The sequence below is a fragment of the Rana temporaria genome, chromosome 6 (genome assembly GCF_905171775.1).
Source record: "Rana temporaria chromosome 6, aRanTem1.1, whole genome shotgun sequence".
In the NCBI taxonomy this organism is placed as follows: Eukaryota; Metazoa; Chordata; class Amphibia; order Anura; family Ranidae; genus Rana; species Rana temporaria.
This window is the reverse complement of record NC_053494.1, coordinates 203115362-203259540: the sequence shown is the minus strand read 5'-3', so window position 1 is coordinate 203259540 and position 144179 is coordinate 203115362. Positions and strand designations below refer to the sequence as shown.

The following is a 144179-nucleotide window of genomic DNA, read 5'->3' as shown; positions in this document are numbered from 1 at the left end:
CCAACATGACTTCCCACCAGAGCACAAAGCAAGGTCCATAAAGACATGGATTAGTGAGTTTGGGGTGGAGGAACTGAACTGGCCTGCAAAGAGTCCTGACCTCAACCCGATAGAACACCTTTGGGATGAAATAGATTCCTCCCACTGATGCCAATGCTGGGACCAGGGCCGATCCTAGGGTCACAGACGCCTGGGTGCAGAAATATTTCTGGCGCCCCCACATAGGCGTGGTCATCCTACTAACTCCTCCCCTTTACACATGATACTATGGCTACGACTCAAACACAGAGATGCTCCCCTAAGAAGTCTTCATTAGTGTCTCCCATCAGAGCCACAGCAGGTGTCCCCCATCAGAGCCTCCCAGCAGGTGTCCCCCATCAGAGCCCTCCCAGCAGGTGCCCCCCATTAGAGCCCCCCACAGCAGTTGCCCCCCATCAGAGCCCCCCCCACAGCAGGTGTCCCCCATCAGAGCCCCCCCACAGCAGGTGTCCCCATTGAAGCCCCCCCACATCAGGTGTCCCCATAGATCAGTACTTGTCCAATAGATCCCTGTAGCTCGTGCGCGCTGGGAGCAGAAGCACATTACAGGGGGCGGGGCATACGTGGCATCTTTGGTCACTTGGAGGGTGGCACTCGGAGAGCATTTCTGGGAGTGTACGGGATGATTGGCCAACCCAGAAGCCTCTCATCACACCGCCTATGAGAAAAGAGCCGACACACGCAGAGGGGCAGACAGGAGACTGCTCCATGCACACCGGACAGAATTAATTAGCGGAGCCCAGTGCTCCGCTGTGTATGTGTTCTGGTACTAGGCTCCGCTGTGGTACCCAGTCCGGATTCCAGGGACAGCGGGAGGTATGCGCTCTTGTCGGTTGCCAGCGGAGAGAGCAAGCAGGATGGGGAACCGCAGCACCCGCTAAATGCGCTCTGCCTCTGGACACAGACAAGGAGGAGGGAGGGGAGCACTTTGGAGCTTCGGCGCCCTCACCTCTGCGGCGCCTGGGTGAGAAGCACCCCGTGCACCCTGTCTAGGATCGGCCCTGGCTGGGACACTATTACTTCCACTAATATAAATGATGGGGCACTATTCCCTCCTCTGACAACAATGGGGCACTATTCCTCCCTCTGATACCAATGATGGGACACTATTCCTCCCACTGATACCAATGATGGGACACTATTCCTCCCTCTGATACCAATGATGGGACACTATTCCTCCCTCTGATACCAATGATGGGACACTATTCCTCCTACTCATACCAATAATGGGGCACTATTCCTCCCACTGATACCAATCATGGGACACTATTCCTTCAACTGATACCAATGATGGGGCACTCATCCTCACACTGATACCAATACTGAGGAATTGTTTCTTCTCCTACTGACCACAGGTGCTATGTAATCCTTTTTACTTCCACTGATCACCAAGCCTGAGGCACTGTTTACTCCCACTGACCACAGCCTGGCTCCCAAAGTCTGAAGGACAGTAAACTGGCCCTTTGCTTAGAAAGTTTGGAGACCCGATTTAAAGAATGTTCCCCCACATCCTGCTGAAACCAAATAGTGCCCTTCACACATGGGCCTTTACCATGCTTTAGCTCACTTTATGAATTCATACCTAGAGATGGAAACTGGAACCATGGGGCCGGGTCCGTAGTGTTTCCTCCGCGATTAGCTGCAAACATACGCGTTCTGCTGGTGAAGGATCCAGATGTGTTCTGCGCCAGGCGGAATTCACTCGGAAACTCGATCTGTTCATGTGGAACCCAGAAGGTGCAAACCATCCAGATACAAGAAATGCAGAGGAGCATCTGTCATATTCACCATAAATAGAGAGAAATATAAATGTCTGCACCGCGCCCATCTGTGTATGAAGAACTGTGACGCGAGGATCCGGAACTTACCGACAACATGCGAAAGACCGGAGCAAACTTCTTCCCTTCTTCTTCTCCTTTCTTATTCCAGATGTAGACGGGGAAGTGAAGAGACCGCAGGGATTGTGACAAAAATGTGATCGCTGCGATGAGGCTGTAAAGGACAAATATTAGAGATATTTCATAGTCAGCCTCAAGAGCAATAAGACTACAGAGAGGCGGATAAACAGCCGAGTCGCATCCGAGGAACTGGGGTATGCTGGGAATTTCAGTACATACCGTATAGGACAAAATAAGAAAATTGTCTTCAAGTCTAATGCACACACGAACGTTTTTCGGGTTTTAAAAAATGAATTTTTTTTTTAATGTCATTAACCACTTAAGCCCCGGACCAAAATGCAGCTAAAGGACCAGGCCAGGTTTTGCGATTCGGCACTGCGTCGCTTTAACCACTTACCCCCCGGACCATATTGCTGCCCAAAGACCAGAGTACTTTTTGCGATTCGGGACTGCGTCGCTTTAACAGACAATTGCGCGGTCGTGCGACGTGGCTCCCAAACAAAATTGGCGTCCTTTTTTTCCCACAAATAGAGCTTTCTTTTGGTGGTATTTGTTCACCTCTGCAGTTTTTATTTTTTGCGCTATAAACAAAAATAAAGCGACAATTTTGAAAAAAATTTATATTTTTAACTTTTTGCTGTAATAAATATCCCCCAAAAATATATAATTTTTTTTTACTAGTAATGGCGGCGATCAGCGATTTTTTTTCGGTATTGCGACATTATGGCGGACACTTCGGACACTTTTGACACATTTTTGGGACCATTGGCATTTTTATAGCGATCAGTGCTATAAAAATGCATTGGATTACTATAAAAATGCCACTGGCAGTGAAGGGGTTAACACTAGGGGGCGGGGAAGGGGTTAAGTATGTTCCCTGGGTGTGTTCTTACTGTGGGGGGGGGGGTGGCCTCACTAGGGGAAACACTGATCTTCTGTTCATACATTGTATGAACAGAAGATCAGCGTTTCCCCCGCTGACAGGACCGGGAGCTGTGTGTTTACACACACAGCTCCTGGTCCCCGCTCTGTACCGAGCGATCGCATGTGCCCGGCGGCGATCGCGCCCGCCGGGCACACGCACGGGAGTCGGGGGCGAGAGAGAGGACGTTATACTACGCGCTCTCGCCCAGCCGAGCCGACGTAGAACGGCGGTGCGCGGTCGGCTAGTGGTTAACAGACAATTGCGCGGTCGTGCGACGTGGCTCCCAAACAAAATTTACGTCCTTTTTTCCCCACAAATAGAGCAGTGCCCAGGTGTGCCCTCTCATTAAGACAGCCCTGCATAACACCCCCCATCAGCAATAATAAACCTACCCAGTAACATTAGACCTCCATGCAAAAATAGATTCCCCAGCAGCCAGCATCAATAGACCCTCCAGCACTCCTTACTATTACATGCATTCATTGCTGAAGGTGCCGGAACTGCGTTCCCCCAGAAAAAAAGCCCTGACGACAACTAATACTTTGCTACAAGAATTGCGTACTTCCTTTTGTTTTGCAGTTCTTTGCTGAGTCCTGGATGTTTTGATATACTGTGGATTGTAATTTACTGACTTTGGCCTCTGCTTGTACTTAGTAACATGAAGGGCTCCAATCAGATCCTTGCCATTGAGATCCAGCTAAAAGATATGTGCTGTAATACTAAATATCACCACAAGATGGCACTGCAAGTAAAGTTTTTACTTTGTCCCCAAACTGTCACTAACAGATGTCATCCTCCATCACACCACAGCTGATAGTGGGGGAACATTTCGGTGTTTTAACCACTTGACCCCCCAGGCCAACTCTGACATTCCTCTCCTACAAGCAAAATTCAGCATTTTTTGGCTAGAAAATTACCCCCAAATACGATATATACTTTTTAAGCAGAGGCCCTAAAGAATAAAATGATGGGTGTTGAAACTTTGTATGTCACATGGTATTTGCGGAACGTTTTTTCAAATGCAATTTTTTGGGAAAAAATACACTTTAATGAATTTGAATGCACAAAAAGACATTATAAGACACAACCGTTTGGTAAAATATAAAAGATGATGTTACAGTGAGCAAATAGATACCTAACATGTCACACTTTAAAACTGCACATGCTTGCGAAACAGCGACAAACTACTGTACTCCAAATGCAATGCTATAAAGAGGAAGTAAACACTGATGGGTTTTGCTTCCTCTTTATTTCCCTGCAAAGGTAAAGCATAATGGGCTAGTATGCACCGCATAGTAGCCCATTATGTGTCACTTACCTGAAACCGAAGCCTGCGATGTCACCGCTGTCCCCACTAGCAGCGAGCGTCCATCTTCACCCCTCTTCCTTCCGGGGGCCGCAAACTCTGGCTCTGTGACTGGCCGGAGTCGGGTGACGTCACTCCCAGGTGCGGCATGACCTCCTTTAGAAACGGCACGATCGCTGTTTCTAAAGTGCTACTGCGTCGTCTACGGTGCATGCGCCATAGACATCGGCACACTGGAGGTTTAGGAGATATTTCCAGCACCTACAGAAAAGCCTTAAAGCGGATGTCCGGTAAAAAAAAAAAATTAAAAGTCAGCAGCTGCTAGCACTGTAGCTGCTGACTTTTAATAAGGACACTTACCTGTCCGTGTCGCCAGCGATGTCGGCTCCCGCCGAGGCCGATCCTCGATCCTGCCAGCTCCAGGTGCCGCCATCCACAGTAAGGGTAACAGGCAGTGAAGCCCGTGCGGGTTCACTGCCTGTTTCCTACTGCGCATGCGCGAGCGGCGCTTTGTGAATGGGCCGGCTGCTTTCTGGGACACACACAGTTCCCAGAATGCAGCGGGCCCCATTCACAAGAAGACACCGAGTGTAGGAGGAGGAAGAGAATCCACCGCGGAGGATGAAGAGGCAGATTCGGGACTTCCGCATAGCAACAGCTATTTAGGGTAAGTAAAAAAAAATATTATTTTTTTCGATTTTTGGTGAAAAGATTTTTTTCAGGGTGGAACTCCGCTTTAATCTAGGCTTATCTGTAGGTAAAAGTGGATGTACAGGGTGTAAAACCACTTTAAAAGCCTTTACAGGTTACCAGTTTACAGTTACACAGGAGATCTGGTGCTAGAATGTTTGCTCTTGCTCTGATGTTTATGGCAATACTTTACAATTTTACATGTGTGATGCAATCGCTGTTTACGTATGCGTGCTGCTGGTCCAAAGCATCCGTTCGCCTTTGCATGCGAGCACAGTGGGATGGGGAAATTTTTTTTTTTTTTAATACATATTTAATATACTTTTTTATACAGTTTTTTTGTTGTTGATCACTTTTATTGCTATCACAACATCCCTTATGATAGCTGGAGCAGCTGGACAGGTCCTCTCTATAGAGAGATCTGGGGTCTATTAGACCCCAGATCTCTCCTCTGCCCTTAAAAAGCATCTGATCACACCAAGATCGGTTTGATTTGATGCTTTCCCAAGCCAGTAATGGCTTGTTTACATCTTGGCGAAACCAGAAGAGACAAAATACTTGTCGCTTCCAGTTTCTTATACCATAGACATTCCTGTCCTTGATCATCTCTATGGTAAGCATTGGGGTGCACAGCCTATTGCATTAGGGTGTGCACCCCAGAGCCCAAATAAACACGCGTGTATATCAGCAGAGCCGTGGACGGTGTCAGTAGAGCAGAGATTGGTGTCAGTAGGTTTTTTTTTTAATAATTTATTTAATAATTATTTTACAATTTTTTTTTAATAGTTTTTTTACAATATCAATTTTTATTACTTAAAAAAGGAGCCTTGTTATGGAGCTTTGGTGAAATATGAAGGGTCTAAACCAAGGGCGGACTGACCATTCAGGCACTGCCCGAGGGCCCCATGCCACTAGGGGGCCCCCATCAGGGTTGCCAGGCTCAGTAAAACCAGGGACAGTATGTAAAAATCTGTGTTTTTTTTTTTTACATCTGTCCCTGATATGTCCGATACTGACATGCTTTTGATGTGAAAATCTCGAGATTTTAGCTGCCCCGCCTCCTGGCGTAGTGGCCATCTGTAGGCCCGGGGGCCCCATAATCTTCTATTGCTCGGGGGCCCCATAATCTTCTATTGCCCGGGGGCCCCATGAGTTGTCAGTCCGCCCCTGGTCTAAACAGACCCCCGATGTCTCACTTTTGCGACAGAGAAAGAAACTTAAGGAAAGAGGTTCCCCAGTTCCTTTTTCTGCAGCCTGCAGTAAACATAGTTTACTATGCTTCAGTTAAGAATGAAGACAAGAGCGATCAGTACTGTGTTCATTCAGAAAAAAAGAAGGGACTGGTTAATTAAATATTTACCAGCCCCTTCCCCACTCCTGAGAAAAAAGGAGGGAAGCTGGCAGGACTACGGGTGGGAGACAGGAAGCAGGGGGAATCAATACCTCACGGGTGATTAGGGTGTGCCCAGGTACAGCTGGCACACCGTGTGCGCACGCCTATGATGGTAAGCCAGCGGAACTGTTGGGTTCAGTCCCGGGCTCTCCAGTGGAAGGTGGCGACAGGGGAGCCCATCCGCTGCATGTGAAAGCAATCCAGCAGCTAATTAACTGTTTGGATTGCTTTTTCATTGTACGGCATCACCAGCTAAAAAAAAAAAAAAGATACCATGGTCATGACGGCAGCTGCAGCAACAGCCCCCGGCATAACCACTCAAACCTGGGGACATACGGGTACATCGTTGGGCAGCAAGTGCTTAAAGTGGAGTTCCACCCAAAAATGGAACTTCCGCTTTTTGGAATCCTCCCCCCCCCCCTTCGGTGTCACATTTGGCACCTTGCAGGGGGAGGAAAGAGCAGATACCTGTGTAATACAGGTATTTTCTCGCACTTTCAGGCATAGATCACCGCGGTGACCTACGCCACGTCCAGCGCCTATTCCGTTCCCCCCGCTGTCTTCTGGGAGACACACAAGTCCCAGAAGACAGCAGGGACCTGTGGGGTAGCGCAGCACGACTCACGCATGCGCAGCAGGTTATCCAGGAAGTGAAGTCACAGCACCCGAGAGCTGAGCGACAGATCAGGTCAGGTAAGTGTCCAAATATTATAAGTCAGCAGCTGCAGTATTTGTAGCTGCTGATTTTAAATTGTTTTTAAAGCGGAGTTCCGGCCACAATTTCACTTTTTATATATAAATACCCCTGTAATACACAAGCTTAATGTATTCTAGTAAAGTTAGTCTGTAAACTAAGGTCCGTTTTGTTAGGTTGTTACAGCATTTAGACACTTTATAAAAATAGAAATCGACTGGGGCCATCTTAAGTGTGGGCATCATGAAGCCAGACTGTAAGACTTCCTGGATTTCAGCCTTGCAGATCTCGCACATGCTCAGTGCTGCACAAGCAGTGCAATAGGTTTCAGATCAGGTTTCAGCACCTGTACAGTCCAAGTCACATGATTCTTTGAGACTGGGGAGTGCACAGACTCCTGGAAAGTTACACCCACTACATTCCCAGGAGTCTGTGCGGTGTAGGTTAGGAAGCTTAAGCACCTAGGTGCAGGAAGAGGGACGATTAACTATTCTGCCTAGCAACAACACTTTGAAGGCATCTAAAAAAAAAAAAAAAAATTCTTAAAGGACTAATGACATTTTTTTAAAACTACTGATGTAATGTTATATTTATGGGTGGAACTCCACTTTAAGGTTTATTGCAACAACAAATATCTACATTTAGCGAACCCTCTAGAAACGATTGGATGCGCCATTCTTAGGATTGGATTAGGTTTACCTCAAGGAGATGCTCCAGCTGAAAGAACAGAGCTGGGCCGCTGGCTTGTAGCAGGAGAGGCCAATGATGGACAGCGCCGGGGCAATGACCATTGGGCCACAAAACTGCAGAATCCATCCCCACAGCCCGAAGATTCCTGTAAGAACCTGGAGAACTCCTGAAACTAGTAGTGCCCCTGAGACCTGTAACAAAAACAAAAAACAATAGTAGGTATTATATCCGATTATTAAATGCCCAGCTGGCCGGTATAAGATCTGGATTAAAACACTGGGGTAGATTCAGGTACATTTGCCCATTTATTACGGAGGCGCAGCGCACCGTTTTGCCGCTGCGCCTCCGTAAATTTCCTGCGCTACGCTTGATTCACGGAGCAGTAGCTCCGTAAATTGCGTGGGCGCTGCTGAAAAATGCACGGCGTAAGAGCGCGCAATTTAAATGATCCAGTAGGGGGCGTGGATCATTTAAATTAGGCGCGTTCCCGCGCCAAACGTAGTGCGCATGCTCCGTCTGGAAACTTTCCCGACGTGCATTGCGGTAAATGACGTCGCAAGGACGTCATTTGCTTCAAAGTGAACGTGAATGGCGTCCAGCGCCATTCACGATTCACTTCCGCAAACAACGTAATTTTCAAATTTCGCGACGCGGGAACGACGGGTATACTTAGCATTGGCTGCGCCTGCTAATAGCAGGGGCAGCCTTACGCAAAACCCGACGTACGCAAACAACGTAAACTGCGTACGCAGGGCGCGCGTACGGTTGTGAATCGGCGTTAGTATGCAATTTGCATACTCTACGCTGACCACAACGGGAACGCCACCTAGCGGCCTGCGTAAGAATGCAGCCTAAGATATGACGGCATAAGGAGCCTTATGCCAGTCATATCTTAGGCTGCAGTCGACGTATAGAGGTTCCTGAATCAGGAGCATTCGATACGCCGGGGCAAGTAAGCAATTGCGCTGCGTAACTATGGTTACGCAAACGCAATTGCTCTCTTAATCTACCCCATTGATGATAGTGTGAGTAGTGGACCGCACCTTGGAGAGGATGGAAAGCACTCCGAATCCAGCCAACGCTCAATCTACACAGATAGGTGGATTCAGGTAGGCGAGCGCATAGTTGCGGCGGCGTAGCGTATGGCATTTACACTACGCCACCGTAAGTTAGCGAGGCAAGTACATGATTCACAAAGTACTTGCCTGCTAAGTTACGGCGGCGTATCGTAAATCGGGCGGGCGTAAGCGCGCATAATTCAAATTCGGCTGAGGGGGCGTGTTTTATGCTAATGGGGGGTGACCTTACGTGATTGACGTATTTTACGAACGGCGCATGCACCGTCCGCCTACATATCCCAGTGTGCGTTGCGGCAAAGTACGCCGCGCGGTCCTATTGGTTTTGACGTGGACGTAAATCCCTATTCACGGACGACTTACGCAAACGACGTAAAATTTTCGAATTTCGACGCGGGAACGACGGCCATACTTAACATTACTATTCCAGCTATTTGATGGAATAACTTTAGGCCTGATAATGCGTTACGTAAACGGCGTATCTGTACTGCGTCGGCCGGGCGTACGTTCGTGAATTAGGCGTATCTAGTGATTTACATATTTTACGCCGACCGCAATGGAAGCGCCACCTAGCGGTCAGCTTAAAAATTACACTTTAGGATACGACGGTGTAAGACACTTACGCCGCTCGTATCTGAGCCTAATTTAAGCGTATCTGGTTTCCAGAATAAGCTTAAATTAGCGCCGGCGCACATTCAGACTTAGGCTGGCGTATCTACTGATACGCCAGCCTAAGTCTTTCTGAATCAACCTAAGAGTCTGTAGGTTCACCCCTGGTGTATATCGGCCTCCATCAACAGTCCAAATGCAGAGATGGATTGGAGCAAATGTTGGGGCCGAAAATAACCCAACACATGCAACATATCTCTGCAACACATACACATTTCTCTATTTATTATCTATTTAAACACTAGACTACCGGCCTGTAATACCCCTCCAGTACCCTTCATTTAAACATGTTCAGTGCTGTGATAGTTTGACCAACAGTGAGGCCTCGTACACACGGCCGAGGAACTCGACGTGCCAAACACGTCGAGTTCCTCGGCGAGTTCAGCCTTGAAGCCGCCGAGGAGCTCGGCGGGCCGAGAGCTCCCATAGAACAACGAGAAAATAGAGAACATGTTCTCTATTTTTTCGACGAGTTCCTCGGCGGCTCCATCGGGCTGAAAGTGTACACACGACAGAGTTTCTCGGCAGAATCCGGCTCTGACCGAGTTTCTCGCCGAATTCTGCCGAGAAACTCTGTCGTGTGTACGAGGCCTAACTCCACCCTGAACCCAATTGAATCTTATACCAGGCTGGTATTGAAGGGATTAAACCATGCAACTTGGTAATAGTGCAGATACCAGTGGCAGCCTATCCATTAGGAGTGCCCGGGCGCCGCCCCCTCTTTCCATGCCACCCCCCATATGGTTAATGGATAGATTTGGCTCTGTGATGTCAGCTGGCAGTGGACTTCAGCTCGCTGTCTGCTGAAAACAGGTCACAGGAGTGCAGGAGGAGCTGCACTCCTGTGATCCATAGGAGAAGTACAACCAAATTAGTGTAGCGGCCTGCTCCTGTAGAACAGGCGCTGCTGTAAATTTAGAGGGGGTCTGAGCTGCTATTTGGCTCAGACTAATATGATAATTGGCAAATGTATCCTCTGTTCCAGCCATGGTTGTGCTGAGAGTTCCACCATTGTTCGCCTGGGCGTGTCATTATCACCCCAGGCCAAGCGTGGCAGCAGCAAAGCTAGGGTACATTGGGTGTTCCCCTCAGCAGCGAATCAGTGGGGGTGGTTGCTCGCTGTGCATGCTGGGGAGGGGGTACTCAACCACTTAAGACCCGGACCAATATTCAGGTAAAGGACCTGGCCAGTTTTTGCGATTCGGCACTGCGTCACTTTAACTGACAATTGCGCAGTCGTGCGACGTGGCTCCCAAACAAAATTGGCGTCCTTTTTTTCCCACAAATAGAGCTTTCTTTTGGTGGTATTTGATCACCTCTGCGGTTTTTATTTTTTGCGCTATAAACAAAAATAGAGCGACAATTTTGAAAAAAATTCAATATTTTTTACTTTTTGCTATAATAAATATCCCCAAAAAAGATATAAAACAACTTTTTTTTTTCCTCATTTTAGGCCGATACGTATTCTTCTACCTATTTTTGGTAAAAAAAATCGCAATAAGTGTTTATCGATTGGTTTGCGCAAAATTTACAGCGTTTACAAAATAGGGGATAGTTTTATGGCATTTTTATTAATAATTTTCTTTACTACTAATGACTGCGACACTATGGCGGACACATCGGACAATTTTGACACATTTTTGGAACCATTGTCATTTTCACAGCGAAAAGTGCTATAAAAATGCACTGATGCTGTGAAAATGGCAATTGCAGTTTAGGAGTTAACCACTAAGGGGCGCTGAAGGGGTTAAGTGTGACCTCATATGTGTTTCTAACTGTAGGGGGGCGGGGCTGGACGTGTGACATCAGTGATCGTCTTTCCCTATATCAGGGAACAGACGATCAGTGACATTGCCACAATGAAGAACGGGGAAGGTGTGTTTACACTCACCTCTCCCCGTTCTTCAGCTCCTGAGACCGATCGCGGGACACCGGCGGCGATCGGGTCCGCGGGTCCCACAGGCGCGGTCACGGAGCTGCGGACCGGGTCGTGAGCGCTCGCGACCCCACGGCTGGGCTCTTAAAGATGACGTACAGGTACGTGCTTGTGCCCAGCCATGCCATTCTGCCGACGTATATCGGCGTGAAGGGGTCTTTAAGTGGCTAAGGAACAGACGCCATTGGCGGGGGTCCGTTGTTCGCGCCTCGTGGCCCGCCTGGCTTGAGGTAAGTGTCCTGAATCCTGACTCCGGGACCACGTTGGTTCGGGTTCTCGGCTTCGCCTGGTAGGTCCAGTAGTCAGACTGGGGCCTGCCTTTTTCAGAGGTGATCCTGTGATGTCCGTGATCCTGTGGGAGGAGTTCGCTTGATGAAGGAAGCCAGGGGCGGACCTATCCTGGAGAGGACAATGCAAGAGGCTGGAACCTCGGAGGAAGGCCTGGAAACTTCATCGAAGGATGCACCAGACACTGAGAGGCTTGACGGTGTCGCCTGTCGGGCCTAAAGTTCTATCAGAATTAATCTGGAGAGATCCGGGTGCTGAATCCTGTGGCAGGAGATTCCCGACCAAAAGTGTCTCCTCATAGAGAAAGGGTGACAACGCTCACTTGTGGTACTGTATGTATGTGGGGTCGGCATTGGCACCCTAATATAGTACTACAAAGCACCTCCCCATTACCTTTTCTTTACATCATAGAGGGGAGGTGTTCTGTAGTCCACAAAAGGGAACTGGGAACAATACACATACACAACACTGACACAACACACACATACAACATACACAACACAACATACACAACACATACACAACACACACAAACACACACACACAAAACAAACACACACATACAACATACACAACACATACACAACATACACACACACACACAACATACACACACACACAACATACTCACAACACACACACCACACACACACAACACACACACACACACATACACACATAACACACACAAAGCACCTCCCCATTACCCCTTCTTTACATCATAGAGGGGAGGTGTCCTGTAGTCCACAAAGAGAACTGGGAACAATATACACACACACATACAACACACACACACACACACACACACACACATACAACACAGACAACACCCAACACACACATACAACACACACAACACAAAACACACACACAAGATACACAACACACAGCACACATACAACACACAACACAAAACATACGCACACATACAACCCAAACACACACAAAACAAACACACACATACAACATACACACACAACATACACAACACATGCACAACACACTCACAACACACACACCACACACACACACAACACACACAAAGCACCTCCCCATTACCCCTTCTTTACATCATAGAGGGGAGGTGTCCTGTAGTCCACAAAGAGAACTGGGAACAATATACACACACATACAACACACACCCACAACACACACAACACACACACAAACATACAACACAGACAACACCCAACACACACACATATACAACACACACAACACAAAACACACACACAAGATACACAACACACAGCACACACATACAACACACAACACAAAACACACGCACACATACAACACACACACACAAACACACACAAGATACACAACACACACATATAACACACACACAAAACATACACACACATACAACACACACAAAACACCCCCTTTCCCAATGTCATACTGACCTCTCTGATTGGCTGGGTGTCACTCTGTCCACATTCACTTCCTGTACAGTTTTCTTCACCCTGGGACTCTTGAAAGAGTTAAACAAAGTTATTTAATACAAAAAAAAAAAAAACTGTGGCCAATCCAATTTTTCTCTGTAATTGTTTTAATTTTCTGCTGGCACATTCCCTAATTCTATTCCCATCTCCCTGCTCTGGGGAACAGCCAAGACACAGATTTCTCACCGACTAATCACAATGGAACCAGAACATCGGCTCCAGGCATGTTTTACTGAAAGGATTAAGCTGCGGTCGTCTCTGTTTAGTCTTATATGGGGTCCTGCTGCTGTTCCTGTTGCTATAAAAAGCTCTTTGGAAATATTTTTCTGATATTAAAGCAGACCCAGTTTTATAATTCCTACTTCACATAAATCCACAGGGTACATGTCAGCAGCACTGGTAAATTACCTTGTTCATATATTCCATTTTCCTTACAGACCCACTCACCCCCTGTGTCTCTGCTCTTCTTCACCATCCCTATTAGGAAGCTGAATTGAGATGTTGAAAAAGAGCAGAGACACAGGAAATTAGTGGGGAATGTGAAGAAGAGCAGAGACATAGGAATGGAGTATGGACGGTGAAGAAGAGCAGAGACACGGGAGCTTAGTGGGGAATGTGAAGAAGAGCAGAGACACGGGAGCTTACTGGGGAATGTGAAGAAGAGAAGAGACATAGGAACTGAGTATGGACGGTGAAGAAGAGCAGAGACATAGGAACTGAGTGGGGATAGTGAAGAAGAACAGAGACATAGGAACTGAGTGGGGCTGGTGAAGAAGAGCAGAGACATAGGAACTGAGTGGGGAAGGTGATGAAGAGCAGAGACATAGGAACTGAGTGGGGGTGGTGAAGAAGAGCAGAGACATAGGAACTGATTGGGGGTGGTGAAGAAGAGCAGAGACATAGGAACTGAGTGGGGAAGGTGAAGAAGAGCAGAGACATAGGAACTGAGTGGGGAAGGTGATGAAGAGCAGAGACATAGGAACTGAATGGGGAAGGTGAAGAAGAGCAGAGACATAGGAACTGAGTGGGGAAGGTGAAGAAGAGCAGAGACATAGGAACTGAGTGGGGATAGTGAAGAAGAGCAGAGACATAGGAACTGAGTGGGGAAGGTGAAGAAGAGCAGAGACATAGGAGCTGAGTGGGAATGGTAAAGAAGAGCAGAGACATAGGAACTGAGTGGGGAAGGTGAAGAAGAGCAGAGACATAGGAACTGAGTGGGGAAGGTGATGAAGAGCAGAGACATAGGAGCTGAGTGGGGACAGTGAAGAAGAGCAGAGACACAGAGACATAGACAGTGTCTGGTGTCAACCAGCTTTTGGCTAGTGTTTTTACCCCAGAGGACTACCTAAAATACTTTTTATTTCTCAGGGAACCCTTACCACTCAGTTACTGTGTCTCTGCACTTTTTTCTGTTCTCCTTTTTGTCTCCACTCAACTACTGTGTCTCTGCTCTAAAGAGAGGTGCAAGTAAGGCGATTTGTTTCATCTCTGTGTATCTTCTGAGGCGGTTCACTTCACTTGGTATAGGAAAGGGTTTACGGGGGGAAGGGTAGTCTCTTTGTCATGGGTATGCAGTATACACATGGAAGGGCTGAAAAAACTGCAGATGGAGCATTTGTGCCTTTTTATCCCCAGAGTGGCCGACCAATAAGCCTCGTACACACGGGCCAGAATCTCGTCATGAAAAATGTTTTGTTTTCCTGACGAGATTCTTGGTAAGAATCTCTTGCCGCTCGATGTTCTTTTGAAAGGCAAGAACACGGTGACGTCATCGCGTACGACGAGCATGCGCTCGTCACATTCGATGCCGTCGCCGCCATCTTGCTTCGCCCTACCTATGCCGTGGAAGCTACCGCGCATGCGTCAAAGTCATTTCAAGCATGCGCAGGTTTCCACGGCGACAGGTAAGTATACACACTCTCAGGTTTCTCGTCGGGAAACAGGCCGACAGGAATCTGGACGAGAAAATAGAGAGCAGGATCTTTATTTTTCTCATCGAGATTCTGGGCAGATTTCCAGACAAGAAACCTGAAAGCCTCGTACACACGCTCGGTGTACTCGGCAAGAAAGCTGTGCCAGCAGTTTTCTTGCTGGTTCTTGCCGAGAAAACCGAGCGTGTGCACGAGGCTTTACAGTCACTTCACACCCAGCAGACCTGGAAGCTGGCAGCAATTACCGTATTTTCCCCTGAAAATAGGGTGAAAATCACGGGTGCGCGTTATACGCCGATCCCCCGCGATCTTCTGTGTACCGGGCACTCCATGCCACTGAATTACAGAGCCGCGATCTTCTGTGTACCGGGCGCTCCGTGCCGCTGAATTACAGAGCCGCGATCTTCTGTGTACCGGGCGCTCCGTGCCGTTGAATTACAGAGCCGAGATCTTCTGTGTACCGGGCGCTCCGTGCCGCTGAATTACAGAGCCGCGATCTTCTGTGTACCGGGCGCTCCGTGCCGCTGAATTACAGAGCCGAGATCTTCTGTGTACCGGGCGCTCCGTGCCGCTGAATTACAGAGCCGAGATCTTCTGTGTACCGGGCGCTCCATGCCACTGAATTACAGAGCCGCGATCTTCTGTGTACCGGGCGCTCCGTGCCGCTGAATTACAGAGCCGAGATCTTCTGTGTACCGGGCGCTCCGTGCCACTGAATTACAGAGCCGAGATCTTCTGTGTACCGGGCGCTCCGTGCCGCTGAATTACAGAGCCGAGATCTTCTGTGTACCGGGCGCTCCGTCACTCACAGCCACGCCTCCTGGCCCCGCATTGGGCAACTGTATCATATGAGCAAGCTCAGGAGGCGTGGCTGTGAGTGACGGAGTGCCCGGTACACAGAAGATCGCGGCTCTGTAATTCAGCGTCACGGAGCGCCCGGTACACAGAAGATCGCGGCTCTGTAATTCAGCGGCACGGAGCGCCCGGTACACAGAAGATCGCGCCTCTGAAGGTACTGCATCTGATGGCACCATCCAGTGGAGGCTCATCCATAGGGGCTCCAGGGGCAGCACCTCACCAGTTTTTGTTGCAGGAAAAAAAAAATTGAAATAAACTATATAATAGATTTTAAGGGGGGTTATATAACAGTGAGGGGGGTTATATATCACTTGTGGTCTAATTCAGCGGCACTCGTTCCTCCTCTTCCCTCGGAGAGAGCAGGGATCTGACACTGGCGAGGCTGCAATGATGGGGGTTTCAAAGTTCAATGGGCCATATTCTCGTACAATTGCGGCCGTGTAACGTAACCCGTTTACGTTACACCGCCGCAAGTTTTCAGTGTAAGTGCCTGATCCACAAAGCACTTACCTGTAAACTTGCGGCGGTGTATCGTAAACACGTCCGGCGCAAGCCCGCCCAATTCAAATGGGGCGTGTACCATTAAAATTAGGAGCGCTCCCGCGCCGGACGTACTGCGCATGCTCAGTTTAGAAATTCCCGCCGTGCTTTGCGCGTTGTGACGTCATTTTTTAGAATGGCGACGTTCGTAGCGTCCATTCGTATTCCCGGACGTCTTACGCCAAAACAAAAAAAAATTGAAATACGACCCGGGAACGGCGGCCATACTTTAACATGGCTCGACCAAAGTTAAGGCATGTTAAAGCAGGTGTAAATTTGCGACGGGAAAAAATTACTAGCGACGACGTAACGAACGCGAAAACCGCCGTGGATCGCCGTAAATGCTCATTAGCATACCCGACGCAGGAAAACGACACAAACTCCACCCAGCAGCGGCCAAAGTATTGCAATCCTAAGATCCGACGGTGTAAGTCAATTACACCTGTCGGATCTTAGGGCTATCTATGCGGAACTGATTCTATGAATCAGCCGCATAGATAGGACAAGAGATACGACGGAGTATCAGGAGATACGCCGTCGTATCTGTTCTGTGAATCTGGCCCAATGTTCTTTATTTAAAATGTTTTTTTACTTAAAATTTCCTCCTAAAATTGGGGTGCGCGTTATACGCCGATAAATACGATACTAGCTTCCAAGTGCCTACTACAGTGACTTCAAGCTTCCACAGTGTTCCCACGTGTATGGCACAAAAATATTCATATTGGTCCAAGCTGATTGATCTAAGAATTATTGCATTTTACAATTACTTGGAAAAAAAAATAAGGTTTAATCTTTCTGTAAAGAGGGTTAAAGCGTTTATTATCCCAACATTTCATATTCCTGATCTGTGCCTGCTGTACCATGCACTTGTATGAGAAACTATCCTGTTCTCCTTCCTTTACGTGAAATCCCTGGTGATCCTGCCAGTCCCCTTTCTTTCCTATTAAACATTGACCACACTAAGCAGGAGAGCACACTGTGGTCAGTTCCTTAAAGTGGAGTTCCACCCATAAATATAACATTACATCAGTAGTTTTAAAAAAATGTCATTAGTCCTTTACGAAAAAAAATTTTTTTTTAGATGCCTTCAAAGTGTTGTTGCTAGGCAGAATAGTTAATCTTCCCACTTCCTGCACCTAGGTGCTTAATGCTTCCTAACCTACACCGCACAGACTCCTGGGAATGTAGTGGGTGTAACTTTCCAGGAGTCTGTGCACTCCCCAGTCTCGAAGAATCATGTGACTTGGACAGCACAGGTGCTGAAACCTGATCTGACACTGCTTGTGCAGCACTGAGCATGTGCGAGATTTGCAAGGCTGAAATCCAGGAAGTCATACAGTCTGGCTTCATGATGCCCACACCTAAGATGTCCCCAGTCAATTTCTATTTTATAAAGTGTCTAAATGCTGTAACAACCTAACAAAACGGACCTTAGTTTACAGACTAACTTTACTAGAATACATTAAGCTTGTGTATTACAGGGGTATTTATATTTAAAAAGTGAAATTGTGGCCGGAACTCCGCTTTAACCATGCTATGCTACAGTCAGTAGTGTCTAGTGATGTGCTAGTTTTGGGACTCACCAACCCCAATGTTAGTTCTGTTGGCAGTGGAGTGCCTGCTTAGAATCACAGCCGGGATAAGCAGCTCCAACGTCGGAGATTGCACCAATGGTAGCCTGGATAACAAAAAAGAATGCATGGAAACAAACTTCTACGGTTATCAGTAATCTTGGCATGTTCATTGATGTGCATATCATAGTAAGTGTTCCTGAATTCCAGAGAGTTGGACAGTTTTTGTAACAATGTTACTATTGCGCTAGAGTTGTGTATCCCTACGCTGTGTGCATCAATAGCAATACACAGGGGCAGATTCAGATAGAGATACGGCGGCGTATCTCCTGATACGCCGTCGTATCTCTGAGTTCCGTCGGTCGGATCTATGCGCCTGATTTATAGAATCAGGTTCCGCAGAGATCTCCCTTAGATCCGACAGGTGTAAGTGACTTACACCGCCGGATCTTAGGCTGCAATCTCACGCTGGCCGCTAGGTGGCGCTTCCATTTGTATACGCGACGAATATGCAAATGAGGAGATCCGCCGATTCAGAAACGAACGCCCGCCCTTCGCTTTATTTTTACGCCGTTTGCGTTCGGCTTTTTCCGGCGAATAGTTACCCCTGCTATATGCGGCGTATCCTATGTTAAGTATGGCCGTAGTTCCCGCGCCGAGTTTTGCATTTTTTACGTCGTTTGCGTAAGTCGGTCGCAAATACGGATGGACGTAATTTACGTTCCTGTCGAAACCAATGACATCCTAGCGACGTCATTGGGAGCAATGCACGGCGGGAAAATTTGCGGACGGCGCATGCGCAGTTAAATCGGCGCGGGGACGCGCCTGATTTAAATACTACACCCCCCCTAGCCGCAGAATTTGAATTCCGCCGGGGGATTTACGATCCGCCGGCGCAAGTTTTGAGGTAAGTGCTTTCTGAATACAACACTAGCCTCTCAAACTTGCGCCGGCGGATCTTAAATCAGATAGATTACGCGGATCTAATCAGATAGATTACGCGGATACATCTGTAATAAAGGATTTCACCTGCTGGTGGCACTGTCAGATCCATGGGCAGTAGTACCGGTGTCCACCAGCGGGTGTTTTCCCGGCAGTGTTGAGCCGACATTATCTCCTGTGCTCAGGCGTCACCTGAGCCTGATTACAGAATATATGTATAAATACCCGGCAACTCACACTCTCTAGTTGCCTTGGTATCGTCCTTGCGCCCTGACCTGCTAGCCTGTTATTCTGAACCTGTACCTGAACCTGATCCTGAACCTGATCCTGAACCTGATCCTGAACCTGTTCCTGTTCCTGAGCCCCGTACTCTGTATCCTGATACCTGTTACCTGTGTACCTGATCCTGATCCTGAACCTGTTCCTGAGCCCCGTACTCTGTATCCTGATCCTGTTACCTGTGTACCTGATCCTGTCTCCCTGTCCTGATCCCCATCTGGTCCCACCTGTTACCTTGCATCCCTGCCCTGCGGTCTGATCCATCCATCCTCTCCCTGTCTTGTTTCTTCCCTGTCCCATTTGCTAATCCCCTGTTGATGACCCTGGCCTGGCTATTGTTTATGATTCCGGTATTTCCCATTTATTGTACATACCTGTCTGATTGCTGTTATTTGTGGGTCTCTCTCTGTTGGTTAGTTTTTTGGACTGTGTCATATTGGAGGTGGTTGTATTTATATTATTCACTTACCTTAAAGGAGTTGTAAAGGTACAATTTTTTTTCCTAAATATCTTCCTTTACCTTAGTGCAGTCCTCCTTCACTTACCTCATCCTTCCATTTTTGCTTTTAAATGTCCTTATTTCTTCTGAGAAATCCTCACTTCCTGTTCTTCTGTCTGTAACTCCACACAGTAATGCGAGGCTTTCTCCCTGGTGTGAAGTGTCGTGCTCGCCCCCTCCCTTGGACTACGGGAGAGTCAGGACGCTCTTTACGTTGCAGATAGAGAAATGAGCTGTGTGTTAGTGGGCGTCCTGACTCTCCTGTAGTCCAAGGGAGGGGGCGAGCACGACACTCCACACCAGGGAGAGAGCCTCGCATTACTGTGTGTAGTTACAGACAGAAGAACAGGAAGTGAGGATTTCTCAGAAGAAATAAGGACATTTAAAAGCAAAATGGAAGGATGAGGTAAGTGAAGGAGGACTGCACTAAGGTAAAGGAAGCTATTTTTATTTTTTTTTTACCTTTACAACCCCTTTAATAAATGACTATATTTTCACTTACATGTGTTTGGTGTTCCTCTGTTGCTATCCACGCAGTTCTGGTCACACCTGGCCCGTGACCAATACACTCCCCCTTCTTCGGGGCTGTTTCTGCGTACTATTTCATGGCAGGATCACGGCCTATGCAACGAAAGCCGGCATCCTGCCATCCTGGTTTCTCAAACCTTGATCCAACATATCCATTCATGGGAATTGTTCCCATCAAATAGGGCCAGATTTTTAAAGGCGTTACGACGGCGCAACGCCATTTGCGCCGTCGTAAGTCCTAATCTGGCCCCGGGTATCTATGTGACTGATTCTTAGAATCAGTTACGCATAGATACCCATTAGATCTGACAGGCGTAAGGCTCTTACGCTGTCAGATCTTAAATGCAATTTTTTTTCCCGCCGCTAGGTGTGGCATCGTCGTTTTCCCCGTCGTCTATGCAAATTAGCTAGTTACGCGAGATTCCCGAACGTACGCGCGGACGACGCAGTGATTTTACAACGTTTCCGTAAGCGTAAACTTGCCCCTGCTATAATGAGGGGCAAGTTTACGTAGGTCCGTCGTATGCCATGTTAAGTATGGCGTCGGGTCAGCGTCGGCTTTTTCCGTCGTTTTTGTAAGTCGTTCGCGAATACGACTTTACGCCAATGACGCTCACGTCGGCGTCATTGACGTTTTCCGTCGTGAGCTGGAGCATGCGCACTGGGCTATTTTTCCGCCCGGCGCATGCGCATTTCGATCGGCGCGGGGGCGCGCTTAATTTAAATATTAGCAGCAGCCCCCTTTGAATTAAGGCGGCCTTACGCCGGGCCAATTACACTACGCCAACGCAAATTACGGAGCAAGTGCTTGGAGAATACGGCACTTGCTCCAGTAATTTGCGGCGGCATAGTGTAAATGGCTTACGCTACGCCGCCGCAGATTCTTCAGCTGTTTTGGGCCCCACAACAATGACAGGGCCAAGGGCAGCTGCCCATTTTGCCCTGCCTTAAAGACGGCCCTGAGTATGGTAATGAAGTGTACTTTTAAGACGGGCCAAATTCTAATACAATAAATGTATACATTTATATATGACTAAAATAAGGGAAACTACAAATGCATAGCGAAATACATATGTATATTTATCAACTATACGGTGGAAGTTTCCCTTATTTTTTTATTTCAGAATTACATAACATTGTGTCTTGGTTACACGATCACCTGTTTATCCATAAAACCAAAAAAGTTAATACAACAATGAAGCGGTTGTACATTCTTGGCATATTTTTATTACCTAATGTTATGTAAAGAAACAATAAAAAAAATTGTTGCCAAGAATAGCAAATCCTCAGGGAACCTTTACTACTAGTACGGTACTGAATGAGTAGAGTCTCTGTGGGGTTGATTTACTAGAACTGGAGAGAGCAAAGTCTGGTGCAGCTGTGCATGGCAGCCAATCAGCTTCCAGGTTTTATTGTCAAAGCTCAGGGGAACAAGCTGAAGTTAGGGCTCAAGTACACTGGGATGCCCTGACGTTGCTGCTGCAGCTTATGCACGTGTTTGCAAATGTGTGCAAACTAACCCTGCGACCCCCCCCAGCCCAAAGCACCCTGTTCCCATGTTGATGAGGACAGGGCCTCTTCCCGACAACCCTGGCTGTTGGTTGTCGGGGTCTGCGGGCGGGGGGCTTATCGGAATCTGGGAGCCCCCTTTAACAAGGGGGCCCCCAGATACCGGCCCCCCACCCTAGGTGAATGAGTATGGGGTACATCATACCCCATACACATTCACCTGGAGGAAAAGTGTCAAAAAAATAAACACACTACACAGGTTTTTAAAATCATTTAGTAGTCAGCTCCGGGGGTCTTCTTCCGACATCTCCGCTTTCCGCGGGTCTTCTTCTGACTTCGGGGATCTTCTTCCGTCTTCTCCGCTTCTCTTCTTCTGCTCTCCGCTCTCCCTGGATTTTCTCCCGCTCTCCGGTGCCTTCTGCCGTGCTGCACCACCGCTATCTTCTTTGTAGCTTCTTTGTAGCTCTTTTACTAGAGGTGGCGGCTAGCCCAGTTTTCCTTGTCGCCTTCTTCCTCGTCGCCTTCTTCTAGCCTCTTCTTTTCTTCCGATGTTGACTCAACGCTCCCTCCCTCTGTAATGCCGGTTGCGTGGCTTGCACCGATTTATATAGACCTCTTATGACGTCACAGTCCCAGCATGCTCCGGGTGGTGACCGGCAACTTTAATTTGCGTCGGAAGTTGCTCAAAATCACGATGGAGTCGCCTCCAAATCGCCTTGCAAAGTCGCGCTGTGAGTCGGGTTGCCCCTGTGTGAACCGGCACTTAAAGCCTTCCAGCTCACTTCATCTCTGCCTTCTCCTTTGTCAACATCACAGAGACTTTCTCCTGCGTTGCTGTTGTGGACTTGCTCGGGCTGGCGTTCCTTCTGGCTCCTGATCCTGCTTGTTGGACTACTACGTTTATCTCTGGCTCTCTGACATTGGCTTGGCCGACTACCCGATCCGGCTACTGAACTCTGTCTTGACTACGCTTTCTCTGTTTACCTTTTTATTATTATTATTATTAAACAAGTGTGATTTAACTGTACTTCCGACTCCGTCTGATTCATGGTTTCTGTCAGAAAGCTGTCCACAAGGTTTAGGAGTGTGTCTATGGGAATGTTTGACCATTCTTCCAGAAGCGCCTTTGTGAGGTCAGGCACAGATGTTGGTTGAGAAGGCCTAGCTCGCAGTCTCCGCTCTAATTCCTCCCACAGGTGTTCTATAGTGCCGGGTAACCCTTGAGGCCTGGCTGGTAGTATAGTGTTGTTGTCGGGGAGAAGTCCGTTTTTATCGGACAATGTAACCTGAGATCTGACAAGTTGCAAAGGACAACAGAGATACTTTTTTTTACAGATGCTTTTATACATGCGAAGTGATGCATGAGCGTTGGTGAAAGGAAACCATGTCAACCAACAATACGGCCCAATTAACCACTTAACGACCGCCGCACGATGATATATGCCCGCGACCCGGTCCGAAGCTCCGGGACCACGAGACCCGCGGACCCGATCGCTGCTGGGGTCCCGCGATCGGTCCCCGGAACTGAAGAACGGGGAGAGCCGCGTGTAAACACGGCTTCCCCGTGCTTCACTGTGGCGGCTGCATCGATCGTGTCATCCCCTTTATAGGGAGACACAATCGATGACGTCACTCCTACAGCCACACCCCCCTACAGTTGTAAACACACACTAGGTGAAACATAACCCCTTCAGCGCCCCCTGTGGTTAACTCCCAAACTGCAACTGTTATTTTCACAATAAACAATGCAATTTAAATGCATTTTTTTGCTGTGAAAATGACAATGGTCCCAAAAATGTGTCAACATTTTCCGAAGTGTCCGCCATAATGTCGCAGTCACGAAAAAAATCGCTGATCGCCGTCATTAGTAGTAAAAAAAAAAAAATAATAAAAATGCAATAAAACTATCCCCTATTTTGTAAACGCTATAAATTTTGCGCAAACCAATCGATAAACGCTTATTGCGATTTTTTTTTAACCAAAAATAGGTAGAAGAATACGTATCGCCCTAAACTGAGGAAAAAATATGTTTTTTTATGTATTTTTGGGGGATATTTATTATAGAAAAAAGTAAAAAATATTGAATTTTTTTCAAAACTGTCGTTCTATTTTTGTTTATAGCGCAAAAAATAAAAACCGCAGAGGTGATCAAATACCACCAAAAGAAAGCTCTATTTGTGGGGAAAAAAGGACACCAATTTTGTTTGGGAGCCACATCGCACGACCGCGCAATTGTCTGTTAAAGCGACGCAGTGCCAAATCGCAAAACCTGGCCTGGGCATTTAGCTGCCTAAAGGTCCGGGGCTTAAGTGGTTAAGAGTCCTGGTACATTTTATAAACTGATTGGACAATCTCCATACACTCTGGCAAGGATTTACCAAAATGTATCTCGTGTGAGCGAATACCTAAGCAATCAACTTAGTTTGTATACAATTAGGCCGGATCTTGCGCCCTATAGTGGTTAGTTAGTTGTAACATGTATGGTCAGTTTTGAAGGTGGAAAATCTTTAAAGGGGTTGTAAAGGTACAATTTTTTTTTTCCTAAATAGCTTCCTTTACCTTAGTGCAGTCCTCCTTCACTTCCCTCATCCTTCCATTTTGCTTTTAAATGTCCTTATTTCTTCTGAGAAATCCTCACTTCCTGTTCTTCTGTCTGTAACTCCACACAGTAATGCGAGGCTCTCTCCCTGGTGTGGCGTGTCGTGCTCGCCCCCTCCCTTGGACTACGGGAGAGTCAGGACACTCTCTACCGTGCAGATAGAGAAAGGAGCTTTGTGTTAGTGGGCATCCTGACTCTCCTGTAGCCCAAGGGAGGGGGCGAGCATGACACTCCACACCAGGGAGAAAGCCTCGCATTACTGTGTGGAGTTACAGACAGAAGAACAGGAAGTGAGGATTTCTCAGAAGAAATAAGGACATTTAAATGCAAAATGGAAGGATGAGGTAAGTGAAGGAGGACTGCACTAAGGTAAAGGAAGCTATTTAGGGAAAAAAATTGTACCTTTACAACCCCTTTAAATATCAATCAATAAAAAATACCACAGACTGTATTTTATTTGTGCCTATGCAGAGATACTGGCCCAATCAGAGTCAGATCTCAGGTTGAACCACCGATGAGAAGTCCGTTTTTAGCGCCCTACCTTGTTCCGAGACCACTTTGTAGGCTGGTGGCTATCCCACAGGCAAAGAGGCTACTGGCCAATAGACGGCTCTGGTCTGGGGCTGACAGGCGCAGGTTCTGGTAGAGAAGACTATGGCAGGTGCACAGCAGGGAAGTCTGGACCAAGAGGTGCTGGAAACAGATGGATCAGAAATGTTATATGTATCAAAAAACCAACAATACAATACAAATAATATATAATATAATACAAATCAGTTTATTGTTTTACTTTTCTTCCTCTCAGTCTAACACAAAAGCATGTATATTGTTTTATAATGAAGAACTGGAAACAGAGATCTCTGGTCATCAGCATTGTAATCCCATTAATAACATAGGTGTGCCCAGCCTATGGCATTAGGGTGTGCGCCCCAAAGCTCAAACACAAATACGTGTGCATGTGTATACAGTATATACTGTTGGTGTCAGTAGAGTAGTGGCTGATGTCAGCAGGGCAGAGTTTGGTGTCAGTAGGGGAAAAGGACAGTGTCAGTAGTTTTTATTTTTACCACTTTATTTTTTATTATTTTTTCCAATTACATTTATTTATTTTTCCAATTTTTTTATAATTATTTACATTTTTTATTTTTTTATTTCTTTTTTCCAATTTTTCTAGGAGCCCCATTAGGGTGCTTTGGTGAAATATCATGAGTCTAAACAGTGAGCCATCTCATTTTTAATTTTTTTACAATTTTTTTTATTATTATTATTATTTACAATTTTATTATTTACAATTTTATTTTCTTAAAGCGGAGGTCCGGTAAAAAATAAATAAAAATAAAAGTCAGCAGCTGCTAACACTGTAGCTGCTTAGCCAGATTCAGAGAGAGTTACGCCGGCGTATCAGTAGATACGCCGACGTAACTTGGAATCTAAGCCCGTCGTAAGTTTAAGTGTATGCTCAAACTGAGATACACTTAAACCTAGCTAAGATACGACGGCCTGCGCCGTCGTATCTTAAGGTGTAATTTTTCCGCTGGCCGCTAGGTGGCGCTTCCGTTGAGTTCGGCGTAGAATATGTAAATGCCTAGATACGCCGATTCACGAACGTACGTGCACCCGTCGCAGTAAAGATACGCCGTTTACGTAAGGCGTTTTCCGGCGTAAAGTTATTCCAACAAATAGCTGGCCTAGCCAATGTTAGGTATGGCCGTCGTTCCCGCGTCGAAATTTGAAAAATTTGCGTTGTTTGCGTAAGTCGTCCGTGAATGGGGCTGGACGTAATTTACATTCACGTCGAAACCAATACGTCCTTGCGGCGTACTTTGAAGCAATGCACACTGGGATATGTACACGGACGGCGCATGCGCCGCTCGTAAAAAACGTCAATTACGTCGGGTCACCAAATATTTACATAAAACACGCCCCCCCATCATCATTTGAATTAGGCGCGCTTACACCGGCCCCATTTACGCTACGCCGCCATAAGTTAGGAGGCAAGTGCTTTGTGAATACAGTACTTGCCTCTCTGACTTAAGGCGGCGTAGCGTAAATACGATACGCTACGCCGCCATTAAAGATGTGGCGCCCTACATGAATCTGGCCAAGCAGCTGCTAACACTGTAGCTGCTGACTTTTAATAAGGACACTTACCTGTCCTAGTCGCCAGCGATGTCAGCCCCCGCCGAGGCCGATCCTCGATCCTGACAGCTCCAGGCGCCGCCATCCACAGTAAGGGAAACAGGCAGTGAAGCCGTTCGGCTTCACTGCCCGTTTCCTACTGCGCACTGTGCGAGCAGCGCGGCGCTTTGTGAATGGGCTGGCTGCTTTCTGGGACACACACAGTTCCCAGAATGCAGCGCGCCCCATTCACAAGAAGACACCGAGTGTACGAGGAGGAAGAGAATCCAACGCGGAGGATGAAGAGGCAGATGCGGGACTTTTTTTTCATTTTATTTATTTATGTACTTATTTTTGGTTTTTGGTGGAAAGATTTTTTTCAGGGTGGAACTCCGCTTTAATTCGTCGTTTCCCCCCAAAATTTAGGAGCCCCATTAGGGGGCTTTGGTTTAATGTCACAGGTCTAAACAGGGGGGGTATCTGCAGCATACAAGGTCATTAGGGTATGCCCAGGCACACCTGGCACACCCTGTGCACACGCCTGTGACCATTACAAACAATAGTTATATCTGACAGTCCAATAAAACCACTTATTGTGTTACTAAACCCACAAAAGAAAAATCTGTGTGTCTATACAGTAAAGCATGCTTGTTATACTCACTGTGGAACCTAAGGGGTTAATCCTCTGCATTGTATAAAAAGTCTGTTTGATCCTGTCTTTTCTGATCCTTCCCTTCTTCCGCTGTCCCTAATCCATCTGCTTCTAGCACAGAGCCTTGGGGGCACTCTGCACATTCTCTGTTTGGTGTGTATTGCTAGAGAGGTTTTTTTTTTGGTGGGAGGGTGCATGTGATCAGCACAGGGCCAATCAGCACTCTCCAGACAGAGGACCAGGGGTCCTGCAGCCTCATCCTGGCTGCAGGACCCCTGGTCCTCTGTCTGGAGAGTGCTGATTGGCCCTGTGCTGATCACAAGGACCCTCCCACCAAAAACAAATATTTTTTGATAGGACAGTTAGAGGAAAATGAAAACTCCTCCTGCAAGCTTTAACAAGGACTGATAGAAGTCACAAGACTGCTATATACTGCTGATGTGAAAAGGTATTTAGCAGTTTATATTTATTAAAACTATTGCATTTCCATGTTCTGTGTACTGTGGGAGACCAGATATGGTGAATGCAGGGTCCTGAGTTTAGTAAAACTTTAAGCTCCAGAAGATTTTACCCCCCCCCTTCATGACCAGGCCATTTTTTTTGCTATTCAGCACTCTTTAATGCAACACGGGCGCCTCTGCCTGATGGACTCCGCTTGCTCAGCGGGGGAACGATCCTCTGGTCCCCACTGAGCAGGCGGATGACAGGTCCGTCTCTGCTCTGCACAGTGAGAGCCCATGGGGAAAGCGGATGAAAATGAAACCCAACCGCCTGTCCGTTTTCACCCAATCATATCCGCCAGACGGATGGAAAATACGACCACTATCCATCTAGATTTGGCGGACAGGATCGTGGCGAATGTCACCGGACATGTCACCGCTCCATGGGGTGAATGGAGGGTCCAATCAGGTCCGCCTGAAAAACTCACAGGCGTATTTAATCGGGCCTGAATGGCAATTGCGCGGTCATGCGATTTATTTCGCACAAATTGGGCTTCCTTATCGGGACCGATACTGAGCATTTGTGCGAGTTCTTGTACTTGCGCAAATGCTCCCGATGCTTCGCCTGATACTTTTTATTTATTTTTTTCAGAGAGAGAGAGAGGGCGGCGAGGGGACGGAGAGCGGAACAGTGCAGTCCTCAAAGAGAAAGCCAGAACCTCCCCCCCCGCCGCCGTCTAGTTGATAAGCGCGAGGAACAATACTGCTTTCATATATAGCCCCTCCCCCTTGTCCGGGCACTTTGATAGACAGATCACCTGTCCCAGGCTCTTAAAATGAAAGCTTTAATGTTCCCTGCGCTGATCAATAGGCGACAACAGGGGGGGCGGGCTTGGCTTTCTCTTTGGGCACATGGCTGCATTTGTGGGGACATGGCTGCATTTGTGGGGACATGGATGCATTTGTGGGGACATGGCTGCATGTGTAGGGGACATGGCTGCATGTGTGGAGGACATGGCTGCATGTGTGGGGGTCATAGCTTCATTTGTGGGGACATGGCTGCATTTGTGGGGACATGGCTGCATGTGTGGGGGACATGGCTGCATGTGTGGAGGACATGGCTGCATGTGTGGGGGTCATAGCTGCATTTGTGGGGACATGGCTGCATTTGTGGGGACATGGCTGCATTTGTGGGAACATGGCTGCATGTGTGGGGGACATGGCTGCATGTGTGGGGCACATGGCTGCATTTGTGGGGCACATGGCTGCATGTGTGGGGGACATGGCTGCATTTGTGGGGACATGGCTGCATTTGTGGGGACATGGCTGCATTTGTGGGGGACATGGCTGCATTTGTGGGGACATGGCTGCATTTGAGGGGGACATGGCTGCATTTGTGGGGACATGGCTGCATTTGTGGGGACATGGCTGCATTTGTGGGGACATGGCTGCATATGTGGGGGACATGGCTGCATTTGTGGGGGACATGGCTGCATTTGTGGGGACACGGCTGCATTTGGGGACACATTTTAAAAAAGGAATCGGTATTCGGTATTGGCGAGTACATGAAAAAAAAGTATCGTTACTTTGTACTCGGTCCTAAAAAAGTGGTATCGGGACAACCTTAATAGGAAGCATTGCTGTTATGAACGAGATTCATTCATAACAGCGTTGTTGACATTGTGACCGTGTGATTGCACAGCGGGGAGACAACGTTTGTCAGGGAGGGGCGCGTAGTGTGCCCCACTTTAAATAGTAGGTGTCATAAGTGATCACATGTGCAGCACTATGGCAAATGCAGGTCAAGCCAGGCTAAGATGGCAGCTTTCTTGGCTGTAAAGGATAGGAAGGCTTAGTTCTACTTTAATGTCTTGACAGTTCAGTTGAGCAAATGTGACAGTTATCATTAACGGCATGCTTTGAATTGAACTACTTTAGGAAACCGTTAAGTCAATGGGTTTAGTTAAGCTTTAACAGAGTTCTTCTAAAGGACATGAGGCTCAATTCAAAATGCTTTAAGACAAAGATAAGGCTCTAGAATTTAGTCATGTAACTGTCATTTTCAGAACTTATTGGCAGAAAATAACTGTGTTTTAGGATGAAAATGTGTACTGAAAGGGTGTATAAAGATGTAGGTAACATGTAGGGCAACCTCTAGCAACCAATCGGTAATGATGTGAAGTAACCTCTAGCAACCAATCCGTGAGAAGTATTGATGTAAAGTAATCTCTAGCAACCAATCAACAAGCAGAAATCATATGCTGTAACCTCTAGCAACTAATCAGTGAGCCGTAATGTGTGCTGTAACCTCTAGCAACCAGTCAGTGAGCGGTAATGATACACTGTAACCTCTGGCAACCAATCGCAATCGCTGCCTGATCTGATTCAGTAAAGTGATTTTGAGTCTAGCTGCTATTTATTGTATGTCTCAGAGCAGGTGGAGAGCCAAACTGCATTGGGGGGCCCAAGAAATCGTTTGCCTAGGGTCCAATCAACATTGATGGCCCTGAAAATAAGTATATGTATCCCGGTGTGTTAGCTTTGAGAACTGAGCCCACTGTGAACCCATATAACTTTGGAATGACGGGCTTCAATATATGCAGTATATATATATACAGTGCATATTCGAAACTGGGAACATGTTACACAAGGCTAATAGAGATCAATACTATCACCCCAATCAATGTTCCCACTACAGACTGCTAAGGTCTGAGATCATAGGTGTGCGCACAGGGTGTGCCAGGTGTGCCTGGGCACACCCTAATCACCCTGTGCTGCGCAGATTCCCCCTGCTGCTTGGCTGCAGAGAAAGGGACTGGGGAATCTCTGTCCTCACTCTCTTTCTCTGTCTCAGAAGTGAGTCATCAGGGGTCTATCTAGCCCCCTGATATTTCACCAAAGCCCCCCAATGGGGCTCCTTAATAATTGTAAAAAAAATAGTAACAAATAATAAAGAAAAAATTGTAAAAAAATAAATAAATAATACAAATAAACTACTGACATCAATCTCTGCCCTACTGACATCATCCACTGCTCTACTGACACTGTCCATTGTCTTACTGCTATATATACAAACACACGTGTATTTGAGCTTTGGGGTGCACACCCTAATGCCATAGGCTGCGCACACCTATGTCTGAGATACACAGATTCGGCATCAGGGGTCTACTCTATCCGTCATGCAAAAGACAATAAAAGCACTAGGATCAAAAAAATGAGAATTATAGATAAAATCCTGTCACCTGTCTTTTTTTATAGTAGTGACACCACATCTGAACTTTGAGAAATTTACAGATATGGAAAATGTATGTACGAAAGAGAGTGCCAGCTGCAGCCTCCCAGATACGGTAAGATATACGTCTGGCAGTCTTATGCTAGCCATACACCTTTAGATTATCTGCAGATTTTCTATGTTTAGATGGAAAAAGTGGAACAGATTCCTCCATCTACGCTGAACTGTGTGGATGGAAGAATCTCCCACTGGCCCAAGCTTTCATATCTTGCTAGTTGGGCCGCGCTGGCTCTCAAACGAAACAATGCCTGCACCCAATCAGAATGATCAGGTATTGTGAGAGCCAACGGGGCCGACTAGCAATATATGGAAGCTTGAGTCAGTGGGAGATTCTTCCATCCACTTTTTCCATCTGACCATAGAAAATCTGCAGATAATCTAAAGGTGTATGGACAGCATTAGTCTTCATGCACACTAGGAGTTTCAAAAACCACCAGAAAAACTCTGGAACAAAAACGTTATGGAACAAAAACGCTCATATTGAGCGGTTTTGTTTTGGTGTTTGGCACGTTCCTGTGCCGGTGTTTAGCAGCAACTAGCTGGTTGTAAGGAGTGGGCCACTGCGTTCTTAACAACCGATGACTCATCAGCTGTCAGCGAGATTCTCTGCTGACAGCTGAATGTAGAAAAGAATGACGACATTAAAAAAACTGCGTGGGGTCTCCGCTAAAATCCATACCAGACCCTTATCTGAGCATGCAGTCCAGCAGGCCAGGAAAGAGGGGGCAAGCGAGCAAACTATACCAGGTCACATGCCCTTAACATGGGGTTTGCTTTGGGGCAGGGGGCTCCCCCCACAAAACACCTTCTCCCCATGCTGATGGTGAAAATGGCCTCTTCCCAACAACCCTGGCCGGTTGTTGTGAGGGTTTGCGGCCGGGGGGGCCACCCGATTCCTGCCCCCCCCCCATGTGAATAAGTATGGGGTACATAATGGAAATTTTGTCAAAGGAGACACTTGTTCTACTGACAGTTAAGAGAAGATTTCCCCTCACTTTGGGGAGATTTTTTTCTCTCTTTTGGGATTGAACCTCTCCCCAGTGAGAACCAGATGGCTAACAAAAACTGTCAGAGGCTCTAAGCAGAACATTATTCCATACTATCCAAAGTGAATAGATAAATAACGTTTGGTTTTAGACAGATGGGTTAGAACCTCGGTCAGGTTTTTATTGCCATCTGTGTCCCTGCTGAGGAGATTCACCCTCTCTATTTATTCCTATGACCATTGTCAGTGGGACAGAAAGAGATGGGAAATCCAACATTTTGAGTTGTCACCAGAACAGGAAAAGAGGGAATATCATCCAATGAGGACACGTGTTCTTGTGACAAATGTCCAAGATGGGGTTTCTCCCACTTTAAAGAGATTTCCTCTCAATTGTTGACACATGGGGCCGGATTCAAAAAGGAGATACGACGGTGTATCTCCTGATACTCCATCGTATCTCTGACTTAGGCTGGTCGTATCTATGCGCCTGATTCATAGAATCAGTTACGCATAGATATGCCTAAGATCCGACAGGTGTAACTGTGTTACACCATCGGATCTTAACTGCAATTGAAAAATGGTCGCTGGGGGCGTTCTCGCTGATTTACGGCGTGAATATGTAAATCAGCGAGATACGCCAATTCACGAACGTACGCGGGCCCGACGCAGTGTTCTTACGACGTTTACGTAAGGGTTTTCCCGGCGCATAGTTACCCCTGCTTCTATGAGGCGCAGCCAATGTTAAGTATGGGCGTCGTTCCCGCGTCAAATTTTTTTTTTTTTACGTTGTTTGCGTACGTCGATTCACAAAACCGATGGACGCAAGTTACGCTCACGCTGAAACCAATGACGTCCTAGCGACGTCATTGGAAGCAATGCACGCCGGGAAAATTTGCGGACGGCGCATGCGCAGTTAAATTGGCGCGGGGATGCGCCCGATTTAAATGCTACACTCCCCCTAGCCGCGGAATTTGAATTCCGCCGGGGGATTTACGATCCACCGCCGCAAGTTTGGAGGTAAGTGGTTTGTGAATTACCCACTTGCCTCTAAAACTTGCGGCGGCGGATCTTAAATCAGATAGATTACGCGGATCTAAAGATCCTCTGATCTATCTGAATCTGGCCCATGATGTATATACAGGATACAAAGTCAAGGCAACTTTCCCACAATGAGACACAGAGAGCTAACAAAAACTGACAGGAGTGAATATGTTCTTCAAATATACCTTTAGGGCCCATTCACACTTGTGAGACTTGTCATGCGACTTTAAACATGACAAGTCACAGCCCATTATTTGCACTGTCTCCTGTTCAAATCGGTGCTACTTAAAATTGCAGCAATTTTGAAAAGGTGCCTGCACTATTTTGGTGCGACTTTGGTCCATAGAACAGGGCCGCCATCAGGGGGGTACAGGCAGTACACCTGTAAGGGGCCCGGAGGCCTACAGGGCCCCCGGATGGCAACCCCCTCTTTTTTTTATTAATTTTTTATTAAAAAAAAAATCTTATATATTTTTATTTTATTTTTTATTAAAGGGCCAATTTTTTTTTTTTTTAGCGGTACGGGGGACCCGGAGATCCCCAGGGCCCCGGATGACAACCCCCCTTTTTTTTATAAAAATATATATATTTTTTTATATATTTTTTAATTTGTTTTATATATATATATATATATATATATATATATATATATATATATATATATATATATATTTATTTATTTATTATTAAAGGGCCCAGAGGTCCCCAGGGCCCCGGATGGCAACCCCCCTTTTTTATAAAAAAAAAATGTTGTTTATATTTTATTTCTTTTTTATATATATATATATATATATATATATATATATATATATATATATATATATTTTTTTTTATTAAAGGGCTCAGAGGTCCCCAGGGCCCCATGTGGCAAACCCCCTTTTTTTATTTTTTTATAAATGTTTATTTTTTTATTTTTGTTTATATATATTTATTTTTTTATTAAAGGGCCCAGAGGTCCCCAGGGCCCTGGATGGCAACCCCCCCCCCTTTTTTTTAAATTTTTTTTATTTTTTTATATATTTTTTTTATTTATTTTTATTAAAGGGCCCAGAGGTTTATTTTTTTATTATTATTATTAAAGGGCCCAAAGGTCCCAGATGGCAACCCCCCTTTTTGTAATTTCTTTTTATAAAAAAAATATATATATATTTGTATATATATATATATATTTATTTATTTTTTTATTAAAGGGCCCAGAGGTCCCCCGGATGGCTACCCCCCATTTCTTATATATATTTTTCTTTATTTCTTCTTTTTTTGTAAAGGCCCCCCCCTCAAGTCACGGCACAGCCCCCCCCCGCTTCTCTGCTAAGGGGCCCAATAATTCCTGATGGCTGCCCTGCCAGAGAATGTAACGTCGGATCAAGGTTGCATCAAAGAAGCACTGTCCTTGGCTCTCCCAGGCCTCCAGACAACTTAACCCCTCACAGTGCCTCCCAGCTTCCATATTGCCCCCCAACCTTCCATAGTAGCACACAGTGCCTCCCAGCTTCCATATTGCCCCCCAACCTTCCATAGTAGCACACAGTGCCCCCAGGCCACCTGAGAGCCTTCAGCCCCCCACATAAACCCCCAACCTCCCAACCATGCAGAACCTTCAGTCCTCTTTAGTCGCTCCAACCTCCAACAGTAGTGGTCTTCAAACTGTGGCCATCTGCTTGACTTTATCTGGCCCTTGGGGGACTATTTCACTGACACCAAAGATGGAGCACTGTTCCACCTACTGACACCATCAATGAGGCACTCTTCTTCTTATTGATATATCAACAATGGGGCACTATTCCTTCAAATCAAAACAAATGATGAGACACTGATCCTGGGGTATTTTCTACTCCCTCTGGCCACCGTCTGGCCCCCCTAAGGCTGTATTCACACCTGAGCGTAGCGTTTTGCGGCATTTTTCACCGCGATTTTCCGCGACAAAACGCGCCGTTTTTTACAGGTCTAGGGTCACCAATGTAAAACGCCCAAACACCCAAATTCGAGCGCCAAAAAAGGGTCCAAAACTTGTTTGGGCTTCAGGCGTTCGGTGTCAGGCGTTTTGTAGTGGAGATGTGAACCATCTCCATAGAGAATAATGTATTTTTTCCCCTCTAGCGTTTTGGGGCGTCGCGTTTCAGGCGACAAACCGCTCAGGTGTGAATGCAGCTTAAAGCCTGAAGGACAGTAAACTGGCCCTTTGCCTAGAAAGTTTACAGACCCCTGACCTATAGTGTTCCACAGTGCCCCCCAACCTCCCATTCCTCAGACCCCTCCAGAAACCTCATCCCCTACAGGTCCACCAAGTGCGCTGCAGAGACCCTTAACTGACTCCACAACCTCCATCCTTCCACGGTGACACCAGCCCTATCCAAAGCCTTCAAGCAATTCAATACATACCTTGCATTCCCATACATTTATTGGGCGGACTGACCATTGGGGCCCTCGGGCCCCATGCCACTAGGGGGCACCATCAGGGTTGCCAGGCTCAGTAAAACCAGGGACAGTATGTAAAAATCTGTGTTTTTTTTTTAAATCTGTCCCTGATTTGTCAGAAACCGACATGCTTTTGATGTGAAAATCCCAAGATTTTAGCTGCCCCGCCTCTGCACTGCCTCCTGGCGCGGTGGCCATCTGTAAGCCCAGGGGCCCCATAACAGGGGCCCCATAATCTTCTATTGCCCGGGGGCCCTATGAGTTGTCAGTCCGCCCCTGTGTGTAGCATAAATGTTATTCTTACTTTTGGGGAATGGAAGGCTTAGGAAGAACTTAAAAAGTTGAGAACCACTGGCTTGCACTAGCCTTTCTGCGTTTTCTGCTATGCGTAAAGATGCATCTGTTTTTCCAGGTCCCTGGGTAGGGTTAGGCTGTCACTTACCTGAAGAGCAAAGAAGAAGCTCAGTAGCCACGGTGGAGTATGATGAGGTTTGTAGGTTGAGATCCGAGAAGCTTTGGTTCCACAACAGATTATAGACATCTCTGTCCGCAATAGCAATGGCGGATGGAGTAAAGAGGCGAGAAGGATCTCGCTGCCTAAGGACCCATCACAAGCTGATCTGACAACTTTTGTCTGATTCCTGTAGGCCCGTGTCTGGTCAGTCATTTACTTTGGTGTCATGCTTGCATGCACAGGGATTTTCTAGTAACCTGAAGCTCTCGTGCGGAGACCTTATGTAGGGAATACTGTTATCAGGAATAGGGGGGGTAATTCCTGCAGTGACTGCGAAGTGAAGCACCGTGGCCGCTTAGGGTGACCACGTGTCCCAGATTGTCCGGGACAGTCCCGCATTTTGCAGGTCTGTCCCAGGCACCTTCATTCCAGGACAATACAGTGTCCCGGAATGAAACTGACACAGCCACCCCCCAAGCCAAACTAATGCCCCCAAAAAAGGCCGCCACATCACCGCTTTACTCTGAAAATACTTGTCCTGGCTGGGAACTCCTGGAGGAGCACAATCCCGCCCCCTGCTTGTGATTGGAGAAATCATAAATCCCGCCTCTTGTGTCCAATCACTGTGCAGTGATTCGTTACACCACAAGCTGATTTTTTGGGAAGGGAGGGTGTCCCTGAATGGTAGTTTGGAAATGTGGTCACCCTATGGCCGCTGCATGTCAATACCCCCAGCCACTGCCTCTGAAGCTAAAGGGGGAGTAGCTGATGGGCAGTGAAAACACGGCTCAACCACCCCATTACCACAAGTGTAGAACACCTGAAAAATAGAAAAGCATGCAATATTGAAATATGACACCTTAAAGTTGATGTAAACCCAATTTTTTTATTTTGATGTCACAATGTAGAGTATAAGGTTTTTCTATCATCTGTGCCCAGTCTTGCCACACAGAGTTAATCCAGCTCTGAGCAATCCTCTTTTATTGTTCAGTGAAAATTAACAGACTTCCAGATAAAACCCTGTCAAAATAAAAAGTCCTTTCCTCTCTCCTTGCTTTGAGTGACAGGTAATTTATATATCTAGCTTGGACATGTTTCTCATATGTTATGTTATGTTTATCATAATATGAGGTGATCCACAGTTCATTGTATATTACCAGGATGTGTTACGTGGGGGAGGGGTGGATTTCTCACTTTTTATACTGTGGATCACCTGATATTATGATAAACATAACATAACATATGAGAAACATGTCCAAGCTAGATATGTAAATAACCTGTCACTCAAAGCAAGGAGAGAGGAAAGGACTTTTTTTATTTAGACAGGGTTTTATCTGGAAGTCTGTTAATTTTCACTGAACAATAAAAGAGGATTGCTCAGAGCTGGATTAACTCTGTGTGGCAAGACTGGGCACAGATGATAGGAAATTTTATACTCTACATTGTGACTTAAAAAAAAAAACACTCTGGGCCATATTCTGAGTAAAGTTACGATGGAGTATCTCAGGATACTCCATCGTATCTCTCTTTTTTGGCCCGCGTATCTATGCGAGTGATTCTTAGAATCATTTTCGCATAGATACGCTTAAGATCCGACATGTGTAAGTCACTTACACTGTCGGATCTTAAATGTAATTACTCCGTCGGCCGCTAGGTGGCGTTTACGTTCAGGTCTCATTTGTTTATGCAAATGAGCCTGATACGCCAATTCCCGAACGAATTTGCGTCGCGTAACCGACGCTTACGTCCCACGTAGGCCATGTTAAGTATGGCGTCGGGTCCGCGTCGTGTTTTCCCGTCGGGTACGTCGTTTTACTAAGTCGTTCTTGAATACGACTTTACGTCAATGACGCACACGTCGGCGTCATTGACGTTTTACGCCGAGAACTGGAGAATGCGCACTGGGCTATTTTAAGCCCGGCGCATGCGCAGTTCGTTAGAATCGGGGGCGTGCTTAATTTAAATAGAAGCCGCCCCCTTGGATATACGCGGGGATACGCTGGGCCAATTACACTCCGCCGCCCCAAACTACGGAGCAAGTGTTTGGGGAATACAGCACTTGCTCCTGTAGGTTGGGGCGGCGGAGTGTAAATGGCTTACGCGCCGCCCGCCTACTTTATTTAAGAATATGGCCCTATAGTAGTATCCATCCTAAAGGCAACATTTATGTATACGTTTGAGATGTTGTCTGTCCTCAGCCGAAGAAGACAAGTATTATCACTATACATTACACTAAAGAAACATTGTCTACTCTCAGCCGAGGAAGACAAGAGTGTATAAAGGTAAACTCACATTAGTATATTTCTACATACTCTACAGTTCCAGCAATTAACTGTACACAGAAATACCAACAGTATGAAGGAGGCCTCACTCCATAGAGAGTAACACCTTCTTCCAAAAATCATATATACATCCTATCTATATACTTGAAGCATTCAATTCCTAAACATTTTCCTATAAAGATAACCAATTCACTGTTAACTCAGATTGGCTCCTTTGCTGCCATATAGTGGCAGCAAAACAAAGTCACTTGAATACTTTGCAGTCCATGTAGAATAGGTTTCAGGTGGGAACTTTCCCCAGGCACCATAAGTACAGCCTACCTGACTACCTAACCAGAATGTCATATTGTCTCTAAACCCCAGAGTCCAATAGGCACAGAGGGCCAGATTCACAGAAGAGATACGACGGCCTATCTCCTGATACACCGTCGTATCTCTGTGATCCGCCCGTCCTAACTATGCGATTGATTCATAGAATCAGTTACGCATAGATAGCCATAAGATCCGACAGGTGTAATTGACTTACACTGTCGGATCTTAGGATGCAATTCTATGCCGGCCGCTAGGTGGCGAGGCCATTGCGGTTGGCGTAGAATATGCAAATGACTAGTTACGGCGATCCACGAAGATCCATGCGTTCATCGCAATCCCGTAAGTCGTCGCTAGTCGTTTTTACCCATCGCAAAGTTACACCTGCTTTAACATGGCTTATGTTTAGATCAGCCATGTTAAAGTATGGCCGTCGTTCCCCCGTCGAATTTCGAATTTTTTTTTTCTTTGCGTAAGACGTCCGGGAATATGAAACGCCGTAACGCACGTCACATTTAAAAAAAAACATTGGGGCGCCGTAATTTCGCGCAATGCACGTTGGGAAATTTGAACACGGAGCATGCGCAGAACGTTTGGCGCCGGAACGCGCCTAATTTAAATGGTGCCCGCCCCATTTGAATTAGGCGGGCTTGCGCCGAGTGGAATTACGTTACACCGCCGCAAGTTTACAGGTAAGAGCTTTGTGAATCAGGCACTTACGCTGTAAACCTGCGGCGGTGTAACGTAAATGGGATGCGTTACGCTGCCGCAGCGTAACGTATTTCTCTCTGAATCTGGCCCAACACAAAGTCATCTCTTTGAAGAACCATACTGCCTCTCAGTGGCGGCTGGTGGGGCGCAAACAAACTGAAAAAAAAACCCCATCAACTGCAGCCACTGTGCCCATCAAATGCAGCCACTGTGCCCATCAATTGCCGCCACTGTGCCCATCAAACGCAGCCACTGTGCCCATCAAAAGCAGCCACTGTGCCATCAAACGCAGCCACTGTGCCCATAAAAGGCAGCCACTGTGCCATCAAATCCAGTCACTGTGTTCAAACGCAGCCACTGTACCCATAAATTGCCTCCACTGTGCCATCAAATGCAGCTACTGTAGCCATCAATTGCTGCCAGTGTGCCCAAAAATTGCTGCCAGTGTGCCCATCAATTGCCACCACTGTGCCCATCAATTGCCGCTACTGTGCCCATCAATTGCCGCTACTGTGCCCATCAGTTGCTGTCAGTGTGCCCATCAATTGCTGTCGTTGTGCCCATCAATTCCCGCTACTGTGCCCATCAATTGCTGCCAGTATGCTAATCAATTGCCGCTACTGTGCCCATCAATTGCTGACACTGTGCCCATCAATTGCTGACACTGTGCCCATCAATTGCCACTACTGTACCCATCAATTGCTGCCAGTGTGCTTATCAATTGCCACTACTGTGCTCATCAGTTGCTGCCAGTATGCCCATCAGTTAATGACGCTGTGCCCATCAAGTGCTGCCAGTGTGCCCATTAATTGCAGCTACTGTGCCCATCAATTGCTGCCAGTGTGCCCATCAATTTCCGCTACTGTGCCCATTAAATGCTGCCAGTGTGCATCCCCCGCCCGACACTTACCTGTCTGGGTGGGGCAGCGGGTCACTGCGGCGATGTCATCCACGCTCCTCGATGTCTTCTTCCATCCGCTCTTCCCGTCCTCTGCTATGATTGGACGCCAATCACAGCGCCTGTCGTTTCAGCCAATCAGGTGACAGGTAACAGACCCGAGCACCTGATTAGCTGAGAGGCGGTTCAGTGTTAGGAAAGCGAATGAAAATTCGCTTTCCTAACACAGCGCTGAGTAAACTGCGAGCGCCCAGCAATGCGCCCGCTGTTTACCTTTTTGGATGCCTATTAGAGCCTATGGGTGGCAGCGGCGACCATAGATTCATGCAATAGATAAATCTATCTATGGTGATAGACAGGTGGCAGGAGAGAGGGGGCGGCGCCCATGCATTCTTTATGGACGCACCGCCACTGCTGCCCCTGTATCCCCAGAGTTCAGTAGGTACAAACTTTAGTGTGAACATCTTGCTGGCTCTGTCACACCAAAGTCTAACAGGTACAGTGATACCTCGGTTCACGAACGCTTCTGTTCACGAACAACTCGGTTCACGAACAGAAAAGTTCATATAAATATGCTCCGGTTCACGAACTCCGCCTCGGTTCACGAACAGGAGCCGCGGCCATTTTAATGCTATTTCCAGGCTGTCACATGGTCGTGACTTCCTGTAGGAAGATCGTGGAGAGAAGAAGACACACAGAAAGAAGTGTACTGCGAGTACTGTGCATACATTTCAAGGTATTTTTTGATTTTTGGTGTGCTTTTTAGCACATACAGTACTGTACTGTACTACAGTACTGTTCTTGCTGTTCTTGCTGTATTGTACAGTTCACTGGACACCCAATATGGCTCCCAAGAAGCATAGTGGAAAGAATAAAGTGCAGAGCAGCAATGAAGGTGACAAGAACAGCAATGCAGGTGACAATGTGCAAAGGGGAAATGCAAGTGACAATGTGCAAAGGGGAAATGCAAGTGACAATGTGCAAAGGGGAAATGCAAGTGACAATGTGCAAAGGGGAAATGCAGGTGACAAGAATGTGCAGCGCAATATGGCTCCCAAGAAGCATAGTGGAAAGACGAAAGTGCAGAGCAGCAATGAAGGTGACAAGAACAGCAATGCAGGTGACAATGTGCAAAGTGGAAATGCAAGTGACAATGTGCAAAGTGGAAATGCAAGTGACAATGTGCAAAGTGGAAATGCAAGTGACAATGTGCAAAGTGGAAATGCAAGTGACAATGTGCAAAGTGGAAATGCAAGTGACAATGTGCAAAGGGGAAATGCAGGTGACAAGAATGTGCAGCGCAAGCATGGGGGCAAAAAGAAAGTGCAGAGCAGTAGTAAAGGTGACAGCAAGGTTGTGAAGAAAATAACCATTGAGCTGAAGAAGGAAATTATAGAAAAGCATGACCGTGGTATTCGTGTGACTGATCTGGCCTCGGAGTACAAGATGGCAAAGTCAACAATCTCGACTATTCTGAAAAACAAAGCCGCCATCAAAGGAGCTGATGTTGCAAAAGGAGTAACAATGTTAACCAAGCAGAGGACGCAAGTGCTGGAAGAGGTGGAAAAACTTTTGCTTGTGTGGTTGAATGAGAAACAGCTGGCAGGTGATAGCGTTAGTGAAGCTATGATCTGTGAGAAAGCCAGGAAATTGCACAGTGATTTACTGCAAAGAAGCCCCTCTACAACTGCAGCAAGTGACGAATTTAAAGCCAGTAGGGGGTGGTTTGAAAAATTCCGCAGGAGAAGTGGCATCCACAGTGTGATTAGACATGGTGAGGCTTCCAGTTCTGACAAGGCCGCAGCAGAAGCCTACAAGTTAGACTTTGCGGAATTCATGAAGACAGAAGGATACGTCCCTCAACAAGTGTTCAACTGTGATGAAACAGGGCTCTTCTGGAAAAAAATGCCGAACAGAACCTATATCACGCAGGAGGAAAAGGCACTACCAGGGCACAAGCCCATGAAGGACAGATTGACCCTTTTGCTGTGTGCCAACGCAAGCGCCGATCTGAAAATTAAACCACTACTGGTGTACCATTCTCAGACCCCTCGTGCATTTAGGGAACAAAATGTGAACAAGGCCAGACTGCCCGTCATGTGGAGAGCCAATGCCAAAGCTTGGGTCACAAGGCAATTGTTTATGGAATGGCTGCACGAGGTGTTTGCACCCACCGTCAGAAAATATCTTTCTGATAACCAGCTGCCTGAAAGGTGCCTTCTTCTGATGGACAATGCCCCGGCACACCCTCCAGCCTTGGTGGATGATATGGATGCTGAGTATGACTTCATCAAGGTAAAGTTCCTCCCCCCCAACACAACACCACTTCTGCAGCCTATGGACCAGCAAGTCATCTGCAACTTCAAGAAGCTGTACACAAAGGCGCTCTTCACTAGGTGTTTTAATGTCACTGAAGAGACGTCCTTGACTTTGAAAGACTTCTGGAAGAAACATTTCAATGTTGCCCACTGCATTAACCTCATTGACAAAGCCTGGGAAGAGGTCACTCCCCGAACCCTAAATTCAGCCTGGAGGAAACTGTGGCCAGAATGTGTCGCTGAACGTGAACATGACATTGAAGTGCCTGATGCTGAGGTAGTGGAGGAAATTGTGTCCATGGGCAAGAGTATGGGTCTGGACGTTGATGGTGCTGATGTGGAAGAGCTTGTTGAGGAACATAGGGAGGAGCTGACCACGGAAGAACTTTCTGAACTCCACAGTGAGCAGCAGAAGGCACTTCTTGAGGAGCATTCCACTGAGGAAGAGGAAGAAAGGGAGGAGGTTAGCAGTGATGCCATAAAATCCATTATGCAAAAATGGAATGAGTGCCATGATTTTTTTGAAAAGCACCACCCCAACATAACTGTCGTGAACAGAGTGTTAAATCTCATGAATGATAATGTGGTCTCTCATTTCCGGAGGGTTATGCAGCGCAGGAAGAGACAAGTGACATTGGACAGATTTTTCAGCAAAACTGAGCCTGCAGCTAGGAGACAAAGGAGAGAGGAAACCCCTGAAGGAGATCCCCCTGATGTCCTTATGGAGGGGGACTCTCCCTCCAAACAATAACTGCCTCCCACCTGCCTCCCACCTGCCTTCCTCCATGCCAGAAGTCATCACAAGCAAGGTTAGTGTCCTCTCTTTATACATTACTATACTGTACTAATGTGTATTGTAATTTTTGTGCTTCAAAAACCCCCAAAAAAAGGTCAGCACGGATTAACCGGATTTACATTGAACCCTATGGGAAAATGTGCCTCGGTTCGCGACCAATTCGGTTCGCGACCAGAGTCAGTTCACAAATTAAGTTCGTGAACCGAGGTATCACTGTATTTTCCTTTAGGTGTCGCAATGTTCTACAATAGAGAACAACTTGTTTTTTCCCAGTCACTGATTCCAGGGGCTAAAGACTTGAACTTGTAGTGTTGCAAACGTTCACACAGGCAACACGTGAACATGACTCTGCCTTTTCCAGGAGACTGAGGCTATGTTCCTCACACATGGAGGACAAGGACATGCTGAATTTTCAAAGCAACAGATCAGCATATCATTTTACATAGTGAGACATGTTGGCAATTCGTAGGCAACAGGCCAATACATGACTTTTAGGGCACTTCCTATGACTGCGGAAATCAGGAGTTCAGTCCAGCAGAAGAAAGCGCAGGCAGCAATATTCCTTCTTAAAAAAAGACCAACATTTTAGATTTTATTTTTTATTTGTTTCTGGGCCATATTCTGAGTATAGTTACGACGGAGTATCTCAGGAAACTCCGTCGTATCTCTGTTTTTTGACCCGCGTATCTATGCGAGTGATTCCTAGAATCATTTTCGCATAGATACGCTGAAGATCCGACAGGTGTAAGTCACTTACACTGTCGGATCTTAAATGTAATTCGCCGCCGGCCGCTAGGTGGCGTTTACGTTCAGGTCTCATTTGTTTATGCAAATGAGCCTGATACGCCGATTCCCGAACGAAATCGCGTCGCGTAACCGTCGCTTACGTCGTTTGCGTAAGCGTAAGGTTACCCCTGCTATATGAGGGGTAACCTTACGCCAGTCCGACGTATGCCATGTTAAGTATGGTGTCGGGTCCGCGTCGTCTTTTCCCGTCGGGTACATCGTTTTCGTAAGTCGTTCTTGAATACGACTTTACGTCAGTGACGCACACATCGGCGTCATTGACGTTTTCCGTCGAGAACTGGAGCATGTGCACTGGGCTATTTTTAGCCCGGCGCATGCGCAGTTCGATCGGCACGGGGGCGTGCTTAATTTAAATATAAGCCGCCCCCTTTGAATTACGCGGGGATACGCCGGGCCTTTTACACTACGCCGCCGCAAACTACGGAGCAAGTGCTTGAGGAATACGGCACTTGCTCCAGTAAGTTGCGGCGGCGTAGTGTAAATAGCTTACGCGATGCCGCCGCAGATTCTTGGAGAATCTGGCCATCTGTTAATTGTTTTTGTAAACAAGTACGTTTTCTTCTTCAATGATGGGCACTAATATGGCTGCACTGACTGGCAATAATAAGGCGGCACCGATGAGGTGGCACCAATGAGGTGGCACTGATAGGCAGCACTGATAGATGGCTATGGTATGTAGCACTGATGGGCACTCATAGGCAGCACTGATGGCACTCATAGGCAGCACTTATGGGTACTTATGGATGGCCCTGATGGTTACTGATAGGTGGGCATGGATGGGCACTGATAGGTGGCACTGATGGTCACTGATAGGTGGGCATGGATGGGCACTGATAGGTGGCACTTAGGGACACTGATGAGTGGCACTGATTACTCTGGTGGGTGGCAGTGATAGGCATCACTGTTTTTATTAGTACTATTATGGTGGCGCCAGTCAGTGCCCATGGGAGATGTACCTGACCATTCACACATTGAAGGCTTCCCTGGTGGTCCTGGCGGTTTCCCTGGTGGTCCAGTGTGAGCATCCGAGGGGGGGCTGCGCTGATAAACAATCAGCGCGAACCCCCCCTATCGGGAGAGCCACGGATCGGCTCTCCTCTACTCGCGTCTGTCAGACACGAGTGAGGAAAAGCCGATCGACGGCTCTTCCTGTTTACATCGTGATCAGCCGGGATCGGACACGGGTGATCACGTGGTAAAGAGCCGGACGTCATATGACATCCAGTCAGGATAACAGAACCACTACCCTGACCGGGCGGGAAGTGGTTAATGAATTAAACAAGCACCATAGCTTGTAGACTCTATGGCCCAGATTCTCAGTGGAGATACGATGGCGTATCTCCAGATACTCTGTCGTATCTCTGCGTTGTGCCGTCGTATCTATGCACCTGATTCTTAGAATCAGTTACGCATAGATATCTATTAGATCCGACAGGCGTAAGTCTCTTACGCCGTCGGATCGTAACTGCATATTTCCGCTGGCCGCTAGGGGCGTGTACGCTGATTTACGCGTCAAAATATGTAAATCAGCTAGATACGCGAATTCACGAACGTACGCCCGGCCGACGTAGTAAAGTTACGCCGTTTACGTTAGGCTTTTCCCGGCGTATAGTTACCCCTGCTATATGGTGGCATAAGTGCGGCGTATCAATGTTAAGTATGGCCGTCGTTCCCGCGACGAAATTTGAAAATGTAACGTTGTTTGCGTAACTCAACCCTGAATAAGGCTAGACGTAATTTACGTTTACATCAAAACCAATACGTCCTTGCGGCGTATTAGGAGCAATGCACACTGGGAGATTTCCACGGACGGCGCATGCGCCCTTCGTGAAAAACTTCAAACACGTCGGGTCACAGGTCATTTACATAAAACACGCCCCCCTGATCCAAATTTGAATTAGGTGGGATTACGCCGGCCGATTTACGCTACGTCGCCGCAACTTACGGAGCAAGTGCTTTGAGAATACAGCACTTGCCCGTCTAAATTGCGGAGGCGTAACGTAAATCATATACGTTACGCCGCCACAAAGATACGCCGCTGGATGAGAATCTGGCCCTATGACTTTCACACAGACCAAATTATATACACTGGGGCCCAGATTCTCAAAGGACTTACGATGGCGTAGCGCCATGTACACCTTCGTAAGTCCGAATGAGAGCCGTCGTATCTATGCTGCTGATTCTTAGAATCAGTTACGCATAAATTCGGCTAAGATACGAGCGGCGTAAGTATCTTATGCCGTCGTATCTTAGTTGCATATTAACGCTGGCCGCTAGGTGGCGCTTCCGTAGATTTCCGCGTTGAATATGCTAATGAGCTAAATACGCCGATTCACGAACGTACGTGCGCCCGGCGTAGCAAGATACGTCGTTTATGTAAGACATACGCCGGCGTAAAGTTACCCCTCATAAAGTAGGGGTAAGTCATGTTAGGTATGGACGTCGGAAACGTACGAACAGCGTCGTGTTTTACATTGCGTAAGTCGTCCGTGAATGGGGCGTAATTTACGTTCACGTCGAAAGCATTGACTATTTGCGGCGTAATTTTGAGCATGCGCACTGGGATACGTTCACGGACCGCGTTCGTTAAAAACGTCAATCACGTCGGGTCACGATACATTAACATAAAACACGCCCACACTAGCCTACTTTGAATTACGCGGGCTTACGCCGGCAGTTACACTACGCCGCCGTATCTGAGATACGCTACGCCCGCCTATAGATAGGCGCTTTTTTGAGAATCTGGCCCTGGGTTATTTTTACCAAAGAAATGTAGCAGTATAAATTTGGGTCAAAATTTATGTAAAAAATTCCGTATTCGCAAAATTTTATAATAGAAACCCGTATTTATTTATTTTTGTTATTTTTAGCGCAAAAAAAAAAAACAGTGGTGATTAAATTAAACCAAAAGCAATCTCTCTTCGTGTGAAAAAAAATCACAATGTCATATGGGTACAATGTTGTATTACCAAGTCATTTTTATTCAAAAAGCAGCACTGAAAGCTGAAAATTGGCCTGGGCAGGAAGGGGGCTATTGAAGTGGTTAATGCAGTTCCCTAATATCTTCACAACAGCAAGAGGGGAACATAAAGAGACCGTCCTTCTAGACTCGCCGTCTACTAATTTCTTCGAAACAACAGGTGTGCTTTTATGCCGCGGACAGACGATCGGTTCGTCTGATGCAGGACTGATCCTAGGCAGGTGCGTGGGGTGCAGTGCACCCAGGCGCCACAGAGGTGGGGGCACTGAAGTGCCAGAGTGCTCACCTTCCTCCTCCTCTCCTTGTCCGTGTCCAGAGGTGTCTCTCTCTGCCGGTCACCGCCGCCGCCACTGTGTTTCCTGACCAAGCCCGTCCCCCCTCCCTCCCCCTGTCAGAAAAGGAGAGTAAAGCAGCGTCTGTCTCTGTGCGGACAGAGACCAGCCATGCAGTGACATTGCTGGGGGGGGGGGGGGGGGGCGGTCCGTGCCTGACGTGTTCTCCTTGTCCGTGTTAGGGGAGCATCTCTGTGTTTGAGTCGTTGCCAAACATTTGTAAAGGGGAGGAGTTGGTAAGATGACCACGCCCATGTGGGGGGCGCCAGATACATTTCTGCACCCAGGCGTCTGTGAACCTAGGACCGGCCCTGGTCTGATCAGACGAATCGATCGTGTGTGGGCCCCATCAGTTTTTTCCCATTGGTGAAAAAACTTAGGGCCGGATTCACAAAAGAGATACGACGGCGTATCTCCTGATAAGCCGTCGTATCTCTGTGATCCGCCCGTCCTAACTATGCGGCTGATTCATAGAATCAGGTTACGCATAGCTAGCCCTAAGATGCGACAGGTGTAATTGACTTACACTGTCGGATCTTAGGATGCAATTCTATGCCGGCCGCTAGGTGGCGAGGCCATTGCGGTCAGCGTAGAATATGCAAATGACTAGTTACGGCGATCCCCGAACGTCCGCGTTACCCGTTGCTCTAACTTTACGTAATTTCCGTCGAGATACGCGTCGTAAAATTAGGGCTGAGCCCTAGGTGTTCTAAGCCATGTTAAGTATGGCCGTCGTTCCCGCGTCGAAGTCGAAAACATCACGTCGTTTGCGTAAGTCGTCCGTGAATGGCGCTGGACGCCATTTACGTTAACGCCGAAACCAATAACGTCCCTTGCGACGTCATTTAGCGCAATGCACGTCGGGTAATTTACCCGATGGAGCATGCGCAGTACGCTCGGCGCGGGAACGCGCCTAATTTAAATGGTGCCCGCCCCATTTGAATTGGGCGGGCTTGCGCCGAGCGCATTTACGTTACACCACCGCAAGTTTACAGGTAAGTGCTTTGTGAATCAGGCACTTACGCTGCAAACTTGCGGCGGTGTAACGTAAATGGATTACGTTACGCCGCCGCTGCGGAAATGTATGTGAATCTGGCCCTTAGAACCTGTTTTAAAATTTTCGTATGGTTAAAAAACCAATAGAAAAAAAACGATCGTCTGTAGGGAAATCCATCGGTTAAAAATCCACGCATGCTCAGAATCAAGTCGACGCATGCTCGGAAGCATTGGACTTCATTTTTCTCAGCACGTCGTTGTGTTTTACGTCACCGCGTTCTGACACGATCGTTTTTTTTAACCGATGGTGTGTAGGCGCGACTGATGAAAGTCAGCTTCATCGGATATCTGATGAAAAAATCCATCAGACCGTTTTCATCGGATGAACCGATCGTGTGTACGCGGCATTACAGTTCGCACATTCATTTTTTTTTTTCACATTGCTAAATAAATGCTTTCTGAGAAGACCAGGGAAAATAAGCACCGTAATGCGTTTCTAAAAGTGCATGGGTTGTTATATTTTCTGTAGAGTCAGAGAAGGGGGAGGGGTGCGGAGTATTGCAGCACATGTCTCCTGCCAATCACTGGAAGCGAAAAGTCACGCCGCCGACCCCACCGTCTCCTCTACAACCTTCTGCAGGCTGGAGACTGAAATAAGGAACACAGGCAGTCCTTTCAAACATTTTATACACAAGCCTGGGTCCTTTGAGCAAGTAGTGACCATACATTGGTTACATGAGTTACATTATTGTATATCACAAGGTAAACGTTTCCTCCAAAATACATAAAAATAACTATATTATGATAGAAATGCTGATTAACCACTTCCATACAGGGCACTTACGCACCTTCCTGCCCAGGCCAATTTTCAGCTTTCAGCGCTGTCGCACTTTAAATGACAATTGCGCGGTCATGCTACACTGTACCTAAACAATTTTTTTTGTAATTTTTTTCCCCACAAATAGAGCTTTCTATTGATGGTATTTGATCACCTCTGCGGTTTTTATTTTTTGTGCATCAACTAAAAAAAGACCGAAAATTTTGAAAAAAATGAAGGGGCAGATCCACAAAGATCTGCCCCGGCGCAGCGTATCAGAGATACGTTCCACCGCCGTAACTTACTTGTGTTATCTTCGAATCCTTAAAGATTTTGCGCCGTAAGTTACGGCGGCGTAGTCTATCTTTGGCGGCGGAATTCCAATCGGCGATTAGGGGGGCGTGTTTAATTTAAATGAAGCGCGTCCCCGCGCCGAATGAACTGTGCATGCGCCGTCCCTAAATTTCCCGCCGTGCATTGCGCTAGGACGTCATTTTTTTTAACATAGACGTGAATTACGTCCATCCCGATTCACGGACGATTTACGAAAAAAAAGAAAAATTCAAATTAAACGCGGGAACGATGGCCATACTTAACATGGAAAGTCTAACTATACGCCGCAAAACAGCAACTTTAACTATACGCCGGAAAAAGCCGACTAGAGACGACGTAAAAGAATGCGACGGCCGCACGTACGTTCGTGGATCGTCGAAAATAGCTAATTTGCATACCCGACGCGGAAAACGACGCAAACTCCACCCAGCGGACGCCGAAGTATTGCATCTACGATCCGAAGGCGTACGCGTACGATTCAAACTAAAGATACGACGTGGGGAATTTGAAAGTACACCGGCGTATCAGTAGATACACCTGCGTACTCTCTGTGGATCGCACTGATGGGCACTCATTGGCGGAACTGGTGGGCACTCATAGGTAGCACAGATGGGCACTGATGGACACTGAGAGGTGGCACTGATGGACACTGAGGGGTGGCACTGATGGACACTGAGGGGTGGCACTGATGGCATTCCTGGGCATCACTTATTATTTTTTGACAGTGCCCATGTTGCCAGTCAGTGCCCATTTTTGCTTTTACATGTGGATGGCCATGGGGGATGTACCTGGCCATCCACATGTTGCCCCTTTCCCTGGTGGTCCTGGCATCTTCCCTGGTGGTCCAGTGTGGGCATCCCAGGGAAACAATCAGCGCGAACCCCCAACCTGTCAGGAGAGCCGCCGATCGTCTCTCTCCTCTACTCGCCAATCAACGGGTCTTCCTGTTTACATCGTAATCAGCCGTGATTGGACACGGCTGATCACGTGGTAAAGAGCCTCCTACCGAGATCGAAGATGCAGGGTGTCAGACTGACACCCCGCATCACTGATCGCCGCGTTGCGCACCCCCACGGGCCCGCTGGCATGTTATACTGCTGGACGTCAATAGACGACCAGTCAGGATTACACAACCACTTCCCCGGACGTCAATTTACTCTTGACCGGGCAAGCCTATCCCATACCCACCTAACAACTGTCCCCGAGCCACCCCCATCAAATCATTCTCTGCAGCTATTACCTTTTGTACCCCCCCCCCCCTCTACGAGCCGGGCCCTCCTGTACCAAACTGTAATTGTCCTGTCCCCCCTCTACATTGTAAAACGCTGTATAAACTGTTGGCGCTATATAAATCGTGTATTATAATAATAACTGTTAGATGGGCATCTTAGCGAACGCAATATACAGGGATATGGGAAATAGTATTGAAATAAACACGCCCACTGGTTGAACTGGTTTCTTTATTCAACCTCACCATCTATGTAAGCAAACTTTTATTATATCGCAGCCTACTAATTCTTGATGGCTGCTTTAATCTTTTTGTTTTCATATTTTCCTTTATTTTTCACCTGGCGATCCTGCCAGTAAGTCTGTTGTTTTTCAACAGACCTAGCTGGTCTGCAGATGTAGCAGTTAGATGGTTGAGAGAAGCCATTTAAAGTGTTACTAAACCCACAACAGTAAAAATCTGTCTGTATATACAGTAAAGCATGTTTGTTAACCACTTCCCGCCCGCCGCATGTAGATATACGTCCACAGAATGGCACGTACAGGCAAATGGGCGTACATGTACGTCCTTGCCTTTCCGCGGGTCGGGTTCCCTCGGGGAGCGATCCGGGACGACGGCGCGGCTATTCGTTTATAGCCGCTCCGTCGCGATCGGTCCCCGGAGCTGAAGAACGGGGAGAGCCGTATGTAAACACGGCTTCCCCTTTTATAGGAAGACTCGATCGATGACGTCAGTCCTACAGCCACACCCCCCTACAGTTGTAAACACACACTAGGTGTACACTAACTCCTACAGCGCCCCCTGTGGTTAACTCCCAAACTGCAACTGTCATTTTCACAATAAACAATGCAATTTAAATGCATTTTTTGCTGTGAAAATGACAATGGTCCCAAAAATGTGTCAAAATTGTCCGAAGTGTCCGCCATAATGTCGCAGTCATGAAAAAAAACGCTGATCGCCGCCAATAGTAGTAAAAAAAAAAAAAAATTTATAAAAATGCAATAAAACTATCCCCTATTTTGTAAACGCTATAAATTTTGCTCAAACCAATCGATAAACGCTTATTGCGATTTTTTTACTAAAAATAGGTAGAAGAATACGTATCGGCCTAAACTGAGGAAAAAAATGAATATATGTTTTTGGGGGATATTTATTATAGCAAAAAGTAAAAAATATTGATTTTTTTTCAAAATTGTCGCTCTATTTTTGTTTATAGCGCAAAAAATAAAAACCGCAGAGGTGATCAAATACCACCAAAAGAAAGCTCTATTTGTGGGGGGAAAAAAGGATGCCAATTTTGTTTGGGAGCCACGTCGCACGACCGCGCAATTGTCTGTTAAAGCGACGCAGTGCCGAATCGCAAAACCTGGCCTGGGCATTTAGCTGCCTAAAGGTCCGGGTATTAAGTGGTTAAACTCACTCAGGGCCGATCCGCCCTATAGGCTCACTATGCAAGCCGCTTAGGGCCCCGCCCAAATTACTAGAGGCCCCGCCTGATGAGAAGTCATTTTCGGCCCCTCCCCCCGCTTCTGAACTCGCTGGCTGCACGGTAAATGGGAGAAGAGGTAAGAAGTCCAACTTTAATGTGACATATCATTTTGCTTAGGGCCCCAGGATTGGCACTGAAATCACTGTGGAACCTAAGGGGTTAATCCTGCACATTGTTTAAAAAGGTTGTTTGATCCTGTCTTCTCTGACCCTCCCCTTCTTCCACAGTCCCTAAACCATTTCCGCATAGTACAGGGGCTAGGGGACAAACTGCACATGCTCAGTTTGGTGTGTATTGCTAGAGAGTATCAGCCAGATTCAGAGAGATCGGCGTATCTTTAGAGCGGGCGTAGCGCATCTGATATGCGCTACGCCGATGTAACTTAGAGAGGCTCGTACTGTATTCACAAAGCACTTGCTCCCTTTCTTGCGCCGGCGTAACGTAAAATGGCCGGCGTAAGCCCGCCTAATTCAAAGTAGCAAGGCAGTGGGCGTGTTGTATTAAAATTAATCGTGACCCCGTGTAAATGCATGGCCGTACGAACGGCTCATGCGCGCGCATGCTCAGAATCACGTCGCAAATGCTCCCTAAGATACGACGGCTCAATGCGTACGACGTGAACGTAACTTACGCCCAGCCCCATTCACGTACGACCTACGTAAACGGCGTAAAATCCGACGGCAGTTCCAACGTCCATACCCTAAACGACTTAGACCAGCTATTTGGTGGTTTAACTTTACGCCGGAAAAACGCCTTACGTAAACAACGTAGATTACAGCGACGGGCGCAAGTACGTTCGTGAATCGGCGTATCTAGCTCATTTACATATTTGACGCGTAAATCAATGGAAGCGCCCCTTGCGGCCAGCGTAAATATGCACCCAAGATACGACGGCGTAGGAGACTTACGTCGGTCGTATCTTGGCCCACTTCAGGCGTATCTGATTTAGAGAATCAGCGCATAGATACGACGGCACACATTTGGACTTACGGCGTATCAGTAGATACGCCGGCATAAGTCTACCTGAATCCGGCTACATATTTTTTTTCTTGGGAGGGTGCATGTGATCAGCACAGAGCCAATCAGCACTGTCCATACAGAGGGTCAGGGGGCCTGCATCCTGATAGGACAGTCAGAGAAGAATGAAAACTCCTCCTACAAGCTTTAACCAGACACTGATAGAAGTCACAAGACTGCTCTATACCGATGATGAGAAAAGGTATTTAGCAGTTTTATATTTATTCAAATAATTGCATTTCCATGTTCTGTGGGAGGCCAGATATAGTGAGTGAGGGCGGAGTCCTGGGTTTAGTAACACTTTAGGACTGACAGGGGTGATTACAATGATCAGCTTGTATTCATTTATGTAAAACCTTTATCCCAAAAGGAACAAAACTGTTTGTTGAAACTCATAGGTGCTCAACCTGTGACCCTCAAGCTGTTGCTGAACTACAAGTCCCATGAGGCATTGCAGGGCTGACAGTTACAAGCGTGGCTCCCAAAGGCAGAGGCATGATGGGAATTGAAGTGCTGCAACAGCTGGAGGGCCGCAGGTTAAGCACCCATGTTGTAACTGCTTATAAAGTGTTAGCTGAAGTTTGGCCTCAATTTGTTTGGTGTATTTAAATCTGCTAATACATCTATCACTCCCCTCCCTCCAGACTCAGGATGCTGCTGTCTGAGTGTGCCTCCTGTGCTCCTTCATGCAGAACGGGGGTACTCTAATACAGGAGGCGTGTTACTGACCAGATCACAGGGTGAAAACAGAAGGGCAAAAACGTAACGAATGCAGCCACCACACCTAATGATTGTTAAGCTGCAATAAATAATATTTTGGGTTTAATGCCGCTTTAAGCTTTAAAAATAAAAATAGATCTGTATATAACAATAACATGATGTCTCGCTTCTACTTCCGCTGTGGTACACTGTTGGCAAAAAGAGATAAAAGGAAAAAAAAATACCCAAACATCAGCAATATGATCCAAAGGTTAAAAAAAATGAAAGTCACACCCCAGTCTGTAGGGTCGGATGAGGGTATCAGTGTCGGATGAGGGTGTCGGATGAGGGTGCCGGTGTCGGATGAGGGTGTCGGATGAGGGTGCCAGTGTCGGATGAGGGTGTCGGATGAGGGTGCCGGATGAGGGTATCGGAGTCGGATAAGGGTATCGGTGTCGGATGAGGGTATCGGATAAGGGTATCGGTGTCGGATGAGGGTATCGGAGTCGGATGAGGGTATCGGATGAGGTTGCCGGTGTCGGATGAGGGTGCCGGTGTCGGATGAGGGTGCCAGTGTCGGATGAGGGTGTCAGTGTCGGATGAGGGTATCGGATGAGGGTGTCGGATGAGGGTGCCGGTGTCGGATGAGGGTGTCGGATGAGGGTGCCAGTGTCGGATGAGGGTGTCGGATGAGGGTGCCGGATGAGGGTATCGGAGTCGGATAAGGGTATCGGTGTCGGATGAGGGTATCGGATAAGGGTATCGGTGTCGGATGAGGGTATCGGAGTCGGATGAGGGTATCGGATGAGGTTGCCGGTGTCGGATGAGGGTGCCGGTGTCGGATGAGGGTGCCAGTGTCGGATGAGGGTGTCAGTGTCGGATGAGGGTGTCGGTGTCGGATGAGGGTGTCGGTGTCGGATGAGGGTGTCGGTGTCGGATGAGGGTGTCAGTGTCGGATGAGGGTGTCAGTGTCGGATGAGGGTATCGGATGAGGGTGTCGGATGAGGGTGTTGGATGAGGGTGTCGGATGAGGGTATCGGATAAGGGTATCGGAGTCGGATAAGGGTATCGGTGTCGGATGAGGGTATCGGATAAGGGTGTCGGATGAGGGTATCGGTGTCGGATGAGGGTATCGGATAAGGGTGTCGGATGAGGGTATCGGTGTCGGATGAGGGTATCGGATAAGGGTATCTGTGTCGGATGAGGGTATCGGAGTCGGATGAGGGTATCGGATGAGGTTGCCGGTGTCGGATGAGGGTGTCAGTGTCGGATGAGGGTGCCGGTGTCGGATGAGGGTGTCAGTGTCGGATGAGGGTGTCAGTGTCGGATGAGGGTATCGGATGAGGGTGTTGGATGAGGGTGTCGGATGAGGGTATCGGATGAGGGTATCGGTGTCGGATGAGGGTATCGGTGTCGGATGAGGGTATCGGATGAGGGTATCTGTGTCGGATGAGGGTGTCGGATGAGGGTGTCGGATGAGGGGGTCGGTGTCGGATGAGGGTGCCAGTGTCAGATGAGGGTATCGGTGTCGGATGAGGGTGCCGGTGTCGGATGTCAGTGTCGGATGAGGGTGTCAGTGTCGGATGAGGGTGTCAGTGTCGGGTTAGGGTGTCAGTGTCGGATGAGGGTGTCAGATTAGGGTATCGGATGAGGGTGTTGGATGAGGGTGCCAGTGTCGGATGAGGGTGCCAGTGTCGGATGAGGGTGCCGGTGTCGGATGAGGGCGCCGGTGTTGGAGGAGGGTGCCGGTGTCGGAGGAGGGTGTCAGTGTCGGATGAGGGTATCGGATAAGGGTTTCGGTGTCAGATGAGGGTATCGGATGAGGGTGTCGGATGAGGGTGTTGGATGAGGGTGTCGGTGTCAGATGAGGGTATCGGATGAGGGTGTCGGATGAGGGTGTCGGATAAGGGTATCGGTGTCGGATGAGGGTATCGGATAAGGGTGTCAGATGAGGGTGTCGGATGAGGGGGTCGGTGTCGGATGAGGGGGTCGGATGAGGGTGTCGAATGAGGGGGTCGGTGTCGGATGAGGGGGTCAGTGTTGGATGAGGGGGTCGGATGAGGGTGTCAGTGTCGGATGAGGGTGTCAGTGTTGGATGAGGGTATCGGTGTCGGATGAGGGTGCCAGTGTCGGATGAGGGTGCCAGTGTCGGATGAGGGTGCCAGTGTCGGATGAGGGTGCCAGTGTCGGATGAGGGTGTCGGATAAGGGTGTCGGATGAGGGTGCCAGTGTCGGATGAGGGTGTCGGATGAGGGTGCCGGTGTCGGATGAGGGTGTCGGATGAGGGTGCCGGTGTCGGATGAGGGTTCCGGTGTCGGATGAGGTTGTCGGATGAGGGTGCCGGTGTCGGATGAGGGTGCGCCAGTGTCGGATGAGGGTGCCAGTGTCGGATGAGGGGGTCGAATGAGGGGGCCGGTGTCGGATGAGGGTGCCGGTGTCGGATGAGGGTGCCGGTGTCGGATGAGGGTGCCGGTGTCGGATGAGGGTGCCAGTGTCGGATGAGGGTGCCAGTGTCGGATGAGGGTGCCGGATGAGGGTGCCGGTGTCGGATGAGGGTGCCAGTGTCGGATGAGGGTGCCAGTGTCGGATGAGGGTGCCGGATGAGGGGGTCGAATGAGGGGGCCGGTGTCGGATGAGGGTGCCGGTGTCGGATGAGGGTGCCGGTGTCGGATGAGGGTGCCAGTGTCGGATAAGGGTGTCGGATGAGGGTGTCAGTGTCGGATGAGGGTGCCAGTGTCTGATGAGGGTGCCAGTGTCGGATGAGGGTGCTGGATGAGGGGGTCGAATGAGGGGGCCGGTGTCGGATGATAGTGCCGGTGTCGGATGAGGGTGCCGGTGTCGGATGAGGGTGCCAGTGTCGGATAAGGGTGTCGGATGAGGGGGTCGAATGAGGGGGCCGGTGTCGGATGAGGGTGCCAGTGTTGGATGAGGGTGCCGGTGTCGGATGAGGGTGCCAGTGTCGGATGAGGGTGCCGGATGAGGGTATTGGTGTCGGATGAGGGTGTCAGTGCACTGATGAGTACACACATAACCCTAATCTATTCAGCACTGTCTATAGACATCTATACAATGGAAGACTAAATCCTACAATACAATCTCTGCATTGCTATCCACAGACAGTGATATGTCAGTCATCTCTATGTCTCTACAAAGGAGGTTTCCACCTTCAGAGAACTGCATTGTCTTGTACAGTACATGGCTTCCTGCTGTTTCCTGGTTGGTTCCAAGGGGGCGCATTTAAACACTATTTATTGATGCCTAAAAGCAACTATTATACTCACACACAAAGTTCACAAGCGCATTAATATATTCAAAGTCACAGACGTCAAATCGGTAGCACCTATGGCTCAGCTTGGGAAGAAGCCATCCGGGTCCAATATGGCTGATGCATTTCAAGGGGTAACCCCTCTTCATCAGAGCCACTCTGATGGTTATAATGAAGAGGGGTTACACCTTGAAATACATCAGCCATATTGGACCTGGATGGCTTCTTCCCATGCTGAGCAGCACAGGCTACAGATTTGGCTCTGATGAAGAGGGGTTACCCCTTGAAATGTGTAAACCATATTGGACCTGGATGGCTTTTTCCCATGCTGAGCAGAAAGGGCTACAGACTTGGCTCTGATGAAGAGGGGTTAACCCTTGAAATGTGTGAACCATACTGGACCTAGGTGGCTTCTTCCCATACTTATCAGTAGGTGCTACAGATTTGGCTCTGATGAAGATGGGTTAACCCTTAAAATGTGTAAGCCATATTGGACCTGGATGGCTTCTTCCCATGCTGAGCAGCAAGGGTTACAGATTTGGCTCTGATGAAAAGGGGTTACCCCTTGAAACAAGTCAACCATACTGGACCTGAGTGGCTTCTTCCCATGCTGATCAGCAAGGGCTACAGATTTAGCTCTGATGAAGAGGGGTTACCCCTTGAAACATGTAAGCCATATTTGAGCTGGATGGCTTCTTCCCATGCTGAGCAGCAAGAGCTACAGCTTTGGCTCTGATAAAGAGGGGTTACACCTTGAAACGCGTCAACCATACTGGACCTGGATGTCTTATGAATCAATAAATAGTGTATAAAGGTAATGTTCCAGGCTGGTGCATCCTCTTTCCGATGGCAGTAGAAACACAGCCTATTTTTACAGAGGTCTTAGTGAAAGTAAGATATACTGAGATTGAAAACTTCGAAACATAAAAGTTTTCTGAAAATGGAAACCCCTTTAAAATAAAAACTCTTAAAAACAGTAAATGAGCCATATAGGTGCTCCCAATGTAAACAACGAATGCGGCATCCATAGACGTCCATGAAGAGTTCTCACAGTGATAAGTCCGGCTCTGACTCCGGGGGGGGGGGGGGGGGGCACGATCCACAGGACAGAGGGGTGGCCTAGAGGACAGAGGGGTGGACCAGAGGACAGAGGGGTGGACCAGAGGACAGAGGGGTGGACCAGAGGACAGAGGGGTGGACCAGAGGACAGAGGGGTGGACCAGAGGACAGAGGGGTGGGCCACACTCCAGAGGGACGGGCCACACCCCACAGGACAGAGGGGTGGACCACACCCCACAGGACAGAGGGGTGGACCACACCCCACAGGACAGAGGGATGGACCACACCCCACAGGACAGAGGGATGGACCACACTCCACAGGACAGAGGGATGGACCACACTCCACAGGACAGAGGGATGGACCACACTCCAGAGGACAGAGGGGTGGACCACACCCCAGAGGACAGAGGGGTGGACCACACCCCAGAGGACAGAGGGGTGGACCACACCCCACAGGACAGAGGACAGAGGGATGGACCACGCTCCACAGGACAGAGGGATGGACCACGCTCCACAGGACAGAGGGATGGACCACGCTCCACAGGACAGAGGGATGGACCACGCTCCACAGGACAGAGGGATGGACCACGCTCCACAGGACAGAGGGATGGACCACGCTCCACAGGACAGAGGGATGGACCACGCTCCACAGGACAGAGGGATGGACCACGCTCCACAGGACAGAGGGATGGACCACGCTCCACAGGACAGAGGGATGGACCACGCTCCAGAGGACAGAGGGATGGACCACACTCCAGAGGACAGAGGGATGGACCACACCCCAGAGGACAGAGGGATGGGCCACACCCCAGAGGACAGAGGGACGGACCACACCCCAGAGGACAGAGGGATGGACCACACTCCAGAGGACAGAGGGATGGACCACACTCCAGAGGACAGAGGGATGGACCACACCCCAGAGGACAAAGGGATGGACCACACTCCACAATGCCTAGGCTTAAATAACTACCAAAGTCTATTTCTCAACGTTCACAGTGTTCACCATAATCCATCTCCTCCACGGTCCAAGACTTGGTTCGCAGTCTCTGATTGGCTGGATTGTGTTTGAGAAGATCAAGTTAATAATCTCGATTTAAATAAATAAGGAGGCATCTCTGGGACATCAACTGGAAATGTAGCGTTCCTTCCAAGTGTTTCGGATTTCTGCCTCGCCCAACCCGGCCTCTCCAGGGATTTTCACATTTCCCCCAAGACACAGAAAGGATCATCAACCTATCCCAGAGAGACCAATGTCCGATCGATCGCTGATCTGGCCAATCTGTCACAACAAGTTATTTCGGTCTAAACCTGTAAAAAAAAAAGAAAGAGTGTGATGCACAGTCATGGGAGCCTAGTGATGTTTTTATTTATTTCATTTTATTTTATTATTTTTTTACCTAAAGTGGAATTAGTATCATATACGGTATATTTTTATGATACGTGTATGCATGTGCAGGGAGTATTGTTTTTTTTTTTTATTACCTATTTGCTATTAAGTCCAATAAATCTGCTTTTAATTTGTTCTGTGCGAATAGGGCAAAATCAAAGGTTTCCTCTACAGGCTGAATGTTCATAAATTGTTCATAAAAAAGAGAGTGGTTTGGGAAAATATTGCATTATCGCCACTAGATCAAAGGAAATAAGTATTTATTTCCTATAACCTTTAGCTCCATCTAGTGATGATAATGCAGTATAATAACCCCTAGCTCCACCTAGTGGTCATAATGCAGTATAATAACCCCTAGCTCCATCTAGTGGCCATAATTGAGTATAATAACCCCTAGCTCCATCTAGTGGCCATAATGCAGTATAATAACCCCTAGCTCCACCTATGCAGTAAAACCCTTAGCTCCATCTAGTGGCCATAATGCAGTATAATAACTCTTAGCTCCATCTAGTGGACACAATGCAGTATAATAACCCCTATCTCCATCTAGTGGTCATAATCCAGTATAATAACTCTTAGCTCCATCTAGTGGACACAATGCAGTATAATAACCCCTATCTCCACCTAGTGGCCATAATTCAGTATAATAACCCCTAGCTCCATCTAGTGGTCATAATTCAGTATAATAACCCCTAGCTCCATCTAGTGGTCATAATGCAGTATATTAACCCCTAGCTCCATCTAGTGGCCATGATGCAGTATAATAACCCCTAGCTCCACCTATGAAGTATAGTAACCCTTAGCTCCATCTAGTGGCCATAATGCAGTTAATAACCCCTAGCTCCACCTATGCAGTATAACCCTTAGCTCCATCTAGTGGCCATAATGCAGTTAATAACCCATAGCTCCACCTATGCAGTATAATAACCCTTAGCTTCATCTAGTGGCCATAATGCAGTATAATAACCCCTAGCTCCATCTAGTGGCCATAATGCAGTATATTAACCCCTAGCTCCATCTAGTGGCCATAATGCAGTATAATAACCCCTAGCTCCACCTAGTGGTCATAATGCAGTATATTAACCCCTAGCTCCATCTAGTGGCCATAATGCAGTATAATAACCCCTAGCTCCACCTATGCAGTATAACCCTTAGCTCCATCTAGTGGCCATAATGCAGTATATTAACCCCTAGCTCCATCTAGTGGCCATAATTCAGTTAATAACCCCTAGCTCCACCTATACAGTATAATAACCCGTAGCTCCGTCCAGTGGCCATAATGTGGTTAATAACCCCTAGCTTCACCTATGCAGTATAATAACCCTTAGCTTCATCTAGTGGCCATAATGCAGTATAATAACCCCTAGCTCCATCTAGTGGCCATAATGCAGTATAATAACCCCTAGCTCCACCTAGTGGTCATAATGCAGTATATTAACCCCTAGCTCCATCTAGTGGCCATGATTCAGTTAATAAACCCTAGCTCCACCTATACAGTATAATAACCCTTAGCTCCGTCTAGTGGCCATAATGTGGTTAATAACCCCTAGCTCCATCTAGTGGCCATGATGCAGTATAATAACCCCTAGCTCCACCTATGAAGTATATTAACCCTTAGCTCCATCTAGTGGTCATAATGCAGTATAATAACTCTTAGCTCTATCCAGTGGCCATAATGCAGTATAATAACCCCTAGATCCACCTAGTGGTCATAATGCAGTATAATAACCCCTAGCTCCATCTAGTGGTCATAATGCAGTATAATAACCCTTAGCTCTATCTAGTGACCATAATGCAGTTAATAACCCCTAGCTCCACCTATATAATAACCCTTAGCTCCATCTAGTGATGATAATGCAGTACAATAACCCCTAGCTCCACCTAGTGGTCATAATGCAGTATATTAACCCCTAGCTCCATCTAGTGGCCATGATGCAGTATAATAACCCCTAGCTCCACCTATGAAGTATAGTAACCCCTAGCTCCATCTAGTGGCCATAATACAGTATAATAACCCTTAGCTCCATCTAGTGGTCATAATTCAGTATAATAACCCTTAGCTCCATCTAGTGGCCATAATGCAGTTAATAACCCCTAGCTCCACCTATACAGTACAATAACCCCTAGCTCCATCTAGTAGCCCATAATTCAGTTAATAACCCTTAGCTCCATCTAGTAGCCCATAATGCAGTTAATAACCCCTAGCTCCATCTAGTAGCCCATAATGCAGTTAATAACCCTTAGCTCACTCTAGTGGCCATAATGTGGTTAATAACCCTTAGCTCCATCTAGTGGCCATAATATCGGAAGTACAAGCAGTTTCAGTGAACCGTTAGCTGTGCAAATTGTTTTATTTATACACCCCTAACTAATGTGTAAATGTGACACTTCCAATCACGAATTACCTCTCACAGAGATCACAGAACACCCCCCCCCCCCCCCTCCGACAATACCTTCAGCTGTTTTTCTCTCCCGAAGGAATGGGTCATCTTTGTTTAGGCATCATCCAGGGTCACCATCTACTTTCTGGACTAAGTTGACACAAATATGTCAATCCTGGTGCCTGTAATGTGCTTGTCTGTCTTCATAAATGTCTGGCACAGATCAGCCCATGCTGCAGCACCTTACCTTGTGACTTGCAACAAAGTGACTATGTTAGGCCCAGTTCACACTGGTGTGACATGAAAGTTGTGCGACTGTCAATCCGATTTTGCCCTGCAACTTTGGTCTGACTTCCATTCGACTTTAATGAACGGAATCCGATTTTGATTCAACTATGAGAAAAGAAAAAAAAAAAAAAAGGTGTGGGGTCCCCCCAAAGATCCATACCAGACCCTTATCCGAGCATGCAGCCTGAAAGGCCAGGAAAATGCCCCCCTGAACCATATCAGGCCAATGCCCTCAACATGGGCGGAGGGTGCTTTGGGGCAGGGGACCCTGCCCCTTGTAACATCACAGACTCATCATGCTTGGGGTGGTGAGAAAAAAAGGGGGCAGGTTATTTTGGGTGATGTCACTGAATGGCCACGCCCCTTATAAGGACTGTCAGACAACGGAGCTGACAGAACAGCGGGAGACAGATTTTCTGGAGAAGCATTTTCTCTTTAAACATTTTTATCGGGTCGGCGGCGGACATCGGGATTGATGTTGGAGATACCACGGAGGACATTATTCATTTTTAATAAAGGACTTGTCAAAAACTGCCTCCTGTTTTTCTTACAGTACAGTTTTTTTGGGGGGGTGAATGAGTAGGTGTATATACCCCATACTCATTCACATGGGGGGGGGGCGGGATCCTAAAGGGGGCTTCCAGATTCTAATAAGCCCCCTGCCCGCAGACCCCCACAACCACAGACCAGGGTTGTGGGTAAGAGGCCCTTGTCCCCATCAACATGGGCTGCCCCAAAGCACTCCCAATGTTGAGGGCATGAGGCCTGGTATGGCTCAAGAGGGGGGGGGCCACGTCCCCCCCTTTCCTGGCCTGCCAGGCTGCATGCTCAGATAGTGAATTTTGAGGGGGACCCCACGCCGTTTTTTTTTTTCAATACATTTTGCAATGTTTACATTGCCTCTGAGCACCTTGCATGTCACAAGTCGGATCAGTTAAGATGCTGCTCCGACTTGGATGCGACTTCCATTCAATTCAAATGGGATGAAGTCGGACCAAAGTAGTGCAAGAACCTTTTCAAAAGTCGGACCAGTTAAACTGGCTCTCATAGGGAACCAATGATTTTCTCTCAGAGTCGGAGTGTATGTCGCACCAGTGTGAACCAGGCCTTACCATCAGATCACTGGGGGAGGGGAGACTGAGGAAATCCCCCCCACCTTCAGCAGATTGATGGGAACATCTTAACCCAAAGAAAACCACGGGATTGGAGCCCATCCACATCTTTTTAATGATGAAGTGGAACTTTTTGAAAAACTGATGCTGAACATTAGGATATGGAAAGAATGTATTCCTCTCAGTGACGTTACTAACTAGTATACTTTAAAGTGTGTATGTTTTAAGCCATTTTAAATCTTTTTCACACTTTGTGTACAAGTTTTGCATAGCAAAAAACAAACAAAACATACACAGTATGTAAAAAAAAGGTTCCCATATCACTATGTGTTAATAAATAGAAGCTTGCTTTGCAGCTCCCTTTTGTCCGATTAAAACCTGAAACGGAGCCCCTGATAAGAGAGGAGTCCCTGCTCGAAGGGCTCATTAAATTCTGAAAACAATGGTCTTCATTCAGCACAGCAAAAAACTAATCATGATAATAGCATGAAAAGAAGACTAGAGCTCCACCTGGTGGATGAATAGAAGATTATGTAGTATTAACATGCGACAATTAAAACATTTTGTGACTAAAAAAAAACGTTTTTGCTTTTTTTAGCCCCGGCTATAATAAAGAAAGAAAATATATATACAACAATTATACATTATTTTTAAAAACTCTCAGAAGCCAGAAAGTAATTCCAGAAAGCAAAAAGACATTTCAGTGTGACATAAAGAGATGATGTCATCACTGAGGGATGCAGGGTTTACACAGAGCGCCAACACTAAACATTGCATGCAGAGCAGCGAAAAGATAACAATGTTTTTTTGCCTGATTCTAAAACTACCCTGAATGTAGCTACACTACATTATCAAAAGTATTGGGACACCTGCCTTTACACGCACATGAACTTTAATTGCATCCCAGTCTTAGTCCGTAGGGTCAAATATTGGGTTGGCCCACCCTTTGCAGCTATAACAGCTTCAACTCTTCTGGGAAGGCTGTCCACAAGGTTTAGGAGTGTGTCTATGGGAATGTTTGACCATTCTTCCAGAAGCGCATTTGTGAGGTCAGGCACTGATGTGGAGAAGGCCTGGCTCGCCTCAAGAGTTCCCTTTGAACTAAAGGGCCAAGCCCAACCCCTGAGAAACAACCCCACATCTTAATCCCCCCTCCACCAAATGATTTGGACCAGTGCACAAAGCAAGGTCCATAAAGACACTTAATTTTTTTTATTTTTACACTTTTTTTTTACATTTTTTTTTTTGATCACTTTTATTCCTATTAAAAGGAATGTAAACATCCCTTGTAATAGGAATCAGTGTGACAGTTCCTCTTTATGGAGAGATGTGGGGTCAATAAGACCCCACATCTCTCCTCCAGGCTTACAAGCATGAAATCGGTGAAAAAAAAAATCACGATCACATGCCGACAGCCGCGATTGCGGCTTTGTTTACTTCCGGGTACCGGGCGTGACGTCATAACGTTGTGCCCGGGCCTCCGACGTTCATAGAGATGACTGGTGACCATCTGGTCACCAGTCCGCCGATCGATTTGTTCTCCGGGCCCCCGATGGCACGGGAGAGCCCGGAGAAGCACCGGATGGTGGAGGGAGGGGGGACGACGTCCCCTCCCGCTGCCTATAAGAACGATCAAGCGGCGGAACCGCCGCTTTGATCATTCTTATCGCGCACAGAATCGGCGGCTGAAGACGGCGATATCTGAATGATGCCTGTAGCTGCACCCATCATTCAGATATCACCGCACAAAGTCGAGGACATCATATGACGTCCTCCGGTGGACAAGTGGTTAAGAGCAACGACCGGAGTGCGGATCGTCTTTTCCTCAAAGTTTTCACTTGGCCAATCATTTATCAGAAGCAATAGAGATACATTGTTACCATCTGTCCTGCTGAAATATTTGCTGACTTTGCAATGTTGAGCTGGCAGGGGGCACAAACATGGCGGCTGCTCCTCTATATATGCCCAGGCTACCTTTATGTCCGGTCGAGCGCCTGGACATTTATATAGACTTCTTTAAAGGGAGACAATACAGGGCATGCATTACTCACACATTCTGCCCAATGTCTATTTGTAAGATAAAGTTTACAATAGACAGAGAAGGAAAACAAGACAGTTGCGTGTTGGTGGTAGGGGAGCACTTGAACCCCCCAGGGGGCCCCTCAGAGAGCAGCAGAGGAAAGCAGAAACGTAGGCAAGGCACAAAAACTCTCGGAGGCAGCAGAAAAGGTCTGGGTACAAAGTGCAGGTTTCAGCTGTGCAGACAATTCTCACACTGTTCTCCTGCATACCTGAGCCTTAGAGAGGAGGAGGAGGCGCAGGGTGAAGGTAGAAAAGAGCCTTCCCAGGGTTAGGAATTAAGGGCATCAATACCTGCGGGGGTTAAAACCAGGGCCTGGAGGATGTCCGACAGTGACACAATTCCACGGGGTCGGCGTTCTTCATCCACCAGTACAAACCGATGAACCTGACAGGTAAGGAAATACAAGGGTTAAATAGACACGTTAAAATGGAAAAACAACCTGATACAAGCTTCAGCTAAGTTCTGTGTTCTTTTTTAACCAATTCAATACCGGGCATTTTCACCCCCTTCCTGCAAAGACCAATTTTTAGTTTTCAGCGCTGTCGCATTTTGAATGACAATTGCGCAGTCGTGCAACCTTCAGCTAAGTTCTGTGGACACCAAACAGCTCCACAGCCAACTGTGCAGAGGGAAAGTAAATGGGTATATTCACTCACCGGCCACTTTATTAGGTACCCCTTGCTAGTACCGGGTTGGACCCCCTTCAGAACTGTCTTAATTCTTGGTGGCATAAATTCAACAAGGTGTTGGAACCACCACCTTATGAAAAACGCGCTTACAAGATTGAGCTATGACTAAGCATCTATCCATTATGTGAAACATGTTAGCCTTTTTGTCCCCTATGTCCACTTCCTACTATTGATTGCGGTGTTGCAGGAATTTTTGGATGTTATAAATATACAGCTTTGGATTTTATCCTTTGTTCATTTTGTTTCAATAAATAGCCTATCAGAGTGCGGCAGTCCAGGAACATTTCATTTTTCCGCGCTTACAAGATAGCAAGCAAACCCGTCATCTGGGAATCGTTCCCCATTGACAACGTCACATATGACGAAACGCATCTGGATGAGGTTAAAGCGGGGTTCCACCAGCGTTTTTTTTTTTTGTAACCACTTCTATACCGGGCATTTTCACCCCCTTCCTGCCCAGACCAATTTTTAGTTTTCAGCGCTGTCGCACTTTGAATGACAATTGCGCAGTCGTGCAACGTGGTTCCCAAACAAAATTGACGTCCTTTTTTCCCACAAACAGAGCTTTCGCATGGTGGTATTTGATCACCGCAGCGGTTTTTATTTTTTGCGCTATAAACAAAAGAAGAGCGACAATTTTGAAAAAAACACAATAGGCCAGATTCACGTACCTGGGCGCATCTTTGTGCGGGCGTAGCGTATCCTATTTACGCTACGCTGCCGCAACTTAGACAGGCAAGTGCAGTATTCACAAAGCACTTGCTCCGTAAGTTGCGGTGGCGTAAGCCCGCGTAATTCAAAGTAGGCTGGTAGGGGGCGTGTTGTATGGAAATGAATCGTGACCCCACGTTAATGACGCGCCTAACGAACGGCGCATGCGCGCGCATGCTCAGTATCACGTCGAATTTTCTCCCTAAGTTACGACGGCTCAATGCTTAGTCGACGTGAACGTAACCTACGCCCATCCCCATTCACGTACGACTTACGCAAACGACGTAAAATACGACGCTGTTCCGACGTTTCCAACGTCCATACCTTAACATGACTTACCCCTGCTTTACGCCGGTCGTACACCTTACGTAAACAGCGTATTTTAATACGCCGGGCGCAAGTACGTTCGTGAATCGGCGTATCTAGCTAATTTGCAATATACGGAAGCGCCCCTAGAGGCCAGCATAAATATGCACCTAAGATACGACGGCGTAAGAGACTTACGTCAGTCGTATCTTAGACAAATTCTGGCGTATCTGATTCTTTGAATCAGGCGCCGAGATACGAAGCCTAACATTCGGACTTACGACGGCGTATCTGGAGATACGCCGTCGTAAGTCCTTTATGAATCTGGCCCAATATCTTTTACTTTTTGATTTAATAAATATCACAATTTTTTTTTTAAAAAATTTTTTTCCTCAGTTTAGGCCGATACGTATTCTTCTACATATTTTTGGTATATAAGCGTATTTGATCGGTTTGCGCAAAAGTTCTAGCATCTACAAAACAGGGAATAGAATTATGGCATTTTTTTTTTTGATTTCTTTACTAGTAATGGCGGTGATCTGCGATTTTTTTATTGTGACCTTGACATTGCGGCGGACACATCGGACACTTTGACATATTTTTGGGACCATTCACATTTATACAGCGATTAGTGCTATAAAACTGCACTGATTACTGTGTAAATGTGACTGGCAGGGAAGGGGTTAACACCAGGGGCGCTGAAAGGGTTAAATATGTTCCCAGGAAGTGATTCTAACTGTAGGGGGAGGGGGACTCACAAGGCCGATCTGTGTTCCTCTGTTCTGGGAACACACATCGGTCTCCTCACCTCTGACAAGACATGGATCCATGGTCCTGCCGTGATTGCCGGCAATCGCAGGTGCCCGGCAGACATCGGGGCCGCCGGGCACGCGCACCATGTCCCAAGCAAGTGCGCGCGCCGCCGGCAGCCCCCTAGACGGCCGGGAATGCCCGGACGTCATATGACATCCACGCGGAGGGGCAAGAGGTTCCTGCGGACGTCATATTAGTATACGCCGGGCAGGAAGGGGTTAAAGTCAGCAGCTACAAACACTGTAGCTGCTGACTTTTAATAATGACACTTACCTGTCCTAGGCGCCCGCGATGTCGCCCCCCCCCCCCCTCGAGGCCGATCGCTCGATCCTGGCAGCTCCCGGCGCCTCCATCCTTACTGAGGGAAACAGGCAGTGGATACACACAGTTCCCAGAAGGTAATTCGGGATCGGACAAGGAAGACGACCTGCCACGGTATGGCAAGAGGCAGATTAGGAACTTCTGCATCGCAACCGCTATTTCTGGTAAGTAAAAAAAATATTTTTTTTTTTCATTTTTTGCAGGATTTTTTTATTTATTATTTTTTTTGGGTGGAACTCCACTTTAAGCACTCACGTCACCACGCGGTCTCATTAGGAGGACGGGAGTTTGCTTTGTAGCCGGCCGGCTCTACAATTTATGCGCGATTTTAAAACTTTGGAAATGTAAGTGTAACTATTTTTATTGAATATTGAATGACGACTTAGACAGTATTACGCGATGGTCAGTTTTTCTTTTTGGGCTCATTTCTGAATAATACGATACAGAGTGTATGGTGCCACCCAGTGGTGTATTTAGGTTTTGTGCTGCCCCTGGGCCTGACTAAACTTGTACACCCCCTAATTTAAATATAACTCACCCCCTCCTGTCAAGGACACACCCCTTTCTGTTTAAGACCCGCCCTGAAATTTTCGAGTGGGGATACTAGTTCTGAGGGCCTGGGGGAGGGGGGGCAATGGTTTCTCCTTAAGGCCCCTTTCACACTGGGGCGTTTTTCGGGCGTTATTCAAGCGTTTTTCAGGCGTTAAAAAAAGCCTGTAAAGCGCCTGAAAGAAGCCTCATCTGCTATCCCGATGTGAAAGACCGAGTGCTTTCAGAGCCCTTTCACACTACCAGCGCCCGAAAAACGCTGGTAAAGCACCGCTAAGACCCTAAAGTTTTAGGGCATTTTTGCAGTGCCTCAGTGTGAAAGGGTAAGGCGTTTTTACAGCGCTTTCAATTCATTTCAATGGAGAGGGGCGTTTTTGGAGCGTTTTTTTTTTCAGCGCCCAAAAGCTGCTCCAAAGATGCTGCTTGCAGGACTCAGTGTGAAAGGGTCCATTGAGATGCATGGAGAGCGTTTTATGAGCATTTTAATATCGCTATTTTTAATGCTAAAACGCTGTAAAAACGCTTCAGTGTGAAAGGGGTCTAATTTGCATAGATTTCCTCTCACTTCCTGTTTGGCTATGGGGCAGGAAGTAAAGGGAAATCTCTGCAATGGGACAGGGATGGTAAAAAATAAACTGACAGGGGCTATAACCCTTCCTTACTGGAAAAAAAAAAAGTGTTGCCTATAGTTCTACTTTAACCACTTAAGACCCAGACCAAAATGCAGCTAAAGGACCTTGCCCCTTTTTGCGATTCGGCACTGCGTCGCTTTAACTGACAATTGCGCGGTCGTGCGACGTGGCTCCCAAACAAAATTGGCGTCCTTTTTTTCCCACAAATAGAGCTTTATTTTGGTGGTATTTGATCACCTCTGCGGTTTCTATTTTTTTCGCTATAAACAAAAATAGAGCGAGAATTTTGAAAAAAATTCTATTTTTTTTTACTTTTTGCTATAATAAATATCCCCCAAAAACATATATAAAAATTTTTTTTTTTTCCCTCAGTTTAGGCCGATACGTAATTTTCTACCTATTTTTGGTAAAAAAAAATCACAATAAGCGTTTATCGATTGGTTTTGTGCAAAATGTATAGCGTTTACAAAATAGGGGATAGTTTTATTGCATTTTTATAAAAAAAAATTTTTTTTACTACTAATGCCGGCGATCAGCGATTTTTTTCGTGACTGCGACATTATGGCGGACACTTCGGACAATTTTGACACATTTTTGGGACCATTGTCATTTTCACAGCAAAAAATACATTTAAAATGCACTGATTACTGTGAAAATGACAATTGCAGTTTGGGAGTTAACCACTAGGGGGCGCTGATGGGGATATGTGTGACCTCAAGTGTGTTTACAACTTTAGGGGGGTGTGGCTGTAGGTGTGATGTCATCAATTGTGATTTCCTATACACACGATCGATGACGGCGCCACAGTGAAGAACGGGGAAGGTGTGTTTACACACAGCTCTCCCCGTTCTTCAGCTCCGGGGACCGATCGTGGGACTCCAGCGGCGATCGGGTCCGCGAGTCCCGCGGTCATGGAGCTTCGGACTGGGTCGCAGGTGCGCGCGCCCGCGACCCACGGCTGCGCATTATACAATCACATACAGGTACGCGATTGTGCCCAGCCGTGCCATTCTGCCGACGTATATCGGCATTAGACGGTCCTTAGGTGGTTAAACACAAATTTCTGATAATTTTATGGAGAGGGCTTATGCCGCGTACACGCGATCGTTTTTCGGGTTCTAAAAAATGCAGTTTTTAATGGTCTAGAAAAAATGAAGTTTTTTTCAACCCGATCATTAAAACGGCCTTGCCTACACACGATCGTGAAAAAAAAATGCTCTAGCGAAGCGCAGTGACGTACAACACGTACAGCGGCACTATAAAGGGGAAGTTCCATGCGGATGGCGCCACCCTTTGGGCTACTTTAGCTGATTCCTTGTTAGTAAAAGACGATTTGCGCTTTTCAGTCTGTTACAGCGTGATGATTGTGCTTACTCCATTACGAACGCTACCGCTACCGTTTTACCAGAACGAGCGCTCCCGTCTCATAACTTGCTTCTGAGCATGCGCGTTTTTTTCACATCGTTAAAGCCCACACACGACCGTTTTTTACGACGTGAAAAATTAGAGCATGTTCGAAATTTTTAATGGACATTTTTTTACATCGTGAAAAATGCTCTGGAGCCCACACACGATTATTTTTAATGAAATTAAAAAAAACTTCATTTTTTTAGAACCCGAAAAACGGTTGTGTGTACGCGGCATAAGAAGATATAACCGTGCCAATGGTGCAGCAGAAAACATATAGCACAGTGAAGAAGGTTTGTGGTCGAGGATGCTAGGACAGTCAAAATTCGAAGCAGCGCTTGACTTATTTGCCTCTCAGCCCAGTCCGTCCCATAAGACTGTCGCAAACCAGCGGGGACTCTTTCGGTGCTGCCCCCCCTGCAAAGTGCCGCCCTAGGCCTGGGCCTTGTTGGCCTAGGCCAGGATACAGCGTTGGTGCCATCAGTGTGTGAGTCACTGCATCCATCCATCCATCCATCCAGGGTTCCCTGAGATCTTCTGTACAAGTAAACCCCTTGGCTGGGCTATAGCCACATGCCTGCTTTGCTTGCTATCTGGTAAGCGTGGTTTTAGGTGGCAGTGCACTTTTGTGAATCAACTTCATATTAATGCCCATGGCTTTGGAATGGGATGTCCAACACATTCATATAGAAGTAATATGTGTCTATAAATGTTTGGACATATTAGCAGGTTAAAGTTACATGGGATATCAGTGACCAGGGCTGCTGATAAGCCAGTACAACTGGCCCTGTTGTACCGGGCCCAGCCAGCAGGGGGGGCCCGGGGAATCTAGGATAAAAGAATGCAGAATAATAATAATAAAAAAATTCACCAACAAGCAATTGCAATGGCATTGGCAGTATGGGTGGTACTGTCTCTTTAGGCAACACATGCGTTTCTGGCATTGGCAGCATGGGTAGCACTGTCTCTGCAGACTGCACATGTGTTATGGAATTGGCATGGATGGCACTGTCTGCAGCACATTATGGCATTGGCATGTCCCACCATCAAGTTTCTAAACGCCACAATTACATGAACTTTGTTTTAAGGCGGGGTCTGGGGAGAGACCAGGGGCGCAGCCAGGGGGCTGAAGAAGGGACCAGGGGTGGGGCTAAAGGGGGCCCCATCAGGTAGGCTGTACGGGGCCCCATGATTTCTATCAGCAGCCCTGTCAGTGACTGGGTTTAGTTGGCATGCAGATGCCAAAAGAAGGGCACCTTTGGTGCCATTGTCTCTACTGGAGGATAGCCATAGCATCCTATGATGACTATTATTTATTCCCAGAAGAAGCAATGTCTGCAGAGAGACCACATAGCACTCAGGATTACATTCAGTACCTGCTCCTTTACTATGCGGTCTATCACCGTCTCCAGGGTCTCATGGGGGTAACACATCAGGACACCCTCCAGGGACAAGCTACGTCGCCGTAAAGCCTCGCCCACTGTTATGTCCAGGTTGTTGTAGATCTTTTGTGCTGCCAAGTGCTGAAATAGAAAACAAATCATAGATGGAGAAAAAAAAAAATACTTTCTACAGTTTTCATTAACTTAAAAGTGTCTGTAAACCTCAGACATGAAATATGAACAAAGCATATCACTCTATAGCATAGGTGTCAAACTACGGCCCGTGAAAATCAGTTGTTGCATACTGTGCATAGCATACTTCTGAACTCTGCACTCCCTACGTTGTGCACTCCTGAACCCTGCACTTCCTACGCAGCACGCTCCTGAAGCCTGCACTCCCTATGCAGCACACTCCTGAACCCTGCACTCCGTACGCAACACACTCCTGAACCCTGCACTCCCTATGCAGCACACTCCTGAACCTTGCACTCCCTATGCAGACAAAAAAAAAATCTCCTGCGCTCCGGTATTTTTGGAAGGTGCAGTATGCACCCTCTGTTCTTTTCTCTACTCCCTATGCAGTACACTCCTGAACCCTGCATTCCCTACGCAGCACACTCCTGAACCCTGCACTCCCTAGGCAGCACACTCCTGAACCCTGCACTCCCTAGGCAGCACACTCCTGAAGCCTGCACTCCCTAGGCAGCACACTCCTGAAGCCTGCACTCCCTAGGCAGCACACTCCTGAACCCTGCACTCCCTATGCAGCACACTCCTGAGACCCTGCACTCCCTACGCAGCACACTCCTGAGACCCTGCACTCCCTACGCAGCACACTCCTGAACATTTCACTCCCTACGCAGCACACTCCTGAAGCCTGCACTCCCCTACGCAGCACACTCCTGAAGCCTGCACTCCCTAGGCAGCACACTCCTGAACACTGCACTCCCTAGGCAGCACACTCCTGAACACTGCACTCCCTAGGCAGCACACTCCTGAAGCCTGCACTCCCTACGCAGCACATTCCTGAAGAGTGCTCTCCCTACGCAGCACACTGCTGAAGCCTGCACTCCCTATGCAGCACACTCCTGAAGCCTGCACTCCCTAGGCAGCACACTCCTGAAGCCTGCACTCCCTAGGCAGCACACTCCTGAAGACTGCACTCCCTAGGCAGCACACTCCTGAAGCCTGCACTTCCTACGCAGCACACTCCTGAAGCCTGCACTCCCTAGGCAGCACACTCCTGAACCCTGCACTCCCTAGGCAGCACACTCCTGAACCCTGCACTCCCTAGGCAGCACACTCCTGAACCCTGCACTCCCTAGGCAGCACACTCCTGAAGCCTGCACTCCCTACGCAGCACACTCCTGAAGAGTGCTCTCCCTACGCAGCACACTCCTGAAGCCTGCACTCCCTACGCAGCACACTCCTGAAGCCTGCACTCCCTAGGCAGCACACTCCTGAAGCCTGCACTCCCTAGGCAGCACACTCCTGAAGCCTGCACTCCCTAGGCAGCACACTCCTGAACCCTGCGCTTCCTTAGCAGTGCAAGAAAACTTTATTGGAGATTGCTCAGACTGAACACTATGGTGGAGTGCAGATACAAACTGCTGATGCGGTCGCTGATGAATTTGAATTTGAGTTTGACACCCCTGCTCTATAGTGTGTACTTTTCTCAATCCAGAGCACTAAGTGTCACTTCTGTCTGCTGCTTCTTTCCTCTGTTATCTGCATGAATAGCTTCTGACAACTTTTCCTGACACCAAGAGAAAAATGGTGACATGGGAGGGATCTCCAGCTGGTTGACAGCCTCAGCTCTGTTCCTGTGTGAAGGGGGTTGTGTCCCTTCCCTCCAATCAGTTCTCAGAGCTCTCTTCACGAAGCTCTGCAGAGTATAACTTCAGCTCTCCGCCCCTTTTTTTCTGAACTCTCAGACAAGCTTTATAAATTCAGTACTTTGAACTGATGTAAAGAAGACTGCAGATAAACAGGTACAATGTATGTAGGATGATTTGTTTCATCTCTGTGTATCACCTGAAGCCAGGCACTGCACTGGGTCTTTTTTGTTGTGAACAAGCAAGCTATCGCTCATGAAACGCGTCAGCTGCTGCCCTGTGTGTGTGTCTGGCCCATTGTGACAATAAAGACGATATCAAGCTAATATGGAGTTCCAGTGTGAGACCAATTCCTTGTTCCGTACAGCACTGGGTACATGGAAGGCTTTACAACCACTAACTCCCTCTCCTTCTTTCATGAAACACTTCAGGTTATTGAATTTATTTGTACTCACTATGACGTCGAATCTGGAGTACAAACCAACAACTTGTCCTGAAAAGTAAAATAAAAAAGGAGTTAAAAACCCAAAAAACACAGCGAAGACATCCAATATATAATGACATTAATGCAGAAAGTTGGGAGTTTAACCACTTCCCGCCCGGTATATTGACGTCCGGGAAGTGGTTCTGAAATCCTGACTGGACGTCTATTGACGTCCTGCAGGATAACAGCCGCGGCGTGCCCGTGGGGGCGCGCATCGCGGCGATCTGTGATGCGGGGTGTCAGTCTGACACCCTGCATGTCCAAACTCAGTAAAGAGCCTCCGGCGGAGGCTCTTTACCACGTGATCAGCCGTGTCCAATCACGGCTGATCACGATGTAAACAGGAAGAGCCGTTGATCGGCTCTTCCTCACTCGCGTCTGACAGATGCGAGTAGAGGAGAGCCGATCGGCAGCTCTCCTGACAAGGGGGGGTTTGCGCTGATTGTTTATCAGCGCAGCCCCCCCTCGGATGCCAACACTGGACCACCAGGGAGTGCCCCCCGGTGCTCAATAGAGCAAAAAACAAAAAAACAAAAAAAACACCAATAAAAAAAAAAATGAACACAATCGATGCCAATCAGTGCCTACAAATGGGCACTGACTGGTAACATGGGCACTGGCTGAAATGATGCCCAGCAATGCCATCAGTGCCACCCCTAAGTGTCCATCAGTGCCACCCAGTGTCCATCAGTGCCACCTCTTAGTGCCCATCTATGCCCAGTGCCCACCTATCAGTGCCCATCTGTGCCACCCATAAGTACCCATCAGTTTCCCGCCAAAGAGTGCCCATCAGTACCGCCAAAGAGTGCCCATCAGTGCCGCCGAAGAGTGCCCATCAGTGCCGCCGAAGAGTGCCCATCAGTGCCGCCTATGAATGCCCATCAGTGCCGCATACCAGCGCCACCTATCAGTGCCCATCAGTGCCACCTATCGGTGCCCAGTGCCACCTCATCAGTGCCACCATATCAGTGCCTATAATTGAAGAAGAAAACTTACTTATTTACAAAAACAAATAACAGAAAAAAATAAAAACTTAATTTTTTTCCAAAATTTCGATCTTTAGTTGTGCAAAAAAAAAAAAAAAAAATCGCAGAGGAGATCAAATACCACCAAAAGAAAGCTCTATTTGTGGGAACAAAATGATAAAAATGTAATTTGGGTGCAGTGTAGCATGACCGCGCAATTGTCATTCAAAGTGCGACAGTGCTGAAAGCTGAAAATTGGCTTGGGCGGGAAGGTGCGTAAGTGCCCGGTATGGAAGTGGTTAAACAATCCTTGAATAATAATAATCATCATAATAAATGTATATCCTGGTCACCATGTGCCATGCTTGTCATTGACTATGGACGGGCAGAGCTATTAATATCCAGCAATGGGACGTTCCCGGGAAACAGCTGTGTCCTCATGCGGGGAAGAGATGGACGTTGCTCCGGTGCCCCCTAGGGAGGGTCTTTGGACTCGGACCAGGGTCACCGGCTCGGCACTAAAGACAAAGTATTAAGTAAGATTACCGAGAAGACGGTACAAAGGGCTCCTTCTTATTTCTGCTGCTGTAATGACTTGGCTTTCCGTTTGGCTTTCGATGTTTAACCGCACAGGTCATAAGATGGGACGGCCGTACTTTGTAGATCATCTCTGAAGCGGACAAGGAACTAACAGGGAGGGATAGTGTAAGGGGCGGTGTTACAGTACAGTGGAACCTCGGATTGCGAGTAACGCGGTTAACGAGCGTTTTGCAATACGAAAATTGTGGGCCAGATTCACAGATGAAATACGCCGGCGTATCTACTGATACTCCGGCGTATTTTCAAATTTGCCGCGTCGTATCTTTAGTTTGAATCCTCAAACCAAGATACAACGGCTTCTGGCTTCGAACCGACAGGCGTACGGCTTCGGATCGTAGGTGTAATACTTCGGCGCCCGCTGGGTGGAGTTCGCGTCGTTTTCCGCGTCGGGTATGCCAATTAGCTGTTTACGGCGATCCAAGAAGGTACGCGCGTTCGTCGCATTCTCTTACGTCGTCGCTAGTCGGCTTTTCCCGGCGTATAGTTACGGCTGCTATTTCTTGGCTTATATTTAGACTTGCCAAAGTATGTTAAAGTATGGCCGTCGTTCCCGCATCGAATTTTAAATGTATTTTTTTGCGCAAGTCGTCCGTGAATAGGAAAGGACGTAACGCACATCGCTGTTCAAAAAACATTACGTCGGTGCAACGTCATTTCGCGCAAAGCACGGCGGGAAATTTCAAAACGGAGCATGTGCAGTAGGTTCGGTGCAGGAACGCGCCCAATTTAAATGATACACGCCCCATTTGAATTAGGCAGGCTTGCACGGGACAGATTTACGCTACGCCGCCGCAAGTTTACAGGGCAAGTGCTTTGTGAATCAAGCACTTGCCCATAAAACTTGCGGCGGTGTAACGTAAATGCAATACGTTACGCCGCCGGAATTCTATGTGAATCTGGCCCTGTATTTCCTAAAATTCTAACTCGGTTTGCGAGTGTTATCTCGCAAAACGAGCAGGATTCAGGCCAAAGCGGTGTGCAGTACCGCATTTGGCCTGAGGTGGGGGGGGGGGCGCCGGTGACGAATGGCGCCGATCGCAGCTGATCAGTGCCGTTCAGAAATGCACGGAAAGGCCCAAAGACAGTTCGGCTCACCTCGGAAAGGCTAGTGAACGGAGTCTTTCCAAGGTTTGCCGAGGTCAGCTGAATTGTCCTCGGGCCTTTCCGCCCATTTCGGAGGCTCTCCGGCGCCCCCACCCCGCCTCCGGTCGCATGCGATATTGCATCCCACTGAAGTCAATGCGGAACAAATTATTTTCTTTTCCATTAACTTCAATAGGGAAACTCGCTTTGATATGAGAGTACTTTGGATTACGAGCATTCTGCTGAAACTAATTATGCTCGTAATCCGAGGTTCCCCTGTAGATTGAAGTTATGGTGTTAGGGTTACAGGGATGGTTAGTGTTGGGGTTACAGGGATGGTTAGTGTTGGGGTTACAGGGATGGTTAGTGTTGGGGTTACAGGGATGGTTAGTGTTGGGGTTACAGGGATGGTTAGTGTTGGGGTTACGGGGATGGTTAGTGTTGGGGTTACGGGGAGGGTTAGTGTTGGGGTAACGGGGAGGGTTAGTGTTGGGGTTACGGGGAGGGTTAGTGTTGGGGTTACAGGGAGGGTTAGTGTTGGGGTTACGGGGAGGGTTAGTGTTGGGGTTACGGGGAGGGTTATCGTTGGCGTTATCGTTGGGGTTACAGGGAGGGTTAGTGTTGGGGTTACAGGGAGGGTTAGTGTTGGGGTTACAGGGCGGGTTAGTGTTACAGGGCGGGTTAGTGTTGGGGTTACAGGGAGGGTTAGTGTTGGGGTTACAGGGAGGGTTAGTGTTGGGGTTACAGGGAGGGTTAGTGTTGGGTTTACAGGGAGGGTTAGTGTTGGGGTTACAGGGAGGGTTGGTGTTGGGGTTACAGGGAGGGTTAGTGTTGGGGTTACAGGAGGGTTAGTGTTGGGGTTACAGGAGGGTTAGTGTTGGGGTTACAGGGAGGGTTAGTGTTGGGGTTACAAGAAGGGTTAGTATTGGGGATACAGGGAGGGTTAGTGTTGGGGTTACTGGGAAAGTTAGTGTTGGGGTTACAGGGAGGGTTAGTGTTGGGGTTACAGGGAGGGTTAGTGTTGGGGTTACAGGGAGGGTTAGTGTTGGGGTTACAGGGAGGGTTAGTGTTGGGGTTACAGGGAGGGTTAGTGTTGGGGTTACAGGGAGGGTTAGTTACAGGGAGGGTTAGTGTTGGGGTTACAGGGAGGGTTAGTGTTGGGGTTACAGGGAGGGTTAGTGTTGGGGTTACAGGGAGGGTTAGTGTTGGGGTTACAGGGTGGGTTAATGTTGGGGTTACAGGGAGGGTTAGTGTTGGGGTTACAGGGAGGGTTAGTGTTGGGGTTACAGGGAGGGTTAGTGTTGGGGTTACAGGGTGGGTTAGTGTTGGGGTTACAGGGAGGGTTAGTGTTGGGGTTACAGGGAGGGTTAGTGTTGGGGTTACAGGGAGGGTTAGTGTTGGGGTTACAGGGAGGGTTAGTGTTGGGGTTACAGGGAGGGTTAGTGTTGGGGATACAAGGGGGGTTAGTATTGGGGATACAGGGTGGGTTAGTATTGGGGATACAGGGAGGGTTAGTGTTGGGGTTACAGGGAGGGTTAATGTTGAGGTTACAGGGGAGATAAATGAGGGTTAGAGGGTGGGTTAGTGTTAGAGTAGGGGGGGAGGATTCATGTTAGGTTTACATGAAGGATCAGTGTTAGGGTTACATGGAGGATTTGGGTTGCAGGAAGGGTTGGTGTTGGAGTTGCAAGGGGTTTAGAATAAGGGTTAGTGATACAGTAAATTGAAGGGCTAGTGTTAGGGTTACAGGGAGGGTTAGTGTTAGGGTTACAGGGGAAGGTATTGTTAGGGTTGTGGGGTGGGGGGGGTAGTGTTAGGGTTAGTATGACAGTAAAGTTCTGGGCTACAAGAAAGGTTGGCGTTTGACAGCAATGAGAGCCAACGGCTCCCGCTGCTGTCTCAGCCAATGAGGTGGCAGAGTTTGTGGAGAAGCAAGGCTCTGGTGCACATCGCTGGATCGAGAGGGGGCTCAGGTAATTATTAGGGAGGGCTGGGGGGGGGGGGGGGCTTCTGGACAGAGAAGGTTTTTTACCTTCATGCATAGAATGCCTTTAGAACCACTAAGTCTTAAATTATTAATAAAAAACAGTAATAATGAAATGCAGAGGCAATTATTTAATAGGGTAGAGAGTAGATGCATTTATATAATCTGACAGATACAATTGGCCCTTTGAGGATAAACATAATGCTGATGCGGCCCGCAATGAAATTGATTCCCCCCCCCCCCCCTGCTCTATGTAATGCATCAGATCATTTATGACGGCACTCCATTTAGCGTACAATAGAATTTCTCCCTCTGAAGAGCAATCAGCTGTTTATGGACTCTCATATATAACATTCAGAGGTCTCCAGTGGTTTCCCTTCAGCAGCTCTCAGAGGTCACTGAACTCTCCCTGAATTCCTGTGCTGCGGGGAGGAAGAATCTTATCCGGCTCCTGTTCTCGATGACTCCGGTGTTCTATGTATAGCACAGATTAGAGGACGCGATCTGCGCGGGGTACAGAGGTCGTATCCTCTACAATATAACGTGTTCTGATGGGTTTTATCTGGCTGCATTAAATAGCAGGTGTGGCATGTAGGAAGAGGATCTGTAGTTCTCAAGAGTCTAAATGTCAATCTTCAGATATATATCTAATAGCTTGTAGACTCTATGGCAGCGATGGAGAACCTTTCTGAGCCCGAGTGCCCAAACTGCAACATAAAACCAACTCAACGTGCCAACACTGCAATTAAACAAGTCGCGCTTTGCCGCTGGCGACAACGCTCTGCTGGGTCTGGAAGCCAAACAACATACTAATAAGTAGAGCTGCACCATTCTGACCAAAATGAGAATCGCAATTTTTTTGCTTAGAATAAAGATCACGATTCTCGCGGCGTAAAATCTTTCACATTATACAAAAAAATTGGGCTAACTCTACTTCAACTGACAATTGCGCAGTCGTGCGACGTGGCACTGAAACAAAATTGACGTCCTTTTTTTCCCCACAAACAGAGCTTTCTTTTGGTGGTATTTGATCACCTCTGCATTTTCTTTTTATAGTTTTGGTAATCAAATTCGCAATAAGCGTTTATTGATTGGTTTGTGCAAAAGTTATAGGGCCAGATTCTCAAAAACGCGCCCATCTATAGGCGGGCTTAGCGTATCTCAGATACATTACGCCGCCGTAACTTAGTGAGGCAGGTCCCGTATTCTCAAAGAACTTGCGGCCAAAGTTACGGCGGCATAGTGTAACTGTGCCGGCGTAAGCCCGCATGATTCAAAGTAGGCTAGTGTGGGCGTGTTTTATGTTAATGTATCGTGACCCGACGTGATTGATGTTTTTAAACAAACGGCGCATGCGCCGTCCGTGAACGTATCCCAGTGCGCATGCTCAAAATTACGCCGCAAATAGTCAATGCTTTTGACGTGAACGTAAATTACGTCCAGCCCCATTTACGGACGACTTACGCAAACGGCGTAAAACACGATGCTGTTCGTACGTTTCCGACGTCCATACCTAACATGACTTACCCCTGCTTTATGAGGGGTAACTTTACGCCGGCGTATGTCTTACGTAAACGACGTATCTTGCTACGCCGGGCGCACGTAAGTTCGTGAATCGGCGTATCTAGCTAATTAGCATATTCGATGCGTAAATCTACGGAAGCGCCACCTAGCGGCCAGCGTAAATATGCAACTAAGATACGACGGCGTAAGAGACTTATGCCGCTCGTATCTTAGCCGAATTAATGCGTAACTAATTCTAAGAATCAGCCGCATAGATACGACGGCTCTCATTCGGACTTACGACGGCGTACATGGCGCTACGCCGTCGTAAGTCCTTTGAGAATCTGGGCCATAGCGTCTACAAACTAGGGGATAGATTTATGGCATTTTTTTTACTAGTAATGGCGGCGACCTGCGTTTTTTTTACGTGACTGTGACATTATGGCGGACACATCGGACACTTTTGATACTATTTTGGGACCATTGTCATTTATTCAGCGATTAGTGCTATAAAAATGCACTGATTACTGTGTAAATGACACTGGCAGGGAAGAGGTTAAACACTATGAGGCGAGGAAGGGGTTAAGTGTGTCGTAGGGAGTGATTCTAACTGTGGGGGGATGGGCTACCATTGACATTACAGCGATCACTTCTCCCGATGACAGGGAGCAGTAGATCTCTGTCCTGTCACTAGGCAGAACAGGGAAATGCCTTGTTTACATCTCCCGGTCTGTCGCTCCGTGACACGATCGCGGGACACCGGCGGACATCGAGTCCACGGGTCCCGGCAGCGTGCGTGCCCACAATTCCGCAATTTAAAGGGGACGTAACTGTACGCCCATTTGCGCAGCCGTGCCATTGTGCCGACGTATATCGTCGTGCGCTGGTCGGCATGTGGTCAAAATGAACCTGTGCTTTGCCCACATAGGACATTTTAATGGCCCCCTCCCCAGCAAAACATACTCAATTCTTCCTTACTTCCCCACTGCCCTGCTCAGTTGTCAGGAGCATAATAAGCTGCCCTATGGGAGGTATGAGCTCGCCCAGGGCTATGGACTCTAGCTGTGTGACCACACAAGAGCTTGGCGACTGGCCACGGAAGGACTCGAATCTCCTCCATATTCAGAAAAAAATACTTTTTTTTTTTTCCCTCACTCCCTTCACTTGATCCGAGCGCAGGGGAGCAAAGAAGAGGTGGAGATTAAAGAAGAGAATCTGTTGTCTTTGCCCTGCATTGGAAAAGCACAAAATAAAAATTCCTACAATACAACTGGAAGTCCATTAGGTAACTGCTGTCGCCTGTCCCACACCTCGGAAATTCCAACTGAGCCTACAAACAAAATGCACACCCTTCTGTAAAGCCACATGACAACACAGTTGGTAGATCCAGATGTACAGACAGATAAAAATATAAGCAGGGGCGTGACCAGAAGCGGACCTGGATGGCTGCCTGATTCCCTAGCTCCCTCTCAGCCCACAGCATTCTGGCAATTACGGGACCTTTCTGGGTCATCCTAGATGGGCAAATCTGGGATGACCCGATCCGCGGCAGCCAGGGGATCATCCCAACCCCCTCCAGGCTCCTCAACGGACCTCCGGACCTATTTTATCCCGCCGGAGGGGCCGCCGGCCGGGATACACAAGATGGCGCCGGCTGCATCCAAGGCCGCCATGAGGTCTCCCCTGCACCTCTCCTCCTCGGTCCCGGCGCAATTCAGGGAGTTTGGGGACCAACAGCAGCCCGCACCGCATCATCCAGATGACTCCACACAGGTCCCCGGTCTGGTGAGTACCCCCGGCTCGGCCGCCTCCATCACCCGGGGCCTCATTCTCAGGAGAGCGGGCCGCCATCTTGGAACTCCCAGACGGCTACACCCAATGCACGGAGGCCTTTCCGCGGCTTCTGTGGACCGCATCAGTACCGTGCATCGGCGGGACCGGGGCCCAGCTCCCCAGCCTCCTCGGGGGAACAAGAAGATTTTCCGGTCCTGCCTGGCCTGGATCACCCCCTGAATCACCGTTTGCTGCATCAGGCCTAGAGAGGCCTAGGCCTACCACAGAGAACGCGGTGGGCTTCGTCCCGCTACGCCAGGCGGCCCAGCTTTAGGCCGTAGCATCCTGGTTTACTTTACGTTCATATAACAAGTGGATGGAAATTGAGAAATTATGGCTAGCCCCGGTCCATCCTAACAACATCCTACTGTGGATTGCAAACACGGAGGTAGACCCCGAAGGTATGCTTGGCCCAATGTCGGTGCTCCGACAGCTGTGGTGCAAGTTGACACCCCAACATAAGCTGACCTCTGACTGCTCGCTCCTGACCTCCTTTGCCTGTAACCCCAAGGTGCCAGACAGCCTCACCCACCGAATGTCTTTTCCGTGGACTTCGCGGAATCTCTTCCACTTTGGCAACCTGGTGGATCCTCTGACCCGTAGATTATGCCCCTTTGCCGAGCTACAGATCCAATATGATCTTCCGAGCCGGGAATTCTATGGGTATCTCCAAATACGCCACTATGCCTTAACGATTGCACCAAAATTGCAGTTTTCGCCCCCGACCCCATTTGAATGCTTGATTCTAGCGAGCTCTGCCCAGAGGGGATTGATTTCAAGGATATACACTATACTGAACGCCTGGCCCATGGAAATAAAGGGCAAGGATGCGTACATGACTAAATGGGAAAAGGCTCTTGGTGAGGAGATCCCCGTGGAACAATGGCGTGAGATCTGGACACAGGCAGCAAAAAGTTTGATTTGCACGCTATGGCCCGGATTCTCGTACGAGTTACGCCGGCGTATCTCCAGATACGCCGTCGTAACTCTAAGTCCAAGCCGTCGTATCTATGCGCCTGATTCAGAGAATCAGTTACGCATAGATTTGTATTAGATCCGACCGGCGTAAGTCTCTTACGCCGTCGGATCTTAACTGCATATTTACGCTAGCCGCTAGGGGCGTGTACGCTGATTTACGCCTAAAAATATGTAAATCAGCTAGATACGCCAATTCACGAACGTACGCCCGGCCGACGCAGTACAGATACGCCGTTTACATTAGGCTTTTTGCCGGCGTAAAGTTACCCCTGCTATATGAGGCGTACATGAGGCGTACCAATGTTAAGTATGGACGTCGTTCCCGCGTCGAATTTTGAAAATTTTACGTCGTTTGCGTAAGTCGTTCGCGAATAGGGCTGGGCGTCATTTACGTTCACGTTGAAAGCATTGGCTTCTTGCGGGTTAATTTGGAGCATGCGCACTGGGATACTTTCACGGACGGCGCATGCGCCGTTCGTAAAAAGCGTCATTTATGTGGGGTCACATTAAATTTACATAACACACGCCCACATCTACCACATTTGAATTAGGCGGGCTTACGCCGGCCTATTTACGCTACGCCGCCGCAACTTTGGTTTGAGAATAAGGCACTTGCCTGACAAAGTTGCGGAGGCGTAACGTAAATAGGATACTTTACGCCCGCACAAAGATACGTGGTTGTACGTGAATCCGGGCCTATATAGAGAAACTACCTATAAAATCCTATGCTTCTGGTACATGACCCCGGAGGTCCTCCACGCCATATAGCTCAGACCGCTGCTGGCGCTGCCTTGGGGCAAGGGGTACCCTCCTCCATATTTATTGGAGCTGCCCGCTGATAGGCTCTTTCTGGGACTCGGTCCGGCAGCTGCTGGAGCGACTTCTAGACAGACAGATTGCCTTCATCCCAAAATATTTCCTCCTGGGTCTTTCACCACTAAAGCTCCCGTCCCCATATAAGTAAACTGGCCCGGCACACCCTTACGGCAGCACAATGCTTGGTGGCGTTGCATTGAAAACGCCGCTCTCCCCCTGAGGCCCTATACGCCAGGATCAAGGACGTGGAGACTATGGAGAAAATGACCGCCAGATTGCGAGACCGGTTGGAGGCACATGACACAGACTGGGAGCTATGGCACCGTGGGGAAGATCCACCCTGAGACGGTACGTGGGCCAACACTTTCCTTCTGCTCTTCTTCTCTTTTCCTTCCTCTCTCCTCTAATTCTGGAGCCCTCTTGTGACTCCGGCTGATAAACTATTTAGATGTTAGGTTTGATGTTCATTTTATCCACAACATACAGATAGTCCTTATGGACGAGGGCCAGTTTGTACCCGGCCACATTGGCACTACCGTATCCACTAAACAAGCCGGTATTGTGGATTATAGTAAGCGAAGATATTGAGCACTCCCTGTTTTAATGTCTATATGCCTTTTTTCTGTATTATCTTTGTTTGCTTTCTGTTTTGTATGGCTGTACGTTATATGTAAGCACGAACCTCTGATCAATAAAAACTGTTAGAGAAAAAAATAAAAAATATAAGCAAATCCTGACTTTTCCAGTAAAAGTCACACTTGGCCCTTCCCCCTTCTGCAGGTCTCTTTTGGTCCTTTATTATGATGGGCGGCTTTACTAGACAATTCTGAGCCTTGGGAGAAGGAAGGAAGAAGCTTGTCTTCTTCTTGTATCTCAGCCAGGGCCATCTTTAATATTGATTGGACCCTGGGCAAACATTTTCTTGGGCCCTCCCAAATCCACTTATAAACTACGGGCAGAATGGGCTCAAGGGGAAGCTGCTTTGGGGCCCACAACAATGACTGGGCCCGGGGCAGCAGCCCCTTTTGCCCTGTGTTAAAGACGGCCCTGATCTCAGCATTGACTGATTGTTGTGTTTTTTTATCTCTGCTTATGCATTTCCTTGTCCTAGGCTCAGCTTCCAGACTTGTGACACATTTAATTGACTTTGGTGATCAACAACATCTAAAACTCACCGGCTTCGTTCACCACGGGGAGGGCAGACACTCTTCTCTCTACAAAGATCTCCAGGGCGCTGTATATGCTGGATGATTCATGTATAACGGCTACGTCCCTGAAGGTCCCGATGCCCAGCTCCAACATGGTCTTCTGCATGAATCGAGGCCGAGGAATGGAGCCCCCCTGTCATTGTGGGACAACAAAGTATAGACATTTCACAATGAGCTCCCAGAACACAACATTACACCTACAGACCTTGAGGAACTCTAACTTACCCACTTAAGGACCGGAAGGATTTGCCCCCTTAAAGGGGTTGTAAAGGTACAATTTATTTTCCCTAAATAGCTTCCTTTACCTTAGTGCAGTCCTCCTTCACTTACCTCATCCTTCCATTTTGCTTTTAAATGTCCTTATTTCTTCTGAGAAATCCTCACTTCCTGTTCTTCTGTCTGTAACTCCACACAGTAATGCAAGGCTTTCTCCCTGGTGTGGAGTGTTGTGCTCGCCCCCTCCCTTGAAATACAGGAGAGTCAGGACGCTCTCTTCGTTGCAGATAGAGAAAGGAGCTGTGTGTTAGAGAGCGTCCTGACTCTCCTGTAGTTCAAGGGAGGGGGCGAGCACGACACTCCACACCAGGGAGAAAGCCTTGCATTACTGTGTGGAGTTACAGACAGTAGAACAGGAAGTGAGGATTTCTCAGAAGAAATAAGGACATTTAAAAGCAAAATAAAAGGATGAGGTAAGTGAAGGACCTCTGCGGTTTTTATTTTTTGCGCTATAAACAAAAATAGAGCGACAGTTTTGAAAAAAAATTCAATATTTTTTACTTTTTGCTATAATAAATATCCCCCAAAAATATATAAAAAAAATTGTTTTCCTCAGTTTAGGCCGATACGTATTCTTCTACCTATTTTTGGTAAAAAAAAAATCGCAATAAGCGTTTATCGGTTGGTTTGCGCAAAATGTATAGCGTTTACAAAATGGGGGATAGTTTTATTGCATTTTTATCAATTTTCTTTTTTTTTACTACTAATGGCGGCGATCAGCGATTTTTTTCGTGACTGCGACATTATGGCGGACACTTCGGACAATTTTGACACATTTTTGGGACCATTGTCATTTTCACAGCAAAAAATGCATTTAAAATGCATTGTTTATTGAGAAAATGACAATTGCAGTTTGGGAGTTAACCACAGGGGGCGCTGAAGGGGTTATGTGTGACCTGAAGTGTGTTTACAACTGTAGGGGGGTGTGGCTGTAGGTGTGACGTCATCGATTGTGTCCCTCTATAAAAGGGATCACTCGATCGATGCGCCGCCACAGTGAAGAACGGGGAAGCCATGTTTACACACAGCTCTCCCCGTTCTTCAGCTCCGGGGACCGATCGTGGGACTCCAGGGGCGATCGGGTCCGCGAGTCCCGCGGTCCCAGGGCTTCGGACAGGGTCGCGAGTGCCATTCTGCCGACGTATAGGTGCAGGAGGTGGTCCTTAAGTGGTTAATACATATCCCAAAATATATATATAAAAAAAAAAATCGTCAGTTTAGGCTGATATATATTCTACATATTTTTTGGTAAAAAAAATGGCAATAGGTGTATATTGATTGGCTTGCGCAAAAGTTATCGCGTCTACAAACTATGGAATAGATTTAGGGACTTCTATTTTTTTTTTTTTTTTATTGTTTTTACTGGTATTGGCGGCAATCTGTGATTTTTGGCAGAACTACAACATTGCAGCGGACAAATCTGACCCCAAATTATACTTTTTGGGGACCAGGGACATTATTACATTGATCAGTGCTATAAAAATGTGCTGACTAATGTAAAAATGACACTGGCAGTGAAGGGGTTAACACAAGGGGGCGATTAAGGGATTAACTGTGTTCCCTGGGTGTGTTCTAACTGTAGAGGGATGGGCTACCAGGCACAGTGGGAACAGTAGTTCTCTGTCATGTCATCTGTCAGAATGGGGGGTCAGCCTTGTTTACAAAGGCAGATCCCCATTCTGCCTCTGGCCAATCAATGAGCAGTAATGATGTGCACTAACCTCTTGCAACCATTTATTGAGCGGTGAGGGTATGCAGTAACCTCAAGCAACCAACCAATCAGTGAGCAGTAATAATGTGCACTAACCTCTAGCAACCAATTGGTGAGTGGTATGGATGTCCAATAACCTCCAACAACCAATCAGTGAGCAGTATTGATGTACAGTAATCTCTAGCAACCAATCAGTGAGCAGTATTGATGTACAGTAATCTCTAGCAACCAATCAGTGAGCAGTATTGATGTACAGAAATCTCTAGCAACCAATCAATAAGAAGAAGTCATGTGCAGGAACCTCTAGCAAGTAATCAGGGAGCCATAATGTGTGCTGTAACCTCTAGCAGCCAGTCAGTAAGCAGTAATGATACACTAACCTCTGGCAACCAATCGCAATCGCTGCCTCATCTGATTCAGTAAACTGATTTTGAGTCTAGCTGCTATGTATTGTATGTCTCAGAGCAGGGGGAGAGGGAGAATGCATGGAAGGGGAGGGGGCGGTTGTTTGCCCAGGGTCCGATCAATATAAAAGATGGCCCTGATTACATACAAAATATTGCAATGCCCAAGTACAAAATTCTGAAATCATTTCAACAATACAGTGCATCAAATCCAGAAATGGGGATTCTTTGTGGCCCAACACGTTTCTTGGACTCAGTCCACTTCATCAGGAGCCATTAATATATACACTATATAGTATAATGTATGTTGAAATTATTTTTTACTTTTTTACTTGCAATATGTTGTATGAAATGATATTGTTTTTTTTTGCAAGATCTAAGAAGTATAGTTTAAATAAAATATGTTTTACGTAAAATGCTGTGCCTCATAAGTCTCACTTTAATATATTTTTGTGTGATGAAAAAAAAAACCCCTTATAAACGGGCTATAGACATTTTTAAAGAATAGTTTTCTGTTTTTTTATTACGTGCCTTTTTTTTTTTTTTTTAGACCTAGGAAGTCACCACTGGGTCTCTGTGCTTCTCTGTACAATGCACATTGTGAGAAGCTCACAGTGTGCAGGGAAATCAGAGTAAGCCATTTCAGTACAGCAGAGGAGACTGTAGAAGAAGACTGAAGGGAAGGCCGGAGGTCAGATTTATATAGGATGCTCGGTTTGCCTTCACAGTATACAGAGAGGCCCAGATTCACGTAGATGGGCGCAAAAATGTGCGGGCGTAACGTATCTCATTTACGTTACGCCGCCGCAAGTTTTTCAGGCAAGTGCTTTATTCACAAAGCACTTGCCTGTAACGTCAGTAAATCAACCGGCGGAATTCAAATTCGGTGGGTAGGGGGCGTGTTTCATTTAAATGAAGCGCGTCCCCGCGCCGAACGAACTGCGCATGCGCCATCCGTCAAATATCCCAGTGTGCATTGCTCCAAATGATGTCGCAAGGACGTCATTGGTTTCGACATGAACGTAAATGACGTCCAGCCCCATTCACGGACGACTTACGCAAACGACGTAAATTTAAAAAATTTCGACGCGGGAACGACGGCCATACTTAACATTGGCTGCGCCTCATAGACCCAGGGGCAACTTTACGCCGGGAAAAGCCTAACGTAAACGTCGTAACTTTACTGCGTCGGCCGCGCGTACGTTCTGGAATTCGCGTATCTAGCTAATTTGCATACTCGACGGGGAAATCGACGGAAGCGCCACCTAGCGGGCAAAAAAAAAATTTGCTTTTTAGGTTCGACGGCGTAAGAGACTTACGCCTGTCGGATCTAATGGATATCTATGCGTAACTGGTTCTAAGAATCAGTCGCATAGATACGACGGCGCTAGGCAGAGATACGACGGCGTATCTGGAGATGCGCGGTCGTATCTCTATTGAGAATCTGGGCCAGAATCTTCAACATTTCGTCGCCTTACACTCACAAACATATGGAGGAATTTCAGCAGCCTCTTGTGTGTGAGGATGTGCAGGATGTTTCCCGATACGGGCTCCATGACCGGCAGCCGGTGGATCTTGTTCTTGATCAGGGAATAGACGGCATGGAACAAGCTGGAAAAGACAGAAGGTGTCAAGAGAAAGTCCAACCAACAAAGACAGCAAATCAGAGAACTGCTAATGCCATACAGGGGGCATGGCAAGGGTGGCGAGGACGGAACCCTCTGCTCGCCTGACCTTAAGAAAACAGCCAAATACAAAGTTCAAATCCACAAAGGTGAACGTTTTTTATCTGCCAAAGGGCAAGATTCCACGTAGGGGGACGCAAGTTTGTGCGGGCGTAGCGTATGTTATTTACGCTACGCCGCCGCAATTTAGAGAGGCAAGTGCAGTATTCACAAAGCACTTGGGGCCAGATTCACAAAAGAGATACGACGGCGTTTCTCCTGATACGCCGTCGTATCTCTGTTTCTATCTATGCGGCTTATTCATAGAACCAGTTACGCATAGATAGCCCTAAGATCCGACAGGTGTAATTGTTTTACACTGTCGGATCTTAGGATGCAATACCGCGGCCGCCGCTGGGGGGAGTTCGCGTCGTAAACCAGCGTCGGGTATGCAAATTAGGAGTTACGGCGATTCACGACGGATTTTCGCGTTCGCTACGTCGCCGCTAGTCTAGTTTCCCGTCGCAAAGTTAGTCGTTATTTGACCTGCCTTAACTTTACACAGCAATCGTATTGCTGTGTAAAGTATGGCCGTCGTTCCCGCGTCGAAATTTAAAAATGAACGTCGTTTGCGTAAGCCGTCCGGGAATACGGAATTACGCTACTCGCGTCGCCGTTCGAAAAAATGACGTAACTGCGCGCAAAGCACGACGGGAATTGCGAAACGGAGCATGCGCAGTAGGTCCGGCGCGGGAGCGCGCCTAATTTAAATGGCACACGCCCATTTGAATTGGCCCGCCTTGCGCCGGACGTATTTACGATACACCGCCGCAAGTTTCCAGGTAAGTGCTTTGTGGATCGGGCACTAAAACTGGAAACTTGCGGCAGTGTAACGTAAACGGGTTACGTTACACGCCCGCAAATGTATGTGAATCTGGCCCTTGCTCCGTAAGTTGCGGCGGCGTAGCTTAAATCTGCCGGCGTAAGCGCGCCGAATTCAAATTGTCAAGGAGGTGGGCGTGTTTTATGTAAATAAAACATGACCCCACGTAAAGGACGTTTCTCACGAACGGCGCATGCGCCGGCTGTGAACGTATCCTGGTGCGCATGCTCCTAATCACGTCGCAAATAGTCAATGCTTTCGACGTGAACGTAATTTAGGCAAAGCCCTATTCGCGAACGACTTACGCAAACGACGTCAAATTTTCAAAATTCGACGTGGGAACGACGTCCATACTTAACATTGGCTATGCCTTATACAGCAGGAGTAACGCTACGCCGGAAAAAGCCTTACGCAAACGACGTAAAAAAATCCGCCGGGCGCGCGTACGTTTCTGAATTGGCGTATCCAGCTCATTTGCATATTCTACGCTGAAACCTAGTGACCAGCGTAAATATGCACCCTAAGATACGACGGCGTAGGAGACTTACGCCGCTCGTATCTTAGCCTAATTTAAGCGTATCTGGTTTCCAGAATACGCTTAAAAATTTACGACGGCGTAGATTCAGAGTTACGACGGCGTATCTACTGTACGGTTCTCTGAATCTAGCCCACAGTATTTATAATCCTGTTCAGATATCAGATTTTACAGCTGAATATTGTAACCAACAACCAGGCGAGACTAGCTCAGCTACAAAGCTGGGAAATGAACTGTTTAATTTGAGATCTCACACAAATATAAACACCAGGATGACAATACAAACTGTAACCAGAAACCTAATTACCATGAGCTAATTAACTAATCATTTAAAGGGGTTGTAAAGGTACAATTTTGTTTCCCTAATAAGCTTCCTTTACCTTAGTGCAGTCCTCCTTCACTTACCTCATCCTTCCATTTTGCTTTTAAATGTCCTTATTTCTTCTGAGAAATCCTCACTTCCTGTTCTTCTGTCTGTAACTCCACACAGTAATGTGAGGCTTTCTCCCTGGTGTGGAGTGTCGTGCTCGCCCCCTCCCTTGGACTACAGGAGAGTCGGGATGCCCACTAACACACAGCTCCTTTCTCTATCTGCAACGTAGAGAGCGTCCTGACTCTACGTTGAATCCTGTCTCGCAAAACGAGCAGGATTCAAGCCAATGGTGTGTGCAATACCACATTTGGCTAGAGGTGCGGGGCTCCAGTGATACTCATAACGGTTCGGAGCCATTCGGAAATTCTTGAAATCACCTTTGGCCTCATGCGGTATTGCATGCCATAGGAGTCAATGCGGAACGACTTTGGTTCCATTGACTTCAATGGGGAAACGCGCTTTGATATGTGAGTGCTTTGGATTACGAGCATTCTCCTGGAACGGATTATGATCGTAATCCAAGGTTCCACTGTATATACATTTTCTGTATTATTGTCCCCTCCCCTTTCAATCGTGTTTTCTATTTAATAAATTGCTATATTTTTTCATATTTTCACCTAATCCTTACGTACCAATTTTTCTCCAACCCTAACCAGGGGCATTCCGCATGCCTGGGGCAGGTATTCCTTTCTATTATCAAAACTGATTTAGATACGCTTTTACTACTTGCCGACCAGCCGCCGCAGTTATACGGCGGCAGGTCGGCTCCCCTGCGAGAGAGCACGTAGCTCTACGTCACCTCGCGAAGCGGCCACTAGGGGCACGTATGCGCGCCCCCCGCTCGTCCCTGATCCCGACGCGCGTTCCCGGCAGGTGCGATCACCGCCGGGCACCCGCAATCACTCTCATTACAGAGCGAGGACCGGGAGCTGTGTGTGTAAACACGCAGCTCCCGGTCCTGTCAGGGGGAGAAATGCCTGATCGTCTGTTCATACAATGTATGAACAGCGATCAGTCATTTCCCCTAGTCAGTCCACCCCCCCTACAGTTAGAACACACCCAGGGAAGATACTTAAGTCCTCCCCCGCCCCCTAGTGTTAACCCCTTCCCTGCCAGTGGCATTTTTATAGTAATCCAATGCATTTTTATATCACTGATCGCTATAAAAATGCCAATGGTCCCAAAAATGTGTCAAAAGTGTCCAAAGTGTTCGCCATAATGTCGCAGTACCGAAAAAAAAAAAAAAAACGCTGATCGCCACCATTACTGGTACAAAAAAAATATTAATAAAAATGCCATAAAACTACCCCCTATTTTGTAAACGCTATAACTTTTGCGCAAACCAATCAATAAACGTTTATTGCGATTTTTTTTTTTTACGAAAAATATGTAGAAGAATACGTATCGGCCTAAACTGAGGAAAAAAATAGTTTTTTTATATATTTTTGGGAGATTTTTATTATAGCAAAAAGTAAAAAAACATTCCTTTTTTTCAAAATTGTCGCTCTATTTTTGTTTATAGCGCAAAAAAAGAGATGTTCTTTTTCTAAGTCCGTCGGAATTTCCGACGGAAAAAGTCCAATGGGGCATACACACGGTCGGAATATCCGATGAAAAAATTTCGCAGAGGTGATCAAATACCACCAAAAGAAAGCTCTATTTGTGGGAAAAAAAGGACGCCAATTTTGTTTGGGAGCCACGTCGCAAGACCGCGCAATTGTCAGTTAAAGTGACGCAGTGCCGAATCGCAAAAAGTGCTCTGGTCTTTGACCAGCAACATGGTCCGGGGGGTAAGTGGTTAAGCTGCAAACATCAAATACAAATCCTCCAGCCTGGTAGGAGGGTGAAGCCCGGAGCCGTACCTGTCTGTAGGTGAGATATAGATCAGCGGCTTGAAACAACTCTGCAGGTAAACTTCTGAAAGAGAAACACAAAGCTGAGAATTTCTTCCCAACGAACGGCAGAGAAATCACAGAGCACACCGTGTCAGTGTTACCTCTCCAGGTCTCGATTTTATGCTCCTCCAGTTCATAGATCTGAACCTAAAGACAAGGAAAACACCAGTCAGAGGCACGTTCACACTTTGCCGTTTGTGCATGACACGGGCTGTGTCACCCATCATGTGTCGCATTAACACACAATGGTACTGTGGTGCCATGCGTTTTGGCGGGCGTGAACGCGAAATGAATGAGCTGCCCTATCTGCGGAACTAGGCTTGCACACGTGTGAACCTAGGCTTTAAAAAAAAGGAGAATGGGATTTGTTTTTTGTTCATACTTACCTGGATGGATGCAGTATCTGTCCCCCGCCAGCTTTAACACTGAGAACCGAGCGATCAAACACCGCTGATCGCTCGGTTCTCAGAGCTCTGTGATCAGAGAGCGGTGACTGTCAGTCACTGCTCTCTGCTCTGCCTCCTCCGCGCTCACTGAGCGCTGGGCTGTGAAGGTGGTGGGAGCGGCCGGCTCAGGCTCTCAGTGGCTCGCCGGGTGCCGGTCCGGGCATGTGGGTGGATCCCGACCATCTTTCCCGAGCCTAGATCAGCTCTGTGACGTCAGCCGACAGCGGGCCTCAGCATATGATGTTCAGTCAGGATAACTTGACTTGAAATAAAGTTTTATTTTTTATATTATTTTTACACAATTGTTTTACACGGTTGTTTCAAATTTTCTTATTTTTTAACACTTTTATTGCTGTCACAAGGAATCCTTATGACAGCAATAGGTAGTGACAGGTGTCCTCCTCCCGCTCCCCCTCTGTGTCCTCCTCCCGCTACCCCTCTCTGTCCTCCTCCCGCTCCCCCTCTGTGTCCTCCTCCCGCTCCCCCTCTGTGTCCTCCTCCCGCTCCCCCTCTGTGTCCTCCTCCCGCTCCCCCTCTGTGTCCTCCTCCCGCTCCCCCTCTGTGTCCTCCTCCCGCTACCCCTCTGTATCCTGCTCCCGCTACCCCTCTGTGTCCTCCTCCCGCTACCCCTCTGTGTCCTCCTCCCGCTACCCCTCTGTGTCCTCCTCCCGCTCCCCCTCTGTGTCCTCCTCCCGCTCCCCCTCATTGTCCTCCTCTCGCTCCCCCTCATTGTCCTCCTCCGGCTCCCCTATGTGGTGTCCTCCTCCGCTACCCCTCTGTGTCCTCCTCCGCTACCCCTCTGTGTCCTCCTCCGCTACCCCTCTGTGTCCTCCTCCGCTACCCCTCTGTGTCCTCCTCCGGCACCCCCTCTGTGTCCTCCTCCGGCACCCCCTCTGTGTCCTCCTCCGGCACCCCCTCTGTGTCCTCCTCCGGCTCCCCCTCTGTGTCCTCCTTCTCCCCCTGTGTCGTCCTCCTCCCCCTCTGTGTCCTCCTCCCCCTCTGTGTCCTCCTCTGGCTCCCCCTCTGTGTCCTCCTCCCGCTCCCCCTCTGTGTCCTCCTCCGCTACCCCTCTGTGTCCTCCTCCGCTACCCCTCTGTGTCCTCCTCCGCTACCCCTCTGTGTCCTCCTCCGCTCCCCCCTTCATGTGCTGCTCCACCCCCCCCCTCCTCCTCCGGCCCCCTATGTCCCAGATCTTTCAGGGTGGAGAGCGGATGAAGGAGCCAGTAAATATGTCATTTACCGGCTCCTTCCTTTTCCGAATGCGCGTGATCACCGACTGTCCATACATAAGTGAGCATCCTAAACTGTGCTTACGATGCTCTCAGTTTATGAATGGAGAGGAGGGAATCTCTATCCTCAGTCCCTTTCCATGTCTCAAAGTGCAGGACACAGATGTCAACAGGGTTGAATAAAAAAGGAAACATTGTAATAAATAAATATTTTAAAGTAAAAAATTTAAAAACAGTAACAAATTAAATTAAAAAAACACTGACAGTCCGATCCCCCCTCCCCCAAAAGAAAGCATTGAAAAAAAAAAAAAAAAAAAAAAAAATGTAAAAAATAAAATTGTAAAAAAAAAAAAAAAGCTATTGACACCATCCACGCCTCATCAGTGCCACCTATCAGTGCTGCATATTAGTGCCACTGTCACATGACATTAAAAAAAAGTAACGGCGAGTACTTGGAAAAAAAAGTATCAGTACTTGTACTCGGTCTTAAAAAAAGTGGTATTGGGACAACCCTAATTCAGACCGTTATCTCCTGTCTATGGCTGATTGCAGAATATTGCGTCCATAACACTAAGAATTGCCCACCCCCCCCCCCCCATCCCCCTGTGTAATGCGGCGTATAGACTTACCATGGGAGCCTTGTAGTATCTGTGGAGGATATTGATGAAGTCTGTGATGGTCAGCATCCCTGGGGGAGAACACAGGACACACAGTCACCAGTCTATGGGAGCCATGGTCTTATTATGAGACAGGTCCTCTTTATTGGAACAGTCCTTACAGAACCAGATTAGAAACTGGGAATACCGCCGGCGGTGACATCAGAGGGCCAGATTCATAAAGAATTGCGGCGGCGTAACGTATCCCCTTTACGTTACTCCGCCGCAAGTGCTTGATTCACAAAGCACTTGCGTGTAAACTTGCGGCGGCGTAGCGTAAAGCCGTCCGGCGCAAGCCCGCCTAATTCAAATGGGGCGTGTACCATTTAAATTAGGCGCGTTCCCATGCCGGACGTACTGCGCATGCTCCGTTTTGAAATTTCCCGCCGTGCTTTACGGCGACGTGCGTAACGTACTTTCGTATTCCCGGACGACTTACGCAAAAAAAAAAAATTTTAAATTCGATGCGGGAACGACGGCCATACTTTAACATGGGCTGTCTATTGTTACACCACCTAAATAGCAGCCGTAACTTTGCGACGCGAAAAGCCGACTAGCGACGACGTAAGAGAATGCGACGGCCACGCGTACCTTCGTGGATCGCCATAAACAGCTAATTAGCATACCCGACGCGGAAAACGACGCAATCTCCACCCAGTGGCCGCCGAATTATTGCATCTTAAGATCCGAAGGCGTACGAAGCCGTACTCTTGTCGGATCTTAGCCAAATGCCGTTGTATCTTGTTTGTGAATTACAAATAAAGATACGGCGCGGCAAATTTGAAAGTACGCCGGAGTATCAGCAGATACTCCGGCGTACTTTTTCTGTGAATCTGGCCCAGAATTATTAACGGACACTGATCATTAAAACATTAATTCTGCACGGAGTAAATGATGACATCATCGCCATTCACCGGAAAACAGTTTACTAAACAGAGCAGCTATGGGGGGGATTTACTAATACTGGAGCGTGCAAAATCTGGTGCAGCGCTGCATAGAAACCAATCAGCTTCCAGCTTTTATTGTCAAAGCTTAATGAAACAATCTGAAGTTAGAAGCTGATTGGCTGCCATGCACAGCTGCACCAGATTTTGCACTCTCCGGTTTTAGTAAATCTCCCCCAATGTGTCTGAGTGCAGCGATATCCCCCATATCTTTAACGGCTCTATAAGGCCTTGTTTACACAGGGAGCCAAGGGGGGCGTAAGAAACAGGTGGTTGAGCCGCAGTTTAACGTCCCCACCACTGCCAGAGGCCATGTTAGTAAAGTGGTGAAGATACAGTAGGTAGGTAGAAAACCAATTAACCACTTCAGCCCCGGACCATATTGCTGGTCAAAGACCAGGCCACTTTTTGCGATTCGGCACTGAGTCACTTTCACTGACAATTGCGCAGTCGTGCGACGTGGCTCCCAAACAAAATCGGCGTCCTTTTTTCCCCACAAATAGAGCTTTCTTTTGGTGGTATTTGATCACCTCTGCGGTTTTTATTTTTTGCGCTATAAACAAAAATAGAGCGACAATTTTGAAAAAAAATGAATATTTTTTACTTTTTGCTATAATAAATATCCCCCAAAAATATATAAAAAGAAAAAATGTTTTCCTCAGTTTAGGCCGATATCTGCCATAAAACTACCCCCTATTTTGTAAACGCTATAACTTTTGCGCAAACCAATCAATAAACGCTTATTGCGATTTTTTGAACAAAAATATGTAGAAGAATACGTATCGGCCTAAACTGAGGAAAAAAACTTTTCTTTATATATTTTTTGGGGGATATTTTTTATAGCAAAAAGTAAAAAATATTGCATTTTTTTTTAAATTGACGCTCTATTTTTGTTTATAGCGCAAAAAATAAAAACCGCAGAGGTGATCAAATACCACCAAAAGAAAGCTCTTATTTGTGGGAAAAAAAGGACGCCAATTTTGTTTGGGAGCCACGTCGCACGGCCGCGCAATTATCAGTTAAAGCGACGCAGTGCAAAAATGTGGCCTGGTCTTTGGCCAGCAAAATGGTCCGGGGCTGAAGTGGTTAAATGCCACCAAATGATGAAAAACTTCATATGTGTACAGTGTTGCATGACCGCACAATTGTCCTTCAAACTGTGATAGCGCTGAAAGCTGTAAATTGGCCTGGGTAGGAAGGGGGGTAAAGTGCCCGGTATTGAGATGGTTAAATATAATTATAGATGAATATAAACATAGCTGCTCTTCCAATGATACAATACAGGAAATACATGAGGACATTGTAGCAAGTCAGGCAGGAAAAGTACAATTGTTCCATCACCATTATATGGGGGGCGCGGCGGACACTTACCCACAAAGCAGTGCTGCTTGCTGTCCCAGAGAGGGGCCGCTCGCACCCCATTGGCCACCAACGCTAGAAAGGCTTTCTTTATCTGCGAGACAAGAGGATTGGATGAACACCAAGAAGCGGAATGTCCCGGGAAGGAACACGGAGGACAAATAGAAGGCGAGGACAGAAAGTACAGACACGCCGTCCCAGAACACACGGCTGGGGGAACTTTCCCTTAGTTAGACTGATTTTAGGGATAATGGGATAGGCAGGGCGGCCCTTCTGCACACATAGGGGGGGGGTTTACTAAAACTGGTGCAGCTGTGCATAGTAACCAATCGGCTTCTAACTTCAGCTTGTTCAATGAAAGGGTTTGTAAAGTTTAAAAAGAAGATAACTTCATATGAAGGTTTATTGCAAACCACAGAGATAGCTAGAACCTGAATATGTCCATAAATAGGAGTACAAAGAACATTCGTCCGATCCTTGGATCAAAAGACATTTGTACGGCTCCACCCAAAAATGTGTACGGCTCCACCCACTATGACTATACCAACCTGAAGTATACACCCCTTTTTTCGGGGGGGATTTACCTTTAAAGTGGAACACCAACATGCATTGGAGGACATTTACCATTGCTATCACAGCGATCAGTGAGCCAAAATCGGACATTCCGGGTCCCGATCGTTAAAGCGGGGCCCGGAGCTCTCGATGAGACCCTGGTCTCTGTGCTGGGATCGTGACACGCCGCACTCGCCCAGCGCAAAAGGAGATTCACCAATATATACGCATATTTGTGTTATGTCGGTGCCAAGGGGTTAAAGTGGTTGTAAAGTCTCCAGGATTTTTCACCTTAATACATTCTGGCCCAGATTCTCGTAGATGGGCGTAAAACTGCGGCGGCGTAACGTATGTCATTTACGTTACGCCGCCGCAAGTTTTACAGGCAAGTGCTTTATTCACAAAGCACTTGCCTGTAAAGTTGCGGCGGCGTAGCGTAAATTGCAGAGTCCCCACACATGTGACAATAGCGGTGCTGACCTGTAGCGTGATGTCAAACACGACCAGCTTGCAGCTTGTAGGGATGGCGTCATAACACGGGCTCTTCATCATGAATTCCATGTAGACCGCGGCATCCTCCCCCATATCTGCAGGACAGACCACAAATTATTATATAATATGAATCAACACAACAACACCAACCATGTTCTGAGGTTTTTGGTTCTCTTGGACCATCCTGTCCTTCTGAATCTGCTGTTGCCACGGTGAGAAATTTGGTAAACCCCTTACCCAACAGTCAGTAGGGTGCCATCCCAGAATACACAGGAGAATGCCTTGGTTAATTGATGAGCCACCCCATCCCAGTACTACCACCACCTACCAATCCCACCCTGGATACCACCTCATTTTTACTACCCCCTTTTGGTTGCTAGGACGCTGGCACAGTAACCAAATACAAGACAAGACGGGGAAAAGACAAGACGGGGGAAAAGACAAGACGGGGACAAGACGGGGAAAAGACAACACGGGGGAAAAGACAACACAGGGGGAAAAGACAACACAGGGGGAAAAGGGGAAAGACAAGACGGGAAAAGACAAGACGGGGGGGAAAAGGGGAAAGACAAGACGGGGAAAAGACAAGACGGGGAAAAGACAAGACGGGGGAAAAGACAAGACGGGGGAAAAAAGACAAGACGGGGGAAAAAAGACAAGACGGGGGGAAAAAGACAAGACGGGGGAAAAAAGACAAGACGGGGGAAAAAAGACAAGACGGGGGGAAAAAGACAAGACGGGGGGAAAAAGACAAGACGGGGGGAAAAAGACAAGACGGGGGAAAAAAGACAACACGGGGGAAAAGACAAGACGGGGGAAAAAAACAACACGGGGGAAAAGAGAAAAGACAAGACGGGGAAATGACAAGACGGGGAAAAGACGGGGAAAAGACAAGACAGGAAAAAGACAAGACGGGGGAAAGACAAGACGGGGAAAAAGGGAAAAGACAAGACGGGGAAAAGACAACACGGGGGGAAAAGACAACACAGGGGAAAAGACAAGACGGGGGGAAAAGGGGAAAGACAAGACGGGAAAAGACAAGACGGGGGAAAAAAGACAAGACGGGGGAAAAGACAAGACGGGGGGAAAAAGACAAGACGGGGGGAAAAAGACAAGACGGGGGGAAAAAAGACAACACGGGGGGAAAAAGACAACACGGGGGGAAAAAGACAAGACGGGGGGAAAAAGACAAGACGGGGGGAAAAAAGACAACACGGGGGGAAAAAGACAACACGGGGGGAAAAAGACAACACGGGGGAAAAAAGACAACACGGGGGAAAAAAGACAACACGGGGGGAAAAGACAACACGGGGGAAAAAAACAACACGGGGGGAAAAGGGAAAAGACAAGACGGGGAAAAGACAAGACGGGGGAAAAGACAAGACGAGGACAAGACGGGAAAAAGACAAGACGGGGAAAAGACAAGACAGGGAAAAAGGGAAAAGACAAGACGGGGAAAAGACAAGATGGGGAAAAGACAACACGGGGGGAAAAGACAACACGGGGGGAAAAGACAACACGGGGGGAAAAGACAACACGGGGGGAAAAGGGAAAAGACAAGACGGGGAAAAGACAACACAGGGGAAAAGGGAAAAGACAAGACGGGGAAAAGACAACACGGGGGGAAAAGACAACACGGGGGGAAAAGGGAAAAGACAAGACGGGGAAAAGACAACACGGGGGGAAAAGGGAAAAGACAAGATGGGGAAAAGACAACACGGGGGGAAAAGACAACACGGGGGGAAAAGACAACACGGGGGGAAAAGACAACACGGGGGGGGAAAGGGAAAAGACAAGACGGGGAAAAGACAACACGGGGGGAAAAGACAACACGGGGGGAAAAGACAACACGGGGAAAAGACAACACAGGGGAAAAGGGAAAAGACAAGACGGGGAAAAGACAACACAGGGGAAAAGACAAGACGGGGGAAAAGACAACACGGGGGGAAAAGGGGAAAGACAAGACGGGAAAAGACAACACAGGGGAAAAGACAAGACGGGGGAAAAGACAACACAGGGGAAAAGGGAAAAGACAAGACGGGAAAAGACAACACAGGGGAAAAGACAAGACGGGGGAAAAGACAACACGGGGGGAAAAGGGGAAAGACAAGACGGGAAAAGACAACACAGGGGAAAAGACAAGACGGGGGAAAAGACAACACGGGGGAAAAGGGGAAAGACAAGACGGGAAAAGACAAGACGGGGGAAAAGACAACACCGGGGAAAAGACAACACCGGGGAAAAGACAACACCGGGGAAAAGACAACATGGGGGGGAAAAGGGAAAAGACAACACGGGGAAAAAGACAAGACGGGGAAAAGACAACACAGGGAAAAGACAGCACGGAGCACAGGGGAAAGACAGCACTGGGGGAGAAGACTTGCAACTCCCCTGCCTGCCCAGGTATCGGGTGAGGCAGCGGAGCATTTCCCCCGAGTACATCCCTAATGGCAAGCGTTTTGAAGTTATAGTTTTTTTACTGTAAAATAATGGAATAAAAAAAATGTTATTTCCAAATTTTTTTTTTCTACATACTGTCACCAGTTCAAGAGAGCATCATCATAAAAATGGCGTGGCGGTGATCAGGGACACCGACTGGTGACAGTATGTAAAAAAAAAAAAAGAATAATAATTTTATATTTATTAATGTAATAATTTAAGTTTAATTTGATATTTTTTTTAATACTTTTTTTGCGTTTTTTTTACAATTTTTTTTAGCACACTGTGACCAGAGCAATACAGTGTTACCATAGTAACACTGTACTACTCTGGGGAAGTGATCAGGATCTTTTTTTTCTTACACATTAAGACAGGGCTTCCATGGCGACCAGAAATAGCATCCTGGCGAGTGGGGTCTTGGCTGGGATGGTGGACATGGCCCGGTCCTCGTACTGACCGTCACTGTCATTTTGGAATTACTGCTCCATCCCCGCTGACGCCGGCAAGAGAGCAGCGTGGCACCCACTGTTTTTTTTTCTTTAGTTCCATAGGACCGGCGCTCCGCGGACTAGTCCGAAGCCGCAGCCTCGCCTAAAACATCCTGCCCGCAGCTCGCCGCGATCCTGGGAAAAGGCCGCGAGCGGCATTCCGGCTTTTTAGGCGAGGCCGCGTTTTTTTTTCTGAAGAAAATCGGTCAGGCGTAACAAAGGCACCCTCAAGCATCTTCACAACGTCTAGTGCCTATTTACCCGGCGCCAAAGCAGCGCGCAGCTTGAAAGACTACACCCGAGGGTGAGTATTGCTTGTGTGATGGCTATATTATGAGCACACCGACTTTGGTGTGATTACACACTGCGTACTATTACCCTATTCTGTGCTGGTGAATGGGGGCAGTGTTCTCACTCCTGTAGATTAAAGTGGCTGGAAACGCTAACTGATTGATATAAGTAATGTGTATCAATTGCTGTTTTCACCTTTTTCCCATCATTTTCTGCATCTCACTGCTGCTGATCTTCTACAACTTCCTGTAAATGTTCTCAAGCGGTGACACCATGGTGTTTCCTAGTATTTGGAGCAACTTCCTGTAAGTGTTCTCGAGCGGTTAGCACTGTTTTTTTTACCCTTTAAAATCTCCATTGGCGACATTTAAAAAATTCTACGGGTTGCATGTTTTGAGTTACAGAGGAGGTCTAGAGCTAGAATTATTGCTCTCGCTCTAACGATCGCGGCGATACCTCACATGTGTGGTTTGTATACCATTTACATATGCGGGTGCTACTCACGTATGCGTTCGCTTCTGCGCGTGAGCTTGGCGAGACTGGCGCGTTTCCTGGCTCCTAATTTTATAGGCTGGCTCCTAGATTCCAAGCAAATTTGCCAAACCCTGCATTAAGATTGCTTATACCAGTGAATTTATAAGCAACCATTTTTACTGAATGAAATGGATTCATTCAGTGTTTACTATGGGGTGGATTCAAGAAGCAATTGCGCCTGTGTAACCATAGGTTACACAGCGCAATTGCTTACTTGCCCCGGCGCAAAGAGTGCTCCTGATTCAGGAACCTCGTTACGCCGACGGCAGCCTAAGATCTGCGTGGCATAAGGCTCTTATGCCCGCATATTTTAGGCTGCATTCTTGCGATGACCACTAGGTGGCGTTCCCGTTGTGCTCAGCGTATAGTATGCAAATTGCATACTAACACCGATTCACAACTTTGCGCGAGCCCTGCGTACGCAATTTACGTCGTTTACGTACAGCGGTTTTCACGCAAGGCTGCCCCTATTAGTAGGGGCAGCCCATGTTACGTATACCCGTCGCTCCCGCGTCGTGAAATTTGAATTTTACGTAGTTTGCGTAAGTGAATCGTGAATGGCACTGGACGCCATTCACGTTCACTTTGAAGCAAATGACGTCCTTGCGACGTTATTTGCCACAATGCACGTCAGGAAACTTTCCCGACGGAGCATGCGCTCTACGCTCGGCACGGGAACGCGCCTAATTTAAATGATTCCCGCCCCCTACGGGATCATTTAAATTGCGTGCTCTTGCGCCAGGCATTTTGCCGGCGCGCCCGCACAATTTACGGAGCTTATGCTCCGTGAATCAAGGGCAGCACAAAAAAATTGCGGGGGCGCAGGGCAAAAACGTTGCCCTGCGCCTCCGTAATAAATGTGCAAATCTCTTTGAATCCGGCCCTATTATGATTAGCTGCGATTGAGCACAGCTAATCACATGGTACAGCTGGGCTGTGATGGGCCCCGTCTGTACCATGTGATCACTGTGACCAATCACAGAGATCAACACAATAGCACACAATAAATGGCATGCATCAAAGCCCTTCATTGTGTACAATTGTCATGGGATCTGCTATAATTGGTCACAGTGATCACATGGTACTGGTTGCACGCACCTAAAAATGTGCCCCGTTTTCTGATGCATGGGGATGCCATTAAGAAATGTTTGCGATTAGCATGCGTTTCCTGACCATATGTGTGAACCTGACCTATCAAAAACTAGAAAAATAAAATGTTTTAGCTGGAGATATATCTTAAGCACAGTCATTGTGCAGCACTACTAAGCAAAGACTGCCTATGTAATGAACAGGTACGGACCCCTTCTAGACACAAACCTACAAACCACACGTTACTTGTTTAAATACAACCATTCAAGTTAATAACACAAATAGAAAGTAAAAAAGGAGACTATTGATTGCCTCTTGTATTACCTGGAGTGGAAAAAATAGGAAACTCCGGAGCAGGGAAGTCTTCCTCCTACAACAAAGACAAACATGTCAGGCAGGGGAATGCAGAGCACACTACACAGGATAATCTATGTGACAGGCGAAGACACACCAGCTCGGCAGCAAATGTCTCCCAAATTACTGGCTGCTCTTCGCATACATATTCTGCCCTATTTAACCACTTAAGCCCCGGACCAATATGCTGCTAAATGCTCAAAGGCGTTTTTACAATTCGGCACTGCGTCGCTTTAACTGACAATTGCGTGCTCGTGCGACGTGGCTCCCAAACAAAATTGGCGTCCTTTTTTCCCCACAAATAGAGCTTTCTTTTGGTGGTATTTGATCACCTCTGCGGTTTTTATTTTTTGCGCTATAAGCAAAAATAGAGCGACAATTTTGAAAAAAATTCAATATTTTTATACTTTTTGCTGTAATAAATATCCCCCAAAAATATATATAAAATTTAATTTTTTTCCTCAGTTTAGGCCGATACGTATTCTTCTACATATTTTTGGTAAAAAAAAATCGCAATAAGCGTTTATCGATTGATTTGGGCAAAATTTATAGCGTTTACAAAATAGGGTTTTTTTTTTTTTTTTTACTACTAATGGCGGCGATCAGCGATTTTTTTCGTGACTGCGACATTATGGCGGACACTTCGGACAATTTTGACACATTTTTGGGACCATTGTCATTTTCACAGCAAAAAATGCATTTAAATTGCATTGTTTATTGTGGAAATGACAGTTGCAGTTTGGGAGTTAACCACAAGGGGGCGCTGAACGTTTTAGGCTTCACCTAGTGTGTGTTTACAACTGTAGGGGGGTGTGGCTGTAGGTCTGACGTCATCAATTGTGTCTCCCCTATAAAGGGGATGACACGATCGATGCGCCACCACAGTGAAGCACGGGGAAGCCGTGTTTACATACGGCTCTCCCCGTTCTTCAGCTCCGGGGAGCGATCGCGACAGAGCGGCTAAAAACGAATAGCCGCGCCATCGTCCCGGATCGCTCCCCGAGGGAATCCACCTGCCGCATGTAGCGGGGGGGTCCCGATCGGACCCCCCACCCGCTAGAAGGCAAGGACGTATATATACGCCCTTCTGCCTGTCCGTGCCATTGTGCGGACGTAAATAGTCGTGCGGTGGGCGTTAAGGGGTTAAAATGCATATCCAGTTGTGCTCAAAAGTTTGCATATCCCGGCAGAAATTTATATTAAAACTGACTAATTATGCCAAAAAACGGTGTTTTATTCAAGGATAGCAATCACATGAAGCCATTTATTATCACATTGTTTTCTGGATCCTATTAAAATCATAACAGAAATCACCCAAATGACCCTGATCAAAAGTTTACATACCCTGGAATGTTTGGCCTTGGTACAGACACAGAAGGTGGCACACACAGGTTAAAATGGCAATTAAACATTAATTTCCCACATTTGTGGCTTTTTAAATCACAATTAGTGTCTGTGTATAAATAGTCAATGAGTTTGTTAGCTCCCACATGGATGCACTAAGCAGGCAAGATACTAAGCCATGGAAAAGAACAGTCAAAAGACCTGCGTAACAAGGTAATGGAACTTTACAAAGATAGAAAAGGATATAAAAAGATATCCAAAGCCTGTACTATTCAATCACTTAATAAGTGGAAAATTTGGGGATCTCTCGATACCAAGCCAAGGTCAGGTAGATCAAGAAAGATTTCAGCCACATCTGCCACAGGAACTGTTCGGGATACAAAGAAAACCCCACAGGGAACCTCAGGAGAAATACAGACTGCTCTGGAAAAAGATGGTGTGGTTGTTTTTAACCACTTCCATACCGGATATTTTCACCCCCTTCCTGCCCAGACCAATTTTTAGTTTTCAGCGCTGTCGCACTTTTAATGACAATTGCGCATTCGTGCGACGTGGCTCCCAAACAAAATTGGCGTACTTTTTTTTCCCATAAATAGAGCTTTCTTTTGGTGGTATTTAATCACCTCTGCGGTTTTTATTTTTTGCGATATAAACAAAAATAGAGCGACAATTGTGAAAAAAAACAATTTTTTTTACTTTTTGCTATAATAAATATCCAAAAAAATAAATGTTTTTCTCAGTTTAGTCCGATACGTATTCTTCTACATATTTTTGGTAAAAAAAAAAAAAAAAACGCAATAAGCGCATAGTGATTGGTTTGCGCAAAAGTTATATCGCCTACAAAATAGGGGATAGAATTATGACTTTTTTTTTTATTATTATTATTTTTTTTTACTGGTAATGGCGGCGATCTGGGATTTTTGTCACGACTGTGATATTACGGCGGACACATCGGACACTTTTGACACATTTTTGGGACCATTCACATTTATACAGCGATTACTATATAAATGTGACTGGCAGGGAAGGGGCGAGGAAGGGGTTAATGTGTGCCCTCCATAGTGTTTCTAACTGTGGGGGGAGGGGAGTGACTGGGGGAGGTGACCGATGGTTATCCCTATATACAAGGGACACACCATTGGTCTCCTCTCCCTGACAGGACATGGATCTCAGGCCCGGATTCACGTAGAAGCGCGCATCTTTGTGCGGGCGTAACGTATCCTATTTACGCTACGCCTCAGCAACTTTGACAGGCAAGTGCTGTATTCTCAAACCAAAGTTGCGGCTGCGTAGCGTAAATAGGCCGGCGTAAGCCCGCCTAATTCAAATGTGGAAGATGTGGGCGTGTGTTATGTAAATTTAATGTGACCCCACGTAAATGACACTTTTTACGAACGGCGCATGCGCCATCCGTGAAAGTATCCTAGTGTGCATGCTCCAAATTAACCCGCAAGAAGCCAATGCTTTAGACGTGAACATAAATGACACACAGCCCTATTCGCGAACGACTTACGCAAACGACGTAAAACGTGAAAAATTCGACGCTGTTCCGACGTCCATACTTAACATTGCTACGCCTCATATAGCAGGGGTAACTTTACGCCGGGAAAAGCCTAACGTAAACGCCGTATCTGTACTGCGTCGGCCGGGCGTACGTTCGTGAATTGGCGTATCTAGCTGATTTACATATTTCTAGGCGTAAATCAGCGTACACGCCCCTAGCGGCCGGCGTAAATATGCAGTTAAGATACGACGGCGTAGGAGACTTACGCTGGTCGTATCTTATACAAATTCTGGCGTATCTGATTCTTTGAATCAGGCGCCAAGATACAACAGCGTATCTGGAGATACGCCAGCGTAACTCGTACGAGAATCTGGGCCTCTGTGTTTACACACAGAGATCCATGTCCCTGTCTCTGTGACTGCCGATCGCGGGTGCCTGGCGGACATCGCGGCCAGCAGGCGCGCGCATCGGCACCTGAGTGACGCAGCGGGCGTGCGCGCACGCCGCCGGCGCTCGCGCGCCCCTAGTGGCTGAAGGCCGGAGGCCGTATATAGACGGCCTCCTGGCAATTCAGATCCACATTGCGGCCGTAAAAAGTCGTTGGGCCGGCAGGAAGTGGTTAAAAACAACCACATCGTCTTTTTCCAGAGCAGCCTGTATTCCTCATGAGGTAATCTGTGGGCTTTTCCTTATATCCTGAGCAATTCTTCCGCCAGTTGTGGCTGCAATCTTGCTTGGTCTACCTGACCTTGGCTTGGTATCAAAAGAGCCCCGAATTTTCCACTTCTTAATAAGTTATTAATAAATAAATATAATAATAAGCCAGAAAAGTACTTCTGTGTCCCCCCTCTGTCACCAGTGGGCCCATCCATCCTTATGTCACTTCAGGGTGCAGTGATTATGTAGCAGATGGAACCACAACACATGGCGGGGGGGACCAGTCACCTGACATCCAGAACTGTGTCAGATGCTAAAGGGTCTTCAGGACCAAAGATTGTAGTTGTAGGGGGGCGGGTGGTACCTCTCTTCTTTTAAAGTGATTTTTAAAATGCGGTTAGGTGGTGACAGAGTCGCTTTAGTAAAAGGTTGATTTACCCTTAGGTCAGCAACCAGCCAATGGAAATCTACCCATCAACTGCAACCATGTGGCAGGTAGATTGTGACCCCCCTCCTTACTTCTGCCTACCTCTGCACGCTTTTACTTACTCCTGACCCCTGCACCACTTATTCCTGACCCCTGCACTCTCTGTTACATACTACTGACTTCTGCACTACTTACCCCTGACCCCTGCATTTTGTGTAACTTACCCCTGCATTTTGCATTATTTATTCCTGACCCTTGTACTTTGTGTTACTTACCCTTCTCTGACCTCTGCACTGTGTGTAACTTCCCCCTGACCCATGCACTGTGTGTAACGTACTCTTGTACTCTGTGTAAGTTATTCCCGACCCTGCACTATGTGTTACTTGCCCCTGACCCCTGCACTATGTGTTACTTGCCCCTGACCTCTGCACTATGTGTTACTTGCCCCTGACCCCTGCACTATGTGTTACTTGCCCCTGACCTCTGCACTATGTGTTACTTGCCCCTGACCCCTGCACTATGTGTTACTTGCCCCTGACCTCTGCACTATGTGTTACTTGCCCCTGACCCCTGCACTATGTGTTACTTGCCCCTGACCCTGCACCATGTGTTACTTGCCCCTGACCCTGCACCATGTGTTACTTGCCCCTGACCCCTGCGATATTTGTTACTTGCCCCTGACCCCTGCGATATTTGTTACTTGCCCCTGACCCCTGCGATATTTGTTACTTGCCCCTGACCCCTGCACTATGTGTTACTTGCCCCTGACCCCTGCATTGTGTGTTACTTACCCCTGACCCCTGCACTTTTTTTTACTTATCCCTGACCCCTGCACTTTTTTTTACTTATCCCTGACCCCTGCACTCTGTGTTACTTGCCCCTGACCCCTGCACTCTGTGTTACTTGCCCCTGACCCCTGCACTCTGTGTTACTTGCCCCTGACCCCTGCACTCTGTGTTACTTGCCCCTGACCCCTGCACTCTGTGTTACTTGCCCCTGACCCCTGCACTCTGTGTTACTTGCCCCTGACCCCTGCACTCTGTGTTACTTGCCCCTGCATTCAGTGTTACTTATTCCTGACCCCTGCACATTGTGTTACTGATTCCTGACCCCTGCACATTGTGTTACTGATTCCTGACCCCTGCACATTGTGTTACTGATTCCTGACCCCTGCATTCTGTGTTATTTATTCCTGACCCCTGCAATTTGTGTTAATCACTTCTGACCTCTGAACTCTTTATTAGGGATGAGCCGAACACCCCACTGTTCGGTTCGCACCAGAACCTGTGAACACACCAAATGTTCGTGTGAACTTTAGAACCCTATTAAAGTCTATGGGACTCGAACGTTTGAAATCTAAAGTACTCATTTTAAAGGCTAATATGCAAGTTATTGTCCTAAAAAGTGTTTGGGGACCCGGGTCCTGTCCCAGGAAACATGTATCAATGCAAAAAAAAGTTTTAAAAATGGCATTTTTTTCGGGAGCAGTGATTTTAATAATGCTAAAAGTGAAACAATAAAAGTGAAATATTACTTTCAATTTCGTACCTGGGGGGGGGGGGGGGTGTATAGTTAGCATGTGAAATATCTCATGTTTCCCGTACATAGAACTGTCCCTGCACAAAGTGTCATTTCTGAAAGAAAAAAAGGCATTTAAACCACACACGCGGCTATAATGAATTGTCGGCTCTGGCAATTCAGAGAGAATTCATTCATAAAAAAAATAGCGTGGGGGTCCCCTCAAATTCAATTACCAGGCCATTCTGGTATGGATATTAAGGGGAACCCCGCCGTCAATTTAAAAAAAATGACGTGGGGTTCCCCCCAAATATCCATTCCAGACCCTTCAGGTCTGGTGTGGACTTTAAGGGGAACTCCACCCCAAATTAAAAAAAAAATGGTGTGGAGTTCCCCCAAAAATCCACACCAGACCCCTTATCCGAGCACGTTAACCTGGCCGGCCGCAGAAAAGAGGGGGGGACAGAGTGCGGGCCCCCCTCTCTCCTGAACCAGGCCACATGCCCTCAACATGGGAAGGATGTCCCCATGTTGATGGGGACAAGGGCCTCATCCCCACAACCCTTGCCCGGTGGTTGTGGGGGTCTTATCAGAATCTAGAAGACCCCTTTAACAAAGGGGACCCCCAGATCCTGCCCCCCCCATGTGAATTGGTAATGGGGTACATTGTACCCCTACCATTTCATGAAGCAAGTGTAAATAGTTGTAAAAACACACACCGTGGAAAAAAGTCCTTTATTAAAAAAAAAATCCAGCAGTGGTAATCCACTTGGTCCCGGCTCCTCGGTCCAACGTTGTCGGTTTCCAGCGACGGGTGATCTCCTCTCCGGTCCATTGATGAGAAGATCGTCCGGGATCCAGAGCGCAGCATCGCTGGCCGCCTGTCTCCACCGCCGGAGGCAGCCCGGCGGATGACGCTGCTGAAGCTGTGACATTTCTTATATTGGTGAGGCGGGGCCACCCGTCACGTGACCCCACCCCCTCTGACGCAAGGGGAAGCCTGGAAGCCAAGGACTTTTTTCCACGGTGTGTGTGTGTGTTTTTTTACAACTATTTACACTTCCTTCGTGAAATGGTAGAGGTACAATGTACCCTATTACCAATTCACATAGGGGGGGCCAGGATCTGGGGGTCCCCTTTGTTAAAGGGGTCTTCTAGATTCTGATAAGCCCCCCGCCTGCAGACCCCCACAACCACCGGCCAGGGTCGTGGGGATGAGGCCTTGTCCCCATCAACATGGGGACATCCTCCCCATGTTGAGGGCATGTGGCCTGGTGCGCTCTCTGTCCCCCCTCCCCCTCTTTTCTGCGGCCGGACAGGTTACGTGCTCGGATAAGGGGTCTGGTGTGGATTTTTGGGGGAACTCCACGCCATTTTTTTTTAAATTTGGGGTGGAGTTCCCCTTAAAATCCACACCAGACCTGAAGGGCCTGGTATGGATATTTGCGGGGAACCCCACGCCATTTTTTTTTTTTTTACGGCGGGGTTCCCCTTAATATCCATACCAGGCCCTTCAGGTCTGGTGTGGATTTTAAGGGGAACTCCACCCCAAAGGTGCCTGGTAATTGAATTTGGGGGGACCCTCACGCCTTTTTTTATTTTATTTTTTTATGAATGAATTCTCTGAATTGCCGGGAGCCGACAATTCATTATAGCTGCGTGTGTGGTTTAAATTACTTTTTTTCTTTCAGAAATGACACTTTGTGCAGGGACAGTTCTAAGTACAGGAAACATGCGATATTTCACATGCATACTTTACACCCCCCCTAGGTACATAATTTAAAGGAATATTTGACTTTTATTGTTTCACTTTTAGCATTATTAAATTCACTGCTTGCTCCCGAAAAAAAGGCAGTTTTTAAAACTTTTTTTTGCATTGATACATGTCCCCTGGGACAGGACCCGGGTCCCCAAACACTTTTAATGACAATAACTTGCATATTAGCCTTTAAAATTAGCACTTTAGATTTCTCCCATAGACTGTAACAGGGTGTTCTGCGGCTTTTCAAATTTGCCGCGAACACCCCTAATTGTTCGTTGTTCGCCGAACAGGCAATGTTCGAGTCGGCCCCATTACCCCATTACAGGTGATTTCTAAGGCCCCGTACACACGACCGAACATGTCTGCTGAAACTGGTCCGCGGACCAGTTTCAGCAGACATGTTCGGTCGTGTGTACGGCCGATCGGACAGGATTCCAGCGTACATTTGCCCGCCAGACCGTTTTCGAGCAGGCAAATGTTTCTAAACTTGCTTAGAAACATGACCGCTGGAATCCTGTCCGTCGGACATGTTCGGTCGTCTGTACAGACTTACCGTACATGTCCGAGCGGCCGCCATCCCTCGCATGCGTCGAATGACTTCGACGCATGCGTGGAAGCATTGACCTTTCAGCGTCGCGCATGTCGCCGCGTCATCGTCGCGGCGACGGTGCGAACACGTCACTGCGCTGTCTGTCCACGCGGATTGACTCTCATTTCTGTATGATGGTGTGTACAGCCATCATACAGAAATCTCTGGGTGGGCATGTCCGCTGAAAACGGTCCGGCGGACCGTTTTCATCGTACATGTTTGCCCGTGTGTACGAGGCATAAGGAGTAAAATAGGCAGAAAAGGTTCCCAACATCACTAATAAAAATGTAACATTTGTAAAAACAGCCAAATCCTCCCCCCCGGGATTGTCCATCGTGCCTCTTCCTTGCTGCAATCCACATTAATCCCCAGATCACTCATCCGCACACATCGCCGGCTGCCTCTTCTATGGAAGTCCGGGATTATGAAATCCAGAGATCACAACCTGAATGAGTTCACAATCACCCTCTGGGGTCACTTACATCACACAATGTGCCCAACGCACGCGCTGGTGTGCGCTGTGACCGTGCGCTGCAATGTCTTGTGAGAAGGCATTGCAGTGATTGCTTTTTTTTTTTTTTTTAACATGCGCACATTTTTTTCAGCACACCAACGCTATTGGGGTTGATTTACTAAAGGCAAATAGACTGTGCACTCTGCAAGTGCAATTAGTAAAGGAGGTGAAGCTTCACTTTGCAAAGAATACCCAATCACGTGCAAGGAAAATAAAAACAGCATTTTTGCTTGCACATGACTGGATGGTGGAAGTCAGCAGAGCTTCCCCTCATTTACTAAGCTCTGGAGAAACTGGAATGTTTTCCCTTTAGTAAATCAACCAGTGGCAGCGGGTGCTCAAAAAACAAACAAACATCAATTGCAGCCACTGTGCCCATCAAGTGCAGCCACTGTGCCCATCAAGTGCAGCCACTGTGCCCATCAAGTGCAGCCACTGTGCCCATCAAGAGCAGCCACTGTGCCCATCAAGAGCAGCCACTGTGCCCATCAAGAGCAGCCACTGTGCCCATCAAGAGCAGCCACTGTGCCCATCAAGCGCAGCCACTGTGCCCATCAAGCGCAGCCACTGTGCCCATCAATTGCCGCCACTGTGCCCATCAAGCGCAGCCACTGTGCCTATCAAGCGCAGCCACTGTGCCATCAAATGCAGCCACTGTGCCATCAAATGCAGCCACTGTGCCCATCAATTGCCGCCACTGTGCCCATCAAGCGCAGCCACTGTGCCTATCAAGCGCAGCCACTGTGCCCACCAAATGCAGCCACTGTGCCATCAATTGACGCCACTGTGCCATCAAATGCAGCCACTGTACCCATCAATTGCTGACAGTGTGCCCATCAATTGCCGCTCCTGTGCCCATCAAATGCTGCCAGTGTGCAATGCCCAGCACTTACCTGTCTCACAGCGGGTCACGGCGGTGTCCTTCACGCTCCTCTATGTCTTCTCCCGTCCACTATCAGGCGTGCAATCACAGCGCCTGTCGTTTCAGCCAATCAGGTGACAGGACAGTGTCAGCAAAGCGTATTCCTTCGCTTTCCTAACACAACACTCAGTGAGCAGCGAACGCCCAGCATGGCGCCCGCTGTTCACCTATTTGGACGCCTATGGCTCTAATCAGGGGCTTCCAAAAAATACCCCGCCGCTGCAAGTCAGGTGCCCGACTCCCGAAAAGGGGGTGTCAGTGGCGACCATCAGAGGCGGCTCTAGGCTTTGTGAGACATGAGGCCCCACTCACATTCATAATGGGAAAAATAATTGAAGCAATAAAAATTAACTGTATAAATTGTATATATTACGAGTTTTAAATTCTATGAACAATGAATTCTCCGTTAATAGAATTTTCTCTAACCAACTCTTCAGGCAAATTTAGCGGTCGCGAGGCCCCTGTGGGGGCGAGGCCTAAGGCGACCGCCTAATTTGCCTAATTAGAGAGCCGCCTCTGGCGACCATAGATAGATTCACGCAATGCATGAATCTATCTATGGTGATAGAGCAGTGCCAGGAAAGAGGGGGCGGCACCCGTGCGCCCCTTATGGATGCACCGCCACTGAAATCAACCCCCATGTGTTGCTGTGAATTAAAGACATAGGAAGTAAAGTTGCCTCGTTCCTGCATTGGGCAACACTGCTGGTGAGAAGGAGCCCTCAATCCGAGTGTCGAGTGTGCTCAGCTTTAGGTTCCATTCACACATGATTGCGAATGGAACCGCTGCGATTCTGCGACGCGATGTGTGACGTGATGTGTGACGTGTTGTGTGACGTGATGTGTGACGTGTTGTGTGACGTGATGTGTGACGTGTGATGTGTGACGTGTTGTGTGACGTGATGTGTGACGTGTTGTATGATGTGTGACGTGATGTGTGACGTGTTGTGTGACGTGATGTGTGACGTGATGTGTGACGTGTTGTATGATGTGTGACGTGATGTGTGACGTGTTGTGTGACGTGATGTGTGACGTGTTGTATGATGTGTGACGTGATGTGTGATGTGTGACGTGTTGTGTGACGTGATGTGTGACGTGTTGTATGATGTGTGACGTGATGTGTGACGTGTTGTGTGACGTGATGTGTGACGTGTTGTGTGACGTGATGTGTGACGTGTTGTGTGACGTGATGTGTGACGTGATGTGTGACGTGTTGTGTGACGTGTTGTGTGACGTGATGTGTGACGTGTTGTATGATGTGTGACGTGATGTGTGACGTGTTGTGTGACGTGATGTGTGACGTGTTGTGTGACGTGATGTGTGACGTGTTGTGTGACGTGTTGTGTGACGTGTTGTGTGATGTGTGACGTGATGTGTGATGTGTTGACGTGATGTGTGACGTGTTGTGTGACGTGATGTGTGACGTGTTGTGTGACGTGATGTGTGACGTGTGATGTGTTGTATGATGTGTGACGTGATGTGTGACGTGATGTGTGACGTGATGTGTGACGTGTTGTGTGACGTGATGTGTGACGTGTTGTGTGACGTGATGTGTGATGTGTTGTATGATGTGTGACGTGTTGTGTGACGTGATGTGTGACGTGTTGTGTGACGTGATGTGTGACGTGTTGTGTGACGTGATGTGTGACGTGATGTGTGACGTGTTGTGTGACGTGTGACGTGATGTGTGACGTGTTGTGTGACGTGATGTGTGACGTGATGTGTTGACGTGATGTGTGACGTGTTGTGTGACGTGATGTGTGACGTGTTGTGTGACGTGATGTGTGACGTGTTGTGTGACGTGATGTGTGACGTGATGTGTGACGTGATGTGTGACGTGTTGTGTGACGTGATGTGTGACGTGTTGTATGATGTGTGACGTGTTGTGTGACGTGATGTGTGACGTGTTGTGTGACGTGTGACGTGTTGTGTGACGTGTTGTGTGACGTGATGTGTGACGTGATGTGTGACGTGTTGTGTGACGTGATGTGTGACGTGTTGTGTGATGTGATGTGTGACGTGTTGTGTGACGTGTTGTGTGATGTGTGACGTGTTGTGTGACGTGATGTGTGACGTGATGTGTGACGTGTTGTGTGACGTGTTGTGTGACGTGATGTGTGACGTGTTGTGTGACGTGATGTGTGACGTGTTGTGTGACGTGATGTGTGACGTGTTGTGTGACGTGTGATGTGTTGTGTGATGTGTGACGTGTTGTGTGACGTGATGTGTGACGTGATGTGTGACGTGTTGTGTGACGTGATGTGTGAGGTGATGTGTGACGTGTTGTGTGACGTGTTGTGTGACGTGATGTGTGACGTGATGTGTGACGTGATGTGTGACGTGTTGTGTGACGTGATGTGTGACGTGATGTGTGACGTGTTGTGTGACGTATTGTGTGATGTGTGACGTGTTGTGTGACGTGATGTGTGACGTGTGACATGATGTGTGACGTGACGTGTGACGTGTTGTGTGACGTGTTGTGTGACGTGATGTGTGACGTGTTGTGTGACGTGTTGTGTGACGTGTTGTGTGACGTGTTGTGTGACGTGATGTGTGACGTGTTGTGTGACGTGTTGTGTGACGTGATGTGTGACGTGTTGTGTGACGTGTTGTGTGACGTGTTGTGTGACGTGTTGTGTGTTGTGTGACGTGTTGTGTGACGTGATGTGTGACGTGTTGTGTGACGTGATGTGTGACGTGTTGTGTGACGTGTTGTGTGACCTGATGTGTGACGTGTTGTGTGACGTGTTGTGTGACGTGTTGTGTGACGTGTTGTGTGACGTGATGTGTGACGTGTTGTGTGACGTGATGTGTGACGTGTTGTGTGATGTGATGTGTGACGTGTTGGTGACGTATTGTGTGATGTGTGACGTGTTGTGTGACGTGATGTGTGACGTGTGACATGATGTGTGACGTGTTGTGCGACGTGACGTGTGACGTGTTGTGTGACGTGTTGTGTGACGTGTTGTGTGACGTGTTATGTGATGTGTGATGTGTGACGTGTTGTGTGACGTGATGTGTGACGTGTGACATGATGTGTGACGTGTTGTGCGACGTGATGTGTGACGTGATGTGTGACGTGTTGTGTGACGTGTTGTGTGATGTGTGACGTGTTGTGTGACGTGATGTGTGACGTGTTGTGTGACGTGATGTGTGACGTGTTGTGTGACGTGATGTGTGACGTGTTGTGTGATGTGTGACGTGATGTGTGACGTGTGACATGATGTGTGACCTGTTGTGTGATGTGTGACGTGTTGTGTGACGTGATGTGTGACGTGTTGTGTGACGTGTGACGTGATGTGTGACGTGTTGTGTGACGTGATGTGTGACGTGATGTGTTGACGTGATGTGTGACGTGTTGTGTGACGTGATGTGTGACGTGTTGTGTGACGTGATGTGTGACGTGTTGTGTGACGTGATGTGTGACGTGATGTGTGACGTGATGTGTGACGTGTTGTGTGACGTGATGTGTGACGTGTTGTATGATGTGTGACGTGTTGTGTGACGTGATGTGTGACGTGTTGTGTGACGTGTGACGTGTTGTGTGACGTGTTGTGTGACGTGATGTGTGACGTGATGTGTGACGTGTTGTGTGACGTGATGTGTGACGTGTTGTGTGATGTGATGTGTGACGTGTTGTGTGACGTGTTGTGTGATGTGTGACGTGTTGTGTGACGTGATGTGTGACGTGATGTGTGACGTGTTGTGTGACGTGTTGTGTGACGTGATGTGTGACGTGTTGTGTGACGTGATGTGTGACGTGTTGTGTGACGTGATGTGTGACGTGTTGTGTGACGTGTGATGTGTTGTGTGATGTGTGACGTGTTGTGTGACGTGATGTGTGACGTGATGTGTGACGTGTTGTGTGACGTGATGTGTGAGGTGATGTGTGACGTGTTGTGTGACGTGTTGTGTGACGTGATGTGTGACGTGATGTGTGACGTGATGTGTGACGTGTTGTGTGACGTGATGTGTGACGTGATGTGTGACGTGTTGTGTGACGTATTGTGTGATGTGTGACGTGTTGTGTGACGTGATGTGTGACGTGTGACATGATGTGTGACGTGACGTGTGACGTGTTGTGTGACGTGTTGTGTGACGTGATGTGTGACGTGTTGTGTGACGTGTTGTGTGACGTGTTGTGTGACGTGTTGTGTGACGTGATGTGTGACGTGTTGTGTGACGTGTTGTGTGACGTGATGTGTGACGTGTTGTGTGACGTGTTGTGTGACGTGTTGTGTGACGTGTTGTGTGTTGTGTGACGTGTTGTGTGACGTGATGTGTGACGTGTTGTGTGACGTGATGTGTGACGTGTTGTGTGACGTGTTGTGTGACCTGATGTGTGACGTGTTGTGTGACGTGTTGTGTGACGTGTTGTGTGACGTGTTGTGTGACGTGATGTGTGACGTGTTGTGTGACGTGATGTGTGACGTGTTGTGTGATGTGATGTGTGACGTGTTGGTGACGTATTGTGTGATGTGTGACGTGTTGTGTGACGTGATGTGTGACGTGTGACATGATGTGTGACGTGTTGTGCGACGTGACGTGTGACGTGTTGTGTGACGTGTTGTGTGACGTGTTGTGTGACGTGTTATGTGATGTGTGATGTGTGACGTGTTGTGTGACGTGATGTGTGACGTGTGACATGATGTGTGACGTGTTGTGCGACGTGATGTGTGACGTGATGTGTGACGTGTTGTGTGACGTGTTGTGTGATGTGTGACGTGTTGTGTGACGTGATGTGTGACGTGTTGTGTGACGTGATGTGTGACGTGTTGTGTGACGTGATGTGTGACGTGTTGTGTGATGTGTGACGTGATGTGTGACGTGTGACATGATGTGTGACCTGTTGTGTGATGTGTGACGTGTTGTGCGACGTGATGTGTGATGTGTTGTGTGACGTGAGACGTGTTGTGTGACGCGTTGTGTGACGTGAGACGTGTTGTGTGACGTGTTGTGTGACGTGACGTGAGACGTAATGTGTGACATGATGTGTGACGTGAGACGTGTTGTGTGGCGTGTTGTGTGACGTGATGTGTGATGTGTTGTGTGACGTGTTGTGTGATGTGTGACGTGATGTGTGACGTGTTGTGTGACGTGATGTGTGACGTGTTGTGTGACGTGTTGTGTGACGTGATGTGTGACGTGATGTGTGACGTGATGTGTGACGTGTTGTGTGACGTGATGTGTGACGTGATGTGTGACGTGATGTGTGACGTGTGACGTGTTGTGCGACGTGATGTGTGATGTGTTGTGTGACGTGTTGTGTGATGTGTGACGTGATGTGTGACGTGTTGTGTGACGTGATGTGTGACGTGTTGTGTGACGTGTTGTGTGACGTGATGTGTGACGTGATGTGTGACGTGTTGTGTGACGTGATGTGTGACGTGATGTGTGACGTGATGTGTGACGTGTTGTGTGACGTGTTGTGTGACGTGTTGTGTGACGTGATGTGCGACGTGTTGTGCGACGTGATGTGTGACGTGATGTGTGACGTGATGTGTGACGTGTGACGTGTTGTGTGACGTGTTGTGTGACGTGTTGTGCGACGTGATGTGCGACGTGTTGTGCGACGTGACGTGTGACGTGTTGTGTGACGTGATGTGTGACGTGTTGTGTGACGTGTTGTGTGACGTGTTGTGTGACGTGTTGTGTGACGTGTTATGTGATGTGTGACGTGTTGTGTGACGTGATGTGTGACGTGATGTGTGACGTGTTGTGTGACGTGTTGTGTGACGTGTGACGTGATGTGTGACGTGTTGTGTGACGTGATGTGTGACGTGTTGTGTGACGTGATGTGTGACGTGTTGTGTGTTGTGTGACGTGTTGTGTGTTGTGTGACGTGATGTGTGACGTGTTGTGTGACGTGTTATGTGACGTGTGACGTGATGTGTGACGTGATGTGTGACGTGTTGTGTGACGTGTTGTGTGACGTGTTGTGTGACGTGTTGTGTGACGTGATGTGTGACGTGTTGTGTGACGTGTTGTGTGACGTGATGTGTGACGTGTTGTGTGACGTGATGTGTGACGTGTTGTGTGACGTGATGTGTGACGTGTTGTGTGACGTGTTGTGTGATGTGTGACGTGTTGTGTGACGTGATGTGTGACGTGTGACATGATGTGTGACGTGTTGTGCGACGTGACGTGTGACGTGTTGTGTGACGTGATGTGTGACGTGTTGTGTGACGTGTTGTGTGACGTGTTGTGTGACGTGATGTGTGACGTGTTGTGTGACGTGATGTGTGACGTGTTGTGTGACGTGTTGTGTGACGTGATGTGTGACGTGTTGTGTGATGTGTGATGTGTGACGTGTGACGTGTTGTGTGATGTGTGACGTGTTGTGCGACGTGATGTGTGACGTGTTGTGTGACGTGAGACGTGTTGTGTGACGCGTTGTGTGACGTGACGTGAGACGTGTTGTGTGACGTGTTGTGTGACGTGACGTGAGACGTAATGTGTGACATGATGTGTGACGTGAGACGTGTTGTGTGGCGTGTTGTGTGGCGTGTTGTGTGACGTGATGTGTGACGTGTGACGTGATGTGTGACGTGATGTGTGACGTGTGACGTGATGTGTGGCGTGTTGTGCGACGTGTTGAGGTGTCAGAATCTCCATCTGAAGAAGGTCCTCTTTGTATACAGAGGGGGAGGGGGTCTATAGATCCAATCCCAGCGAAAGATCATCACTGAAGGAAAAGCGATACATTGTTCTCTCCGAGAATCTGTGACCCCTCCCCCCCCCCAATACACCAGGAGGGGACCGAGTGTCCCGGACAGATTGGATCTCTCCGTATAATTGGGAAGTCATTATATAAATATATTATACTTTATTATAAAATGTATCAGCCGAGGAGGAAACCAAACCACAGCCCCCTCCCCCGATGTGAGGACATTATATATTATATCTGTACAGCGGGAACTCCGATTCCTCCATAACAGGTAGAGGAAGAACCAGAGAGAGAGAAAGATAAAAAGAAAGATATAAATAGAGAGGGACATATATATATATAGCTAGAGAGAGAGCTATAGGGATAGATAGATATAGGGGGGTATATAGAATGATCAGTATACAGAGTAATGAATATACAGGGGGGGTGATGAGTATACAGGGGGGGTGATGAGTATACGGGGGGGGGTGATGAGTATACGGGGGGGGTGATGAGTATACGGGGGGGTGATGAGTATACAGGGGGGGTGATGAGTATACAGGGGGGGTGATGAGTATACAGGGGGGTGATGAGTATACAGGGGGGGGTGATGAGTATACAGGGGGGGTGATGGGTATACGGGGGGGTGATGGGTATACGGGGGGGTGATGGGTATACAGGGGGGGTGATGAGTATACAGGGGGGGTGATGAGTATACAGGGGGGGTGATGAGTATAGGGGGGGGGTGATGAGTATACAGGGGGGGTGATGAGTATAGGGGGGGGTGATGAGTATACAGGGGGGGTGATGAGTATACAGGGGGGGTGATGAGTATACAGGGGGGGTGATGAGTATACGGGGGGGTGATGAGTATACAGGGGGGGTGATGAGTATACAGGGGGGGTGATGAGTATACAGGGGGGGTGATGAGTATAGGGGGGGGGGGTGATGAGTATACAGGGGGGGTGATGAGTATACGGGGGGGGTGATGAGTATACAGGGGGGGGGATGAGTATACAGGGGGGGTGATGAGTATACAGGGGGGGTGATGAGTATACGGGGGGGTGATGAGTATACAGGGGGGGTGATGAGTATACAGGGTTACGCTGTGATGAGAAGATACAGAGAGAAGTTTACAAATCTGATGACATCGATCATCTATAGAGATCCAATACTGAGCGTCCCGTCATCTGCCTGTACTCTATATATATATATATAATGGTAGAGGGGAGTATATAGAGGGGGGGAGAGGAGAATATAGAGGGGGGGAGAGGAGAATATAGAGGGGGGGAGAGGAGAATATAGAGGGGGGGAGAGGAGAATATAGAGGGGGGGAGAGGAGAATATAGAGGGGGGGAGAGGAGAATATAGAGGGGGGGAGAGGAGAATATAGAGAGGGGGAGAGGAGAATATATATAATGGGGGGGAGAGGAGTATATATGATGGGGGAGGGAGGGGAGTATATATATATATGATGGGATGACCTCTATCTATAGAGAGGAGAGATGTATATGGAGAATGAAGAGTAGATGAGTACAATGATATTATATATATATATATATATATGGGGGGTATTATATATATATATATATATATGGGGGGTATTATATATATATATATATATATGGGGGGTATTATATATAGAGATGTGTGATATATATATATATATATATATATATATGGAGAGGGGGGTAGTATATATAGAGATGTGATATATATATATATATATAGTACGATGTTCTCCCCGGTGCGGTAGATCCGGTCGTTGCTCCCCCGGGGGTCTCTCACCTGCTCGGGGTTGTCGCTCTCCATGACCTCCATAGCACATTCCACCTCCATGTCTTCTTCCGCCTCTACCAGCCCGGCTCTCCCGGCTCCCTACCCCATCCTCCCCGGAGATCTCCTGTGTGTGTGCGGAGCCCGACCGGCTCTCCTCCCCGCCCCTCCCCTCCTCCTCCCCGGATAGAATGTCCCGAGATCATCACACTGCACTACCAGAGAGATCCACAGGGGGCGATACTGAGCACCATCACCGCTCATCATCATTATTATCAGAGACACACAGAGGAGCCATCTATTATTATTACCGACTGCTCAGTACAACCTCCCTCTATATGATGGCACAGTACAACCTCCCTCTATATGATGGCACAGTACAACCTCCCTCTATATGATGGCACAGTACAACCTCCATCTATATGATTGCACAGTACAACCTCCCTCTATATGATGCACAGTACAACCTCCATCTATATGATTGCACAGTACAACCTCCCTCTATATGATGGGACAGTACAACCTCCCTCTATATGATGGCACAGTACAACCTCCCTCCATATGATGGCACAGTACAACCTCCCTCTATATGATGCTCAGTACAACCTCCATCTATATGATGCACAGTACAACCTCCATCTATTTGATGCACAGTACAACCTCCATCTATTTGATGCACAGTACAACCCCCATCTATTTGATGGCACAGTACAACCTCCCTCTATATGATGGCACAGTACAACCTCCATCTATATGATGGCACAGTACAACCTCCCTCTATATGATGGCACAGTACAACCTCCATCTATATGATGGCACAGTACAACCTCCCTCTATATGATGCACAGTACAACCTCCCTCTATATGATGGCTCAGTACAACCTCCTTCTATATGATGGCACAGTACAACCTCCCTCTATATGATGCACAGTACAACCTCCCTCTATATGATGGCACAGTATAACCTCCATCTATTTGATGCACAGTACAACCTCCATCTATTTGATGCACAGTACAACCTCCATCTATTTGATGGCACAGTACAACCTCCCTCTATATGATGGCACAGTACAACCTCCATCTATATGATGGCACAGTACAACCTCCCTCTATATGATGGCACAGTACAACCTCCATCTATATGATGGCACAGTACAACCTCCCTCTATATGATGCACAGTACAACCTCCCTCTATATGATGCTCAGTACAACCTCCCTCTATATGATGCACAGTACAACCTCCCTCTATATGATGCACAGTACAACCTCCATCTATATGATGGCACAGTACAACCTCCCTCTATATGATGTCACAGTACAACCTCTCTCTATATGATGGCACAGTACAACCTCCATCTATATGATGGCACAGTACAACCTCCCTCTATATGATGGCACAGTACAACCTCCATCTATATGATGGCACAGTACAACCTCCCTCTATATGATGCACAGTACAACCTCCCTCTATATGATGCTCAGTACAACCTCCCTCTATATGATGCTCAGTACAACCTTCCTCTATATGATGCACAGTACAACCTCCATCTATATGATGGCACAGTACAACCTCCATCTATATGATGTCACAGTACAACCTCCCTCTATATGATGTCACAGTACAACCTCCATCTATATGATGGCACAGTACAACCTCCCTCTATATCAGTGGTTCTCAACCTGTCTAGTGCCGTGACCCCTTGATAAAATTTCCCAAGTTGTGGGGACCCCTAACAGTAAAAAAAAATTCATAGCATGAGTTGAAAGCACCCAAGGCAAGACAAGTAATTTGCGCCCCTAGCCCACGGACATTTAGCGCTACCTGAGTGCCTTCCACTCGTAAAGTATTAAAACCCCTTATGGTACATTTTAGGATGTACCACCCTTCTTCTTTGTTCTCCTTTCTTTCCCTTTCATCTCTCTGTATCCTAATTCCTTGTTTTTTTCCCCATCTTTCCCTCGAACTGTCTTTCTTGCTCTCTATTTTTTTCTTTCCTTTCTCTCCCTTTTTCTTTGTTCCTCCCCCTCTTATCATCTCCCTTCATTGGAGAACCGTGTGGGCTTCAGGAACAGCCCAGGATCTGGTGACCCCTGGCAAATCATCATTTGACCCCCGAGAGGGTCCCGACCCCCAGGTTGAGAACCACTGCTCTATATGATGCACAGTACAACTTCTGACTTATACTCTTTTATGGGTCTCAACTCTCTTTATTATTTCACGTTTTTTATTTGGATACACGTTCTCTGGCTATTCCGGGGTTTTTACTGCCCCATGTTCTTAAAAGAGAAGTATGGGAATCAGTGGCGGCTGGTGCTCAAAATTTCAGGGGGGCGCAAAACAAACATCAAACGCAGCCACTGTGCCCATCAATTGCCGCCAGTGTGCCCCATCAGATGCTGCCAGTGTGCATCGCCTGGCACTTACCTGTCTCGCAGCGGGTCAGCGGCGGTTCTTCTGCGTGTCCTCCATGTCTTCCTACGTCCTCTCTCAGGCATCCAATCACAGCGCCTGACATTTCAGCCAATCAGGTGACTGGTAACAGACCCGGCAACCTGATTGGCTGAGAGGCGGTTCAGTGTTAGCAAAGCGAATTGCTTCTCTTTCCTAACACAAAGCTGAGTGAACAGCAAACGCCCAGCATGGCGCCAGCTGTTCACTGTTTATGGGCGCCTATTAGAGCCTACGGCTCTAATCAGGTGCTTCCAAAAAAAACACTCCCCGCCACTGTAATTCAGGTGCCCTGCGCCCGAAAATGGGGCGTGCACCCGAATAGGGGCTGTCAGGAGCGACCATAGATAGATTTATGCAATGCAAGAATCTATCTATGGTACTAAAGAGGCGCAGGAGGGAGAAGTACAGCCAGGCGAGCTTTGTCTATACTTCTCCTTTCATATATATGAATAGGGTGTCACTCTTATTATACACCCTGTAGAGCCAAACTTTCTTTTTCACTTTTTCTTCTCTTCTGTTGTGGGCAGGGCTGTCTTAATGAGAGGGCATACCTGGGCACTGCCCAGGGGCCCCAGCTGCATGGAGGGGCCCCTGCACTTTACCCAAAGCAGCTGGTCCTTGAGCCCACGCTGCCCTGAAATATTGGGCCCTGGTCTCAGTTGAGACCCACTGATATAAACAGCCTGACTTGTCTGGCTGGGGGTTGACCTGAGATTATGGCAGTTTCTCCATGGATGAGGTTCTCTGCAGACGGAGAATGTGACCCCTCCTTTTCCTGGCACCAGTCTCTGGCAGCTCATCAAGTCCTCAATATGTTCTCCAGTAGCTGAGAGTGTTCCAGAAGCCTGGAGATGCCAACCCTTCTCTTGCCTGCCAATCCACTTGTAGATACCTGGCGGAGATCTGATGCAGTAATAGGGTGAAGAGAAGCAGCATAATAAATACATGGGGCCAGATTCACGTAGATGGGCGTATTTTTGGGCGGGCGTAACGTATTTGATTTACGTTACACCGCCGCAAGTTTTTCAGGCAAGTGCTTTATTCACAAAGCACTTGCCTGTAAAGTTGCGGCGGCGTAGTGTAAATCACCCGGCGGAAATCAAATTCGGCGGGTAGGGGGCGTGTTTCATTTAAATGAAGCGCGTCCCCACGCCGAACTAACTGCGCATGCGCCGTCCCTAAAATATCCCGGCGTGCATTGCTCCAAATGACGTCGCAAGGACGTCATTGGTTTCGTCGTGAGCGTAACTTACGTCCAGCTGTTTTCTGAATCGACGTACGCAAACAACGTAAAATTTTAAAATTCGACGTGGGAACGACGGCCATACTTAACATTGGCTGTGCCTCATAGACCCAGGGGTAACTATACGCCGGAAAAAGCCGAACGCAAACGACGTAAAAAAAATGCGCCGGGCGGTCGTTCGTTTCTGAATCGGTGGAAATCCTCATTTGTATATTCGTCGAGTAAAAAAAACGAAACGCCACCTAGCGGCCGGCCTGGAATTGCAGCCTAAGATCCGACGTTGTAAGACACTTACACCTGATGGATCTTAGGAATATCTATGCGTAACCTGATTCTCTGAATCAGTCGCATAGATACGACTGGCAGAACTCAGAGATACGACGGCGTATTAGGAGATACACCGTCGTATGTCTTTGTGAATCTGGCCCATTGCGTTCCTCGCCCAGGTCCCACCAGGTCAGCTCTTCTCAACCTTTAAAAGTATACAAAATCTTGAGGCACCCCAGGCTAAAATGTAAAAAAAACATGAATTTTTACTTGAAATTTATGAAAAAATAGGGGTTTTGGGATTTTCAAGATGCAAATTACAACAACATTTATATGAAAAAATATTTATCTATAAAAGTTAAAAATGACAGAATATAAAAAATCCATCCAATGATACAATACAGTTTCAAGAATGTGCAAGCTGAAAAATTCTCTCTCTACATGTTTCGCCACGATTAGTAGCTTCCTCAGGAGTATTAAATTTATCATGCACTGTCTACTGGAAATAGAAAGAAAACAAATAGGGCGAAGAGAAGCAGCATAATAAATACAACCAGGTCCCACCAGGTCAGCTCTCCTCAACCTCTGAAAGTATACAAAATCTTGAGGCAGCACAGTCTAAAATGTAAAAAAACATTAATTTTTACTTATCGATCACAAACCTGGGCCTGGGACCATGCACACAACCACGTTATAAGCATGTCCAACAACAGCACGCCCCTTAGGGGCCAATGGGGAGTACTACAAAACATACCAGTACACCATTAGGCTTTAAAGATCTTGGGCTAGATTCAGCAAAGAATTACGCTGGCGTATCCATAGATACGCCGCGTAAATTCAAAGCTGCGCTGGCGTATCTACTTTCTGTATTCAGAAAGCTAGATACGCCGACATTAGCCTAAGATCCGACTGGCGTAATTCTATTACGCCGTCGTATCTTAGGGTGCATTCTCACGCTGGCCGCTAGGTGGCGATTCCATGGTTTTCGGCAGTGGAATATGCAAATTACCTAGTTAAGTCGATTCACAAACGTTCGTGCGCCCGGCGTTCGTTTTTTTTACGTCGTTTGTGTAAGGCTTTTTCGCCATAACGTTGTGCCTGCTTCTATGAGGCGCACTCAATGTTAAGTATGGACGTCGTTCCTGCTTCGATTTCTTAATTTTTTACGTTGTTTGCGTAAGTCGTTTGCGAATAGGGCTGGACGTAATTTACGTTCAAGTCGAAACCAATGTCGTCCTTGCGATGTCATTTGGAGCAATGCACACTGGGATATGTACACGGACTGCACTTGCTCCTGTAAGTTGCGGCGGCGTAGCGTAAATACGATACGCTGCGCCGCCGTAAGATCAGGCGCAGATACCTGAATCTAGCCCCTTTTGTTTTGATGCCCCTGCAATCAATTTAGCCAATTTTACTTGGTCTTTAACCTAGATCAGGGGTCTCCAAACTTTTCAAATAAAGGGCCAGTTTATTGTCCTTCAGTCTTTAGAAGGGCCAGAGTGTGCCCAGCGGGGGCAGAAAATGTCCAGGCCCGGCATGAGTGAAAATAAATATTGCCCCAGAGTTGGTGGTCAATAGGAGGAGGCGTAGTACCCCTAATTAGTAGCAGTAATGGTATCCCATCATTGGTATTGGTAGTAGAAAAAGCGCTCTGTTGTTGGTATCGGTGGGACGAATAGTGCCCCAAGGGCCGGATAAAGGTAAAGGCTCGCAGTTTGGAGACCCCTGACCTAGATTATTGTAATCATTGGTCCTGCAGTAAACACCATTATCCCCCTGCATGGTGAGAGGTGACCTTGTCCACAGCTAGAACATTTCTCTGGAAAAAGTAGCTACCTCCAAATCCATATATTTATCAGAATGTAGCCTAAGGGCCTGGAAAAGCAGCGTCATTTCCTCCCTTTATGTGTATCTGTGATTGACAGCCGCATTCAGCGCAGTTTGCTCAGTGGTAATGAAAAAACTCTCTGTCATTATTAAGATAAAAAATCAACATGTTGCCCTTCAATCCATTAAAAAATGCGATATATATTATATGCTTACTGATCTTCCGATAAACACATTTTATGGCCAAAGTTATGTTGAGGTTGCCGAGGTTGAGTTCAGGTGTTTCTAGTGAAGGGTACTGTTTTTACTACAGCACAGGTGTCAAACACAAGGCCCCCGGGCCAAATCAGGCCCTCCACAGCTTATTGCATGTGGCCCTCGCACCTCTCTTGCAGCTGCAGGAGAGATCCAGCCCTCCTCTGGTCCTCCTCCAGACCCTTACTTTCCACTATAGGGAATAGTGTGGGTGATGCTGCCACCATTGTAGGAGTGGCAGCAACCTCTGCCGGGTTAGCCCCCCCTTATTAGAAATTTTGACTTTTTTTTATGCAATTTGTTAGATCTTTGTTAGATCAGGTTAGATCAATCATTGTTTGCGTTAGATCTCACACAGAAGAAGCAATATTAACAGTTATTTGCTGGGGGGGCTAACCCGTCGTCAGCCCCCCCTATCAAATTTTCTGGCCAAAAATCATTCAGGCTAATAGATATTCGTTAGATCCGGTAAGATCAAGTGGTTTTAACGTTAGATCTCACATAATTAGAGACTTATTAAGTGATTAATGAGGGGGGGCTGGCCCCCCCTCATCAATTTTTTGGGGCAAAAATCATTCCGGCTAATAGATATTCGTTAGATCCGGTAAGATCAAGTGGTTTTAACGTTAGATCTCACATCGTTTCCGAGATATTCCACATATAAAAATAGATTTTAGGTGGTACATATGCATGGACATATGGACGGGTTGGCCCCCCCTTATCAAATTTTCTGGCCGAAAATTATTCAGGCTAATAGATATTCGTTAGATCCGGTAAGATCAAGTGGTTTTAACGTTAGATCTCACATCATTTCAGAGATATTACACATACAAATACAGATATTGGGTGTATACAAGGACTAATGAGGGGGGCTGGCCCCCCCTTCTCAATATTTTTGACCAAAAATCATTCAGGCTAATAGATATTCGTTAGATCCGGTAAGATCAAGTGATTTTAACGTTAGATCTCACATAATTAGAGACTTATTAAGTGATTAATGAGGGGGGGCTGGCCCCCCCTTATCAATTTTTTGGGCCAAAAATCATTCCGGCTAATAGATATTCGTTAGATCCGGTAAGATCAAGTGGTTTAACGTTAGATCTCACATCGTTTCCGAGATATTCCACATATAAAAATAGATTTTAGGTGGTACATATGCATGGACATATGGACGGGTTGGCCCCCCCTTATCAAATTTTCTGGCCGAAAATTATTCAGGCTAATAGATATTCGTTAGATCCGGTAAGATCAAGTGGTTTTAACGTTAGATCTCACATAATTAGAGACTTATTAAGTGATTAATGAGGGGGGGGCTGGCCCCCCCTTATCAATTTTTTGGGCCAAAAATCATTCCGGCTAATAGATATTCGTTAGATCCGGTAAGATCAAGTGGTTTAACGTTAGATCTCACATCATTTCAGAGATATTCCACATACAAATACAGATATTGGGTGTATACAAGGACTAATGAGGGGGGGCTGGCCCCCCCTTATCAATATTTTTGACCAAAAATCATTCCGGCTAATAGATATTCGTTAGATCCGGTAAGATCAAGTGATTTTAACGTTAGACCTCACATAATTAGAGACTGGCCCCCCTCATCAATTGGCCCCCCTCATCAATTTTTTGGAGCAAAAATCATTCCGGCTAATAGATATTCGTTAGATCCGGTAAGATCAAGTGGTTTTAACGTTAGATCTCACATCATTTCAGAGATATTCCACATACAAATAGATATACGCCTACCAGCGTGACTGAGCTTAGGTCATTTCTAGGATTCTGCTCTTATTGCAGAAGATTTGTCAAGGGATTTGCTGAAATGTTGACCTTGATCTGGCGAAGTCTGTCAGACCAACTGGAGGATCCAGAAAACCCAGAGAGTCTGTCCAGTAACAATGGACTCCGAAGTGTGAAGAGGTTTTAGGCAGCTGAAGTGGAGCCTAAGGCTCCATTCACACCTAGGCAGACAAATTCGCGGCGTTTTGTCGCCGCAAATCGCGGTACAAATAGCAGCGTTTTGTACCGCGATTTGCGGCGACAAAACGCCGGTATTGTCCGCCTAGATGTGCCCCAGATTGACCCCCTCTATGTAGATGGTTCCCATCTCCTAGCCGAATGCCGAAAGCCGGCTGAAAAAAAGGTCCGGGACCTTTTTTCAGGCGGCAGGCGTCCGGCGTTCAGCGTGGAGATGTGAACCATCTCCATAGAGGGACATGTGTTTTCATCCCTCTGGCAGCAGCGGCGTAGCACTACAGGCGTAAAAACGCCTAGGTGTGAATGGGAGCTAACAACCGCTCCAGTCCTGGTCTATGCAGAGCCAACCAAGCCATACGAGCTACACTTTGACGCCCAGGGCCATCGTTACCACAGGGAAAACGGGGAAGCTGCCCAGGGCCCTTTCACTGTTTGAGGCCCAAAGCAGAGCTGTTAGTTAAGCCCGCGTGCTGCCTGCAAATCGGCCTTAATCCCCACACACATCCAGACAGTCTGTCACTTTCATTGGCGGCGCGCGCACAGTTTAACAGTCAGTGTTAGTGCTGTATTTTATTGATCGAGGAGTGGGCCATGGGTGGGCGGGGCCTTGAGCTCCACTGATGCTCTGGCCCCGCCCCTTGCTATGCGTACACTGTGTGCGTTTGATGGGCACAATGTCAGCTTCCCTGCCCTCTTGCTGCTACTGGTGCAAGCAATACATTGCTACTCCTCCATAAAAAAAGGCCTAAATAGGAAAGTAAGCAAAACAAAAGCAATCCTCTTACTAAAGAATACTTTCACCCTATGTTGGGGTGAAGAGCAAAATTACATTGGGGGGGAGCCCAAAAAAAATGTTTGCCCAGGGTCCAAACCATATTAAAGATGGCCCTGTTGACGCCAGTCAAGATGGTTTAGGGGTGGTTCTATGTCAAGAGCATGATGGCCATCTACGGCCTGTTGCCTACATGAGTCAGAACGAGAAGAACTACCCCATGCACAAACTTGAGTTCCTGGCCTTGAAGTGGGCGGTGGTGGATAAGCTGAGGGAGTTTGTGATTAAGAACGACAACAATCCTTTCACCTACATCATCACTACCACCAAGTTGGACACCACGGGTCACAAATGATTGGCTACTCTATCAGGGTTTATTTTCAGCCTTAAATAAGATGCGGATGCTTTGTCAAGAAGGCCCCATTGTTCCAGAGACCCTCCAGAAGAATAGGCCCATCTGACACCTGAAGTGGTAGGACCCTTATGTCAAGGAGCAGAACATCAAGCTGGAGGAGGATCCAGGGCCGAAGACGTTGGAGTGTGAGCCGCTGGTGTCCCCAGATGTTATTGCAATGTCAGAGATGAGGGTCTGCTCGAAGCTGTCAAAGACCAGTTGGAGGACCGTCCCTGAAGCTTGGCATTGAAGGCCTTGGAGAGCCAACGCCCTGACTTGCTCCTCACTGACTCCCCAAAGGAAACCCGTCTGCTACACAGAGGGTGGGAACGGTTTCTGGTGCACCAAGGGTTGATCTACCGAAGGGGCCCCTCTGATGATTCTGAAGAAAAATTGCAGCTATTCTGACCTGAAAAACATAGGGAGACAGTATTAACTGCCCTACCCGACAACTATGGCCACCTAAGGCCCAAGAGGACTTTTAACCTGGAGAGGGACCGATTCTACTGGCTCTGCATGCGGGCTGAAGTTGAGGACTATTGCCACTCCTGCTTCAGATTTATCCAAAGGAAGACTTTGCCTCAGTGCATTGTTAGTTCACTTACCTTTTCCATCCATTTTCCTTGTAAATGTTTTTTTTCTTTGTTTTCTTTGTCTGAATTTCTCACTTCCTGTTCCTCCTCAGTAAGGTGTTCAGTAAGCTGTTCTAAATTACTTTTCACCGCTCGGATGATGGTGGAAAGCTTACTGAGGAGAAACAGGAAGTTCAAACAAAGAGAAAAAACATTTAGAAGGGAAATGGAAGGAAAAGGTAAGTGAACCAACAATGCACTAGCTTAAAGAAGCCTATTTAGAAAATAAAAGACAAACCTTTACAACCCCTTTAAGCCACAGGTTACTCTCCCTATAGTTTGATGTTCGGACGGTTGGCCCGGCTGCCAGTAGACTTTGACCTCAAGGTAGGAGTGCAGGACCTACAGCCAGATGACAAGGTACTGCTGAGAAACCTGGGTGTCCATGGAAAGCACAAGTTGGCTGACCACTGGAAGTCACAGCCCTATGTTATTTGCAAGCATCTGCCAGGATTCCCAGTATATCAAAGCTGGCCAGAGGGAAGCACAGGCCCGCTGAAGACTTGGCATCGCAATCCTCTGTTGCCTCTGTCAGAAGCAGTTCATGTGCCACCACAGACAGATTTACAGTCCACACCAACGGCCTCTCAAAGATCCCAGCCAGTGACTAGATCTCAGTCTGTACCCCTTGCTGAAGATGAAAACAGCGAGGCAGGACAACCTCCCCTCCTATAGTAATTGGTGGGATGTTCCTCTGCCAGGGTTATATGCAGATGCAAATTGTCTGGTTTCCTGTGCACACTAAACTTTTTTTTTTTTCCGTGTGTATATCAAAAGCATGTAACACGTCATAGATTTTTTTACCTCCTTTGGTGGAACAAAGGTTCTTTGGTGGGGAGAGTGTGCAGCGGGGGCTGCTCTGTCACCCATGGTCCCGCACCTACCGCCAGCAACCGTCGGACTGAATAGACACAGGCACTCACTCACTGTCAGTCCCTGTGAGGGATTTCTCCCCCTCCCTCTCCTCTTCCTTGAGTGACGAGCGGCGCTCATTCACCGGCATCCCGCCCACTATGCTCTCTTCTCTGTGTCCCTATTGGCAGGGTGAGGGAGCCAATCAAGCGGCAGCAGAGGACCACGGGACTTGTCTCATCACAAAATGGCACCATTGATTTCTACGGGGGGCGGAGCTACTACTTTTGCTCTGCAAGAAGGGGGGCTAGCTAAAGACTTAAGCTTGTTGGTCTGAGGAGAGATCACCATGAGGCAGGAAGATGAACAGAGGTGTGAGGAGAGACTACAGGCATTCGCTAGAGAACCATCCAAAGACGGTTCCAGAAACCCTCCAGAGACAGTTGTAGATATATGTACCTTCTGTACCACCTAATATCCCTATTTCTATGTGTAATATCTCTGAAATGATGTGAGATCTAACGTTAAAACCACTTGATCTTACCGGATCTAACGAATATCTATTAGCCTGAATGATTTTCGGCCAGAAAATTTGATAAGGGGGGGCCAACCCGTCCATATGTCCATGCATATGTACCACCTAAAATCTATTTTTATATGTGGAATATCTCTGAAATGATGTGAGATCTAACGTTAAACCACTTGATCTTACCGGATCTAACGAATATCTATTAGCCTGAGTGATTTTTGGCCCAAAAAATTGATAAGGGGGGGCCAGCCCCCCCTCATTAATCACTTAATAAGTCTCTAATTATGTGAGATCTAACGTTAAAATCACTTGATCTTACCGGATCTAACGAATATCTATTAGCCTGAATGATTTTTGGTCAAAAATATTGAGAGGGGGGGGCCAGCCCCCCTCATTAGTCCTTGTATACACCCAATATCTGTATTTGTATGTGGAATATCTCTGAAATGATGTGAGATCTAACGTTAAAACCACTTGATCTTACCGGATCTAACGAATATCTATTAGCCTGAATAATTTTTGGCCAGAAAATTTGATAAGGGGGGGCCAACCCGTCCATATGTCCATACATATGTACCACCTAAAATCTATTTTTATATGTGGAATATCTCGGAAACGATGTGAGATCTAACGTTAAACCACTTGATCTTACCGGATCTAACGAATATCTATTAGCCGGAATGATTTTTGGCCCAAAAAATTGATAAGGGGGGGCCAGCCCCCCCTCATTAATCACTTAATAAGTCTCTAATTATGTGAGATCTAACGTTAAAATCACTTGATCTTACCGGATCTAACGAATATCTATTAGCCTGAATGATTTTTGGTCAAAAATATTAAGAAGGGGGGGCCAGCCCCCCCTCATTAGTCCTTGTATACACCCAATATCTGTATTTGTATGTGGAATATCTCTGAAATGATGTGAGATCTAACGTTAAAACCACTTGATCTTACCGGATCTAACGAATATCTATTAGCCTGAATAATTTTTGGCCAGAAAATTTGATAAGGGGGGGCCAACCCGTCCATATGTCCATACATATGTACCACCTAAAATCTATTTTTATATGTGGAATATCTCGGAAACGATGTGAGATCTAACGTTAAACCACTTGATCTTACCGGATCTAACGAATATCTATTAGCCGGAATGATTTTTGGCCCAAAAAATTGATAAGGGGGGGCTGGCCCCCCCTCATTAATCACTTAATAAGTCTCTAATTATGTGAGATCTAACGTTAAAATCACTTGATCTTACCGGATCTAACGAATATCTATTAGCCTGAATGATTTTTGGTCAAAAATATTAAGAAGGGGGGGCCAGCCCCCCCTCATTAGTCCTTGTATACACCCAATATCTGTATTTGTATGTGGAATATCTCTGAAATGATGTGAGATCTAACGTTAAAACCACTTGATCTTACCGGATCTAACGAATATCTATTAGCCTGAATAATTTTCGGCCAGAAAATTTGATAAGGGGGGGCCAACCCGTCCATATGTCCATGCATATGTACCACCTAAAATCTATTTTTATATGTGGAATATCTCGGAAACGATGTGAGATCTAACGTTAAACCACTTGATCTTACCGGATCTAACGAATATCTATTAGCCGGAATGATTTTTGCCCCAAAAAATTGATGAGGGGGGGCCAGCCCCCCCTCATTAATCACTTAATAAGTCTCTAATTATGTGAGATCTAACGTTAAAACCACTTGATCTTACCGGATCTAACGAATATCTATTAGCCTGAATGATTTTTGGCCAGAAAATTTGATAGGGGGGGGCTGATGACGGGTTAGCCCCCCCAGCAAATAACTGTTAATATTGCTTCTTCTGTGTGAGATCTAACGCAAACAATGATTGATCTAACCTGATCTAACAAAGATCTAACAAATTGCATAAAAAAAAGTCAAAATTTCTAATAAGGGGGGGCTAACCCGGCAGAGGTGTGGCAGCAAGGTAGCTCATCCCAGCTCCTGTATTAACTGAAAGGATGAGAGGAACTGTCCCCGGTGCCGCACATCCACCGAGTCCTATGGTGGAATTTCACTTTGCCCCCCAGAGCTTAATGATGAAGTGATCCACATGACTAAGCTCCGGGGGGGGGGGGGGCGGAGTGAAACGCATTGGAGACGTGGCCTGGTGGAAGCCCAGGCTGAGGTTGCCTCTCTCATGCCACCATAAGGCCCCATACACACGATAGAATTTATCCGCGAATACGGTCCAGCGGACCGTTTCCGCGAATAAATCCTCTCGAGGATTTCGGCGGATTTTCATGCAATGGAGTGTACACACCATCGCATTGAAATCCGCACCGAAATCCTCTGGCGATGACGTGTCGTGTCGCGCCGTCGCCGCGATTATGACGCGGCGACGTGCGCGACGCTGTCATATAAGGAATTCCACGCATGCGTCGAATCATTACGACGCATGCGGGGGATCCCTTCGGACGGATGGATCCGGTGAGTCTGTACAGACCAGCGGATCCATCCGTTGGGATGGACTCCAGCAGATGGATATGTTGTGCATGTCAGCAAATATTCGATCTGCTGGAATCCATCCCAGAGGAGATTTCTCCGCGGAAACAGATCCGCTGGCGTGTACACACCATAGGATCTATCCGCAGAAACCCATTTGCTGGGATTTATCTGCGGATGGATTCTATCGTGTGTACGGGGCCTTAGACTGCATTCACATCTAGGCGGCGTATCTTGTCGCCGCAAATCGCGGTAAAAATAGCGGCGTTTTGTACCGCGATTTGCGGCGACAAAACGCCGGTATTGTCCGCCTAGATGTGCCCCAAGATGACCCCCTCTATGGAGATGATTCCCATCTCCTAGCCGAACGCTCGAAGACGCCTGAAAAAAAGGTCCGGGACCTTTTTTCACGCGACAGGTGTCCGGCGTGGAGATGTGAACCATCTCCATAGAGGGACATCTGTTTTCAGCCCTCTGGCGGCAGCAGCGTAGCGCTACAGGCGTAAAAACGCCTAGGTGTGAATGCAGCCTTAGAGTCAGTGGATGTGCGGCATTGGGGATCTTTCCTCTCTTCCCTCCAGTTCCTCCTGCTTGGCTCTGGTTTCCTATCTTCTCTAATAGCTAGAGTGAACATAAATTACGCCCAGCCCCATTCAGGAACGACTTACGCAAACGACGTAAAAAATTAAAAATTTGATGCGGGAACGACGTCCATACTTAAGATTGACCAGGCCAGCTTTTTGGTGGAATAACTTTACGCCTGAAAACACCTTACGTAAACGGCGTATCTTTACTGCGACGGGCAAGCGTACGTTCGTGAATAGGCGTACCCCGCTGATTTACGCATTCTAGGCGTAAATCAGCGTATACGCCCCTAGCAGCGGCCTAAGTAGAAAGCTAAGATACGACGGTGCAGGCCGTCGTATCTTAGCTAGATTTAAGTGTATCTCATTTTGAGAATACACTTAAAGATACGACGGCGCAGATTCAGAGTTACGCCGGCGTATCTACTGATACGCCGGCTTAACTCTTTCTGAATCTGGCTATAACACTTTAATGGTTTATTGCAGAGACCAAGAGGGAGCACTAAACAGACGTTCATTGTTAGGGGTCTCCATATACTTTAATTGTATTATTAATTAGCGGGAAGGGACGTCGGGACGTCGGGACTCCTCCCTGGCTGGTGAAATGGTTTTGTTCTTTTCTTGCAGACAATGGGGTAGATTCAGGTAGGGGCGCGCACTGATACGGCGGCGCAGCGTATCGTATTTACGCTACGCCGCCGTAACTTACAGGAGCAAGCGCTGTATTCACAAAGCACTTGCTCCATAAGTTGCGGCGGCATAGCGTAAATGGGGCCGGCGTAAGCCCGCGTAATTCAAATGTGGAAGGGGGGCGTGTTTTATGTAAATAATGGATGACCCGACGTGATTGACACATGCGCCGTCCGTGTACATATCCCAGTGTGCATTGCTTCCAAGTACGGCGCAATGACGTATTGGTTTCGACGTGAATGTAAATGACGTCCAGCCCTATTCGCGAACGACTTACGCAAAAAATTCAAATTTCGACGCGGGAACGACGTCCATACTTAACATTGCGTGCGCCTCCTTACGCCGAAAAAGCCTACCGTAAACAACGTAAATAAATTGCGCCGGGCGTTCGTACGTTTGTGAATCGGCGTATCTAGTTAATTTGCATAATCTATGCCGACAACAACGGAAGCGCCCCTAGCGGCCAGCGTGAGAATGCACCCTAAGATACGGCGGCGTAAGAGACTTATGCCAGTCGTATCTTAGGCTAATGTCGGCGTATCTTGCTTTCTGAATACAGAAAGTAGATACGCCGGCGCAGCTTTGGAATTATGTGGCGTATCTATGGATACGCCAGTGTAATTCTTTCCTGAATCTACCCCAATGGGAACAATGCCAGATGTTACTGGCCGATCTCCAGAAGTTTTTCTTAAAAGTTCCCACAAGTGTCGAGTATTCCGGTTCTAGTCCCCGGTGCGTCCAGATATCGTATGCACCAATTTTCCGCCTTTGCCTGTATTGTACGGGGAAGTTATTTATGTCATACGATATCTGCATAACACTCCATATTGTATTTGCCAAAAGATAATGGAGTTGTGAAAACATTTCATGCTAAGACTCTCCAAGGTGTCACATTGTTCATACGCAGTATAATTACAGCTTGTAAAGAAATGACAATAAACTGGATTGGAAACGTTGATCCACCCAATCCTCTTTGCATAATTCTACTACAAATATTATTACTAATAACAGCAATCAATAGAAGCAGAAGGTTCCGACACTACTTTGCCTTAACCACTTGTCTACCGCGGCATTTTTTTTATTTTATTTTTTGCTTGAAGTTACCTTAAACCCCCAAACAGTTATATATTCCCTGAATGCAGAGGCCCTGAAGAATAAAATGGTGGTCGTTGCAATTTTTGTATTGAAACAGTATTTCTGAAACGGTTTATCAAATGCAGGTTTTCAGGAAAAATACACTGCCAACAAACACAATATACCCTATATACTCGGGTCTAATGCCGCGTACACACGGTCATACTTTTGACCGGGTAAACCTCCGTCGGAAAACTAGAGAACCTGGGGCTGGATTCACGTAGATCGGCGCATCTTTGAGGCGGCGTAGCGTATTGTATTTACGCTACGCCGCCGTAAGTCAAAGAGGCAAGTGCTGTATTCACAAAGCACTTGCCTCCTAAGTTACGGCAGTGTAGCGTAAATGGGGCCGGCGTAAGCACGCCTAATTCAAATGAGGATGAGGGGGCGTGTTTTATGTAAATGATTGGTTACCCGACGTGATTGACGTTTTTTAAGAACGTCGCATGCGCCGTCCGTGTACATATCCCAGTGTGCATTGCTCCAAAGTACGCCGCAAGGACGTATTGGTTTCGACATGAACGTAAATTACGTCCAGTCCCATTCACGGACGACTTACGCAAACGACGTAACTTTTTCAAATTTCGACGCGGGAACGACGTCCATACTTAACATTGTTACGCCGCACTTATGCCACCATATAGCAGGGGCAACTATACGCCGGGAAAAGCCTAACGTACACGGCGTAACTTTACTGCGTCGGCCGGGCGTACGTTCGGGAATTCACGTATCTAGCTAATTTGCATACTCGACGTGGAACCTGACTTCCTGTCACAATATATATAAAAAAATAGAATTTACAATCACTTTAACTGCTGAAAGGGGAGTAAGAGATTTTCAACGCAGGTAAATATTTGCTTGTGGTAGGTGGGAATGTAATACGGATATACTAGATGTGGTCGGGCACAGTTGCTGTAAATTGACGCGTCGGTCGCAGTGAGCATATTAGGATGTTGGTAAAATATGATAGCTGCTAATTCCATCCCAGAGCTCCGCTCTCAGCAACCCCCACCCAGAGCTGACATTAACCCCGGACACAAGGGTCAGGCTGCATAGCCTTAGCTGCTGGCTGTCCGGCTCCAACTTCATCATTGCTTCTATAGAAAATGATCTATTCCCAGCAGAAGCACCAAAATCCATACCCACTGTACTAACATTTAAATGACGTTTACTTTTTAGATAAACTTTAAATTCTAAGGACAATATGGAATCACCCACCTGGCTTCTCACATCTTTGATGGCACACCATCTCCACCAGAAATACTCCTTACATTGGTGATCAGTGGGAAGAATGTTCCTTACATTGGTGATCAGTGGGAAGAATGTTCCTTACATTGGTGGTCAGTGGGAAGAATGTCCCTTACATTGGTGATCAGTGGGAAGAATGTCCCTTACATTGGTGGTCAGTGGGAAGAATGTCCCTTACATTGGTGATCAGTGGAAGAATGTCCCTTACATTGGTGATCAGTGGGAAGAATGCTCCTTACATTGGTGATCAGTGGGAAGAATGCCCTTTATATTGGTGATCAGTGGGAAGAATGCTCCTTACATTGGTGATCAGTGGGAAGAATGTCCCTTACATTGGTGGTCAGTGGGAAGAATGTCCCTTACATTGGTGATCAGTGGGAAGAATGTTCCTTACATTGGTGATCAGTGGGAAGAATGTCCCTTACATTGGTGATCAGTGGGAAGAATGCCCCTTACACTGGTGATCAGTGGGAAGAATGTTCCTTACATTGGTGATCAGTGGGAAGAATGTCCCTTACATTGGTGGTCAGTGGGAAGAATGTCCCTTACATTGGTGATCAGTGGGAAGAATGTCCCTTACATTGGTGATCAGTGGGAAGAATGCCCCTTACACTGGTGATCAGTGGGAAGAATGTTCCTTACATTGGTGATCAGTGGGAAGAATGTCCCTTACATTGGTGATCAGTGGGAAGAATGTCCCTTACATTGGTGATCAGTGGGAAGAATGTTCCTTACATTGGTGATCAGTGGGAAGAATGCTCCTTACATTGGTGATCAGTGGGAAGAATGCCTCTTACATTGGTGATCAGTGGGAAGAATGCTCCTTACATTGGTGATCAGTGGGAAGAATGTCCCTTACATTGGTGATCAGTGGGAAGAATATCCCTTACATTGGTGATCAGTGAGAAGAATGTTCCTTACATTGGTGGTCAGTGGGAAGAATGCTCCTTACATTGGTGATCAGTGGGAAGAATGTTCCTTACATTGGTGATCAGTGGGAAGAATATCCCTTACATTGGTGATCAGTGGGAAGAATGCTCCTTACATTGGTGATCAGTGGGAAGAATGCTCCTTACATTGGTGATCAGTGGGAAGAATGCTCCTTACATTGGTGATCAGTGGGAAGAATGTTCCTTACATTGGTGATCAGTGGGAAGAATGTTCGTTACATTGGTGATCAGTGGGAAGAATGCCCCTTACACTGGTGATCAGTGGGAAGAATGTTCCTTACATTGGTGATCAGTGGGAAGAATGTCCCTTACATTGGTGGTCAGTGGGAAGAATGTCCCTTACATTGGTGATCAGTGGGAAGAATGTCCCTTACATTGGTGATCAGTGGGAAGAATGTTCCTTACATTGGTGATCAGTGGGAAGAATGTCCCTTACATTGGTGGTCAGTGGGAAGAATGTCCCTTACATTGGTGATCAGTGGGAAGAATGCTCCTTACATTGGTGATCAGTGGGAAGAATGCCTCTTACATTGGTGATCAGTGGGAAGAATGCTCCTTACATTGGTGATCAGTGGGAAGAATGTTCCTTACATTGGTGATCAGTGAGAAGAATGTCCCTTACATTGGTGATCAGTGGGAAGAATGCTCCTTACATTGGTGATCAGTGGGAAGAATGCTCCTTACATTGGTGATCAGTGGGAAGAATGCTCCTTACATTGGTGATCAGTGGGAAGAATGTTCCTTACATTGGTGATCAGTGGGAAGAATGTTCCTTACATTGGTGATCAGTGGGAAGAATGTTCCTTACATTGGTGATCAGTGAGAGGAATATCCCTTACATTGGTGATCAGTGGGAAGAATGCTCCTTACATTGGTGATCAGTGGGAAGAATGCTCCTTACATTGGTGATCAGTGAGAAGAATGTTCCTTACATTGGTGATCAGTGGGAAGAATGCTCCTTACATTGGTGATCAGTGGGAAGAATGTCCCTTACATTGGTGATCAGTGGGAAGAATGTCCCTTACATTGGTGATCAGTGGGAAGAATGTTCCTTACATTGGTGATCAGTGGGAAGAATGCTCCTTACATTGGTGATCAGTGGGAAGAATGTCCCTTACATTGGTGATCAGTGGGAAGAATGCTCCTTACATTGGTGATCAGTGGGAAGAATGCTCCTTACATTGGTGATCAGTGGGAAGAATGCTCCTTACATTGGTGATCAGTGGGAAGAATGCTCCTTACATTGGTGATCAGTGGGAAGAATGTTCCTTACATTGGTGATCAGTGGGAAGAATGCCCCTTACATTGGTGATCAGTGAGAAGAATGATCCTTACATTGGTGGTCAGTGGGAAGAATGCTCCTTACATTGGTGATCAGTGGGAAGAATGCTCCTTACATTGGTGATCAGTGGGAAGAATGCTCCTTACATTGGTGATCAGTGGGAAGAATGTTCCTTACATTGGTGATCAGTGAGAAGAATGTTCCTTACATTGGTGATCAGTGTGAAGAATGCCCCTTACATTGGTGGTCAGTGTGAAGAATTCTCCTTACATTGGTGATCAGTGAGAAGAATGTTCCTTACATTGGTGGTCAGTGTGAAGAATTCTCCTTACATTGGTGATCAGTGGGAAGAATGTCCCTTACATTGGTGATCAGTGGGAAGAATTCTCCTTACATTGGTGATCAGTGGGAAGAATGTCCCTTACATTGGTGATCAGTGGGAAGAATGTCCCTTACATTGGTGGTCAGTGGGAAGAATGAACCTGGAACTATTTAGGCACTATCAGATAGGAAGATAATCAGTCACGGCTCAAGGAACCTCTAGAAGCCTCTGGAGGAACCTTGGTTGAGAATGGTCGCTATAGTCTATGGAAGTCTATGACCTCAGGCTCTGGGCAGATTTCCTGGACAGGCAGTGAGCCAAGTATAAATGCAGGGAGAGGATGATTCTAGAAAGTTCCGTATAAAACTACATTTTATTGTCATGGATGCCAGCAATTTGGTATAGAAAATTAAAAAAATTAAAGCGGATCTTGCAGTAAAATTCAAGGTTCATTTACAATTTTGGGTCTCCACCAACTGAACAAACATCACCTGAGGACAGTAGGTTCAATACATATCTTTAAAGACAAAAAGGACCATTAAACCTTCATGTGACAGGTACTGGCAGAGCACCAATAAGTGCCTGGACCAAAGTGGAAAACAAAACATTCCTAGACGCCTTCATGTCTGTATCGGGGTAAAATAGGGTGACTCCCGTCCCCAGAAGAGAACCACATCAGCCCAAGCTGGTCGACTAAGAGGATAAGTTCCTACCCAGTACTGACCTTCTCCAGGTACTGAAAATGGAGTGCCTTTTCCTGCCTGTAAAAAGGAAGATGGATGAAAGTCTCGCTGTTTAAAGAGGTTGTAAAAGTAAAAAAAAATGTCCCCTAAATATCTTCCTTTACCTTAGTGCAGTCCTCCTTCACTTATCTCATCCTTCCATTTTGCTTTTAAATGTCCTTATTTCTTCTGAGAAATCCTCACTTCCTGTTCTTCTGTCTGTAACTCCACACCATAACGCGAGGCTTTCTCCCTGGTGTGGAGTGTCGTGCTCGATCCCTCCCCTGGACTACAGGAGAGTCAGAACTCCCACTAACACACAGCTCCTTTCCCTATCTGCAACGTAGAGAGCGTCCTGACTCTCCTGTAGTCCAAGGGAGGGGGCGAGCACGACACTCCACACCAGGGAGAAAGCCTTGCATTACTGTGTGGAGTTACAGACAGAAGAACAGGAAGTGAGGATTTCTCAGAAGAAATAAGGACATTTAAAAGCAAAATGGAAGGATGAGGTAAGTGAAGGAGGTAAAAATGTGTATTAATGTGAATAACGAAGCCAAGGAAAGATGGAAAAATCTCCAAAAGGCATCAAATTACAGATTAGACATTCTTATATGTCAAAAAAAGTTCGATTTTATTTCCATCATTTACACTTTAAAAATTACAGAAAACAAAAAAATGGCATCTGAAAAAGTTTGGGCACCCTGCAGAGTTAATATCTTGTACTGCCCCCTTTGGCAAGTATCACAGCTTGTAAACGCTTTTTGTAGCCAGCCAAGAGTCTTTCAATTCTTGTTTGAGGTATCTTTGCCCATTCTTCCTTACAAAAGTCTTCCAGTTCTTTGAGATTTCTGGGCTGTCTGTCACGCACTGCTCTTTTAAGGTCTATCCATAGATTTTCAATTATGTTGAGGTCAGGAGATTGTGAAGGCCATGGCAAAACCTTCAGTTTACGCCTCTTGATGTAATCCCCCCGTGGATTTTGAGGTGTGTTTAGGATCATTATCCATTTGTAGAAGCCATCCTCTCTTTAACTTCAGCTTTTTCACAGATGACATCAAGTTACCATCCAAAATTTGCTGGAATTTTATTGAATCCATTTTTCCTTCTACTTGTGAAATGTTCCCTGTGCCACCGGCTGCAATACAACCCCAAAGCATGATTGATCCACCCCCATGCTTCACAGTTAGACAGAGGTTCTTTTCATTAAATTCTGTGCCCTTTCTTCTCCAAACGTACCTTTGCTCATTCCGGCCAAAAAGTTTGATTTTAACCTCATTGGTCCACAGAACTTGTTTCCAAAATGCATCAGGCTTGTCTATATGTTCATTTGCAAAGTTCAAACGCTGATTTTTGTGATGAGGACGTAGAAGAGGTTTTCTTCTGATGACTCTTCCATGAAGACCATATTTGTACAAGTATCTCTTTATAGTGGAATAGTGTACCACAACTCCAGTGTCTGCCAGATCTTTCTGGAGGGATCGTGCCGTCATACGTGGGTTTTGAATTGCTTTTCTCACAATCCTGCGAGCTGTTCTGTCTGATATTTTTCTTGGTCTACCAGATCTTGCTTTAACTTCCACTGTTTCTGATGACTGCCATTTCTTAATTACATTCCGAACAGAGGATATTGATATCTGAAAACGCTTTGCTATCTTCTTATAGCCTTCTCCAGCTTTGTGAGTGTCAACTATTTTCACTTTCAGTTTTCTAGACAACTGCCTAGAAGAACCCATGGTGCTGATTGTTGGGGCAAGGTCAGATGAGTCTGGGCATTTAAAACCTTTGAGATTGACATGACCTGGTCTTCACAGACGATGATTGAGAACAATCCATGACACTGGCAGGTCTCAGCTTTGCAAAGGGGGCAGTGCATGCTAGAAATTCTGCAGGGTGCCCAAACTTT

At 47.3% G+C, this 144179-nt stretch overlaps 3 protein-coding genes across 4 annotated transcripts in view; 1 reads left to right on the top strand and 2 right to left on the bottom strand.

Moving 5' to 3' along the window:
- SLC23A3 (solute carrier family 23 member 3) overlaps positions 1-35900 on the bottom strand; it is a 49961-nt gene extending 14061 nt beyond the window's left edge. Inside the window, exons 1-7 of the mRNA XM_040358119.1 lie at positions 35694-35900; positions 24850-25001; positions 17965-18059; positions 13014-13081; positions 7645-7826; positions 1908-2031; positions 1622-1814 (exon numbers count right to left, since the gene is read on the bottom strand). Of these exons, the coding sequence (XP_040214053.1) occupies positions 1622-1814; positions 1908-2031; positions 7645-7826; positions 13014-13081; positions 17965-18059; positions 24850-25001; positions 35694-35792 (913 nt within the window). The 5' untranslated portion in view covers positions 35793-35900. The remainder of the gene's footprint in view (positions 1-1621; positions 1815-1907; positions 2032-7644; positions 7827-13013; positions 13082-17964; positions 18060-24849; positions 25002-35693) is intronic.
- A 5451-nt stretch (positions 35901-41351) lies between these two features.
- LOC120944452 (tigger transposable element-derived protein 1-like) lies at positions 41352-42974 on the top strand. Its single transcript, XM_040358511.1, has one exon. The coding sequence runs from the start codon at positions 41352-41354 to the stop codon at positions 42972-42974; it is 1623 nt and encodes a 540-aa protein (XP_040214445.1).
- A 16020-nt stretch (positions 42975-58994) lies between these two features.
- On the bottom strand, positions 58995-121824 carry PRKAG3 (protein kinase AMP-activated non-catalytic subunit gamma 3). Of its 2 annotated transcripts, none has more exons than XR_005750364.1 (13): positions 121676-121824; positions 103976-104021; positions 98799-98905; positions 97779-97860; positions 95437-95495; positions 93234-93279; positions 93100-93154; positions 89267-89393; positions 85359-85524; positions 74393-74430; positions 72097-72243; positions 65501-65676; positions 58995-59349 (listed from the first exon to the last, which is right to left on the bottom strand). XR_005750364.1 is itself a non-coding variant. In XM_040358117.1 (13 exons), exons 1-13 carry the CDS (start codon positions 121724-121726, stop codon positions 59324-59326), a joined length of 1044 nt encoding a protein of 347 aa, XP_040214051.1. In that variant the 5' UTR covers positions 121727-121822; the 3' UTR covers positions 58995-59323. The 2 variants fall into 2 exon arrangements, 1 of the variants encoding a protein (XP_040214051.1); XM_040358117.1 differs by having other exon boundaries at positions 65583-65676; positions 121676-121822.
- Between the last annotated feature and the right edge of the window lie 22355 nt (positions 121825-144179).

Coding starts and splice junctions, on each gene's coding strand:
- LOC120944452 (XM_040358511.1), top strand. CDS start 41,352: ATGGCAAAGTCAACAATCTCGACTATTCTGAAAAACAAAGCCGCCATC.
- PRKAG3 (XM_040358117.1), bottom strand. CDS start 121,726: ATGGAGGTGGAATGTGCTATGGAGGTCATGGAGAGCGACAACCCCGAG. Junction 97,861..98,798: donor TGTTTGACATCACGCTACAG/GTCAGCACCGCT, acceptor CTTGTCTCGCAG/ATAAAGAAAGCCTTTCTAGC. Junction 59,350..65,582: donor CCTGGTTTTAACCCCCGCAG/GTATTGATGCCC, acceptor TTTTTTTTACAG/GTTTAGACCGAAATAACTTG.